Genomic DNA, 105,741 nt, shown 5'->3' with positions numbered 1-105,741 from the left:
ACAGTCATGTTTGAGAGACTTGAGCAGAGAAGGGCATCAATAAGGCTGCCATGGGAACTGGGCTGCTAGACTGACCACCATGGCAGATAAACCAGCCCAACTCCAGGAATGCAGAGGCAGGGCCTGCACATGTGTCTGTGTCAAGGGTCTGCACCCAAGAGCAGACACCCCAGCCGATAACCTGTGCAAACTGGCTCCCCAAGTAAGAAACCCTATGGAACCCTAGTATAAAAGTCTCAAATCCTTCACACACAGCTGTATAGCTCCCTCTTGCCCCCTGTTCCCTTGCCAGGGTATTTCAATAAATCTCCTTTCTGTTCTCTACTCCATCTCTGCTGCACTCTTACACCCCCATACCTCACGCCTCCCCCAGCTATGGTTCCACCACAAAGACTGCTTAATAATTTGTTGTTCCACTTAATGAACTATCCAATCATCGCTTATATCACTGACCTGAATTATTATTATTTCTGATATAAATGTTATTAAACAGCATTAGCAAGCTAATATTGATGCGGCAATTAAAGATAAATTCACTGATTTTCAAACTCTAAAAAGTTCCCTTATTTTCTGTAGATTCAGAGACCTGATAAGGGAAGAAGAACACAGGCTCAGATCTCTTTCTTCACCCTCCCTATGCAGAGAAGCTGCGCTTGAATGTTTACAAATCAATGACTGTAGAACAAGGATTGACAAATTTCTCTCTCCTCAAAGAATAAATATTTCAACTTATTTACCATATATTGTAGTTCCTTTTGCAACTACTAAAATCTGCACTACAGCAAGGAGATAGCCAAGGACAATTAACAAATGAATGTGGCTGGTTTTTCATTGTATTTACAAGGTTGAATTTAGCCTGAGGTGTCATTTTCTTGTTCTAAGGAAATCATTTCCCTTTTCTCCACAATTTTACATCTTTGGGTTTGCTCCATGAATTTTGAAGTGGCTGGAATTTAGGATGACTTAGGAAATTTGCATCAAAATGTGGGTCTTTGAGCAACCCTCATCCATCTTGGAGATTCTGACTCCCATGTATTAGAGCAAAAACTGTAAAGAACACACAGCAATCAGAATAAATGTCCTCTGAAATTAAGACCTTGAAATGTCCCTTCATAGGCCATCAGTTGATTCCATTGTTTTTAAAAATTAACTGCTGAGGGAGAAAAAATTTAAAAAAGGAAAAGTATGAGGATTGCATATAAAGAGAGCAAGTCAAAATATCTCAGAATAGCTTTTACTTTTTTACATATATATACAAACGGAGCTTCGGAATTATCACAAATTTCATGAGCTCTAATAAACATCTTTGTGTTTCACTTCATTTTCTTTTAATTTTTACTGAAGTTCCACTGGTTTGTACCATTATATAGCGATAGGTTTTGGTGTACATTAAAATTAACATTTGAATAAACAGTTTCTATTCTTCACCATACAAGAACTCCTTCACCCAAATTCCTCAGCCCCTTTTCCTGTTTCCCTCTGGCAGCAAATATTTTGTTCTTACAGACTAAGATGTTGTTTTTGGTTTGTTTTGTTTGTTCATTTGTTTTGTTTCTCTATCATCCATATAGGAGTGAAATTGTAACAGGGTGGTCCCCAGGAAAGGGGAGGTTCCAGGTTCCCACCCCACCCAAGGGAGGTGGAGCTGAGCAGGGAGAGAAGAAGCTGCAGAGGAAACTGAGGAAGGAAGGAAGCAGGATGGAGCCAGAAGGAGACCCAGAGGAGGCACGTAGAGCAGAGAGACGCGTGAAGAAACCACGCTTGCCTTTTGGTCGTGGACTGGGTGACACAGATGTGGGCGAGAGACCCGTGGGAGGTGGCAATGGCGGTTTTTGTCTTGCTTTTGATAATTTACTCTTTTCCTTCCAGACTTGTCTGGTGGTTTCTGATCCTTTTCTATGGGTCCCCACTGGAAGATGCCTTAGACCTGTGGCAGGCTTTGGGGCCTTATTCTGGGCCAATCCCTTTTGGATGGACTTTTACCAACAAGGGGACTGGTAACATTGGATACTTTATTAGAAACTATAGAGACACACTGCAGGGGAGGGGGTGCGGGGTGGGGGGAGGGAGGGAGGGCAGGGAGAGGAAGGACTAGAGTCAAAATAAGGGGGGGAGGTGCAATTGTATTGGGAATATAACCAAAATGAAAATGCATACATTGTGCCAAGATGAAAAATGATGTAAGAATTATATAAAATAAAATATTTAAAAAAAAAGAAACTGTAGTCTCTGCCTTCCTATATTGTTTCCTAATTGTATTGAAGTTCCTTCCCAGTAAAGTCTCATATGTTTGTGGTGATGCGGTGGACGGCAGAACCCATTTAGAGCAGGTAGGTTGTGGTGTCTGGGCTGCTCCTCTCCTTGCCCTGTAACAAAATCATATGGTGCTTTTATTATCCCTCTGACTTATTTAGATAGCAAAAATTAGATACTCTAGGTCAATCCATGTTGTTGCAAATGGCAGGATTTCATCTTCTTTATAGCTGAGTAGTCTCCCACTGTATACATATATATCACATTTTTGTTTTATTTTATCATCTATCAGTGGGCTCTGAGTTTGTTTCTCTGTCTTGAGTGTTGTGAATAATGTTATGATGAACATGGTGTTCCATATATCTCTTTGAATTTAAGTTTGTATATTTTTGTGGTAAAGCTTGACAACTAAAGAGAAGTCAGCTAGCTGGGTCATGTGATATTTCTTTTCTTTATTTTGTTGAGGGATTGCCACACTATTTCCATGATGGGAACAGTTTAAATTTGTAACAACAATCTACAAAGAATTTTTTCTCTCCCAACTTTACCATCACTTGTTTCTTGTCTATTTTGATAATAACCCTCTTAACAGATAGGAGATGTTCGCTCATTTTGCTTCTTTTGCTTTCTGAATAGGAGAGGAGGAACACACGTTCATGGGCCTGCTGCCATCTCTGTCTCCTGTTACATACATTCATTTATCAACTCTTAATCAACTTGTACTTCTGCTACATTGTCTGGTCCACAAATCACTATACAACAGAATACAACTTAAATATATGAAGGGAAACTCCATTATGGAAGTTTGTAGATGGCTCACAGCTATTCCATGCAAACACAGTTTGGGGAACCTCCCTCAGGAAACCACAGGAAACAAAGTCTCTACAAGGTGTTGCCACAATATGCCCCCCGTGGGGCAGAGGAGTGTGCACACATGAGCCACAAATTCATGGTCCTCCTTGGAACCCGGGTCCAGGTTAGTTATTTAGGCTTATGAAACAGGACTTGGGCACTATTCCAAAATGTGCTATGGATCAAACCATGGCAATACAACCCTGCATTTCCATTACATTGTGAGTGCTCCTGCATCAGGAAATAATCTCCTTTTTTCACCACCATAGAGAACACTTGATTTTCCTAGGGCTACAAGAATTAAGGAGTGATGTATTACTATCTCATCTATTTCTTTCTCTACCACTGTTCCCTATTGGAATGGCATTAAAATTAGCCAAATCAGACTGGAAAGGAAAGGAAAACAATGAAATAACTGCAGGGGACATAATTTGAGGAACATTTTCCAGGACATAATTTGAGGAAATTCGAGGATTTTCTATATTACTGATGCAGATGTTGGCTGCATAGATCAACTGAGGAGCAAACATTTTCTTACCCATGACCTAGATGTGGTATAAATGGAATTAGAATTTTCCTCCATATCTGAGGATTGGAAAGCTGATAGTATACCAGAGACTATGATTCAACTAAGAGGCCCACATAGTAAGACCTCCGTAATGGATCATGGCTTTTAGCAGTAATGTAAGCAAAACACCCAAAAGCAATAATTAATATATATATATGCGTGTGTTACACTAGTTTATAACACTGTATAAATTTTGGAGTACAGCTTCATACTTATTAAAATGTGTAATTCTACACCACACATACCAACAGAGTTCTAATGAGCCTGCACTAACAGGCTTCCCCTAACAACCCCCCCCTCCAGGATCAGGTCCTCCTGCCAATTTGAATCTGTACAAGCATCGACTTCTTTCTTTTCATATGTGTGCGTGTGTGTGTGTGTGTGTGTGTGCCCTCACCCACTGAAAGGAGGACTCTGGTGAAGTTTTTCTTAGAGGTGACCCAAGAACGCCCATCTGGGACCCCAACACCTCTCCCAAGGAAACAAGGAAAGTCTGAGAAACTGTCATCCAGGCAAACTGGATGGGATTATGGGCATAAAATGGACATTAGCAAAAGGAATTAAAGTATGGCGTTTAGTTATTATGTCAACATTGCTGCATTAGTGGTAAAAGAAAAATCTGTACTCATGTAGGATGTTAACAAAATGGAAATGGTGTGGGATAAACAAGACGTGTACTGCCTTTGCAACTTTTCTATAAATCGAACAGTATTCTTTAAATGTTATTTTTTTAAATACTCTCAATATTTAATAGGTTATATAAAGAAAAATTTTTTTCTTTTCCAGTTTTCCAGATATCACCGTCCAGGGACTGGAGAGAGGGGTTCTGGGAGAAAAGCTGGAAACCTCACACACAGGGCAGGCTCCGGAGTCTCCTCTCCTCTGAGCCCTGCTGCTCTGACTCCTCACAGAGCATCTCACCCCCAGGACGCCACCCTCCAGCATCCCCAGCTGTGCCCACCTCAGCCCCCGCCCCGTCCTGGCGGCGCCACCAAATCCGGAGCAGCGCGGCAGCGCCCCCGTGTGGCCACAGGGCTGAGCACAGGAGCCCAGAGCCGCCCTTTCTCCTGCTCAGCCAGGCCCTCCCCAGGCTCCCTGGGCCCCCAGCGGCAGGACAGGGATCTGCACACAAGGGCGCGCCCAAGTGCTGTGTCAGGTAAAAGTCCTCCAATTTTCTTAGTCCTATGGACAAAGGACAAAAGCAGGTTTCCAGGTCATTACAGCTGATTCCCAGATTATGGGCTGATCCCCAAATATAGAGGTTCCTTCAGTCTCGGATGGATCCGTGGACTCCAGAGTCTCTGTACTTTGTTTCTGCTTCTGCTTCCAGGGAATTAACATTCAATTCTACCCAGGAGCCCAGGTCCTCGCCCAGGAAAAGGACAAGGTTCCAGGAAAACGCCAAGACCCGGGGCCAACCACCATCCACGTCTTGCAGCAGGGGGGAGCAGGAGTGATCAGAGCCGGGGAGAGACCCGGGGAGCTGGTGGTGGTGTGTGGTGGATCATTGGTGGAAGGGCCGCACCTAAGAGGAACAATAACTATAGAAAGATGACCCACGCTGTAAGGAAATAAATAAACAAATATACATCTTTTAAAAATTCTCCATCCTGAATGAGGGGAGGTTGAGGAGAGCCCCCAGGCATGACTAGGAAGACGGGGAAGCTCCTGGAAATGGAGCAGAGGATGAAAATGGGGACTAGGGATGGGGCCCAAAGGAGTGGGGGGGCACCAGGAAGGGTGGGGCCAGGAAGGGCAGCATCGGGGACACTGTGAGGGGAAGGTCTGTGTGGGAGGCGTGGCTCTGGCTGGGGCTGGGAGAGTCTCTGTCTCCCCTGGTGGGACTGCAGAGGGGCTGGAGCTGTAACTGACCAGGAAGTTCACTTAAGTTCTGGGCCTTTCCTGTCTGTGCAGGGCTGGTGTGACTCAAACACGCACACTCAGGCTGATGAAGGAGAGAGAGGAGGAGAGGACAGATGGTTAGGAGGAGGCCCCCATTTCCTGAGCCACAACATCCTCCCCAACTCCCCAATGCTGGGGTGGCAGGGAGATTCCTGCAATGAAGAGGAGGTGATTCAGGGAATCAAGAGGAGAAAGGCCTGTGCTGCCCTGGAGGGCCATCTGTGGGGAATGATTCTGGGGCTCCAAGGCCCCACTCCCTGCTAGCAGGTTAGAGTCAGCCCTGCTCACAGCTCCAGGCTGCTGACAGCCCCTCTGTGCTGTGACCCTGCAGACACCGCTCTGGGGATAGTATAAAGAAAACAAAACAGCAAAATTAAAGGAATCTGAAAACGGTAGAACTGATTTTTAAAATCACATATTTTGAAGGACACTTCAGAGGACGTGGATTCCTTGTCTGACAGCTCATTGCAATCAGGACCTTGACCGTCACGTGAGCTACTCTGGCCTCCACTGTTTCTTGTGAGAAAACAGCCACTGATCACTTTATCGCCTGAATATTTTACTGGTTTGTACCAAATCACTTCCTCCTTTCCACCTAAAACAAAGATCTGGCGTCTCCACAGTCTCTGAGGGGGAGGCGGCAGGAGGGGCCTCACTCAGAGGCTCCAGCTCTGGGTCCCACGAGGCTGCGATGGGGACGAGATGTTGGCAGCTCTGAATGGCCGTGATCAGCGTGGAAGGACCTGCCTCAGAGCTCCTGCATGTGGCTCCTGGAGAAAACCCTCAGGTCCTTGTCCTGTGGGCGTCCCCTTAGCTGAGGGTCCACCGTGTGCAGGGAGTCACCCCAGAGAGGGACCAGGAGGGGAGCCCGGGCGGGAAGTCTCAGCCCCTGTGAGCCTGACTCTGTGACGTGGCGCGTCCCTTCTGCTTCATTCTCCTCACGAGGAAGAGCCAGGGAGTCAGACACACTCCTGGGGGGAGCTGTCTCCCCTCCTGTGTATCCCAGAACTGGTGGAGAATTGAAAACCAACACAGTAGACCTTCTGGACACTCATTATTTCCATTCTGCCCACATGAAAAATAAGCTGCCTCCCACCCAAGGCCCCTAAAAGTCTCTCCCATCACAGAAGCAGCGTGATGTCAGCATCTCATCGCGTGACTCAGGACCACGCAGAGGAGGCGCCTTGACAGCTTCTGTCCAGTGAAACCGTCTGTGCTCAGCTCCTCGTGGGCTCAGGCAGTTCCCTGCCCCACAAGCCCTTGATGAGGATACTGTGGAGGACAGACACAGGGCAACTTGTAGACCCTATTTGTTATGTTTTTAAAGCAAATTTATTGAGATATAACTTTTTTTTAAAGATTTATTTATTTATTTATACAAGCACTGGGTACAGTGAGAAGTGCAGGAGGGTGAGAGAATTCACCAGAGCCAGATCAGGTTGCAGAACAGGCAGACTGACAAAGTACACTGCTGAGGGGAGCAGCGGGCGGCTGGAGAGGTCTGCGCGCCATGTGGGACCCTCCTCCGGTGGCCGGGGAGCAGCCAGAGATCGAACCGATGCTGCAGAGGCTGCGGGCAGCCTTGCAACCCAGCGCTCAACCGCTGCGCCACCGGAGGCCCTACCACACATTTCTTGCCTGGATTTGACTAAAGACAAAAGCGCAGTAGTAAGTCATCATGTCATCACCCTTCATGGAAATGAATTGAACTCACCAAAGAGAAAGACACAGAGTGACTGGTTGTACCAAAAAACAAAACCCAATTTTATGCTGTCTCCAGGAGACAGGATCAAAACAGCCCCACTGCGGGAGACAGGTATAGGCCAGGATGCTTGAGGAACTGCCCAGTGTGGACAGTTCACACCCCCACTGCTGGAGAAACCAAGACAGGATGAGGATCCTGCAGGCGTGATTGTATTTTTTTTTTATATTCTTCTTTTTTTTATTTTTAACTTCACTTTTCACTTGTAAAGACTATTTGTTTTCCACCTACCCCCTCAGGTGTAGTCCCCATAGAGTTTCCTTCTCCAAGGCACCCGTGCACCATCACCTCAGTCCCCTGTGCTCCTCCCTCCCTCCCTCTGGTCCTCTGCACACTGGGGATCAGAGAGAGACTGAGACAGGGACACAGAGGAATGGGGCAGGGACAGAGAGGCCGAGAGGGACAGGGACACACACAGAGAGTGAGATGAGGACAGACCAGGAGGGGGAGAGAGAACATCAGAGGGACATACAGAAAGAGAAAGGGAGAGTCAGCCAGTGAGGACAGGGAAGGAGACAGAAGAGGCCTCGCTGGCATCAGTCACTGTTGGAGTGGACACCCCCTGCCTTGGGTGGCCTCGTCCCAGTCAGAACCCAGCCCCAAGTCAATACAACCTCCAGGCAGGTTGGCAGGTGTGTGAGCAGGGAGGGGTCCTGAGAAGTCTGTGGCCAGCAGGTGTGCACTGTCTGTGGCCCTGGCACCTTGACTGGGTCTGCAAGGCCCTGTAGGGCATGGCCAGAGAGGAGCAGGGCTGACAGGTACATTGGGTGGGAGGACAGGCACCCCGGGTGGGAGATGTCTCTGCCCCCAGCAGGGCTGGCCAGGCCTGGGTGAGGCGTGTGCAGGTGCCCTTCCCCGGGTGGGACCCTCCAAGTGCTGTGAGCCTGACACCAGCCTCCCCTCCAAGGGCAGCAGAGAGGAGTGGCCCACTCCCCAGGGAGAGGCTCCCCACTCTGGAGCTCCTCTGGGCCCATGGGAGACAGGAGCCTGGAGTTGCCTATGCTGCAGGGCCTGCTCCCTGGCAGGGAGGATGAGCCAGGTCAGCAGCCAGAGACCTGGGTCCCCAGGTTGTCCCTGGCTGCATGGCTCCATCCAAGGTCTCTGGGAGGCTGTGCTGCTGTCAGTGTTGTGAGATGAGCCTGGTATGGAGGGCCAACAGGAAGTGGCCCAGGTAGCCATGTGGCGGGCTGGGGGGGGGCAGCGGTGGGGGGCATCTGTCTGAGCAGGAAGTCCAGGGAAGGGGACCCAGGAAGTGACATCACCTCCGCGAGATGACAGGGCACACATGGACCTCGGAACCCTGGTCCCCAGGCAGTTGGTTCTGAACCAAACCTGACCCAGCTCACTTGCCTGGTGGGCCTGGACCCGGCCCCACGTTTTCTTGCTGTTTTGCCCAGGTCTCCCGCAGTGGACCCAAAAAAGGTCCCTGAAACTCGTGTCACACTCTGCCGAAAGGCATGAGGAGCCTGTGCGTACGCCTCGGGCCAGCACCAGCACTGCCCCTGAGGTAACTAGGGGGGCCCCTGGGGACAGGTCAGACCACGCCAGGGCTCTGATGCCCCACCCCACCCTTCCCCCTGTGAGTGCGGGTGTGCGTGCGGTGAGAGTGAGTGTGTGCGTGCTCCAGGAAGGAGGGTCTGGCCCACCCAGGAGTCTGCTCATGTCTACACCAGAACCAGCCTGGCTGGTGGTGGGACCCAAACTGTCATGGCTGCTCCCTCTTGCCCCAGCTGGTTGCTACCCAGCAGGTGCGTCTGTTTACTCCCAGGAGGTCTTTTGTGTCCAGGAAGGTGAAGAGATCCAGAGAGTGCAATTCCCCGACTGTCCTCCCACAGCCCAGTGTGGGATCTGTCCCAGCACAGAGCCCAGGTTGAAGTGCACCTGCAACTTTGAGATTGGGGCACATGTCCAAAGGAACTGGCTGCAGTACCCGAAATCCCTGGAGGAGCCATCCGAGGGTGAGTGGCCCCGGCTGGTGCATGGGCCCGGCTGGGCGAGGTAGGGTCAGGTGGCCCTTGGAGGAGACCACACGGGCTAGATTTGGACCACAAGCAGTCTGACCTGGCATCTGCAACTGCCTATTTGAGGAACAGAATCCCAAGGGCCCCTATTTTAGGCTGGTCCCTGCTCAGGGCTCTAGCATGTGGTCTGTTTGAAAAGGCAAGTGGCAATCTGGCGTGTGGCTGATGGCCTGTCCTCTCGCATCTCTAGCCGCTTCTCAAGGAGTACAGTCGGGCTCCCCTGCAGCCCATGGGACAGGCCAGAGCCCAGCCAAGTTGCTGATTGGAGAGAAGCAGACACCGGGGTTGTCTCTGCTTGTGCTGCAGGATCCCTGCAGGGCTGGTTCCCCAGGCAGGGCTACTGCTGCCTTCGCACCCTCACTTGAACCTGCAGGATGTTGGCCAGAGGTGGCTTCCTCCCACAGGTGTGGTTCCAGCTCAGGACGCTCTTGCATAGGCTGCATTCTCCTGGCCAGGGCCTGGCTGTCCCAGCAGGGGTGGAGTGAGCTCAGCACTGTCCCCATGGGGTGCAGCATCCTGGTCATTGTCTGGTTCCTCCTGCAGCACTCCTCTTATCTCAAATCCTCAAAGAAGTCTTTTGGGATCCTGCGCCAGTCTTGGCTTCCCCAGAAGGGGTGGGTGTGAACTGCCCACACTGGGCAGCTCCTGAAGCATCCTGGCCTCTACCTGTCTCCCGCGGTGGGGCTGGTGTAAACACACCACTGCCAGCATGTTTAGCCTTTTTTATAAATAGTTTTGTCAGTTTTGCTTTGGGGAGTTAGTTTTGGGCTGGTTAGTACAGGGGTGTCTGATCCTGGGGCTTGATCTTTGACCCAGAATGTGTCCTGGCCTTGCCTCCACATTCCTGGTCAAAGGGATTCATCTTACGGATTGGGACCCAGAGCAGCCTCATCAGTTCTCTCTGTGTCAAGCCTCCAAACCTTCCTGCTGGGCAAGGGGTAGGGCTTAATTTTAACCTTATTTAACACTACCCCACCATTGGTTTCTGTTTTTTTCTGCCACAGTGGATACTTTCCTATATGCGATTTACATTCCCTCTTCTTGGTCTTCACCTGTCTGCATCCATTAAATTTGGAAGTCTCTACTGACAGAAACAATTCAAAGCATGCACTTTATGACTTAACACTCTTATATCAATAAGAGTCAAGTAAATTACCAAAAAGGGAACCCCAAATCCCCAAAGGCTAAACACGGAAGCAATTCTACATTTTCTTAAGAGAGAATTTCTGACAATTAAGTTGTAAGTTATGGTACAATCAAAGAGAGCAAAAGGGGTTGAATTGGTTGCTTTATTTTTTTATTACTCATTCCCTGTCAAAACCATGTTTAATTACCAAATATTAAAACATGAGCCCATCAAATCAGCAAAAATAGTATAAATTCTGGAAAAAGGAAAGAAAATACTGTGATTTCCAGAGAAAGGATTATGTTTGTCACTCCTGCAGTATACATCTGGCCCAACACGGGTGTCAGGGTTTCATTTCATAAGGTTAAAAACTAAGCTCTCACTCTTACCCCATTGTCATGTTTGAGAGACTTGAGCAGAGAGGGCATCAATAAGGCTGCCACGGGAATTGGGCCGCTAGACTGACCACCATGGCAGATAAACCAGCCCAACTCCAGGAATGCAGAGGCAGGGCCTGCACATGTGTCTGTGTCAAGGGTCTGCACCCAAGAGCAGACACCCCAGCCGATAACCCGTGCAAACTGGCTCCCCAAGTAAGAAACCCTGTGTAACCTTAGTGTAAAAGTCTCAAATCCTTCACACACAGCTGTATAGCTCCCTCTTGCCCCCTGTTCCCTTGCAGGGTATTTCAATAAATCCTCCTTTCTGTTCTCTACTCCGTCTCTGCTGCACTCTTACACCCCCATACCTCACGCCTACCTTACCACCCCATACCCTCCCTATGCCAGAGAAGCTGCACTTGAATGTTTACAAATCATGACTGTAGCACAAGGATTGACAAATTTCAATCTCGTCAAAGAATAAATATTTCAAACTTATTTACCATATATTGTAGTTCCTTTTGCAACTACTGAAATCTGCACTACAGCAAGGAGATAGCCAAGGACAATTAAAAATGAATGTGGCTTGGTTTTCATTGTATTTACAAGGTTGAATTTAGCCTGAGGTGTCATTTCCTTGTTCTAAGGAAATCATTTCCCTTTTCTCCACAATTCTACATCTTTGGGTTTGCTCTGTGAATTTTGAAGTGGCTGGAATTTAGGGTGACTTAGGAAATTTGCATCAAAATGTGGGTCTTTGAGCAACCCTCATCCATCTTGGAGATTCTGACTCCCATGTATTAGAGCAAAAACTGTAAAGAACACACAGCAATCAGAATAAATGTCCTCTGAAATTAAGACCTTTAAATGTCCCTTCCTAGGCCTCAGTTGATTCCATTGTTTTTAAAAATTAACTGCTGAGGGAGAAAAAATTTAAAAAAGGAAAAGTGTGAGGATTGCGTATAAGAGAGCAAGTCAAAATATCTCAGAATAGCTTTTACTTTTTTACATATATATACAAACGGAGCTTCGGAATTATCACAAATTTCATGAGCTCTAATAAACATCTTTGTGTTTCACTTCATTTTCTTTTAATTTTTACTGAAGTTCCACTGGTTTGTACCATTATATAGCGATAGGTTTTGGTGTACATTAAAAATTAACATTTGAATAAACAGTTTCTATTCTTCACCATACAAGAACTCCTTCACCCAAATTCCTCAGCCCCTTTCCTGTTTCCCTCTGGCAGCAAGTATTTGGTTCTTACAGACTAAGATGTTGTTTTTGGTATGTTTTGTTTGTTCATTTGTTTTGTTTCTCTATCATCCATATAGGAGTGAAATTGTAACAGGGTGGTCCCCAGGAAGGGGAGTTCCAGGTTCCCACCCCACCCAAGGGAGGGTGGAGCTGAGCAGGGAGAGAAGAAGCTGCAGAGGAAACTGAGGAAGGAAGGAAGCAGGATGGAGCCAGAAGGAGACCCAGAGGAGGCACGTGGAGCAGAGAGACGCGTGAAGAAACCACGCTTGCCTTTTGGTCGTGGACTGGGTGACACAGATGTGGGCGAGAGACCCGTGGGAGGTGGCAATGGCGGTTTTTGTCTTGCTTTTGATAATTTACTCTTTCCTTCCAGACTTGTCTGGTGGTTTCTGATCCTTTTCTATGGGTCCCCACTGGAAGATGCCTTAGACCTGTGGCAGGCTTTGGGGCCTTATTCTGGGATAATCCCTTTTGGATGGACTTTTACCCATGAGGGGACTGGTAACTTTGGGTACTTTATTTAGAAACTATAGAGACACACTGCTGGGGGGGCGGGGGGTGGGAGGGCCCGGGAGAGAAAGGACTAGAGTCAAAATAAGGGGGGGTGCAATTGTATTGGGAATATAACCAAAATGAAAATGCATACATTGTGCCAAGATGAAAAATGATGTAAGAATTATATAAAATAAAATATTAAAAAAAAAGAAACTGTAGTCTTTGCCTTTCCTGTATTGTTTCCTAATTGTATTGAAGTTCCTTCCCAGTAAAGTCCTCATATGTTTGTGGTGATGCGGTGGACGGCAGAACCTATGTAGAGCAGGTAGGTTTGTGGTGTCTGGCTGCCCCTCTCCTTGCCCTGTAACAAAATCATATGGTGCTTTTTATTATCCCTCTGACTTATTTTCGATAGCAAAATATAGATACTCTAGGTCAATCCATTTTGTTGCAAACGGCAGGATTTCATCTTCTTTAATAGCTGAGTAGTCTCCCACTGTATATATACATCACATGTTTTTTTTTTTTTTTTATTTTATCATCTATCAGTGGGCTCTGAGTTTTTTTCTCTGTCTTGAGTGTTGTGACTAATGTTATGATGACAGGGGGAGGATCCTGCAGGCGTGATTGTATTTATTTTTATAGTCTTCTTTTTTTATTTTTTAACTTCACTTTTCACTTGTAAACACTATTTGCTTTCCCCCACCCCCTCAGGTGTAGTCCCCATAGAGTTTCCTTCTCCAAGGCACCCGTGCACCATCACCTCAGTCCCCTGTGCTCCTCCCTCCCTCCCTCTGGTCCTCTGCACACTGGGGATCAGAGAGAGACTGAGACAGGGACACAGAGGAATGGGGCAGGGACAGAGAGGCCGAGAGGGACAGGGACACACACAGAGAGTGAGATGAGGACAGACCAAGAGGGGGAGAGAGAACATCAGAGGGACATACAGAAAGAGAAAGGGAGAGTCAGCCAGTGAGGACAGGGAAGGAGACAGAAGAGGCTTAGCTGGCATCAGTCACTGTTGGAGTGGACACCCCATGCCTTGGGTGGCCTCATCCCAATCAGAACCCAGTCCCAAGTCCATACAACCTCCAGGCAGGTGGGCAGGTGTGTGAGCAGGAGGGGACCTTGAGAAGTCTGTGACCAGCACGTGTGCACTGTCTGTGGCCCTGGCACCTTGACTGGGCCCGCAAGGCCCTGTAGGGCACGGCCAGAGAGGAGCAGGGCTGACAGGCACACTGGGTGGGAGGACAGGCACACTGGGTAGGAGATATCTCAGCCCCCAGCAGGGCTGGCTAGGCCTGGGTGAGGCGTGTGCAGGTGCCTTCTCCCGGGTGGGACCCTCGAGTGCTGGAGCCTGACACCAGCCTCCCCTTCAAGGGCAGCAGAGAGGAGTGGCCCACTCCCCAGGACCGCCCCAGGGAGAAGCTCCACACTCTGGAGCTCCTCTGGGCCCATGGAGACAGGAGCCTGGAGTTGCCGATGCTGCAGGGCCTGCTCCCTGGCAGGGAGGATGAGCCAGGTCAGCAGCCAGAGACCAGAGTGCCCAGCAGGGGCCCTGGCTACGTCTCGCCATGTCTCGCCATCCAAGGGCTCAGGGAGGCTGTGCTGCTGTCAGTGTTGTGAGCTGGGCCTGGCATGGAGGGAGAATAGGAAGTGGTCCAGGCAGCCATGGGCGGGGGGCATCTGTCTGAGCAGGAAGTGCCACAGACCAGCGCAGCGGTAGACTAGCAAGGCCAACTCGGGGATGAGAGACTGAGCAGGGTGGTCAAGACTTCTATCTCACCAGATGCTCCCCTTAGCAGTGTATTTCAGTAAATCTACCTGTTCTGCTTCCCACTCTGTCTCTGCTGAATCCTCTTATCCCTATGCTTCAAGCCTATACTCTAGTTCTTCTATGCAGAAAGAAAAAAAAAATTTGGGATATTGAATTAAAGTTAATCAATAGGGTTTTGCAAATGAGCAATATCTATCAAATCAGCCATATGTCATTACATAAGTATAATCAAGAAATCATTATTAATGTCTATATCAGTCCATGTTATGACATCCATTTATAAGAACATACGTTTTAGGAGGAAGATATTAAGATGAGAGATGTAATGGGATATCCAGGGCTACAATTTCATTAAATAGCCTCACCCAGGAGCGCCCAATGAGACAGTGAGGAGTGGCAAGAGTTGCAGGCAGTGCCCTGATGACTTAATTTGAATGGTGGCAATGTTGACCTCCCTCCGTTATGGCTGTGAAATAGACTCCTGGCAGTGGTTTGTGACTTTCTGAATGATTCAGTGCTGAGAAGGAGCAAGATGAGAAGGTGAACGTCAAAGGAAGTTAGGAAATGAGGCATTTTTGTCCATGGGATTGGACACAGGGTGTAAGATCTTTGTGTGTCATATGAGTTCTCACCTCAGAGAGCACCTACCACAGATCATGTCCCCTTTGTGTGGATAACAGTAAGCCTGTCTCCTAAGTCACCCCAGGGCTGATTCAACTGTCCCTGAAAGTCATAGAAATCAAGATCAAGGGTGATTTGATCATACCTGAGTCCAGTAACATGAGTTTCTTCTCATCGTGGGAGATTCATCAGTCACTGTCACTCACGAATGCTCAGATTTCCAGTCAAAGAAATCTCAGCCAAGCTCTGGCTGTGATAACATCACTTAAGTAGACCAGACAGCTACATGGTAACAGGTGCATTTCTTCACCCAGTTTACCCTGTTATGGAGAGTGATTTGTTCTCAAGAATTGACATCCATTCTGGATGTAAGATTCCCTTCCCTGACTGCCAGCATCTCCATTCAAGAGCCAACAGATTGCCTGATTTACCAACATAGAGCCTAAATAACATTGCCTCTGATACAGGGCACATTTTATGGTGAAATAAGTATGACATTGGCGGCGTGTCTGCAGGAATCACTGATTCTACCATACAGCATCTCACCTGGGAAGTTGACAGCATAATTGAAGGAGGAGAGACATTAAAAACTTTTAACATTCCATCTTGGGCAAAACACTCTGTGATGGTGGAAGGCAGTTTTCAACATGTGTTTTACACATTGAAGTAATGGCCAGTATGTAATCTGTGTTGCAATATCGAGAAAGCATGAATCCTGGAACTAAGAGGTGAAAGAAGGATCAGCCTCTCACCATTACTCCTAATGACCTCCTGGAGGAATTTATCCTTTCACCTGATTAGATTAGAGGCTTCCCAGGGATGTGAGGTGGGAGGTTGGGAGGATACTTGTACCAGCAAGGTTCTGCTGGATTTGATGTTATATCTACTGCCTAAGCATTTATATTCCTTGAGCCAGTGAGCCATAATGAACTCTATTGTGATCGTTTTCAGAATAATTGACCCTGATTACTATGAGGAGCTAGGGTTGCTGCTGCACAATGGAGTAAGAAAGGAGCACGTGTAGAAACTCTGGAGAACTGGGGCTTCTTGCCAAGTAGAAATACAAACAGGCCATGCAGAAACTATGTCCTGATGGGTGTGAGGGACTCAGCCTCCAACTCTGCAGGGATGAAGAATGTGGGTTTGCTCCAGGGGGAGGGGAATCTGGAATGGCTGTGTGGGAAAGAGACAAAGCACATTAATAATGGTGTTGTGACCACATGCATCTGTGGAGGTTTGGTCCATTAACTGAGTCTTTTGTAGAGCTTGTCACTGGCCACCACATCAAAGACCCTGTGACTGACTGGACTCCACAGAGGGCATGAGAAGATCTGAGTGGTGTAAGGAGTAGACTGTATTGGACATTTCTCAGGCCTCATGTCTTCTATCCCTTCAGTTCACCTTTTTACTGCTATAGTTTATTGTTTCATAGTGAGCAGTTTCATGCAGGAATCAGCTTCCACCACCTTAGTCCAGTTGCACCTTATTTGTCACTTTCTGCCTCAGGTCCTTTCTGAAGCCATTCTGTGAGATGACTGCTGCACCGGTCTGGTACCTGCTCACTCATGTGCAACCTAGGAGAGGGAATTAATAGCCCATCTGGTGACCCTCGATCTATGGGAGATAGAAATCAGCGAGTAAATAGGTCCCTCCATCTTTCCTTCCATCGGTGGACAATTCTGAGGTGTATTCCACATAGCTCCTTAGAGGACCCCAGGGAGATTGAACCCCAGTTGCCCATGGCAGTACCCAGGTCAGTAAAGCACCCTGGTATCAACTTTTCTTTCACTCCCTGCTTTACGCTTCCTGTTCTCAGGGTAATGAACCCAAATAAACTATTTGCATGCAAAATCTCAAGTTTTTTTCTGGCTAAGATATGTGTGTTACTTGGGGAAAATGGAGATGGGGATAAAGCTGCTGATATGGGTGTGTGTGGAAAGGTATCCACAGGAAAATTATCATTTATGCTAAATGCTGTTTATGTAAAAATACATAGATATGTAAAGAGATGCATGCAAAAATGTCACCAAAATATTAATGCTTATAAGATAACAAGATAATTTTTTTGTAATTCAAAAGTTTTATATTTTATAAATTGTTGGAGTTGTTCACAATTAATGTGTGATATTTACATAACATAATTAGAGAAACAACAGTAAAAATGGGAGTACAAATAATGAGACAATAAATAGATCTTTGGGCCAAGGTGGTATTTCTCAACTTAGACACCCACGCCTAAAAATCTCTTTTTTCCTGAAGCCAGAAAGCAAACCCTTCTGTATAGAAGTAAATAGAATTTTTACCTTGTCAAAACAAGTGTCAAGGCATGAGCAAAGCCCACTAGTTGCACAGCAAGGGCTGGACTTCAATCTGAGCTCCACTGGAACCTCTTGCTATCCTCACACACCATCCTCCAACCTTGCTGAAATCACATAACTCCAACTCCCACTTGGAGAAAAAGAAAAAAAAATGTTCTAAACTCTAAGGCATTTGGTATTCCCTCAAAATTCTCACTTATGACAGATAACAAGAGGAATTAAATTGGCTTATGTGTTTCAAAGGCTGATTTGGGCCCTATGAGAAATGATGCCATCTATTTACAATTTTCTTTCCTCCACTATCCCGCCCTCTGATCCACAGTTTCAAGTCTTTTATTTATAATTGTCCTTAATTTGGTTCAGTTCCTAACCACAATGTGCAGTGGGAAGGAATTGAGACAGTGTTTTTGAGAAGTGGGGGAAGTGATTGAAGCCCTTTTATGAACTAGGATTTGAATTTTGGAAAATATAGGCAACTTTCTATTTCTTTTTAAAGATTTATTTATTTATTTATTTATTTATATAAGAACTGGAGTATAGTCAGAGGCCTGGGAGGGTGAAAGAATTCACCAGAAACAGAGCAGGGAGAAGAACAGGCAGAGAGACAGAAGACACTGCTGAGGGCAGCAGCGGGAGAGGCAGGAGAGGTCTGCCTTGCCTTGTGGGTTTCTCCTTGGGCGGCCGGGAATCGAACCCACACTGCAGAGGCTGCAGACAGCTTCACAGCGCAGTGCTCCACACGCTGCACCACCAGGGAGGCCCGCAACTTTCTATTTCAAAGAGTCGGTTATCACAGCCCTCACAGAGGAAATCTTCAGGGTGAAGATTCTAAGTATGAAGGATTTTGAAATGTGTACTGGAATGAAGAGGGTTGGTGAAATCAGTTCCAAAATCATCAGGTGACAGCAGCTTCAAATATTATTAAATCCTGACTTAAGAATTGAAGAAAAGAACAGGCAGCAGCCTTAGCCACTCGATCCTCTGTCCTGTTACCCTTTACCATGTCAGACCCACCTTTTTGGTGGCCAGGACTATGCATCACGGCAACAGCTGATGGTAAAGCTACTGCCTTTAACAGGGCCAGGATTTCTAATGGTGTTTGACATCCTTGTTACTAGTGGTAATAAGTCCCTGCTCCTTCCAAATGGCCCCATGCATATGGAGAATCATGAAAGAGTATTTTGAGTCAGTAAATATATTGACTCTTTTACCTTTTGAGAGTTCCAAGGCACGGGTCAGGGCTATTAATTCGGCTTTCTGTGCTGATGGACCTGCCAGAAGAGCCTTGGCCTCCACTGTGTTCTGGAGCGTCACCACTGCGTATCCCGGGCTTCGACGGCCTTGGTCCATGAAGCTGCTGCCATCTGTAAACAGCTCCCACTCTGGATCCGGCAGAGGCTGGTCAGTTAGATCTGGTCGGCTGGCATACACTGTGTCTATGGTTTCTAAACAGTTATGGATTAAAGTGTCATCCTCAGATCCGTCTGCATTTCTTTAGAAACCTGCAGTTTCTATTGGGGCTACTCCGTAACACTATAACTATAAACTTGACAACTTACAGTATGGACTAATTTTTCTTTTGGGATCTTGTGGTAAAAAGTAAAACATGAATTTTGATAACTTGATCCCAGTGTAATCATCACTTTATCTATTTAACATGTAGTTGAAAGGTCTGGTGCAGTAAAGAAAAGGAGAGCCAGGCTAAATTTCTCAAAGGAAGGGAAAATTTATTACGCCCCGGGTGGACCTCAGGGACCCAAGGGAGGTGGGGGGGTCTGTGAAGCTGCTTACGTTGTCAGGGGGAAGAAGGCTTTTTTTTTTTTTTTTTTTTTTTTTAATAGAGGCATGCTTTATTTATTTATTTATTTGTTTGTTTGTTTTGTTTATACATGCACTGGGTACAGTCAGAAGCGCGGGAGGGTGAGAGAATTCACCAGAGCCAGAGCGGGGAGCAGAGCAGGCAGAAAGACCGAAGTACACTGCTGAGGGAGCAGCGGGCGGCAGGAGAGGTCTGCGCGCCATGTGGGACCCTCCTCCAGTGGCCGGGGAGCAGCCGGGGATCGAACCAGTGCCACAGAGGCTGCGGGCAGCTTCGCAACCCAGTGCTCAACCGCTGCGCCACCGGGAGGCCCGGAAGAAGGCTTTTATAGGGTGAGGAGAGGTCAGGTGGGAGACTGGGTTTGTAGGGCTCAGAAAAGATTTGTAGGGGCGGGGGGGGGGGGGTGTTTCCTTGTCTGAGAAAAGATTTGGGACGGGGGTGGGGTGGTGGGGGGGAACGGGGTGGGGTTAGGGGAGGTGGTTCATTGTCTGAATCCTCTAGGCAAGCTTCCACATTCCTATTTCCAGGTGGGCTGCCTGGTGGGTTTTTGCATTCCCGCCTCCTGCATGGACATTTCATACCAGCCTTTTGTTGATAGGAGAAAGGGAGAAGTTTCTTTCTTTGGCTACTTCCTGCTGGAAGGAGGTGAAGACCAAGGGGGTGGCTCGGGCCTGGTTATGAGGGTCTTCTGCAGGGATGCGAGAATATGGGTGGAGAAGGAGTTGGTTAAAGGTGGTAGGAGACATTTCCCGAATGCAAGCCTGATGAATTTTAGGAGGCAAGGAGCAAAGAGAGAAAACAAGGTTATTATTAGTATTGGCCCCAAGAGTGGGAGGAGCCATGACACTACAGGATTTTGAAACCATGTCAGCGGGGACTTGGAGCCCCCGTTTTCCCTTTCCACGTCTTTGCGTAGTTTCATGAAGGTTTCCACATTTTGTTCTACAATCCCTGACTCACTGATACAGTAACAACATTCTTCCCTGAGGAACAGGCAGGTGCCCCCCTTATCAGATGTTAACAGGTCCAGAGCCTGCCGGTTTTGGAGAGTGGCCACACTGTGCCAGGGAGGGGAGCTGTCTTTGTGATGATGCTAAAGACACAAAGGCTTTTTCTAAGGAGGTATCTATCCTTTTACTGAAATGTTAGAAGTGCAGGAATGAAAGCCGACAAGGGCATCAGTTGGATAGCAGGGGTGGCTGTGACTGGAGTCCCATTGGGGGACTGAGAGTTGGGGAGTCTGGCAAGCAGCGTCCATTATCTAGGCTGTAGTGGTATTGAGATTAATTGGAGCTGCCGCCAGTAGAGGCCTCTGAAGGGAAGCACAGAGGAAACAAGAGGAGGTATTAGTCCCAAAAGAGTTATTTAGGAAGGTTATAACATTTTGGATTATATGAATCCAGGTTGAGGGTGTCTCCATGTTTTCTGATGATGTTAGCTGATTTTGTAGGACTTGTTCGGAATGGAGGATGTCCTGGGAGACTTGGACTGTGGCATTTTGTGTCAGGACAATGTTGCCACTGGGTAGAAACGCCAGCCAGTAGAAATACACTGCGGCTTGGATTCCTCGTACCCAACTTTGGTCTCAAGGATCTGAAATAGCAGAGTGAACTTGATTTGTATTGAAACCCATATTATGACAGACTGGAGAGAACATTCAGCCTTTGTCTGGAAGGTGCACTGTACATGACGGGTAAGAGAACCCCCCATATTATTTGTAGGTATTTTTGCAGTGATTTAAGGTTTGATGGTAAAAGAAACAAAACAAGGTGTCCGTAGGGTTAGTAATCAATGAAAGAGTTAGGGTGAGAGTGATGGGTGCTGTGCATCGGGCTGTGGGCATCCGCAGTACCCACCAAGTGGGTAGTCTCCGTGGATCCTGAGACAAAGGTCTCCATAACTTTCAATTTCCATACACAGGACACTGGGCTAGAGGAGATTTTGACAAGAAATGTGCATCCTAGTAGGACCCAAGTTACGACATACATACTGTTTGTCTTCAGGGGCACGTTTGACCCGAGAGAGATGGTGCCAGGAGGAGTGTCCCAGAAGTTTTATCACTGCAGGCGTGGTGAGAATGACCGTGTGTGGACTGGTCCATGGAGGCTGCAGTGGCTTGGGCTGAAGCAATTTGAGCAGGACTCAGTCTCCCGGATGCCGTGGTGGGGAAGGTCAGCTGAGGAGGTCGGGATCCAAGGCAGGACTGGGTAAGTACCGGTCTGTGTGTTCCCAGAGCAGCTGCGGAGCTCTAATGAGAGTTTAGTCAGGTGATCCTTGATTAGCCCATTGGCGCGCCCCACTTTCCCTGAGGATTGTGGGTGGTGGGGAATGTGAAGCTTCCAGGTGATACCCAGAGCCACAGAAACCTGCTGAGTAACATTTGAGATAAAAAGCTGGACCATTGCGAGATTGGAGAGAGGTGGGGAAGCCAAAGTGTGGGATAATGTGGTTAAAAAGGGCCTCAGTTACTACCTGAGTCATTTCTCTAGCTGCAGGAAGACCTCGACCCAACCTGTTATTGTATCAACCATTGTTAGCAGATATTTAACCTTTTTGTGAGTAGGGAGGTGAGTAAAATCAACCTGCCAATCCTGTCCGGGTAAGTGTCCACGCAGCTGGTGAGCTGCAAGGCTGCTAAAAGCTTAAGTATAAGTTTAGCGTCCATGATGGGGGACCCCTTGGTGGAGAGGAACCCTCTTTCCTGCCAAATCGCAGCATGACTCTGAGCCATAAGGAAGGCATATTTTGAATCCGTGTAAATGTTGACTTTCTTATGGTTGCTGAGGGTCAGGGCCCTGGTTAAATGCTATGAGTTTTGCCTTTTGGAAGGTGGTTTCTCTGGACAGCTTTCCTGCCTCCATTACCTGATTGACGGTAACAATGGCCTAGGCAGCCCTCTGCTGACCTTGTGCCTTTACGCAAGAGCCTCCAGTCTACACACACAGTAGGCATCTGACAAAGGGGAGTCACTTAAACCCAGTCTAGAGGTTTGCATTTTTTTCCTCCAGGATTTCAGGACATGAATGGGCGACAGAAGGGGGGCCAGAGACAGAAGAGTGGCTGGGTTGAGAGAGTTTGACTGAGTGAGACTCACCAGAGGGTTTTCGATAAAGAGCACATGGAAGTCCTGTGAGCGGGCAGGAGTGAGAGTGGAGAGCGGGCGGGGAGACAGGAGGGCCTGAAGATAGTGTGAGGAATGAGCCTGGACAGGTCTTTTCAGAGTAAGTTTTAGGGGTTCTCAGGTGAGTAGAGCTGCTGCCGCCAGGGCTCTAAGGCAAGGTTGCCAGCCCCTGATGGTGGGATCCATCTGCTTGGAGAGAGAAGCGACAGGACACAGGGCTGGGCCCAGAGGCCAGGAAAGGCCGCCTGCCACAATACCCCGACCTTCGTCTGTGCACAGGAGGAAAGGCTTTTCTGGATGAGGAAGGCCAAGGGCAGGTGCCTAAAGAAGGATATGCCTGAGTAAAAGGAAGGCCCTGCAGACCTCCCTGGGGGATTGGAGACGTCCTTTGGGGGAGGCTTTTGCTGTATTGTACAGTGGTTTGGCTGGGAAAGCAAAATTAGGGATCCAGTGACGGAAGAATCTGACCAAACCTAGGAAGGAAAGGATTTGTTCTGCCGATTCAGGGGAGGGAAGGTCCCGGATGGCCTGTTTGTGGTCCACCATCAGCTGTTTGGAGGAAGGAGTTAGTCAAAGACCCAGATAAACAACTGTGAAAACTAAAAGTTGGGTTTTGGATGGGGAGACATGGTATCCTTTTGAGCAAAGGAAGTTGAGGCACCACCACCTCGTTAATGAGGTGAAGGTCTCTTACTAGGCAGTAAGACCGTCAGGATGGGGGTATTACAGGGCGAGTTGGTAGGAGTAAGGACTCCCTTTCTCAGGAGTCCTTGGATGATGGGTTTGAGACCCTGACGGTGAGTGAGGGAGATTGGAAAGTGGGGGCGAGAGGGAAAAGAAGAGGGATCATTAAGGTGAATGAGGACTGGGGTATGATGGTGGCAACAATCAGGATAGAGATATTGTAGACCAGGGGGTGACAGTGGGAGGAGACAGTGGGGAGTCCTGAAGAGGATGAGGAGATGTTTGGAGCAGTGGGAGGTTGAGAGCAGCGCTAGGGTCTTGGAACCATGAGTAGCCCTGAGTTTGGTCAGGAGGTCACGACCCAGGAGTGGTGTGGGGCAAGAAGGCATGACTAGGAAAGAGCGGACCAGTGGTCCTGGGCTGAGAAGGAAGGCCGTCAACACCCGTAACTGAGGCCTGAGAAGGATAAACTTGACCAAATTAGGAGGGGAGGACAGAGAAGGTAGCCCCCGTGTCAACCAGAAAGGAGATGGACTCACCTGCTACCTTGACCGTTACCCTGGGCTCCTTGAAGGTTATCGGAGTCAATGAGTCCGGGTCTCTTCAGTCCTCAGCCACCAAACCCAAGACCGCCGGTGGAAGTGTAGCAGGGGCTGGAAGCACTGGCCCACCACAGCCAGGCGTGGAGGGACAGTCACTTTTCCAGTGACCCTGGATGTTGCAGATGGGGCACGGTCCTGGCGGAGGGTGGGGGTTGGGGCATTGTCTGGACCAGTGGCCTTTTCCACATTTGAAGCAGGCTCCCGGCGGCGGTCGGTTGGGGCCCATTGTCGTTCTCTGTTGGGCGGCAGGTGCTGTGGTCCTTGGAGGAGCAGGGCCTGGTGGTCTTAAGGCAGCTACTGGGGCCTGAGCTTGAAGCTCAGCCTTCTGGCGACTACGGAGTTCCCTCTCTGCCCTGTCCTGTTCCTCCCGGTTGTTAAATACTGTAAAGGCCATATTCAGCAGATCCTGGATAGGGGTTTGAGGACCATCGTCAGCCTTCTTAAGCTGTTTATTAATGTCTGGGGCTGACTGAGATATAAAATGCATAGCCAGAACTGTGGCGCCTCCAGGCAAATCAGGTTCATGCCTGGTTTAGCGCTGGAGCGCCTGCGTCAGGCAGTGGCTAAGGAGGGCAGCAGGGTTTTTGACGCCGACTGGGTAATCTTTGTGAGCTTAGTAAAGATTACAGGTTTAGGCACTGCCGGTTGGAGACCAGCTAGGAGACAGGTAATAAAACGGTCTAAGTGAGCCCAGCCCCAGGGGTCCTGCCTGTGTCAGTCTGGTAGTCCCACCCTGGGTCTGGGCATGGAACTGCTGCAGAGCCTGGGGGCATGGCTGTGTCAGTCAAAGGGACCTGATCTGCATGGTCTTGGGCAGACCTAAAAACACATTCCCTTTTATTAGAGGTCAGGGTGGAAGAGAAGATAACATGTCAACCATGACTTGTAAGGTCATAGGCTTGGGTAAGATAACAAAATTTTTGGGTGTAGGGAGTAAAACAGCCAAGACATTTTTCAATCTGGGAGAGGGCAGACAGAGAAAGGAACATGGGCTCTACCTCCTCCTTCAGTCCCCACCCACTTCCCTGAGGGGAGGGAGAAGAGGATCAGCAGAGAGAGGGTATGGCGGCTAGGAGGTGAAAAGAAAGGGGGAGGAGGGACTGGATTGGGGAGCTGCAGGAGGAGAATATAGATAATTTAGAAGATCAGAGAACGCAGAAGAGGGGTTCGGAGAGGGTGTGAAGAGTCTGAGAGGAGTCTGGAGGCTTATAAAGTATGGCAGGTTCTCAGGAGGGAGGGAAGGGCCGGAGCGCAAGAGAAAGACAGCCTGGGCCTAAGGGAATCTCGGACCACTTTTTCTGCCTATGGCAACTATGGCAAAGGTTGGCGAAGGTTATCTAGTCGGTTAGAATTTTGGGGTCAAAATGTTAGGGGGAAAGGATGTCCCAAAGCTAATTCCATACAGGCTTTGTGGACTCCACCCCCACTCCAGACCAAAGCCATCAGGACATTGGGAAAGACAAATCCTGTCACCACCAAAGGGAAGGTTGCTCTACCAGGGTTGCCCTGTAAAAAAAGAGCCCATTTCCAGCCACCTAGAGCCACTGTCCAGTTCATATTTGGGCCAGGCCGTGGTGCAATAAAAAATGAGGCGCTTAGGTCTCACATCCGGCTTTAAATGTAGAGGGCCAAGGGCCTTCAGGAGGCACCCCAAGGGGGTTTCTGCCAGAATGTGGGATTACGATGATCCCGTAGTGGGTGTCCCTCTTATGATCTCAAACGGAGGGTCGAGGAGGGAGACCGGCATCCCAGTGTCCCTGGCCCAATCCTCAGGGAATTGAGCAGGAGAGTCAAAGGGGAAGGCGGTGTCCCGCTGTCCTCTTTACCTCCAAGAAATAGGACGGGTCATTCTGTTATAGGGCAGCCCCGGTACAAAACGGAGTACCTGACTGTGGGTCCTCACCCGCGCGCTTAAAAGGACTTATCCATGCTCTACTGCAGGCACACACGAAAGGTTAATAAAAGGTTTATTTACAAGGGAAGGGGAAATGAGGACATGTACAACTCAGGGAGAAAAGTGGGAGACAAAGTTTTAAATGAGTCCTACTGGATCCGCCCATCTGGAATCCCAAATGGCACTCTGAGAGCTGGCCGCAAGCCAGGAGCCTGTGAAGCCGGGAGGCGAGCAACAGAATGAGAGAGCCCCAAGGCCCAGGTGTTTGGTTTTTATACTAACCCTGGCTGCTTAACTCCACCCTCAGGTCCCAGCCACCCTCCCTTTGGTGGTGACGGGATTTGTCTTTCCCAATGTCCTGATGGCTTTAGTCTGGAGTGGGGGTGGGGTCCACAAAGCCTGTATGGGATTAGCTCAGAACATCCTCTCCCCCTAACAATTCCCCTGAGGAGACATCTCACCTCAGAGGGAGCCCCAAATGGAAAGCGTGGATCAGGAGGGGGTAGCAATCGCTGAATAAAAAGAAGAGACTGTTGTACCCAACGTCAACCAGTGCAGCCCCCAAGGACATACAGACAGCCGCTGTAAGAACACAAAGGTGTTTATTACAGGCTCGAGTCCGGGCTCGTGACATGCACCGATGTAACGGCTGAGGTCAGGAGCCCAAACAAAGGGAACAGGGATCTTATATAGGGTTACAAGCAGATCTCTAAAAATTAAATCATGTTGGCAAACATTCATTGGTTACACAGGTGCATTTCCTAACAACGGTGGGTGCACAGTTTCAGTTTTTGAGCTGATTGGTCACATCAAGATGCAGTTCTATTTTATGGCTAGTTTGACCCTATTAGTGGCCTGAATTGCTCGGCTCCACTGTGGCTAGCCGACTGAGATAAGACCAAAATGGGATGGGGGTCGAACTCTGGAATGCAGTCTTTTCCCGGGACAGCAAGACCTGAAATTCTAAAATGGCAGTTACACACAAAATGACAAAGCAATGGCTAAGAATACTTATGCTTGGTTCCACAAGACCTCCGTGATCTGAGGGACCCTAGAAGCAACAGCTCACCCTGGGAGAGTCAAGAGCCAGGCGCTGGTGGTCCACAGGCCGGCCGAGTCTTTTCGTTCTTTGCGATTATTTGGCGAAGTGCCCTAGGAAGAGAAGGTGGGCCAACAGGAGGAAGAGGAGGATGGCCCCTCCAAGGGAGATGAGAAGTTAAGGTGGAAGTGGCCACATGGATTGGAGTTACTGTTAGGGGGAAAGGATGTCCTGAGCTAATCCCATACAGGCTTTGTGGACTCCACCCCCACTCCAGACCAAAGCCCAATCCCGTCACCACCAAAGGGAAGGTGGCTGTGACCTGAGGGTGGAGTAAAGCAGCCAGGTTGGGTGTAAAAACCAAACACATGGGCCTTGGGGGCTCTCACTCTGTCGCTCTCTGTTGCTCGCTATCGCTCGCCTCCTGGCTTCAGGGCTCCTGCCTTGCGGCCAGGTCTCAGACTGCCATTTGGGATTCCAGATCAGCAGATCGGGTAGGATACATTTAAAACTTTGTCTCCCATTTTTCTCCCTGAGCTGTACATTTCCTCATTTCCCCTTCCCTTGTAAATAAACCTTTTATTAACCTTTCACGTGTGCCTGCAGTAGTATTGATAAGTCCTTTTAAGTGTGCGGGTGAGGACCCACAGTCAGGCACCCCGTTTTGTATCAGGGCTGCCCTATAACATTACCAGGGAAGCCCAATAAGGGACTAGAGCAAGTCCCTGCTCTGCTCACGTGGCATGAGAGGCAGCGAGGGCCCGTTCTCCCGCAGGGAGGGTGCCCTGGGTCGTGTACTGGTAGCTTTTAAGCCTTAGTGAGCTCAGAGGGGTTCCTGGCTTCCAGTTCCACAGGGAGAGGTAGCGAGAGAGTGAATGAGAGAGAGAGTGGAGGGTTTGGGACGGGGCAAGGTCCCCACGCGGGATCAAACCCCGTTCCCGGCCAACACACCAGATGAAAGGTTCAGAGCGGTAAAGAAAAGGAGAGCCAGGCTAAATTTCTCAAAGGAAGGGAAAATTTATTGTGCCCTGGGTGGACCTCAGGGACCTAAGGTGGGGGTGCTTGAAGCCTCGCACATTGTCAGGGGGAAGCAGGCTTTTATAGGGGGAGGAACGGTCTGGGGGAGACTGGGTTTGTAGGGGGAGATTGGGTTTGTAGGGCGTGGCAAAGATTTGTAGGGCGGGGGTGGAGGGAAGGAGGTTCATTTTCTGAATTCTCTAGGCAAGGCTTTGGCATTCCTGTTCCCAAGTGGGCTTCCTGGTGGGTTTTTGTATTCAGGCCTCCTGCATGGACCTTTCAGAAGTGAAACAATAGGTAACTTTAAAAAAAAAATCATACAACTGAGACACAGGGCAAGCTAGGGTTATTAGGCAGTTTTAGGGACAGTGCAGGAGGGGACCTCTGAAGAATTTAGGGAGGCTTCAGAGATAAGGACAATCAAGGAAATGTAACCAATTCCACTGGGAAAAACAAACATCCCAGAACCATTGTTAATAATAGGGGAAAAACAAACATCCTAGGACCATTGTTAACAATAGGGGAAAACAAACATCCTAGCACCACGGACAATATTGCTAAGGATGGCCCTGGTTTTCTTCAGATGATAAGATAAAGTGTAGAGATGCTCACTTGGAGGACTAGACCATAAAGGTAAAGTGATAAGCATAACAAATAGGGAAAGAAAAAAACTGTTAGATAAGGAATGTGAAATTTCCCCACTTAGTAAGTGTGAGACCCTCTGGGACTTAACCAATCAGGGAGACAGAGAGTAAAATTTAAACATAATGAGGGAGAGAAAGTATATATTGCCAACGTAATATCCCATACCGGCTCATCTCTGCCCCTCCCAGGTACCTTATACCCCGGAGTCTTTCTTCTTTGTCTCTTTTCTTCCTAAATAAACTCTTCTTTCAAAGACAAGATTTGTCTCTCTCTGCTTACTTACTCCAAAAAGTCTGTGAATTCCTTTCTACGGTTTCATGAGACAAGAACTCGTGGTAAAGCGGCAGCAGTTGTTACACACGCCGGCATCACAATTGTATGATTATCCTTACATTTACAGAAAGCTATTTTCTTAAAAATGCTTTCTTAGCATACATTGGTTATTAATATTCTAAAGTAAAGAAGTAATAATGCCAGGGACCACCCTCAGCAGACTGTCCTGTGAGGGGTTCCTGTAAGGATGAGAGGGCATGGACAAATCTGAGGGGTTAGGGGGAGGGGGAGTGAGGAGATGCAAACACTTGATCAGGGTGCAGACATCATCCTGCTGAGGGTCTCAGCAGCCCTTTATTTATACCTTACAAGCAAACCCAGAGCACATAAGCATATGCATTAGAGCAGGAAGATAACAATCATCACATCTTCCTCTAGAACAGCCAGGGGTTTATTTGCCCTTCAGCAGAGGTTGTAACATTCTTAATTTTGAAGAAGGCACAGTTGATAAACAAAAGTGTTCTTAGAATAGTCATTTATCTTAAACAATCATTTTATTACTAGCAAAAACTTAATGTGACTGAAACTAACGTGTCTTATGTTTACCGTGGTGAAGGATTAACTAAGGGCTGGGGAAACAAAGGACAGGAAGTTACCTGGGGGAAGGGAGACAGAGGGATTTTTTTCTAACTAACCTATAAAGTTTAGGCTAACATATAACCATATGATTAAGGCAAAAAACAGAAGGCTTTTATATAGAAATCATCATCTAATAGTATATTGTTTTAATAAGATATTGATTCAATATTAAGGAACCAAGGGCCTGGAGGGTGTCAATGCCAGACAAGCTGCACTGACTCTTCCCTAGCCCCAAGCTCTCAATTCAGGGAGGAATTCTCCTAATCCAACAGAAGAGTTTTTTTTTTTAAAGATTTTATTTATTTATTTATACAAGCACTGGGTACAGTCAGAAGCGCAGGAGGGCGAGAGAATTCACCAGAGCCAGAGCGGGGAGCAGAGCAGGCAGAAGGACCGAAGTACACTGCTGAGGGGAGCAGCGGGCGGCAGGGGAGGTCTGCGCGCCATGTGGGACCCTCCTCTGGTGGCCGGGGAGCAGCCGGGGATCGAACCTGCGCTGCGGAGTCTTCGGGCAGCTTCACAACCCAGCGCTCAACAGCTGCGCCACCAGGGGAGGCCCCAGAAGAGTTTTTCTACCTATTACTCCTATACTTATTTAGTCAGCCTAGTTTCCCTATCTAACTTTAAGATCAAGGGAAAATTCCTTTTTCTGTAAGATTGCTGATTGTTGTTTTAAGGAACTAAAATATTTCATCGGAGGCAGGGCTGGAGGTGGTTATAGCTTTTGGTTCCCAGAATGGTTAATAGGTGATATATCAGTAGTTGTAACATTGACTATTTCCAAGTGCATTATTTGTATTGCCATGGTTATTAGCTCAACCAGTCACAAAATTATTGTTGACTTATTCTTGAATGCATACTCCAACAGCTACCATACCCATTGTCACTGAAAGGGAACTGTTAAGGAAAAAGGAATCCTTCCCTATTAAAGAGCCATAGACATGGAAATGTCAGAAAAAAAAAAAAAAAAAAAAAAAAACAAGCTTGCTTCCTTAACAAGCATATTTAAACAAGGCCTGGCAGCCTGCTAGGCTGGTTGTTCTCCTGGGCCAGTCTCAAAGATCTGCATCCTTCCCCTGTTCCTGTATCAAGAATCTGTATGCTAACTAACCAATGTTATCAATGAATCATGCAGTGCCTGTTGGTGGGAGTGCAAGCTGGTCCAGCCATTATGGAGACCTGTGTGGCGATTTCTGGACCTACTAAACATAGAGCTTCCATATGATCCAGCAATTCCACTCCTAGGTATTTACCCAAAGGACACAGAAACATCAATTCCAAAGAACACCTGCACCCCTATGTTTATAGCAGCACTGTTTACAATAGCTAAGCTTTGGAAACAACCCAAATGCCCCAAAATAGATGACTGGATCAAGAAGATGTGGTACATATATACCATGGAATATTACTCAGCATTCAAAAAAGATAAACACATGCAATTTGCAGCAACATGGATGGCGCTGGAAGGGATCATGCTCAGCGAAATAAGCCAGAAAGAAAAAGAAAAATACCGACGGTCTCACTCAAAGCAGGAATCTAGAAAACTTAAATAAGGGACTAGGAAAAAGAATGATTATAAAAAAGAAAATATCAAAATTAACAAACAACTATGAACCAGAGACACTCTATGGGGGGTGGGGCGGGGAAAGGAGGGCTTGGGTCAAAATAAGGGGGTTGTAATTGTACGGGGAATATAAAAATAACATTTAAATAAAAAAATATAAAAAAATAAAAATAAAGTCATTATGAACATAAAAAAATAAATAAATCAAGCAGTGCCATTTGCTGTCAAATTGGTTATTCAGTAATTGATCAAACAGCATTTGCAGTTTTACTTTTAAATGCGTATTTTAACAATGGTAGAAACTAGCCATAAACAAATGAGAATCTAGCAGGAGTCAGCTAAAGGGATTCCTGACTTTTCAGGAATCTGCCCCATGCCCGGACCTTTTTCAGACGACAGGAGTAGCATGGCTCCCAGCATAATAACATCTTTTTGAAAGGTTTTATTCTAGTAAAGTAAATATTTAAAGCTATAACCCACGTAAAAAAAATTATACATGGGATCCGTAATAATTTGTGAGACTGTAGAGATGTTAGGGGGAAAAGGATGTCCCAAAGCAAATTCCATACAGGCTTTGTGGACTCCACCCGCACCCCAGGTCAAAGCCAAAGACACTGGGAACTCCAAATCCCATCACCACCAAAGGGAAGGTGGCTGGGACCTGAGGGTGGGGTTAAGCAGCCAGGTGGATACAAAAGGCAGACACGTGGGCTTTGGGGGGCTCTCCATTTTTGGGCTCTCCACCAGCTTGCAGCGTCCAGTCAGCTCTGAGAGTGACTTTGGGTTTCCAGGTCATCGGATCGGGTAGGACGCATTAAGGACTTTATTTCCCTATTTCTCCCTGAGTTGTATATTTTCCTTATTTCTTTTTCTCTTGTAAATAAACCTTTTATTAACCCTTTTGCGTGTCTGTAGTAGAGTATTCATAAGTCCCTTTAAAGCGCGGGGTGAGGACCCACAGCCAGGAACCCGTTTAATATCGGGGTTGCTCTATAACAGAGACATCCTGAAAGAAAAATGTTTGAGAGTCGCTGACCCAATTCCTGGGCCTGGATTCAGGGAGGCAACAGTGTGACAAAGGTCTTGGTGCAGGAGAGGAGGGTCTCGGGGTGTGGCTCTCAAGGTCTCAGTCCCCAGAGGGCTGTCTGGGGCTGGAAGGTGACTGTCGGGGCTTCCTCATCTCCCCAGTTTCACTTCTGCTCGCAGCCTGCGTAGGGTCCTCCTTCCTGGATACCGGTGACTCACCCCAGGGCTCACTCCCATTGCCTGGAGGTCTCCAGAGCAGCCAATCAGCAGCCCCGCGGCTCCCGTTCCAAAGCCCTCGCCAGCCCGCCGGGACTCCGTCTCCCCAGCCCGGGTGGAGGCGCGTCCTGGGGGATGGGGGGGCGCAGCCCTCCTGCTCCTGCTCGCGGGGCCGCGGCCCCGAGGGAGACCCGGGCGGGTGAGTGCGGGTCGGGAGGGGACAGGGCGCTCCCAGAGGCGGGAGCGAGGGCGCGGGCGGGCGTGGGAAAGGCGCGACCTCGCCGCCGCCCTAGTTGTCCCCCCACCTCGGCCCCGCCCCGTCCTGGCCCCTTTCCGTCCCCGAGACCCCAGCCTCCTCTGGCCCCCGAGTCCCGGCCATTTTCGTCCCGCAGCCGCTTTTCACTCTCACTCGTCTTTCACCCACTTTCTGTCTCGTGGCCCCCCTGGGACTCGAGCCCCCGAAGGGGAGAAGAATAGCCCGGGTCTCCCCTCCCGCCCCCAGGCCCCCACTCCATGAGGCTTTTCTACACCGCGATGTCCTGGCCCGGCCTCGGGGAGCCCCGCTTCATCTCGGTGGGCTACGTGGACGACACGCAGTTTGGGCGGTTCGACAGCGACTCTCCGGGCCAGAGCGTGGAGCTGCGGGCGCCCTGGGCGAAGCAAGCAGGGCAGGAGGAGCTGGACGGGGAGACACAAAACCTAAGGTACCGCATACCGTGGTACCTAGCACAGCTGGACTCCCTGCGTGGCCTCTACAACCAGAGCGAGACCGGTGAGCTGGCGCGGGTCCGGGCCGGGTCAGCACCCCATCCCCACGGACGGGGTCGCTCAGGGTCTCCCCTCCAGGCTTCTCTGCAACCTGCCCGGGAACAGCCCGCGGGACTTTCACCCCATTTCATTCTGTTTAGTTTATTCCCGGCGGGAGGGGGGCGGGCGGGGTGACCAGGGGGTGACGCGGGCGGGGACAGGCTCTCACACCTTCCAGAGGCTGTCTGGCTGCGACGTGGGCCCGACGGGCGCCTCCTCCGAGCGTACAGACAGACTGCCTATGATGGAGCTGACTACCTGGCCCTAAACGAGGACCTGCGCTCCTGGACCGCGGCGAACACCGCTGCTCAGATCACCCGGCGCGAGTGCGAGGCCCAGGGTGAGGCAGAGAAATTCAGGAACTATGTGGAGGACAGGTACCTGTGGTGGCTGCTCAGATTCCTGGAGCACGGGAAGGAGACTCTGCAGCGCATGGGTAAGAGGGGCCTGGAGGCCTCCCGGTACCCCCCTGCCTGGAGTCACTGCGGGAAATGAGTCCTCTCTCTAGTCCCCAGACAGGGACTCCCCTTGGTTTCATGTTCGGCACCAGAGAGACTCCCAGAGACTCCGGCTTCTCCTGAAGGACAGTGAAGGGATCCCGTCTCTCCTGAGAAAGACAGACAGTCCCTGACACCACATGTCACCGGGTCCTTTTGACCAGGGGCCTGTTTGAGAACCACGAGTTTCTCTCAGTCTTGTTTCTGGTCTGAGAACATTTTCAGTTATGTGATTCCTGCTTTTCTGTGTCATTCACCTTCCACTCCGGTCAGGAGTAAAAAGTCTGTCTTCCACTCCCTCTGCTTCATCCTACCCTGGGTTTTCATCCTCATTCTAGAACTTTCTAAGGAATAGGAGAATCGCACAGATTCCCCAGATTAGCTGTTTTTTACATTTTAGCTTCTAACTGTTACAGGGCAAACCCCGATATAAAATGGGATTTCCTGGACAACTGTGGGTCCTCACCTGTGTGTTTAAAGGGGACTTATGAATGCTAAACTGCAGACACACACAAAAAGTTGATAAAAGGTTTATTTACATGTGAAGGGGAAATGGGAAATGAATAACTCAGGGAGAAAAAGAGGGAGATAAGTTTGTAAATGCGTCCTACCCGTTCTGCTGACCTGGGATTCCAGTGACCCACAGAGGTGGCAAAAACCTAGCACGCCTCGTGGCCAACCCAGAGACTCCCGGCCACATCACCAGTTAAATACCCAAATGGAGAGCCCAGTTGCTTAACTCCACCCTCGGGTCCTCCCAACCTTCCCTTTGGTGATCATGGGATTTGTAGTTCCCAGTGTCGTGGGGGTGGAGTCCACAAAGCCTGTATGGAGTTTGCTCAGGACATCCTTCACCCCTGTCATTCCTGCCACGCCAGTTGTCTTGTCCATTGTGAGGATGGTCTCATGAGGATTCCTCAGTGTCCATGGAGGAAACACAAAGTGAGTTTTCTGATTTACCACCTCAGATCCCCCAAAGACACATGTGACCCACCACCCCACCTCTGAGTATGAGGTCGCTCTGAGGTGCTGGGCCCTGGGCTTCTACCCTGCGGACATCACCCTGACCTGGCAGCGAGATGGGGAGGACCTGGCCCAGGAGATGGAGCTGGTGGAGACCAGGCCTGGGGGAGATGGAACCTTCCAGAAGGGGGCCGCTGTGGTGGTGCCTTCTGGAGAGGAGCAGAGATACACATGCCACGTGCAGCATGAAGGGCTGCTGGAGCCCCAAGTCCTGAGATGGGGTAAGGAGGAGGATGTGGGCACAGAGGCTATTCTCAGGGCCATCAGGAGCCCTTCTGGAGCCCTTCAGAGGGTCAGGATAAGGTCTGGGGCTCAGGGTATGATCTTCCTTCCCTTCCAGTGCCCCCTCCTCAGTCCTCCATCCCCACCGCGGGCATCATTGCTGGCCTGGTTCTCTTTGGAGCTGTGCTCACTGGAGCTGCAGTGGCTGCAGCTGTGATGTGGAAGAAGAAGCACTCAGGTAGGGAAGGGAGTGGGGGATCTTGTCCACTGGGGACTTTCACGTCCCAGGGAGAACGTGCCCTGCCCGGTTAATGGGAAGTACCATCCACACACACACGCGTGTTGCCCAGAGGGCATTTGGTCCAGTCCCCCCTCACCTCCTGTCTTCATTTTCCCCAGTCCTGACCTGGGTCTTTAGTCACAGTTCTGGAAACTTCCCTGTTGTGCAGGATTAAAAGATTCATTTAGGTCTTCTGACCTGACTGCTCCCTGGTCTCACATGATGTTTCTTCCCACAGGAGGACAAGGAGGAAGCTACACTCAGGCTGCAGGTAAGTGTGGATCAGGGGTTTGATCCCTGAGCCCCTGGGAACAGTATAAATGGACTCCATGGGGGAGTCACCCTCATCAGTCCCTCCTGTGGTCTCATCTCTGACCAGGTTCTGTTTTGTTCTCAACCAGGCAGCGACAGTGCCTAGGGCTCTGATGTGTCTCTCAGCCCCTAAAGATCTTTTACAATGAACCTGATGAGGCTCCTGTTGTGCACACCCTGGACAGCAGGGTGTGGTGTCGCTGTTCTTCTTAACTGTGATATTGAGCATTTGTTCATATTTTTATTTTTCTATGTCTACATAAGTTGCTATGTCTATAAATAATAATAAATAAAATATAATACATAAAACGATTTATTCATGCATATAAGAACTGGGGTACAGGCCAGATGCATGGGAGGTGATGAGATTCACCAGAGACAGAGTGGGGAACAGAACAGGCAGACTGATGAAATACACTGCTGAGGGGAGCAGCGGGTGAGAGAGGAGAGGTCTGCCGCGCCATGTGGGATTCTCGCCCGCTGGCTGGGATCGAACCTGCACTGCAGAGACTACGGACAGCTTCACAGTGCTGCGTTCAACCACCAGCGCCTCTAGGGGAGGCCCGGAAGTCAATTTTTTTTTTGCTATATTTATAACACTGTTTTGTCCTTATAAAAGTTGGGTTATTTCTTGCTGATCATTGAGTTTTAAGCATTATTTGTAAATTCCTGATACAGTCCTTTATCAGTTTCATGATATGCAAATGTTTCCCCCCACTCTGTAACCTGAACTCCTTTACTGTTGGGAAAACAAGCATTATTGTCCAGACAGAAGCATGGATATATTTTTTTGGAAAAGAAAAGATAAATTGCTAATTGGTTTTCAGCAGATACTGGCTGACTGGGATGTTGGGGACGGAAGGGAATAACTTACTTATGGTATCCTTGAGTGTTATTTATTTATTTATTTATAGACATATAGGGTTTTTTTTTTTTTAAGATTTATTTATATATTTATTTATTTATTTGTTTATACATCACTGGGTACAGTCAGAAGCGCCGGAGCATGAGAGAATTCACCAGAGTCAGAGCAGGATGCAGTACGACCGAAGTTCACTGCTGAGGGAGCAGCGGGCAGCAGGAGAGGTCTGTGCGCCATGTGGGACCTCCTCCGGTGGCCGGGGAGCAGCCGGGGATAGAACCGGCACTGCAGAGGCTGCGGGCAGCTTTGCAACCCAGCGCTCAACCGCTGCGCCACTGGGGAGGCCCTGAGTGTTATTTAAATGTCCATGCATGTGCATGAAATATGCTTTCAAAAATAGATTACACTTCATTCCTCAATTTATAAAACTCTTCATGCATCATGTCCAAATCACGTGTTAAGATCAGACTGGCACGTGGGTTGCAAGTGATGGACCCACAAATCATAGTCTCACAGTCATGGTTTCTCTCAGGGGTCACTCTGGTGGTGTCCTTTCTGTGGGTGGTGGACAAATGTATAATGACCTGTGTCCATCATGAGAATATCATGCAGAGTATTTTCACTGCCCCTAATGTCTTCTGTGCTCCAAGGAAGCAAAAGCAAAAAGAAACCAATGGAATCACATGAGACTGAAAAGCTTCTACATAGTGAGGGAAACTCATTAAAATGAAAAGACATTATCAAGTTGGAGAAAATATTTGCACATCATCAATCCAAAAAGGAGTTACTATCTGAGATCTACAAAGAACTGCAAAACAAGAAAACAACTCAATAAAAACAGGGCAGAGGAGCTAAATAGTTACTTTTGTAAAGAAGACATACAGATAGATGGCCAACAGGTACATGGATACATGTTTATCATCATGTGCTGTCAGGAAAATGCCAATTAAAACCACACTAAGTTACTACCTTACACCTGTGAGAATGACCACTGAAGGGTGAGAGGAAAAGAAACTCTCTCTGGTACATGGTGGGTGGGAATGAAATCTGGTCCTGTTAGTGGGTAGAATGAGGGTTTCCCAGGACCCTCAAACCTGTACACTCTACATGGGATCTGCCATCATCTGAATAAAGACAAAACATACTGTAAAGAGTAACACCTTCAATAGAAAAGAACTTGAATACAATTAGTGTACAATAAAGAATTAGTGTGCAATAGAGAGAAGAGAAAGACTATAGTTAGAATAGGTTGCAAGTGAAGCACCCAAAGCTACCCGTCCCCTCATGGGTAAATGCCCAGCGAAACAGGGTTACCCAAAGCAGGCTCACTGGGCCTGAATGCCTGCCACAAGGCTGAGGCACCTACTGGTAGAGACCCATGGGACAGGGGCAGGAGGGGCCAGGCAAGTTGGAAGGAAAAGAGCAAAATCAAAATCCACATCAAGACAACAGCTGCCATTGTCATCGTCTCCATGGGCCTCTCACCCAAGTCTCTTTCACGTGTCTCTTTCTATGTCCCCAATTCCCTGACAGAAGTCCAAGCTTGAGGAACAAGCCTGGCTGCTTCTTCACATGTCTCTCTGCTCCATGTGCCTCCTCTAGTCTTTCCTCATCTCACTCCACGTCTTCCTCCTCTTCCTTAGCTTCTCACCCCTGCTCAGCTCTACCTTTCCTTGGGTGGGGCGGTAACCTGGAACCTCTCTTTTCTATGGATAGCACATTGGTCCTGCCCCTACGGAAAACAAATGAAGGTTCCTCAAAATAATCAAAATGGACCTGTCCCATGGTCAAGCATTCCATTCCTTGGTATTTATCCAAAGAAGGTAAAACACTAATTCCAGGAAATATGCGCCTCCTATGGTCACAGCAAAACTGTCTAAAATAACCAGGCTATGGAGACAACCTAAGTGCCCAACAGCAGGTGAGGGGATAAAGAACACAAACTATATACTCAATGGAATACTACTCAGCCATGAAAAAGAAAAAATACTGACTTTGCAACAAGGATAGATATGGATGGGATTATGCTAAGTAAAATAAGTTTGAAGGAGAAAGTTAAATACTGGATGATTTCATTCATATGTGGAATATAAAGAAACAAAACAGGCACAGGTGAAACTAAACCAAAACAAACTCTAGAAATATGACTGTGGAATTGAAGGTATGGGTGGTGGTAAGAGCAGGAAACAAGGTAGGGAGAGCCCCAGTGGACTATGGTGAAGACTGTGGGTGCCCTTAGGGTAGGCATGATGTGGTAACAAACATCTGAAGAGAGGTGACCTTGGGCCTCTGAGCACATACAGTGTGTAAAGCAATGTTAACTCAACTGAATAATACAATGAGGGGAAAAAGAAACAAAAAAAACAAATTGTCTCCTCCATCCATCACTGACCTTAGGACTTTGCCTTTGCCTCCTCACTGTCATGGAGGGTGAGGGGTTGGTTTCCCACAAGGTCAGAGGCAGGAGGTGCAGGGACTCCTGGGGCTGCTCAGACACTGCTGAGCAGAGATACTGCAGAGAGGGCGGCTCTGAGGGGAACCAGAGACAGAGGGTCAGAGTAACCCCAGTGCTGAGTGAGGGTCTGGTTCCCAAGGAGAGGGGCGTGTGTGCGTGTGTGTGTGTGTGTGTGTGTAAAAGAATGACAGGATACACAACACAAGAAGATGGGAAGAATAAATGAACTGAAATCGCACACAGAGTAAAGAGTGTCAGAACAACACCTCAGTAAATGCAGTTCCATGGAGAAGCAGTTTCTAAGCAGGACTGAAAAGGCATTGGACCTGAAGAAGAGGCGGATGTTTAGAAATATTTCATGGTTGGCTTGTGGTGTAAAGAGCTGGGCAGGACCCCTCCCCCCACCCTGGCCCCTGCTAGGATGTGGTGGTAACTTTACCCCTGACACCTCCCTCCCCCAGTCGCCAATGTTCATCTCCAGTCCCCTATGTTCATCTTCTTTGGAGTCACCATAGAAAACCCACGGACCTCAAAATGAGGTTGTTCCATGAGCTTTAGCTACTTTCTCTCTAGACCAGAGCTGGAGGGATTACACAGGGGGAGGGAGTAGTGTGTGCCCTGCTGGCCTGGCCCAGGGGCAGGATTAGCCCAGGTCACCCCAGTTCCTGAGCTGAGCCTTTGTCCACAGTCCAGGAAGGGAGGGAGAGATGGAGCAGGGTCTGTTGCATCGGGCAACACCACACTGATAAACAGGAGTCGTGGAGCAGGCTACATGATGCAGGATGCTGCTGAAGAGGAAGATCCTGGCCATTTTTATTGCTAGAATAATCATACAGCGTCAGTTATGTGAGGTAGGAGGACAAGGAGGAAAGGATGGGTGAAATAAGGAATGTCATCTTGGGCTTTGGGGGCACAGGAGTCTGCTGACCAGGTATTTCTTATCTGCTTGATGATCAAGTGTTGGAACCGAAACCAGACCCCAGACCCTGGACCATGGGCCTAATCTTATCAACAAGGCGGTCCCCTGGTCAGCTTCTGGGCTCCCTTGTCACACCTCGTGATGCATCGCCTTCCCAGGGAGATCAAGCTTTCTCTCTCGAAAGATTTGAAAGGCACCTTGTAAGGTTTGGCTCCCGTCACTGAGTGACCGGGCAGCTCTGACCTTGTGCAGGAATGCAGAACTGCAGGCCACACAAATGGCCACTGAACAGGCTGCTCAAGTTTAGAGGACCCACCAGGGTCTCCCTCAGTTCCTAGGGAAGATGTAATGTTAGAGGGGCGAACTGACGTTTCTTTCTCATTCTGGGGCTCTCCCGTCTCCCCAGCATAACCCTCCATGTGCAGCAGGGAGAGGATGTCAGGTCAAACCCAAGCTGCTTCCCCCACGCCTCTCCCCACTAGTGTTCAGGATGCATCTGCTTGTCCGCATGGCCGCGCTGGAGGAGAGCACGGAAAGGTAAGTATCATTATGATATTTGCTACCGGGATTGGAGGGAAGTTTTTTTTTACTATAAAAGTTCTTTTATTTGGGTTGTTGCTGTAACAAGGCTGTGCAATTAGAAAAGAACTCGGGAGAAGGAGAAAGTTGAATTGAGTTTTCATAATGCAAACCAAAAAAAAAGGGAAAAAAGTCAACCATGAAAATAAGAGAAACATTTGCATGAATTATTCAGTTTAACAACCACGACACCCTGTGAGTTGTCAGATACCATGATCCCAGGTAACTCATGACTGTGGGGAGTGAGACTCAGAAGCGCAGCCCAGGCCGCACATTGGGCGACCCAGGGTTCTGACCACCCAGGGCCCCCTGCTGTGGCAGCTGCAGTGAGGAAGTGTCTCTTAGCTGAGGGGGCTGAGGCCTCAGTGTGGTCACATCCACTGGAAACATCCAGAGTGAGGGTTGGGTCCTCTTAGTGACGGGCAGCCACTACCTGCCCAGGCGCCCTTCTATTGACAAGTCAAATTAAAAAACATTCCTCCTGATGCTGCTCTGGTGCTGGAGGCAGGTGGGGTGGGGAAGAAAGTGGAGGTGATGACAGGTCCTATGAGCCTTCCCTGCCTGGTGTGGGGAGCAGAGAAGGCAGGTGAGGGTCCATGTTGAGAAAGGCCTGGGGCGTCGTGGGGAGCAGAGACTGGAGAGGGTGAGAGTGTGCGGGGCAGGGAGGAGGCTCCTGCGGTCTGACCAGGGCAGGTGTGGTCACCTCCTCCCTGAGCGTCTCCTCTGCCCTCCCTTGTTCAACTTCCTCACCCACCTTGCAGGACAGTCATGGCCTTGGGGTCACTACTGGACCCCCCTGGAAGAAGTGACCTGTAGCATCTGCCTGGAGAGAGGAGGACCCTGGGAGCATCTCCTGTGGCCACACCTTCTGCCAGGCCTGCTCTCAGCTGAGTGACTCTCTGACCCGCCGAGGTCACTGTGTGCTCTCCACGCTGCCAGGGGCCACCACAAGAGGGAACAGCAGATTGTTTTATTCTGGTCAGTTTGTCCTCTGGGGCAGACTTGCCCAGGGGTCATTTTCCTTCTACATTTAATCTGGATCCCTGCAGCCTGGTGCAAGTGGTGGGGTATGACCATCTTTGCTGAGGCCCGCTTCAGTAGCAAGCCTTGACAGAAGCCACAGGGAGAGAGGCCCATGGCATTCTAGGCCCAAACTCAGCATGCGGACTGTGGGTCTCCCTGAGCTCTGGCAGCGTTGGCCTGGGCTGTGCTGTGGCAGGTGGGATACCAGCCTGGTGGGCTGTGATAGAGGGGTGCCTGCTCTGGATGCTCAGGTGAGCATCTGGCCCTGCTGAAGCCCACACCCACTGTGATCCCTGATGCTGTGGGGAGAGGGGACCTTACTGCGTGCAGCCTACAGGCCTGTTTGCTGCCCTCTGAGTGACAGCGGCCTGCACTCCAGGGTGAGACTATCTGACCTCAGGCTTCTGGACACACTGGTAGGTGTTTCATTTGGGAATACAGTGCCAGAATTGTAATGGACCAATCAGATTCAAGCTCTCAAAGTGTCATTCAAGGTTTATTTTGTTTTATTTGTTTGTTTTAAAAGAGATTTTTATTTTTACTTACGTATGCACATAAGAACTGGGGTTTAGGCCAGAGGTTTGGGGTGAAAGGATTCACCAGAATCAGAGTAGAGAGCAGAACAGGCAGATCTACTGAAATACAATGCTAAGGGGAGCAGAGGGCTAGACAGGAGAGGTTAGCTGTGCCATGTGGGTTGGCTCCCTGGCCGGGGATCGAACTCATGTTGTGGTGGCTGGCAATAGCTTGACTGTGCTGTGTCTTTAACCCCTGCGCCACCAGGGATCCCCCCACCATTCAAGGTTTTTGAGACCATTCAGGCCTCAAAAATGGACCAATCTGATTGGAGCTCCACTGGCACCAACTAAACAGGGATTATAAAGGGGCCAATCAAGCTTGAAAGGCAGTGCCCTGAAGAGGATACAAGCCAGAGCAGCAGCCAGCCTGAGCCACTTGATAGACAACTGCTGGTCAGATTTGTTATTACTCCTAGAAAAATCTTTGCCAAGACCTCCGCAGAGTGTGTGACCTTTCCAGAGACCTTTGCTGAGACCTGATTGCTACACTGCCTCTGGCCCTGGCTCTAACACCGCCTGCAGAGAACATCATCAGGCTGTCCCTGGGGTTTCTAAAGGAGCTGTTTGCTGGTGGCTTATGCCCAGCCTCTCTAAGGCTTTTTGCTGTTGGTACAATGGCATCTTTATCAGATGTAAACTGGCATCTCTGGCACCATTGCTGCTGGACCAGTGCTGACCAGCACTGCTGACCTGTATCCGGCCTCCTCTGAGAGCTGTCCACCTCTTCTCATCCTTGGGCACCATCTCCTGGTGCTGTTGCATCTGGCAGTGTCCAGTCCAGGGTCTGGTGCTGTTCGCCTGGCCTTTGGACAGCTGTTGCTGGCTGCTGCAGCATCACCTGAGCAGCCCCACCTGGGATCACCTCCAGCTGCCACCAGGAGTTGGAGCCTGGTCCACTGCTTACTTGTTGTCACCAGCTCCAGGCTGTCGTAGCACAGCTTGTGTGAGTAGCCTTTGTTTCGAACCACAGGACACTGGGGACACTGAGGTAGGACGGATGGCCATTTCTGGGCTTAGACACTCCTTCCTTGTTTGCAGTCACCCCTTTTTAATAAACCCTGTTGCTTTCACGCCCTGAGCCCGAGTGTTGTCTTGCAAGTGTGAGCACATGGATGAGGACCCAGAAACAGTGACTGTCCCCAACATTGCCCTTTTTTAACATAACCTGAGAGTGGAACTGGTGACTGTCCCGCTGCAGGGTGTGGTGTCCTGTGCCCACCTGACCCCCACTTCTCTGTTCTGGCCTGAGAAAGTGACAAGTAAAGCGGCAAAAATTCATGCCTGGGCCTCCTGGTGGCATAAGGGGTTAAGCACAGCACTGTGAAGATATCCACAGCCTCCGAAGCATGAGTTAGATCCCCGGTCAGGGAGCTACCCACATGGCACAGCAGACCTTTCCTGTCTCTCCCACTGCTCCCCTCAGCAGTGTATTTCAGTCAGTCTGCCTGTTCTGCTCCCCACTCTGTCTCTGGTGAATCCTCTCACCCCCCACACCACTGGCCTGTACCACAGTTCTTATAAGTATGAATAAATAAATCTTGGGCCTCCCTGTTGGCACAAGAGGTTAAGATGCAACCTATGAAGCTGTCCACAGCCTCTGCAGCACAAGTTCGATCCCTGGCCAGGGAGATACCGACATGTCGCAGCAGACCTCTCCTGGCTCGCCCACTGCTCCCCTCAGCAGTGTATTTCAGCCCATCCGCCTGTTCTGTTCCCCACTATCTCTGGTGAATCCTCTCACCCCCACACCTCTGGTCTGTACCCCTGTTCTTGTATGCATAAATAAATAAATTTTAAAATAAATAAATAAATCTTAAAAACAAAATTCATGCCTGCCAGAGAGTGTTAGGATTTGAGCTAAAAAGAACTTCAAATTCATTCTTATTTTCTAGATGAGGGTAAATAATGAAAAGACCATCAGGGCCAGTGATGGCAGAACCTGGACACAGCCGGGACTCTGACTCCCTGTCCCGGCTCGTCCCCTCATGCCTGAGGGAGGACAAAGGCTGAGGGTTCCCGGAGAAGAGCTGGACACTCATCTCTTCCTGCTTGTCCCTGATAGAAAAAGCAGGAACCAAATGGTGAGAAAAGTTGAGTCCACGGGAAGCTGTAAGTCTGTCTCCCATGACCAGTCCTTGCCCGGGGAGGGCTGTGCGCTAGGAGATGTGACCATAAGGCCGTGAGCCCTGATGACAACATCATCTAGGAGGGGGCCATGTAGCAGAGGGTTCCTGTTTCTCCCCAAACACTTCAAACCTTCTCACTGAAAGGATGTTGATATAGAGGTAAAATGAGGAATCAAGGTTAAAGCTAAAGGATACCTGTTTCATGAGTCCTGGGTACTGAGGCGATGCAATACATCATTATTGAAGCAACAGGGAGGATTTCAGGACAGACGCCCTGTGGACACGCACAGGAGCAGGAGGAAGCTCTCCAGGGTGAGGCCCGTGAGCACACGTGTGAGAGACCTATGGAGGGTCCCCAGTCCACGCACACGCTCCTGTTCCCTCCTGGAGGATCTGCAGATGGTGGAAAAATGTCTGTGAATAAATCATAGAAGATGCTCATGGATTAGTGTTGGGGGAGCAACTGGGCTTAAAATAACATTGGGGGGAGGATCGTCTGAGATTCTCTAGTGAAGAAATAGCTTAGAATTTTAACAGAAATGATGATGTTCTTTTAGTAAACAGCAGTCGTGGCCGTCAGCCCAGAGAGAGGCCAAAGGACAAGCAGGACCTGGGAGCTGCAGGGTGAGCGTCCACCTCAAGCAGAAACAGCTTCGGCAGCACAGACAGTGAGGATGGACGTCAAGGGCAGAGAAGCCCAGAGACCCCTCTCCCCACGTGGGCACTGCAGACACGGGGTGAGGTCACTTCCAGGGCCCCATGAGACCTGCTCTTCTACCCAAGGGGGCAAGTGACCCACAGACCCCCCTCCTGAGACCCGCTTCTCTCCTGGGAAGGAGAAGCCACGCTTTCCCCTTTGCCTCCAGAGCCGCGTGGGCAGTGAAGGTGCTCTGTGTGCGCTGTAGGAGGAGAATGAATTCAAGCTTTTCAGTAACATTCATTACTAGTGGTGACATTCCTCAACTTCCAGGCGTGGACTTGTGCCAGGTAGCTGGGGACATGGACAGAGACACGTGAAAGAGACAAAGACGTGGGTGAGGGACCCAAGGGGAGGCTGACAATGGCAGCTGTTATTTTTTTTTAGATTTATTTATTCATTTACACAAGAACCAGGGTACAGGCCAGATGCGCTGCGCGGGAGGGTGAGAGGATTCATTGGAGACAGAGTGGGGAACAGGCAAACAGAAGAAATACATTGCTGAGGGGAGCAGCGAGCACAACAGAAGAGGTCTGCGCGCCATGTGGGACCCTCGCCGGCTGGCCAGTCGGGATCAAACCGGCGCTGCAGAGGCTGCGGACAGCTTCACTGTGTGGCGCTCAACTGCCTGTGCCACCAGGGGAGGCCCGGCAGCTGTTATCTTGATGTGGATTTTGATTTTGCTCTTTTTCTTCCAGACTTGCCTGGCCCGTCCTGCCCCTGTCCCATGGGTCTGTACCAGTCAGTGCCTTAGACTGGCAGGCTTTCAGGTCTCAGTGGTTCTGCTTTGGGCCAACCCTGTTTCGCTGGGCATTTACCCTTGAGGGGCCATCAACTTTGGGTGCTTAATTTGGAACTATTTATCTATATTCTTTCTCTTCTCTTTTCCTATTGCACACTAATTCTCTATTACACACTAATTGTAATCAAGTTCTTTTCTAACAGAGATGTTATGCATTAGATTTTGTCTTTATGCAGCTGATGACAGATCCCATGTAGAGTGTGCAGGTTTCAGGTTTCAGGGTCCAGGGAACCCTTCATTCAGCCCACTAACAGGACCAGTCTCCATCCCCACCCACCATGTGCCAGAGTTCCTTTTCCTCCTCACCCGTCAAAGGTCATTGTCACAGGTGTGAGGTGGTAACTCATTGTGGTTTTACTTGGCATTTTCCTGACTGCACATGATGATAAACATGAATCCATGTACCTATTGGCCACATGTGTGTCTTCATTAGAAAAGTACCTATTTAACTCCCCTGCCCCTGTTTTGATTGGGTTATTTTTTGTTTTGGAGTTCTGTGTAGATCTTGGAGAGTAACTCCTTGTTGGACTGATGATGTCCAAATATTTTCTCTGACATAATACTGTCTTTTCATTTTAATGATAGCTTCCTTCACTGTGTAGAAGCATTTTAGTCTAATGTGATTCCATTGGGTTTGTTTTTTTTTTTCTTTTGTTTCCTTGGAGCACAGAGGACATTGGGGCAGTGAAAATATTCTGCATGATATTGTCATGATGGACACAGGTCATTGTACATTTGTCCAACACCCACAGAACGCACAACACCAGAGTGAACCCAAATGGAAATGACATTGGCGACTATGACGTGCGGGTCCATCACCGGTAACACACGTGCCAGTCTGGTCTTAACACGTGATTTGGATGTGATGTGTGAAGAGTGTTATAAGTTGAGCAATGTAGTGTAATTTACTTTTGGAAGCATATTTAAATTCATGTACAAGAACATTTAAATAACACTCAAGGATACACATAGTCATTCACCTCCACTCCCCAACACCCCAGTCAGGCAGGACAACTCCTCAAAACCAGTTAGCAATTTATCATTTCTCTCCTCAAAAAAAAAAATATATATATCCATGCTTCTGTCTGGACAATAATGCTTGTTTTCCTGTCAACACAGGAGTTCAGGACACAGAGTTGGGGAAACATTTGCAAATCATGAATCTGATCAAGGATTGTATGTAGAATTTACAAAATAATGCTTAAAACTCAATAAGCAGAAAGAACGACCCAATTTTAAAAGGGACAACAACAGTGTTGTAAATGAATGGTGTCTCATTTGAAAAATGGACAAAAGACTTTAACAGGCATGTCACCAAGAAGAGACAAGACAACAAGGAAGAACATGAACAGATAGATGCTCAGCTCACAGGGCACCAGGGAAAGACAAAAAGAACAGTGACGCCATCACAACTGGCAGTGGCTGAAAAATGCAAACCCTGCACAGGTGCTGCCCAGGATGTGGACAATAGGAGCCTCATCACTGCCCCCAGTAATGCAAAAGGGCCGGTCACTGTCGAAGATCTTTGACATTTTCTTTGAAAACCCCAAACCTGACATACAGCCCAGCGATCACTGCCCTAGCTAGTTACCCAACTAATTTGAAAACATATATTTGGCGGCCTCCCTGGTGGTACAAGGGGTTAATATGCAACTTATGAAGCTGTGCGCAGCTGGGGAGGTGACACACATGGCGTAGCAGACCTCTCCTGACTCGTCCGCTGCTCCCCTCAGCAGTGTATTTCAGTCAGTCTGCCTGTTCTGTTCCCCACTCTGTCTCTGGTGAATCCTATCAACCCCCACATCTCTGGCCTGTACCCCAGTTCTTGTATGCATAAATAAATAAATCTTAAAAAAATGAAAACTTATATTTGCACAAACCCTGCGTGCATGTAAATATTTATAGCAGCACACCCATAAGTGGGAACTGCCCATAGTGACTTCCTTCCAAAGACAACAGCCTCTAAATAAATGGAAAAAAGAGAAGCTTTTCAGGAAGAAATCTGGGAAAGTCTACCTTAGCCAGGTGTTGCAGGTTAACACCATCAGTGATGAGTCAGGTGGACATGATGAGCACTGACGTGTTGAGTGGACAATGGCCTGAACCCCGTTGGGTCTGCTTCCCCAAACGGACAGTCCCAGTCAAAAAAAAAAAAAAAACAAACCCAAATTGAGGGACAATAGTCCTGAGCAGGACTCCGTGATGGAGGCTAAGAGTAGAAAATTTAGGGTGGAGGGGTCACATGACCAGAAACAGGAGGTGGGGATAGAAGTGATTAACATAGTCATTAAACCAATTATAGAAATGAAAAACACTTCAGGCCAGCTGGTTAGCAAGGATCAGATGCTACAGGAAGTATAAGGAGGCGCAGACCAGAGCTGGGATACAGGGATGGAGCCATTGCTGCAGGGGGCCTTGTTGCCCAGCCAGATAAGATACTGGTAAGCAGCTAAGAAAAAGGACCTCACACCGTGGGGCTGAAGATCTAACATCCCTTTGTTTTTTGTTCTTGGTCATAAAAAAAGAAAAATTTCTCAGAAAGTACATTAGGCAATAAATTATACGTATCAGCATACTGTAAGTAAATGGCACGGAAAATTATCTGTTAAGAAATTAGTTATTAAAACAATTAAACAAATTAGTTATTAAACAAGTTATTGCCCACTTGACAATGGGAGACAATTTATTGTATATGCCTGACAAGCAATCCAGCACAACAATTATAGTAAGTCCTTTTGCTTTTTAGAAGTTTCCTTTTTTAAAGAAGTTTCTTAGGAAAGTTTTTAATGAAGTTAACTGTGTTAAGTTTCTAGGTAGAAAAAGTCTGATAGCTGAGTAGCAGCTGGTCTCCGGCTCAAGGCCATATGAATAGCAGAGTCTTTTGATGCTTAGACTTTAGCTGATAGGGGTGTACTGGTGACTATCCACTGTCTTAGGTAATTGTCTAGCTGAAATAATAAGTTTTTAGTGTTAGGTTTGGTTTTTTATCTATTAACCTTGAAGGCTACCGTCTGGCTGAGACCTGTAGGAGCCAGTAGTCCATGGGAATAAAATACACTAATTGTTTCTGCTTTGCACATGATGATGTAATTTCTCTGCTTGCTAACAATGAATAAATAAAGACCTTCTGAGTCTCTCCGCAGAAGATCCTTGGACCTCATCGAGTGTCAGTGTCTCCTCACTACCTCATCCCCTTCCCCTCAGCCCCTTTCGCTTCACCTAGGCCTTCTCCTCCTTTCAGGGACTCCTGATACGACACTTTGCCGAAAGCTGGTCTGCGGCAAGCCATTGCAGAGACTCGCTGCTCCTGACAAATGAACCCAGTCACACCGTAGTAGTAATTAATTTAATGACGGATAACAATCCCTCAAAGGAATGAGCCCTCCCAACTAGAACACTACCTCAGTGCCCTTTCTGCCTGGGAAGACGCAGCTCTGCTCCCAATGCTCCGCCTGGGGCCTGCAGGCTTCTCACAGAAACTGCTCTCTCCAGGGGCAGCTCCTCCTGCCTGCTGTGTCTGTGCAAGCATCATCTTCTTTCTGTGTGTGTGTTGTGTGTTGTGTGTGTGTGTGTGTGTGTGTGTGTGTGACTGAGTTTTTATAAGGGCAGCATCATGGAGACACCAGCAGAGAGAAAGAGAAGCAGAGAGAAAGAGAAGCAGAGAAGCAGAAGGAGAAGGAGAAGCAGAAGCAGAGGCAGAACTGCAGAGAGCAGAGTAGCAGAGACCACCAGAGAACGCCGGAGAGCCCAGACAGAGGAAGACTTGCTGGGGGCTGGGAGGTCTGCTAGCCTCACGGCCCCCAGTAACCCTGCCTGCCATGTACCTGGTAAATCCCAATAAAAGCCTCCAAAGCCACTGAGGGCTCCAGGACTCTCTCCTCCTTTACCCCATCTGCTGGATCAGAAAATCTGCTCAGTGGCCTGTCCTGCCTTTACAGGCGTTTTAGTAATTATGTCAACATTGCTTCATTAGTTGTAAAAAGAATAACTGTACTCATGTAGGATGTTAACGAAATGGAAATGGTGTAGGATAAACAAGACCTGTACTGCCTTTGCAACTTTTCTGTAAATTGAACCGTATTCTTTAAATGTTATTTTTTAAAATACTCTCAATTTTAATAGGTTATAGAAGGAAATACTTTATCTTTTCCAGTCTTCCCAGGTATCACCATCCAGGAAATGTAGAGAAGGGTTCTGGGAGAAAAGCTGGAAACCTCACACCCAGGGCAGGCTCCGGAGTCTCCTCTCCTCTGAGCCCTGCTGCTCTGACTCCTCACAGAGCATCTCACCCAGGACGACGCCCTCCAGCACCCCCAACCCTGCCCACCTCAGCCCCCGCCCCGTCCTGGCGGCTCCACCAGAATCCGGAGCAGCGCGGCAGCGCCCCCGTGTGGCCACAGGGCTGAGCACAGGAGCCCAGAGCCGCCCTTTCTCCTGCTCAGCCAGGCCCTCCCCAGGCTCCCTGGGCCCAGCGGCAGGACAGGGATCTGCACACAAGGGGGCGCCCAAGTCCAGTGTCAGGTCAGAAGTCCTCAAATTTTCATGGTCCTATGGACAAAGGACAAAGCAGGTTTCCAGTTCATAACATCTGATTCCCAGATTATGGGCTGATCCCCATATATAGAGGTTCCTTCAGTCTCGGATGGATCCTTGGACTCCAGAGTCTCTGTACTTTGTTTCTGCTTCTGCTTCCAGGGGTGAAAGCTCCTCCTCCTGGGAATTAACATTCAGTTCTACCCAGGAACCCAGGTCCTCGCCCAGGAAAAAGACAAGGTTCCAGGAAAATGCCAAGACCCGGGGCCAACCACCCATCCACGTCTTGCAGCAGGGGGGAGCAGGAGTGATCAGAGCCGGGGAGAGACCCGGGGAGCTGTGTGGTGTGTGTGGTGGATCATTGGTGGAAGGGCCGCACCTAAGAGGAACAATAACTATAGAAAGATGACCCACGCTGTAAGAAATAAATAAATAAATATATCTTTAAACACTCTCCATCCCTGAACGAGAGGAGGGCATAGGAGAGCCCCCAGGGCATGGCTAGGAATATGGGAGCTTCTGGAAATGGAGCAGAAGATGAAAATGGGATTAGGGGATGGGGCCCAAAAGGAGTGGTGGGGGCACCAGGAAGGGTGGGGCCAGGAAGGGGCAGCATCGGGGACACTGTGAGGGGAAGGTCTGTGTGGGTGACGCGGCTCTGGCTGGGGCTGGGAGAGTCTCTGTCTCCCTGGTGGGACTGCAGAGGGGCTGGTGCTGTAACTGACCAGGGAATCACTTAAGTTCTGGCCTTTCCTGTCCATGCAGGGCTGGTGTGACTCAAACACGCACACTCAGGCTGATGAAGGAGAGAGAGGAGGAGAGGACAGATGGTTAGGAGGACGCCCCATTTCCTGAGCCAGAACATCCTCCCCAACTCCCCAATGCTGGGGTGGCAGGGAGATTCCTGGAATCAAGAGGAGAAAGGCCTGTGCTGCTCTGGAGGGCCAGCCCTGGGGGCTGATTCTGGGGCTCCAGGACCCCACTCCCTTCAGGCAGGTCAGAGTCAGCCCTGCTCACAGCTCCAGGCTGCTGACAGCCCCTCTGTGCTGTGACCCTGCAGACACCGCTCTGGGGATAGTATAAAGACAACAAAACAGCAAAACTAAATGGGAATCTAAAAGCGGTAGAACTAATTTTTTTAAATCACATATTTTGAAGGACACTTCAGGGACATGATCACTTTATTGCCTTAATTTTTTACTGGTTTGTACCAAATCACTTCCTACTTTGCACTTAAAACAAAGATCTGGTGTCTCCAGTTTCTGAGGGGCAGGCAGCAGGAGGGGCCTCACTCAGAGGCTCCAGCTCTGGTCCCACGAGACGAGATGTCCGCAGATCTGAACGGCTGTGATCAGCGTGGAAGGACCTGCCTCAGAGCTCATGCATGTGGCTCCCGGAGAAAACCCTCAGGTCCTTGTCCTGTGGGCGTCCCCTTAGCTGAGGGTCCACCGTGTGCAGGGAGTCACCCCAGAGAGGGACCGGGGTGTGGGGAGCCCGGGAGGGAAGTCTCAGCCCCTGTGAGCCTGACTCTGTGACGTGGCGCGTCCCTTCTGCTTCATTCTCCTCACGAGGAAGAGCCAGGGAGTCAGACACACTCACGGGGGGAGCTGTCTCCCCTCCTATGTATCAGAGAACTGGTGGAAATTGAAAACCAACACAGTCCACCTTCTGGACACTCATTATTTCCATTCTGCCCACATGAAAAATAAGCTGCCTCCCACCCAAGGCCCCTAAAAGTATCTCCCATCACAGAAGCAGCGTGACGTCAGCATCTCATCGCGTGACTCAGGACTACGCAGAGGAGGCGCCTTGAGAGCATCTGTGCAGTGAAGCCATCTGTGCTCAGCTCCTCTTGGGCTGAGGCAGTTTCTGCCCCACAAACCCTGGATGTGGATACAGCGGAGGACAGAAACAGGGCAACTTTTAGACACATTTTTTTCATATGTTTCTAAAGCAAATTTATTGAGATATAATTTATGACTAATAAGTCATTGTTGAAGGCTCACCTCTCATGTTCTTTTGGTAAATGCAGAGCAGGGCAACCCTCCTATACTCTACCTTGAGAACATCTCCATCACCACAGCCACCTTGTTTCCTGGACCTGGGCCCATGGGCACCACACCCACCTGAACTCCCCAGCCCTGGGCAGCTGGAGCCCACTCTCTGTCTCTGGTACAGACCTGGGAACTTCTCTCTAAACACACCCCAAATGACTCTGCTGACACAGATCTGCATCTGGCATTTGGGGTACCCTAGTCCAATACATTCTGTTGCCCAGGGTGCTAAGGTCATAGAGAACTACAGGTCCCTGCTCTGGAGGCTCTGCGGCCTAGGGTGTGTGAGGAGAAAAAGGCTGCAATAGCTGCCTCAGAGGGGGCCAAGGCAGAGCCAGGGAGGTTCCTTCCTCAGCAGGAAGGGGACATGGGAGCTGGGCCTTGAAATCAGATGTGGGCACAGGAACAGAAGTGGCTCAGGAAGCTGATGGAAGGTCAACTACATGACTTCAGCAGCTGCTTTCTCTATGTGACCTTGGAGATTCCTCCCCAGCACTCTGTGAATTGGTTATTGATACTGTCCTGACACACCTCTCTCTTTCCCTTTCAGAAACAAGGACATGGAGACTGACAGGTCATGGTAATGCCCAGGTCTGAACCCCAGCCACCTGCCTAATGTCTGGGCCTCCTGCCCAACACCATCCTGCAAACTGACCTGGGAACCTATGGGGCTGGGACCCTGGAGCCGTCACCACCCTCTCCAGATACCACACATTTCTTCGCTGGATCTGACTAAAGACAAAAGGACAGTAGTAAGTCATGATATAATCACCTTGGTAGCACCAAAAAATAAAACCCACTTAATGCTCTTTTCAGGAGTCCATTGCAGCAACTAAGATAAACAAACAGGACTGAAAAGTTCTTGGGAAAAACACAAGTAATAAGGGCACCCCCAAAATTGCAGGAGCTGCCATATCAGATAAAATAAACTTCCAGCTAAATAAGGTAACAAGGAACAGGGATGAACATCATATGGTTAAGGAATCCTACATCAGGAAGACATAACACTCATCAATATACATGCACCAAACACAGGAGCAGCAAAAAATATATAGCAATTATTAAAAAATCTGAAAACAGATACTGGCAGCAACATAACAGTGTTAAAGAAATTCAACACCCCACTTTCATCAAGGACAACCCACCTGACAGAACTTAGGGAAACTATAGTTTTAAGTGAGGGATTAGACCATGTGGGCTGAATAGATATTCATAGGATGCTACACTCCAAAAAAGATGAATGCATATTCTTGTCAGGTATACGTTAAATAGTCTCCAGAATACACCACTTGTTGGGTCACACAAATGTCAATATGATGACTGAAATAATGATCACAATGGTATCAAATTCGAATCAAGCACAAAAAGAAGCCAGGGGGGGAAAGTAATATGTGGCGATCGAACAATAACTACCAAATGACTATTGGGTTAAGGAGGAAAGCAACCAAGAAATTTAAAAATACGTTAAGACAACTGACAACGTTTCAGTCAGCACAGCACAAGTAGTATTAAGAGGGGAATATAGAGCAATACACGCCACACCTAGAATCAAGACAGAGCTCAAGGACAGAATCTAACCTGACACCTAAAACAACTAGAAAGAACAAATGAAAACAAGAGACAGAGAAGGAATAAAATTACAGCAGAAATAAATGACACAGAAATCAAAGACAGACCAAAAAAATCAATGAAACCAAAACCTGGTTCTTGAAAAAAATAAACAAAATAAACAAATCTTTTACTACACTTTCAAGGAGGAAAAAAGGGTGAAAATGTTAATAAATAGTATAAGAAGCAAAAGTGGAGAGGTTACAACAGATACTTTAGGAATAGAGAGGATCAGAGGATTGTAAGACAATACTAAATATGTATATGTTGAAAAATTGAATAACCTCAAATAACCTAGAAGAAACTGACACATTCTTAGAAGTATACAACCTCCTCAGAGTGAATCAGGAAGATTCAGAACAAAGCAACTACAAGCAACTACAAGCAAAGTGAAACACGAATCAAAAGTTTCCCAAAAACAAAGCCCAGGACCAGACATTTTCAGTGACTTCTACAAAATTGTTAAAGATGAACTAACACCTGACTCCTCAACTCTTCAGAAAAAAACAGAGGAAGGGGGAATGCTGCTATCACATCTCATGAGGCCAACATTCCCTTGATACCAAAAGCAGAGAAGGACATCGTGAAAAAAAGGAAGCTACAGACCAAACCCTGATGAACATAAATATAAACATCCTCAACTAGACCTTAGCAAATCAAATTCAATTATACATGAAAAAGGATCACAAATCACCACTGAGCGGGGTTTATCTCAGCAACACAAGGTTGTTTCAACATTAGAAAAAAATCAATTAGATTTCCCCTCACACCAATAAGAATGTCTATTATCAAAAGTCAAGAAATAAATTTTGTGAGGATCAGCGGATAAAGGACCCTTGTGCACTATTTGTTGGATGAATTGGTGCCGCCAATTCGGAAAACAATATGGCAGGTTCTAAAAAAATAGAATTACAATATGATCCAGTATTTCTACTTCTGGATGTTTACCAGAATATGAAAACACTTACTCAAAATGAGACATGGCTCCTATTTTCATTGCAGCGCTATTTACAATAGCCAAAATAGGCAATATCTATGAGTCAAGTTTTGCAGTTTTCTTTAGTTTTCATGACAAATTTGTATTTTTTCCTTAGTGTGAAAGAATTTTAAAAGAATTAATGTTCACAGAGAGAAAATAGAAGAAAGAACACTCCCAATAAAACACCCTAAGTTCCCCATTCCCTCGTGGGTAAAGACCCAACCACACAGCCTTGGCCCAAGGCAGGGCAACTGTAGCCTGAAAGGTATCCCGAGTCTGAAGTGCCTTCAGGTGGGGACCTGGGAAGTGGATGAAAGAAGCCAGCATGCCTGTGCCAAAAGGAACAAAATTAAAGTACAATGCAAGGGAAAGGTCGGTCTCCCCATGGGTCTCTTCCAGGTGTCTCCTTCCACATCTCTAAGTTCCTGGTTCAAGTCCAAAGCCAAGGGGTAAGGTGGCTTCTCCACACTGTAGGGAGCCTTGCTGCCCCAACCAGATGAGATGCTGGCAAGCAGTTAAGGAAAGGGCCTTGCACCTTGGGGCCGAAGAGTTTCAAAGAGCCTCGCACCGTGGGGCCGAAGATTAATCTGTAACCTATAAACATTCCTTTGTTTTTTGTTCTTGGTCATAAAAAGAAAAAACTTCTCAGAAAATACATTATACGTATAAATTATATGTATAAGAATATTGTAAGCATATGGCATGGAAAATAACCTGCTTAAAAATTAAACACTGTACAATTTGGCCCACTTGACAATGGGAAATAATTGTTGTAAGACAGCATGCCTGACAAGCAACCCAGAAGTGGCTGCAAATTTCTTTTTAGAAGTTTCTTAAAGAGGCCTTTTTTATAAAGTTGATTACGCTAGGAGTTTCTAGGTAGAAAAATTTCTGATAACTAATAACCAGGAAGCAGCTGGTCTCCAGCTGCAGGCTATACAAATAGAGAAGTCCTTTGTTGTAGCCTTGGGGGATAGGGATGACCGAGTACTATCAACAGTGTTAGGTGATACTTTAGGCTGAAATAATGAGTTTAAGTTTTTGTTATCTATTAACTTTAAAGGTCACCTTTTTTCTCAAAACACGTAGGTGCCAAATGTCCATGGGAAAGGAATGTACCCATTGTTTCTGCTTTGCTTCCATGCATATGTTGATGCAATCTCACCACTTGCCTTAATGTATAAATAAAGACCCGCTGAGACTCTCAGCAGGAGATACTTGCACCCTGATCAAGTGTCTGTGTCTCCACCTTCCCTTTTCCCTCATCTCCTTTTCAATGCTGTCTCATCCTTTCAGGAACCCCTGACACGACGTTTTGCCGGAGCTGGCCTTTGGCACCATGCATCTCTCTCCTGTGTGTCTCCGGTGCTCTCTGCTCTGACAAACTTTATGTTCTGAGCAAATTGTCCATCAGAACAGCCCGTCACAGATGACAGTCCTGGTGTCCGTCATGATCAGCCCCAGAACTTGCCGTCAGCCTCCTGGTTATCCTGCCACTGGTACATCAGAGGGCGTCAGTGTCCGGCACTCTTGGGGCATCAGCAGGGCAGGATCTCAGTTTAAAACAAGAGCTTTAGTTCAAAGAGAACAGATCATGAGTCACGTAGCGTGTACGTGCAGCCTGTGCATGTGCAGATTCCTGTCCTAGGTATGGGCCCTTCCTCCCTGGCCCCTATCTGAAGGACAGAGCTGAGGTAGAGGACAGGGCACTGTTTGTGGATTTTCACGCATGCACTCAGTTGCAACCACTCAGGCTCAGGCAACAACAATGAGGTTTCTTCAGCAAACAGGAGAGCAGGGAAATAAAGAGTTTTCTAAGGCCTCAGTGGCCAGCTGTGTCACCAAGATAGTGTCCACAGTGTTCAATAGTCCCAAATTAAGGCTGCCTGTGTAAGGTGGTACAGTCCCACCAGAGAGGGTCAGTCCCATCAGGAGCTGGTGATACAGTCCCATCAGGAGCTGTTGGCATAGCCCCAACCACTGGGTCAGGACCCAATTCAGTGGCAGCAGGAGTTGCTCCCAGGGGTTGCTCACCTCTGAGGAGACACCCCAGCAGTACAGCCACAGCCTGAACGCCAGGCCAGACAGGAAGGAGGCAAGAGCACCAAGAGGTGGTGCCAGCCAGTCAGCAGCAATGACAGGTCTCAAACTGACCTTGCTGCTGTAGCCACAGTGGGCTGCATGCTCTGAGGTGGTGTGGGGGGACAGAGAGCTTCTGCTGCCATATTGGCTGCTGCCTTTGTCAATGACACTGACGGTGGTTGGTGGTGAAGTGCCCATCCACTCCTGCTGCTGGTTGCACTGGCCACAGCTGTCAGGGTGGCCTGGGCCCTGTCCACAAGCAGCAGCCTCCTGGGTCCTGCCAGAGCAGGTGGGGGTCCATTCAAACCTAGCTGATGCCCCCACACCCAGCTATCATCCCTAGCCCAGCGAGGAGGGCCTCAGCAAAGCTGTCCTGTGGTACCCACTGCAGGGCAGCATTGGTGCTGCCCAGAGGCCACTCCTCTGGGGCTCAGGAGAGGGGAAACCTAACCCTAGGGGCTCTTTTGCTTAAAACTGGCTTGCTCTGGGGGAGGGGCCATCTGAAGCTTCCTGCCCCCCTGGCAGGAAACCCCCCTCTGCCACCCACCTGCAGAGCTGTGCCCACCAGCTCCCACCACACACCCAGGGAGCCAAGGCAGGAAATCCCCACTCCTGCTGCCAGCCCTTTCAGACTCCTGCTGTTACTGGCCTCTGGCTGTGCCCACTGGGGCAGCCGCACCAAAAAAGCCCACATGTCCCACCACTCAGGTGTCAGGAAAGAGCTTGGTAAGCCACAGGGATCTGGAGTCAGTGTTATATACTATACTATTATATACAAATACACACTCCCGTCTCGCCCGCTATTCCCCTCAGCAGTGTATTTCAATATGCCTGCTTCTTCTGCTCCCCACTCTGTCTCTGGTGAATCCTCACACAGACCCCTTACCCCCCCCACACACACACACCTCTAGCCCACACCCCAGTTCTTCTACACAAAAATGAAAAAAAAAAAAAAAAGAACTTAAAAAAGTTGTGGCTGTTTCATTAAGGAATTATAGATAAATGATATCTCAGTGTTGCAAAGAGAAAATAAAAGATAAAAGCACCAAGATTTGTTACTATCAGGAGAATAACAGTTTGTTGGAAGATGTCACCTTCTGGCCATGTGGGGATATATAAGTGGTATAAAAAAGTCATAATTTGCAGCATCGAGTAAAAGATCCATCTCAGACCCAGCAAACAGCAGAGGCTGGGGGCCCAGTGGTGGTGCAGGTGCAACAATACAAAAGGGAGGACTCAGTCAGCAGGAGTCAGGCTTTGTCATCAAATGAGTCTGATGCCAAACTAGAGGGTCAGTCCACCATCCAGCGCTGCTGGGCCAGGAAGCCTGGGCTGGTCTGCAGCCCTGGTCAGCAATAGACACAGCCTGGAGGGGCTCAAGAGTCAGTTTTGAAGTTTGGCTTAATCTGGCCCTTCCTTTGCTTTCTCTCCATCCATATATAAGTATTTCTCTTTATTCTTTTGACATATCCCTCTTCCATCCATGTTGCCGCAGTGGCATGAGTTATGTTTTCTGACCGTGGATGCTATTTCATTATACAGGGCACATACATCACCTGTATATGTACATACATGTATATGTGTAATCCCAGCTTCTTCTTAATTTCCCACCTGTCTGGGGCTTTCAGGCGGTTCCCATAGCTTGGCTACTGTAAATAGTGCTGCAATGGTGACGGGAGTGCAGGTCCCTTCACAGGAGAGTATTTATCCTCTGTGAGGAGATCCTCAGTGTAGAATTGCTGGGTCCAATGGCAGAACCACATTTACTCTTTCAAGAAACCTCAATACTGTTTCCATAAGGGCTGGCTCAGTCTTAATCCAAAAACAATGCAGGACTGTCCCCTTTTTTCCACATCCTTGCCAGCACTTGTTGTTTCTGGTCTTTTGGATACGGGCTATTCTCACAGGTGTGAAGTGGTTTAGACCAGGGAATCATAAAGCCACAAAATGTGGGCAAAAGAAATCCTGGAACACTCAGGCCCCCCACACTTCTGGCCTGTACCCAGTTCTTATATGCATAAATAAATAAATCTTTAAAAAAATACAATAAAATGAGAATCAAAAAAATCTCTTTGTCTATCACTGTCTTACACCTCCGGAGGGTAAATTATAAATGGCACCTATATAAATTCTAATAAAAAGTCCCCAAATTTGAGATCACAATCTAAATTTTGGTAATCAAAACTAGGTCAAAACTTAACGGTTGAATTTGAAGCATGCATGCCTTATGGTTATAATACTGGTTATCAAAACTTTGTGTTTCAATGTTTTTATTTTTTAAAGGAAGCACACAGTATTCAGGATAAAAAGTGTAATTGACCAACTCTACATCAAAAAAGATAAGTTTGCATTTTTATGATTATACCTAAACTTCTCTTAATACAGTTCTTTTCCAGAAAAAGCCCCAATTGACTTCTTTCCCCTTGTCCTAGCAAAAATTTCAAGATTATGTCTATAGCCTCAAGGGCAAATTACTTAGCAGTACTGAGTTCCTCACAGGTATGTAGGAATGTATATGATATTAAGTCTCTCTGGTTTTTCTTCTTTTTCATCAATCTATCTAGTGCTTGCCTAAGAAAGAAACTTGGTTTATGGGATTATCACAATTATCAACTCTGGAATTAATTTAAAATTCCAGTCCTAAGAAAAACTAACAGCTACAATTGGTATCTCTCTCTTAAAGTTGTTTTTGTCATTATTTAAATGGTGGCCAAATTTCATATAAAACTAAGGTTTTCCTAAGTGTAACAATGAGAATTTGTTAAATAATTAAAATCATTTTCTCTAAAATCATTTGAGCTTTCAGGTTTACTTCTTGCTTCTTATTACAAGGAAACTAAAATTTAATGTCATCACAACTAAAAAGTTAACCAATTAAAACATGTGTTTCTGTATGAGTTATCCAGTGTAACAGGGTGGTCCCCAGGAAAAGGGAAGTTCCAGGTTCCCTGCCCTACCCAAAGGAGGGTGGAGCTGAGAAGGGAGATAAGCTGGAAGGAGACTAGAGAAGGAACAAAGCAGGATGGAGCCAGAAGGAGACCTGGAGGAGGCACAGGAGCAGAGAGACATGTGAAGAAACTGCGCTTGCCTTTTGGTTGTAGATTGGGGGACACAGATGTGGGTGAGAGACCCTGTGGCAGCTTTTGTCTTGATATTGATTTTGCTCTTTTCCTCCCAGATTTGTCTGGTTGTTTCTGATCCTTTTCTGTGGGTCCCTGCCAGAAGGTGCTTTAGATTTGGGTCAGGCTTTGGGGCCTTGCTCTGAGCCAATCCTGTTTGGGTGGACTTTTACCCACAAGGGGATGGGTGTTTGATTTAGAAACTATATTCTTTGTCTTTACTATATCGTTCTCTAATTGTATTAAAGGTCCTTTCCATTAAAAGTCTTCTATGTTATGTCTTGATGCAGTAGATCCCAGAACCTATTCAGAGCAGGCAGGTTTGAGGGCCCCTCTCCCTGCCCTTTAACACCAGTGCAAAGGAATGATAGCATAACAGCTCTTACAAAGTCTTGCAATCTAAAAATTAAAAACTAGGATGTCATAACTCTAAATGTAAACAAAGTGAGTTGTGTTAAGGAATGCATTTGAAATGGATATGGTGACTGTATTGGGAAACATTGAGTGTCAAAATAAAAGGCTAGCTTTAAAAAGAAATGGTATAAAAATAGGAAGGCAAAAGAAAGTGCTGAAGGTCTGAGAGAGGTATTGTTACAGGGCAGGGAGAGGGGCACCTCAGACCCTGCAAATCTGCCTGTTCTAAGTAGTTTCTGCCATCCACTGCATAAACACAAAACATGAGATTTTAATGAAAAGGAACTTTAATACAATTAGTAAACAATACAGGAAAGGCACCTCTGGCAGAAGCCCACAGAAAGGATCAGAAACTACCAGACAAGTCTGGGAGAGAAAGAGAAAAATCAAAATCAAGATAAAGGTTACCACTGTCACCTCCCCACGGGTCTCACCCATATCTGTGTCACCCCGTCCACAACCAAAAGGCAAGTGCAGTTTCTTCATGTGTCTCTAGGCTCCATGGGCCTCCTCCAGGTCTCCTTCTGCCTCCATCCTGCTTCCTTCCTTCTCAGTCTTCCTGCAGCTTCTTCTTTCCCTGCTTAGCTCCACCCTCCCTTGGGTGGGGCAGGAAACCTGGAAACTCCCCCTTTCCTGGGGACCACCCTGTTACAGTATCTGAAAAAAACTTTATGTGCTCAAAAGACTTGCTATAGAAATATTTTAAGTTTAGTATCAGTAGCGTATTTATGTAAAACCAAACTAATTTTCATCTGTAATAAGGACTCAAGTATCCTTAAGCTGCTCTCATTAGTTTTGGTGACAAGTTAAGGACTGTTCATGTCATCTAAAATCTTGGTGCTTTTTTACCCTCAGGTTACATGAGAAAAAAAAACTTTTCCTATCAGCATTGCTGAGCCTTGCCAAAGAATAGCTCTATTCTTAAAAATCCTTATCACTCTGAGTAATGAACTATTTGATAAAAATCTGTAAGTTTGTTAATCCCCTGACAACTTCTTGATACCAAAAAATCTAAAATATTAAGTTAACTATTAAAATATTTGTCTTAAAAGGATTCCTAAGACAGCTAATGAAAGTGTTTTCCTTATAAAAACAAATTGGGTCAATCTGGGTATGTTGATAAAAATACATAACACATTAAATTTTAGTTTTCCTCAGTATTTCCTCTGTGGGGACAGGACATCATAACCAAATTCCAAACTAACAGTCCATTGGCTCTTCTAGCCACTGTTACAAAGGTAGAAATAATACAGAAGCCCCAGGTCTCAAATGTAATGATATTTGACAAATAGACCTTAACATTCATGTCTCTAAAGACACCTATTCTGCATTAATTCAAGCCTGGGCCAAACAGGGTAAACTGTTAAACACATTAAAAAAAAAACAAAAACAAAAACACGACCCAGTATCAGTTTTCATTTGTGATGGGATTCCCATGGCTGCAATGACAGATACAAGGTGTTTCACTGATAGTGGCGGACATCCATGGTAGCACAAGGGGTTAAGACTCAACCTATGAAGCTATCTGCAGCCACTTAGCAGGAGTTCGGGTCCCAGCCAGGGAGCCACCCACATGGCCCAGCAACCTGTCCTGACTCGTCAGCTGCTCCCCTCAGCAGTGTATTTCAGTCCATCTGCCTGTTCATTTCCCCACTCTGTCTCTGGTGAATCCTCTCACCCATCACACCTCTGGTCTGTACCCCAGTTTTTGTATGCATAAATAAATAAATCTTTTAAAAAGCAATGATAATGAACCTGTTTACATCTCCAAAGCCTTTAAATCTTTCCTGCTAGTTTGGAATATTCAACATGTGCTGGCATCCCTTGCAGCCCTGCAGGATGAGCTACAGTTAAAAGAGCCAACCAGCTCCTTAAAACACAACTTATAAGACAAAATAGGGGAATAGAGAGAGCAAGTTGCCCCCACGGGAGCAAATACATAAAGCTCTATTTACTTTAAACTTTCCTAAATTGCAACCCCTCCCTAACAGCTGAGCAGGCATCTCACTGCTGCTGAGTCTGGATGAGACCTGCGGTTTGCACGACCCCGCGGCCAGGACCAGACTGGCTGGGCCTGTCCCATCACTGACCCGGGATGGGGGCGCTGCTGTCTGTCCCCGCAGGCACAGGCTGTGCGCCCTGACCAGAGTTGGGTCCCACAGGGGTGCACCCCGCTTGAAGACTCACCCCAGTGCTGGCTCCGCGTCTCCCCACAGCCCCAGGGCGCGGGCAGGGACCTGGGCAGCCGCACCCGCCGGTGCTTCCCGCGCTCCCGGCTGCCCTTGGCTGTTTGCGGGTCTCTGCGGGGTCCCCGCCTTGCTCTGGGGCGCCCAGTCTATTACTACCAGTGCCAGGCGCTCACCATCTAAATAGTTTGGGTTTGGTTCCCCACAGTTCCTGGGGGGGGGGACCTGGGTCCCTAGTTTGTTTTTGTTTTTTTCTCCTTTCTCTAGGTGGGGTGAGCCGGCTTGTGGGTGGGGGAGGGTCGCAGGTTCTGCTGCTTTCCTCTCTTCTCCTCTGTTACTGCAACTTTCCTCTATGGGCAGTTTGCCAGCTTTGCCAGTTTGTAGTCCTCACTGCAGCTGCCACAGGAGGGGGACCTGTGGGCGAATGTTTATTTTGTTTCATTTTTGCCTTTTTGTCCTGCTTTTGTTGTTTGGGTCAACATCGTCTCCCTCTCCCACAACTTTCTATTTCACATCATTATAACCACACAAAAATAAATAAAACTTTTACAGTAAAACAGAAAACACTTACCTCCAATCCTGGTGGCTTCTGTGGTAACAACACTCTTCTTCTGCCTCCTCTTCCAGTGGGGACCAGGACAGTCATCCTGAGCACAACGGGAGGAAGGGAGGGAGGGAGTTGGGGGAAGCAGCCTGGGTTTATCTGAGATCCTCTCCCTGCTGCACAGGGAGGGTGACCCTGGGGAGACAGGAGAGCCCAGAAATGAAAAACAATCATTTCACTCACTCTAGCATTTGCCCTTCCTCCAGGAGCTGAGGAAGACCCTGCTCCATCTCTCCCTCCCTTCCTGGACTGTGGACAAAGGCTCAGCTCAGGAACTGGGGTGACCTGGGCTAATTCTGCCCCTGGGCCAGGCCAGCAGGACACACTCCTCCTCCCCCTGTGGGACTCCCTCCAGCTCTGCTCTAGAGAGAAAGTAGCTACAGCCCACAGAGGCTGTGACACCCTGGGAAACAGAGGGGCTGTCAGGCTGGAGCTCCCTGACTCAAAGGAGATGAGCCTGGAGTGAGCATTAGAGGAGACAGGGAGCTGTTGGGGGCGGGGGCTGCCCCAAGGCCCAGCAGGGCTTCACCCAGGTGCCTTACATCTAACTATGGGATTAGTCCCAACCCCCTCCTGTCTCCAGATCCCTCTGCTGCCTCAAGTCCTGCTCCAAGCCTGCTTCTCCACGGAACTGTGCTTATCTTTTCGGGGTGTTGTCTGTCACTTGTCACTCTTCACTCTGTGGGATATGAATTCATTCATGCTTGATGTGCAATTGTCCTCCCATTGTCTTATGCTGTGTGCTCTGTCTCTCTCCTCTCTCTCTCTCTCTCTCTCTTTCTCTCTATCTCACACACACACACACAAACACACACTCCCCTCTCCTTGGGAACCAGATCCTCACTCAGCACTGGGGTTACTCTGACCCTCTGTCTCTGGTCCCCTCAGAGCCGCCCTCTCTGCAGTGTCTCTACTCAGCAGTTTCTGAGCAGCCCCAGGTGTCCCTGCACCTCCTGCCTCTCACCTTGTGGGAAACCCGCCCCTCAGCCTGCATGACAGTGAGGAGGCGAAGGCAAAGTCCTGAGGTCAATGATGGATGGAGAAGACAAGTTATTTTTTTCTTGGTTTAAAGTAGTTTTTTGTTACTGTATTTTTGAGATAACACACGTTTACACACTGCACATGACTCAGAGTCGAAGACTCACCTCCTATAACTAGCAATAAAATATAATTGCTAGCCCTGTGCACAGGTGTTTGAGGGAGGTTCGATTCCAGGAGGCTCAATTCCTTGGATTCAATGACCACACCGTATTAAAGGAAAAAGGATTTATTGAGAGCAACAGAGGTGATGTGCGAGCAAAATTATAAACAGTGCCCCAAACCCAACCAAACCGATGAACATGCATACATACTGTACAGTTTCCTCAGAAATCAGCATCACGGAGGCAAAGAGTCAGCACTCCGGAGAACAGCACGGGAGACGTATCCAAGTTCAGCAGCTGCGAGCAGCAGCAGCTAGATGACCACTGTGTTTTTATCTCCCGAGGTCGGATATGGCCAGTATCCAAGCTCAGGGATTCATGGTGGGCTGGTCACGTTTCTGTGCACGACGCCCCGGAGTTACATAACCAGCCATATTTCTTGGTGGTCCCGGACATCCCGAACAGTTACATAACCAGCCCTGTCTTTTGGCTCCTGGTCCGGGCGCTGGCCAGGCTCCCGGATCAGGAGGCCAAAATGTGGTCGCACATCTTCCAATGTCCCCGGCAAATGACATTAACACTTTATTTTCCTACACCTCCTCAGATGCAGGTTCCCTCATCCCCCAACCACCAATGTACCCATAGTCCTCCTCGTGTGTTCCCTCTGGGCCTTCCTACTCCTTTTGCTCCCCAACCTCAATCCCCTCTGGGAGCCTCAGTTCTGCAGCCAGACTCCCATGGCAGGTTAGGTTTTCTCTGTTCCTTTGCTTGGTTTCCATATATTACACATAGGAATCACATTGATAGGGGAAAGGATGTCCTGAGCAAACTCCATACAGGCTTTGTGGAGTCCACCGCACTCCATTAAGACACCGGGAACTACAGATCCCATGATCACCAAAGGGAAGGCTGTGAGACCTGAGGGCGGAGTTAAGCAACAACACTATCTGTTTGAGTGTTTAACCTGCCATGTGGCCAGGGGTTGTTCTCTTGGCCACACGGTGTGCTCTGTTTTTCGCCTGCTCAGTAGGTCATTGGGATTCGAGGTCAGCGGAATGGGTAGGATGCATTTACAAACTTATCTGCCTCTTTTTCTCCCTGAGTTATTCATTTTCCATTTCCCCTTTCCTTGTAAATAAACCTTTTATCAACCTTTGTGTGTGTCTGCAGTTTAGCATGGGTGAGGACCCAGAATCACACAACCCATTTTATATCAGGGTTGCTCTGTAACAATAACATCTGGTATTTGTGGTTCTCCTGATTTATGTCACTTAGCATAACTTTACCCATTTCCATCCATGTTGTTGTAAATTCAAGATTTCATGTACCTGCCACAATAGTTTCAGTCATATATTTTATGCACATAGGTTGTTTCCAAAATTTGGCTATTGTAAATATTGTTGCAATGAGCACAAGAGTGCACATATCACTTGAAATTTTGCATTCTTTGGATAAATCCCAAGGAGTGGAGTGCAATTTACCATTCTCTTTAGCAATCTGTCATTTCTCTTTCCAGAAAAAAATATATTGATGCCTATATCTAGTCACTAGTGTATACATTGTATAAGTACAAGAGTGTAAGATAAGACACAGAGTGGGAGAAATGATTGAAAATGATATCATGTATCTGATAAAGGCCTTGCATCTAGAACTGATATTATAAATGAAGTCTTACAACTCAACAATAAGAAAAGAAATGATCCAATGCAAACAATGGACAAAAGACTTCACCAATGAAGGATACAGATGTCAAATAACGGTGATGCTCAATATCACAGGTCATGAGGGAAAGACAGACTAAAAACAACAGTGATACCACTACATGCTTATTAGAAGGAAAACGTCCCCCTAAAATGGGCAACACCAACTGCTGACTGCAGCAACAGGACCCTCATATGCTGGCGGGATAGGATGAACCAGTCACTAGGAGGATCTGACAGTTTCTTTTAAAAGACAGACACAGAACAACCATACAGTCCCATGAGCACTGTCCCTGCTATTTACCCCACTAATCCAAAAACTTATATTTGCAAAGCAACAAAGAAAACCAAACCGAAAAATCCTGCATGGTTTAAATGTTTATAGCAGAACCCCCACTAAGTGTGAGCTGCCCATAGTGACTTCCTTCTGAAGACAATAACTAAAGAAAGGAGAAAAAAGTGGATATCTGTACACTTGATGTGCTAATGGAGAATGGCCTCAAATGGAGGCCATTGTGCCTGAGCAGCTCTGCTCACAGATGTCATCAGCAGAGGAAAGTTTAAGAAACCGTCAGCCAGAGGAACTAAGGAATTGTGATTGGAACTTCATGTGGTGTCCTGGTTGGGATTTCAGGGCATGACAAGAGCATTAAGAAAATTAATGATCCAAACAGAGCTCAGAGTTTAGTGAAAGTGCATCAGTATGGCTTCCTTAGCTGCTCAAATGCACTGTGGTCGCTGAGATGTTAACAATTTGGAAACCATGTGGGTTATATAGGAACTCTACTACCTTTGCCACGTTTCTGTAAATCTAACAGTATTTTTTTAAGGTTGTTTGAAATTAAATTTTATTTATTTATTTATTTATTTTTTAAAGATTTATTTATTTATTTATACAAGCATTGGGTACAGTCAGATGCGCGGGAGGGTGAGAGAATTCACCAGAGCCAGAGTGGGGAACAGAACAGGCAGATGGACCGAAGTACACTGCTGAGGGGAGCAGCGGGCGGCAGGAGAGGTCTGTGCGCCATGTGGGACCCTCTTCCCGTGGCCGGGAACAGCCGGGGATCGAACCGGCGCTGCAGAAGCTGCTGGCAGCTTCGCAACCCAGCGCTCAACCGCTGAGCCACTAGGGAGGCCCTGAAATTAAATTTAAATTAAAGTAATATTTTAAAAAATAGCCCTCAAAAAAGTTATAGGTTGGGCCTCCCCGGTGGCGCAGCGGTTGAGCGCTGGGCTGCAAAGCTGCCCGCAGCCTCTGTAGCGCCGGTTCGATCCCCGGCTACTCCCCGGCCGCCGGCGAGGGTCCCACATGGGGCACAGACCTCTCCTGCCGCCCGCTGCTCCCCTCAGCAGTGTACTTCGGTCCTTCTGCCTGCTCTGCTCCCCGCTCTGGCTCTGGTGAATTCTCTCACCCTCCCGCACTTCTGACTGTACCCAGTGCTTGCATAAATAAATAAATAAATCTTAAAAAAAAAAAAAAAAAAGTTGTAAGTTGTGGAAGAAAAAACAAACTTCCCAGTTTCCCAGGTATTGCTTTCAAGGGACTGGAGAGAGGGGTTCTGGGGAGAAAAGCTGGAAACCTCACACACAGGGCAGGCTCCGGAGTCTCCTCTCCTCTGAGCCCTGCTTCTCTGACTCCTCACAGAGCATCTCACCCCAGGACGCCGCCCCCCAGGATCCCCAACTCTGCCCACCTCAGCCCCCGCCCCGTCCTGGCGGCGCCACCAGAATCCGGAGCAGCGCGGCAGCGCCCCGTGTGGCCACAGGGCTGAGCACAGGAGCCCAGAGCTGCCCTTTCTCCTGCTCAGCCAGGCCTTCCCCAGGCTCCCTGGGCTCCCAGTGGCAGGGCAGGCCCACTGTCAAGTTAGGGGTCCTCAAATTGACCACCTGGTGGGTAACTATGCGTGCAGGCCTCAGGGAAGAGCCAGGTGTCTAGGTCATAAAAGTTGTTTTCCCAGTTCTGGGTCCCCAAATTACACAGTTTCCCTCAATCTCTTTGGGTGGGAACTTGGACTCCAGAGTCCCTGTTATCTGTTCCTACTTCCAGGGATGAAAGTGCCTCTTCTTGAGCTTCAGCCCCAAATTCTCCATCCCTAGGGTGAGGGGAGGGGCCAAGTAACAGACTCTCAGGCTCTGTTCTAGAACTTCTGAGTCTTCATGAGCATCCAGGTGACTCCTGTGCTCACTGAAGTGGGGGCTCCCTGGTCTCCGTGTCTTCTCCATGTGGGGTCAGACTGTGCAGTCGGCTCTGGGGGGCATCTTCTCAGATTGTTCATCACTGTGGAATCTGGGGTTCAATTCTGCTCCTTTCTCTTGCGTAGTCATCACTTTCTGGATGACCCTTACATGCTCAAGACCTTAACTATCATTGACATCACATCACCTCCCAGATCTATTTCTTACCTCAGACATTTCACCTGTGCCCCAGACTTGTCTGTCCAATTGCCAACATCACTTTCAATTCTAATAGATCTGATTCAGCTTTCCTAAATTGAGTGCCTGGGGTGCCCACATATGTTTCTTCTGGGGCCTTCCCCATGTCACTGAGTCTCCACCTCTCTGCCTGCACAGTCTGAGACGCTGAGTGTCATCCTCGACCCCTTTCTCACAGCCCAGCAGCAGGAAACACTGTAAAGTCCATGTCAACATATGCACAGTACTGTCACTGCCTGCTATTTCCCTGCTCACCCCCAACGAGCCACCAATCTCTCTGTCCTGGGACCTGCACTGGTTTCCCCATTTCTCTTCCCACCTCTCACCCTTCCATGCTGCACAGCAGCCAGACTGAGGCTACCCTCAGGTGTCTATCTGTCCAGGTCTTGTCACCCCACATCTTACTCAGCATCAAACCTCCCAAATCCTTAGACCTGAATGACCTGGGTGCACACAGATCCCATCTCCATTGGCCTCTGCTCAGCCCTTGGCTTCTTTGCTCATGTCAGTCACACAGACACATTCTTGTTCAGGCACCCATGCTGGGGTTGTCCTGTCTGTACTGAACTTCCCTGCACATCACTTCCTTGTGGGCAATGTGTCCATCAAACTTCTTCTCAAAGGTCACTTCAGTGAGACCCACACTGACCACGCTGGGCAGAAAACCACCCTGTTGCCTTCCCACATCCTTTACCCACTTCTAATCAGACATGCGTGGTTTACTGTCTGATCTGCTGTCACACAGTGCCCAGCCTCCCCTCCCCACTAGGACACACCTTCCACAGGCTCCCAGTCGTGCATGTTTTTAATTCACTGAGGTTTCCTAGAAGCATAAACAGCCACACATCTGGTGCAACAGTTATCAGTTGTGTCATCAGTGTAGAGCACCTCCATGTTCTAGAGATAGTGTTTTTACTAATGTGGTATATTACACAGGTTTATTTTTTTCGAAAGGGTTTCTAGGTTTTTTTTTTTTTTTAAGATTTATTTATTTTTCTGTAGAAGAACTGGGGTGTAGGTCAGAAGTACGTGTGTGTGCTTGCTGAGAGGATTCACCAGACAGAGTGGGGAGCAGAACATGTGGACTGACTGAAATACACTGCTAAGGGAGTTGCAAGTGAAACAGGAGAGGTCTTCTGCGCCATATGTGGGTTAGCTCCCTGGCTGGGGATTGAACTCAGGGTGTAGAGGTGATAGCGCTGAGACTTAACCCCTGGGCCACCAAGGAGGCCTGGGTTCCTAGACTTATGGGTCCTATTTTTCAGCCAACGCTGAAGGTAACTGACTCCATCAACCCAGGTGTCTCGATTAGCACCAGCACTGGGGTTACTACATTTAAGGGCAGGGCTACAGGGAGAAGCTGTAGAGAAAAATAGAAATCTATCAGGAACTTATCTAAATCCATTGGGAAATTATCAAATCCTCCTCTCTATTAAGACAAGGATTTTGTTGGAAAGATGGAAAGAATAATCCGGAAAAAGTTCTAAATGAGGCCAAAAATCAGATGAGTCTGGAAATTCATCTCATCAGACTCCTGTGTGCAGGGACACCCTGGGCCTTGTGGGGACAATGACAGATGCTCCTGCTGCTGTCAGAGACAGGGACCAAGAGGACATGAGGCCTGTTCTCTATACATCAAGGAGAACAGGCATAAAGCAAAAAACCAAAAGCAGCAAATAGGAATCCATAGAAAGGCTAGACCCTGAGCTGAGCCTGGGCTGATCTGGCCACACAAGCACTCCCTGCCCAGACATGACAGCACAAGGCCAGGTGGGGTCTGACCCTGTGATCACAGGCCCTCCTGGGACAGGTGCTCCTGAAGGACAAGGACAGAGGAGCAGAGAGATGACCCTGAGGAGTGACCATGTCAAAGCCCACAATGCATTGAGCACTGACTGGACACAGGCCTGTCCCCTCGGCTCCTCACAGCCTTTCCCGCCCCTACCTGCACAGACTCAGCACAGCAAACACGTGATTCTGGAAGGTTTCCCATTTATTTCATCTCAAATGTGGGAATCATTTTTATTAGCCCCACAACCAATCAGCAAGCTTACAAAAAGTAATTTCAGAACTCAATTATTATTTTAAGAGGGAAGTGGTTACTATTCTTGAAGAAAACACAAAGGCAGAGGTAGACACAGACTAAGCTGCCTCTACTGGAGCAGGAAAGTCATCAAGGAGAGACATAGGTCAGTGTGGGGAGGAACTGGTGGGCAGGGCTGGGCCAGTCTCCCCACCTCCTCACGTTATCTCATAAGAACAGAGACACATTCTGATGCCTTTTGGAGCAAAGAAAACCAGACGATCTTTAAGTTACAAAGTGGGCGTGAGAAGAAATCCTTCATCACTCAGCCCAACAAAGCAGCTGGCTCACACAGTGAAGGAAAAGTATCATAAAAAAATTCAAAGAAACACATAAGTGTCAACATTCTCAATAGTCTACTGCATCCTCAGAATGTCACCCTCACAGCTTCCCCACAACCTGGTCCCATCCTCTCTGCCCCAGCCCTTCCCACCGCAGGCCTCCAGGCCTCACCTTTAGGGGTTGAGAGACACATCAGGGCCCTGGGCGCTGCCACTGCCTGGGGGAGGACAAAACAGAACCTGGTCAGAGTTGCAGAGATGAGACCACAGAAGGACTGATGGGGGTGACTCTCCCACCACATGGGCTCCATCTACACTGGCCCCAGGCATTTAGGGATCAAACCCTTGATCCACACTTACCTGTAGCTTGAGTGTAGCTTCCTCCTTGTCCTCCTGTGGAAGAAGCATCATGTGAACCAGGGAGGAGTCAGGCTATGACATCCTAAAGGAATCTCCAAGTCTGGACCACAGGGATATTTCCAGAACTGTGAGTGGTGCCTTAGGGCAAGACAAGGAAGTATGAAGAAAGGAGAAGAAGAGAGGGGACTGGATCAGCCACCTCCTGGGTCTGCCCTCAGCAGGGACCTTCCCCTCTGCCATTTGCTAGAATCAGGGCCCTAGCACCTGAATTATCAAGGTGAACAATGTGATTCATTTCAAAAATGCTTTACAAAAGAGAGTTAGCAATCAGTTCCAGACTGGGCAACACAAGTTTGTGCATGGTACTTACCTATTACCAGGTAAGGCAAGTTCTACCTGTGGCCTGAAAGCCCCAGTGGACAAGATCTCCCCACTCCCTTCCCTACCTGAGAGCTTCTTCTCCACCTCACAGCTGCACCACTGCAGTTCCAGTGAGCACAGCTCCAAGGAGAACCAGGCCAGCAATGATGCCCACGGTGGGGATGGTGGAGTAAGTTGGATAACAGGCTAAGGAGGGGGCACTGGAAGGGACAGGAAGGGGAGACCCTGAGCCCAGGCCTCCATGCGATGCTCTGAAAGTCTCCAGAGGGCTCCTCATGCCCCTAGGAAGATCTGTGCCCACATTCCCTCCTTACCCCAAGTCAGGACTCTGGGCTCCAGCAGCCCCTCATGCTGCACATGGCACATGTATCTCTGCTCCTCTCCAGAAAGTACCTCCACAGCCACCCACTTCTGGAAGTTTTCATCCCCCCCCAGTCCTGGTCTCCACCAGCTCCGTGTCCTGGGTCAGGTGCTCCCCATCTCGCTGTTAGGTCAGGTGATCTCTGTAGGGTAGAAGCCCAGGCCCAGCACTCAGGGTGACCTTCTGGTCTGAGATGTGATGGTGGGTCACGTGTATCTTTGGGGGATCTGAGGAGAAGGGTGAGAATTTCACACTTTGTGTTTTTCTCTCATGTGCCAGAAAAACCCTCATGTAACCATCCTCAGAAATGGACAGGGCAATGGGTTTGGAAAGAGGAAGCACAAAATCTAGAAAGCAGCCTGGCCTGGGGAGTATGGCATTATATTTATTACTTAGAAAGTTCTAGAATTAGGGAGACAACTTTGTGTAGGAGGACATAGTTCTCTAAGGAGGAGAGATACCTTAGTCCCCAGGTATAGAAAAGCAGAGTCAGATCTGAAAAATGTCCTCTGACCAATAACAAGACCTTGAGGGAAACACTGATGGTTCCCAGAGGGCTGCCGGGTCAAAACGATCCGGTGAAGGGAGATTCCAGGGCTGGTCTCCCCTCAGGCTCAGGAGAGACTGGATTCTTTAACTGTTCTGAGGGAAAGTGAGGAAAAGTGGGGTCCTCTGGGGAGTCAGGAAACGCAGGGGGCTCCTCCTCCCTGACCAGAGAGGGGGCACTGCTGTGACCCTGACTCCACCCTCCCCGCGGTGCCGGCCTGAGCAGGGTGGGAGACCTCGAGGCCCCTCTTACCTGAGCGCTGCAGTGTCTCCTTCCTGGTCTCCAGGTGTCTGCGCAGCCACTCCAGGCACCTGCCTTCCAGGTAGTTCCTCCGCCTCCCCGCCGCCTCCCACTCGCGCCGGGTGATGTGAGCGGCCGTGTCCGCCGCGGTCCAGGAGCGCAGGTCCCCGTTCAGGGTCAGGTAATCGGCGCCGTCGTAGGCGAACTGATCGTACCCACCGAGGAGGCTCCCGTTGGGCCCCACGTCGCAGCCAGACATCCTCTGGAGGGTGTGAGAGCCTGTCCCCGCCCCGTCACCCGCGGTCATCCCGCCCGCCCCGCCGGGAATAAACCGAAACTGACGCGGGAACCTCGCGGGGAACGTCCCGGGCTCGTCCCGGGTCGAGGGTCCGGCGGGTCCCCCTGCCTCGGGGACGCTCGGGCCCGGGGTCCGGGGTCCCCGCCCGCCTGCGGGGGTGGGGTCGTGAGCGCCCCGGGCCCGCCCCGCTCACCGGCCGCGCTCTGGTTGTAGTAGCCGCGTCCTGCGCAGGTTCTCTTTGACGGTCTGTGCGTCACCCTTTGCTGTCCTAGTCTCCAGCCCGATATTTATTTATTTATTTATTAAATGTATTTTTTTTAAAGATTTATTATTTATACAAGCACTGGGTACAGTCAGAAGCGCGGGAGGGTGAGAGAATTCACCAGCGCCAGAGCGGGGAGCAGAGCAGGCGAAGGCCGAAGTACACTGCTGAGGGTGCAGCTAGCGTCCAGCCCGATATTTAATGAAAATAATCAGGGTCATGTGTGGATCTTTTACAGCTTCTATTTGTGCAATTATTTTTCTTCTCTGTCTCAGTAGAGGAATGTTGGATTGTCCTATTTTCTCCTGCATTTACTCTTTGCTTTCGTTGGCCAATGAAAAGCTACACAGCCTCTCTGAAATAGGTGAAAATAGCCTTTTAACTACCTTTCAGATAATTTTGTTCCACTTCTACAGTAAATTGAAATTATACAAGTGGTGGTTTTCAAATGTTATTTGCAAAGTGAGTGGTAGAACAATATCATTGAATGTTTTCTATCCTGTTACATTAATTCCATAGGCCTCTATTGATTATAAATCTTGAACCAATACATGATTTTAAAAAGTGATGCATTGTCTTACCAGGTTATATGATCTTTATGTTAATTATTCAAGAATCAAATTTTGAAAATCATACATGTTTCATGTTCCAAAGATCCCCAAAGAAAAGTAAGTGGCTACTGGAAGTTGTTAAGTTTACAGTGATGGGACACAACTTTTCACTATCTGGTTTTTACTTGGAGCTTGTACTTTATCAAGGCAGTTAATTACTATCATTTATCAACTGTCAGTTGATTTTCTTTTTTTTTTTTTTAAAGAGCACTGGGTACAGTCAGAAGCGCAGGAGGATGAGAGAATTCACCAGAGCAGGGAGCAGAGCAGCAGAAGGACGGAGGTACACCGCTGAGGGGAGCAGTGGGCAGCAGGAGAGGTCTGTGCGCCATGTGGGACCCTCCTCTGGAGGCCGGAGAGCAGCCCGGATTGAACTGGCGCTGCAGAGGCTGCGGGCAGCTTCGCAACCCAGCGCTCAACCACTGCGCCACCGCCACCGGGAGGCCCTGATTTTAAAGGGACAGTTTAAATACTAATAATTTGTCATTCATCTCTTCTAATAAAGGTGGTAGTGGCCACCCCTCACCCCCAAAAAAAAAAGGTCTAATTCACCTGATACCAATTAGTTTCCTTGGGACATAGCACTTTGGATTGTGGCAGAAGTGACTTACATGTGCTCTATGTCATCAGAAACTGGGTTTACTGTGTCTCCAGATTCTTTCTCTCAGGCTTGAGGAGATGCTCCCTGCTTTCCTGAGCCTCCCTGGCCAGGGCCCCACAGCTCTTCACACTGGACAGAGTGGTCTCTGCCCACGTCCTGCTCCCTCCCTCCTTCTCCCTCTTGTGCAGCACTTCTCCTGGCTCAGGTGCTGGACCTGCCTGTGGGAGGCTGACAATGATGAGTCATCTCCACACTTGAGGCCTCATTTCAATGCTTTTCTGTTTCCCATTGTTAACAACAGCTGCCAGTGTTTTTTTACTCCCTCCTGTTCTGAAAATGCTTTGTTTGTAATATTTGTATTGTTTATAGTGAACACAGATTATATCCTAAGGACTGTACTATATATATGTGTGTGTGTCACACACACATCATACATAGGCAGAATAAAGCAGGTCTTCCCCTGTGGTAGTCAGGCTCAGCGCAGAGCCGAAGGGCTGGGCTTCCTGTCTGCTCTGGTGCCGGCCCTCACAGCCCTTCCTCCCTCCTCAGGATGTTGCTCTCTGTGGGGCCCACACAGGGTCTTGCTCTTCTCTTCTGGGTGTAGCTGTTTATTACCATATCGTAAGTTCTGATGCTTTTAAGAAGATGGTTTTGTATCTCACACGTATCTCACATTTTTAGCTGTTTTCAGTGGGAAGGTGTGTCCATCCACCCAGCCCACCTTGGTCAGTGACAACATGGCGGGTCCTAGAGCAGAGGGTCAGAGCCTGAGAACACGTGACTGAGGGGATCTGCCAAGTGTTTCATAGTGTCAGGGATTCTTGTGTAATTTATTTTTGATAATAAATGATTTTGATAATTACTAGTATTTGTTATTCACACACACACAGAGGATTCATAAATACTCAAAAACATAAACAAATACAGGGCCTCCCTGGTGGTACAAGGGCTTGAGACAAAACCTATGAAGCTGTCCGCAGCCACTGCAGCATGAGTTCGGTCCCCAGCCAGGGTGCTACCCGCATGGCACAGCAGACCTCTCCTGACTCGCCTGCTGCTCCCCTCAGCAGTGTATTTCCATCCATCTGCCTGTTCTGTCCCCCACTCTGTCTCCAGTGAATCCTCTCACCACCACCTCTGACCTGTACCCCAGTTCTTGTATGCATAAGTAAATAAATCTTAAAAAAAAAACCACATTCATAAATTCTTAAGTCATATCCTCCTCAGTCAACCAAGTCTCCTCTACTCTAAACCCACTACAGGCAGCAACTTCTCAGTTCTCTTCCCAGAAAAGTCTATGTATGCACTGATGTGAGTGTTAGGTCTGTAACAGAGCTTGGGCCACAGACAAGGAGAAAATATTTGCAAAATATGACTCTAATATAATACACGCTTTAGAATATGCATGGGACCCTTAAAATTCAACAAGTAACAGGTAATTTTTTTTAAATTGAGCAAGCTCTGAACAGTTTCCAAGGAAGCTATATTGATGGCAACGAGGCATATGAACAGAAACTCAATGCGATATGTTGAAAGACATATATAAATGCAAGTGCCAATTAAAGCAACAAGGACATACAATACACACCTATTATATGGCCTAAATCCAAATTTAGTACAGCAGCTCCCTTTATCCACGTGAGATGTATTCCAAGACACCCAGTGGATACCAGAACCACCAATAGTGTGGAGCCCTCCATACATGAAGATTTCCCTGCACATACATACATATGATACATTTCCTATGTAAATTAGGCACCGTGTGATTAATAACAATAACTTTAAAACAGGACAATCAAAATCACAACAATGTACTGTAATAAAATTTATGTGAATGTGAGCTCTCTCTAAATACCTTATTATGAAAAATCTTTGAACCTAGGATAATTTTGGGAAAACTAAAGCCTTGGAAACTGAAGCCTCAGATAAGGGGGGACACTGTGCACTAGGTGATGACCAGGATGGGGAGCAACAAGGACCCCCATTCACTGCCAGAAGAAATGCAAAATCACACAGTCACTATGGAAGAGATTTGGCCATTTCAAATTCTTATTAAGTGCAACACAGATTTACACTAAAACCTGCTGATCACTCTCCTGGGTATTTACCCAACTCACTTGAAAACTTCTGTTTACACAAAACCTGCACACAAATGTTTATAGCGGAGCACCCCTTAAGTGTGGACACCACATGGTGACGCCTTCCAACAACTGCTGTGTGGAAAGGAACACAGGAAAGGAAGTGGAGACCTGACCTCAGCCAGGTGGGAAGGTGACATCACCAGTGAGGAGTAGGTACAGGTGACTCTTCAGGGCGCTGTGCTGAGAATGACCCTTCATGTTTCTGTGTTTTCCCCAGGCAACCAAACTCAACTTGAGGGCCTTTCTGCAATACACCTGAGCAGTCCTCCCCTAATGTCGAGATCATCAAAACCAGGGAGAGTTTGAGAGACTGACTCGGCCAGAGGAGCCTCAGGAGACACAACTGGGACATAATGTAACATCAGGATGGGAGCCTGGGGAAGTCAAAAGAAATGTTAATGACACCCAAATCAAGTATTGTGATTATTCATAATGTGACTATTGTTTCATTAGCTGTATAGATAAGATAGAGATACCCAAGTTAACAGAAAAGGGGTGTGGGATATACAGGAATCTTGTGCCAATTTTTACATAAATTAAATTATTTTAAAATAAAAACATTAAAATGTAACCCTCAGGAAAGGCACGGGGAGCTGAAGGGAAAAGCATCTGCTTTGCAGTCTCCAGGGTGTTGTCATCAAGGGACTGAGAGAGGCTGTGGGATAGAAGATGGTGCCTCAGACACAGGGCAGCCCAGAACCTCCTCTCCTCTCCCCTACTCCCCTCACCCCAGCCTAGTGCCAGGGCTGCTCACAGGGCATCGTCACACCCTCCCCGAAGGAATGCTCAGCCCCAGCTCACCCTCTCAGCCTGAGGCACACGCACCCAGCCTCTCCCCTGGCTGCCAGACTAGGACAGCGCCGCAGCGCCCCCGTGTGGCCACGGGGCTGAGGACAGAGGCGAGAACCCTGTCATCTCCAGGTTGTCAGGATCTCCCAGGACTGGGCTGTGCACACAAGGGGAGTTCCATACACCTTCAGGTTCTGTTTCTGACCTGTTTCCTAATACACGCTGACATGATGGTCCCTGTCCACTAATCACCACAGACTTTGGTTCAGGTATGAGCAGATCTCCAGGTCATAACAGCTGGATCTAAAGACCAGGTTGGGCCCCACAAACATACCAGGTGCCCTCAGTCTCCTGGGATGAGATCTTGACCCCAGAGTCCCTGTCACTTGTTCCAGATGCTGACTCCATGGATAAAGCCTCCTTCTCCAGGGAATCAACACTAATCCCTCATCCCTAGAATGGACTGGAAGAGGGCCACTAGAAGAGACCCCCAGGGTCATGGGCTAAGAAGAGGGGAGGCTCCTGGAGGAGTGAGGAGAGGAGGAAATAGGTCTTTAGGGCAGGGAGGCCAACAGGATGGATGGGGGAGGACCCAGAGGGTGGGGCAGAGAATGGTCAGTTTAGTGGGCACCTGGGTGGGAGGGGTGGTCTGTGTGGGAGAGGTACAGGAGCTCTGGCTGGGCCTGGGAGAGTCTGTGTTGTCAGTGGGCTGTGACCACACAGAAGTCACTCTGTGATCAGCTGGGAAACTGTACTTAAGTGTAAAGCCTTCTCCATGCAGAGACAAATGGTATAATTCAAACACACAGGGAAGAAAGGAAAAGAAGATAAAGGGGGTAATTTAGGGCTCCCCTCTTCCAGAACAAAGTGCCCTTATGCTGGAGTGACAGGGAGAATCAAGAGGCCCAGAGAGGGGGAGCACAGGCCTGTGCCACCTGCTGGGGGCAGCCCTGGGCCCTGACCCCAGATTCCAGAGCCCCTCCCTGTGCTGGGACCTCATAGCCCAGTCTAAGTCTATCTCAACTCACAGTCCTCACAGCCCTCATGCCCTGGGCACCGTCTCAGGCACCAGGAGGAGTGGCCCAGGCCTTGGACTCCATATTGTGGAGCACAGAGAACAGGAGTTAGGAGGAGCTTGGAGTCTGAGATGGCCACAAGACCAGCCAGGAGAAGGGGCCGTGACTGCTGGCTCACTTCTCCCTAAAAGGGAAAGTGTCTCCCCATCCCATGCTCCAGGGCAAGTGTCCACACTCCATACCCAAGGTGCCCAGGGTGAGACCACCCGGCCTTTGGAGCCTGTAGAGTGGCCCTTCCCTCTCTCCATACCTGGGAGCCAGAACTTGGTGCCCTCTCTCTTCTTCCCCTTTCTGGGCCAAAGAGATGCCCTCTGGCTCCTGACTCTTAAGTTAAAGGGCTGGTGACCCTGGACCCAAATCAAGTTTTTGATCTTCAATATTGACCTATGTGTTGAGGGTCAGGGGAGGAGTTCCCAGGGCCCCATAGGTGGCAGCTGCACCCGGCCTTCCAGCTGGGCAGAATCACAGGAATCTGGACATAAGACTGGGCCAGCAGGACTTTAATACCTAACAAACCTACTACCTGGCCAGGGCGACCTCCCCAATACAAGAATCTGCAGAGGCTGGTGGTCTGTCTTAGACCGTCTGACTCCTTGCACTTTAAAAAAATATATTAAATATTTGTTTATTTTCTTACACCGTTAATTTTTATACAGTATTTGTTTTTCCTCTCTGGCGTAGTCCCCATAGTTTCCCACCACTGTGATCCATCATCACAGTCCCTTGTGCTTTTGCTTCCCTGTTTTGACTCTCTCTCCCTCTCCTCTGCTGAATCCCTTAGATTTATGGTCAGCTTGTAAGTTTTGTCTCTTTTCTGACCCTTTGTTTGATTTCTCTATATTCCACATATAAGTGAAGCCAAATGATACTGTTTTTCCTTCTGACTTATTTTGCTTAGCATAATCCTTCTAGCTCCACCTTCGTTGCCACAAGTGGCAAATGTTTATCTTTTTTGATTGCTGAGTAGTATTCCATTGTATAAATATACCATAACTTCTTGATCCATTCCTCTGTTTGGGACATTTGGGTAATTTTCATATCTCAGCTATTTTAAATAGAGCTGCAATAAACATAGGAGTGCAGGCTTCCTTTTGAGTTAGTATTTTTGTGTTTTGGGTATATTCCCAGGAGTGGAATTGCTGGAGTGTGGGTTCCGTGTTTGAATCCACCATGCAACTGGTGAGTTTAGTCCATTAACACTTAGATACATGGAGGTCTGCTATTGCCATTGGTGATTGTTTCATGATTTTCTTCACTATCTTGTTCAGTTCTTCCTGTTCATTCCTCTGTTGATTTAGCTATTAAGGCTTCTTGTAATATTTCTTAGAGTGGGACTTAATCGTAGTGAATTTCTAAGATTGTGTTTTTGTAAGAAGGTCCTTATTTTTCCCTCATAAAGGAAGGAGAGCTTTGTAGGATAAAGTATTCTTGGCTCTTTTCCACCATGTTGTTGACATCATTTTCCCAAACCTAATAAATTTAAAAGGACATAAATAATATAAAGTATGTTCACACACAGGGCAGGAAATACAATAACTAAAAGGAATATGGGAAACTAACAAATATGTGGCAATGCACTTGTACATAACCAAAGGTTCAAAAAGAAATCAAAATGTAAATTAGAAAATACTTTCAGAATAATGACAATGAAGAAACAGCATGTCAAAATTTATTAGATGTATTAAAGCCCATAGAGGGAAGTATATAGCTGTAAGTGACTAAATTAATAAAGAAAATTCTATAATCAATTACCAAAAGGTCCTCTTTAAATCAAAGGAAAAAGAGGAGCAGGCTAAACCCCAAACAGGCAAAAGAAGGGAAAAAATGAGTCAGAAATGAATGAAATAGAGAAAAGAGACACGATACATAAAAATAACTAAGTCAAATGTGTTCTTTTCAAAGTGTAATGAAACTGACATATTTATAGGTAGACACACTAGAAAAAGAAAAAAAATCAAACTTTTCATGTGTGTAGTGAAAGAGAGACTATGTGACCATACCAAAAAAAAAAATTATAAAAGAACTCAATGAAAAAGGATATGCCAAGTATTAGAGAACTTAGATGAAAGACAGATTCATAGAAAAATATCAACTACTAATGTAGTTCAAGATGAAACAGGCAATCTAAACATACCTATAATAATTACAAGATTAAATCAGTTATTAAAAACTATGCAATTCATTATATGGGGCCAATACTGTTCAGATACCAGAACAGATCAAGTTGTCACAAGATAAGAAAACTGCAGGCCAATATCTCTTATGGATAGAAGCTCAAGAAATACTCAACAAAAGATAGTAAATCCAATCCAGCAACATATAAAAAGAATTATGTGGCATAACTAAGTAGAATTTATTCCAATAAATCAAGCCTGAGTGAACATTCAATTTGTAATACACATAACCAATGTAATAAAAAAAAACAAAACCACAAACATCTCAGAATGTCTTGTAAAGGATTTGACAAGAAGAGCCTGGCAAGTTGGCAGCAGAGTGAAAATACCGGGCTCACCTTCTTATATTCACACTAAATTACAACAGAGCAAAATCATAACCCCTGAAAGATAAACCAACATCTGCAGCATGCGACAGGAGCAAAAGTCCAGCAGAACCGGGTGGGGAAATCTTTAATTGAACTGTATGTGCAGTGATACAGGGGATATAAAACATAAGGGGGACCCTCCACAGGGCTTAACAGGTCTCCACAGAGACCCTCCACAGGGGCTTAACCACACTGGGGACTTTGGAGATCCAGCACTGGGGAATTTGGAGGGGGTGCATGTTGGAGACCACAGGGGCAGGGTGCAGAGTGATGACTGATGACACTGATGCTCCCAATACAGAACAGCTGGAGCCCAAACTGGAGAGAAGAGCCAGATGGGATCACCTGTCTCTCCTATAAGAGACTGTTATTTGTAGTGAGAGATTGTGATATTCTAAATAACAGGCATCACTCAACCTCCTTACTTCCCCTGCCCACCAACTCCCACCATCCCATATCCCCACTCTCCACACCCCTCCCACCTGCCCCAAACAGAGTCAAACACAACTAAATACATTCACCAGCTGGTATTTAACATCAACTGGATTTAACCCCAGGAGAATGCAACCAGGAGAAAGCTGTCAACAGAAAGCTGCTGAATTAAGTTCTCACACTTAGCTTAGGGGTTGAGGTTAGCATAAGTCTATTCAAGATATTTAGGGTGAGTTGACCTAGAAGAGGGGATCACTGTGGACTCTGCTACCTACACCACAGAAGGAAGCTTGAGACCCTGACACTCACTGGAGCTGATTCTTCAGGCCTCCTTCCCTGGGTCCTCTCCCCTTGTTACTCCTTGTCAGTGACAGTTCTCCCGTCACCCGAACAGGTACTAATGGGGCAGTCTGGTACCTGCTATAAACACTACAATCAAGAGACAGAAGAACAAATCACAAATGATGAGGCAAACAACAACGAAAACCCTGAGGGAAGCCTCCATCCAGCAGAACTGTGGCATCTGCCTGAAGAGGCGCTCAAGTGAACAGTTATAACAACACCACTGAAGTTAAAAATAAAATGCATGATATAAATCAAGAACAGAATAAAGACTGAGAAAATATGATACGGTTACAGTTAGAACCAGGATCAAAAATATTAACACCAAACTAAAAAAATACAGGGTTTCAATAACAGACAAACACAAGTAATGGAGAAAATTAATGAACTCAAAAAGGATAATGCACAAATAAAACAACTACTAAAAAAGAGTTTAAATGAAAACAGTGTAAGACCGGGAGAGTGTAGCCCCTGAAGCATTGTGTTGGAAGTCAGGGACCTCACGATTCCCCTCTGGAGCTGAGGGGGGTGTCCCACAAAGGTGAGCAGGACAGTGTGCACACCGAGCAAGGATGCTGCAGGCCCCACACACCGTTTTGGACTGAGTAGAGACAAGGAAAGATCCGCCATAAAGGTGAACTGTGGGCACTGGAAAAGTGCAGCCCCTACGCCACTATTGGAAGCCAGGGATCCCCATGATCCCTTCTGGAACTGAGTAAATACAGAGGGAGGGGATCTTCCACAACATCACTACCCTTGTGAAGTCCACCATAACAGTGCTGGACTCGTCGGGCCACTTGTTCCCAAATCCCAGAAAGAGCACCTAAAAGCGAGGCCTACCAGAACTAGTGGCACAGTGTCCCCATGCATAGAACAAATTAGAAAACAAACAACAGGGAGAAGGGAAAATGCAAATAATCAAGAAGCCCTCGGGGGAAGGACACCCCACAAAAAGAAAATCAGCCACCAGAGCTCAACAGCAATGACATGGAAGAGCTTGTCGGCCTGCCAGAGAGAGAATTGAAAATTGTCATGATTACAATACATAAAGAAGATGAAAAAGAAAAGAATGACATGAGAAACATAATGAATGAATTGAAGAATGAAACTGAGACCTGAAAGAAGGAAATGAAGGAAGGAAGGGGATGAAAATATTCGTGGAGGAGCTAAAGAACTCTAAGAAAAGCAACGAAATAGAATTGATGAAATAGAACAAATGAGTACTCTCAGAAATACAGAAATAGAAAGAAACAAAAAAGAAAAGGAAAGAGAGGTACAAAGGAAAACAATGAAGAAGCACTTCAAGAACTATCTGACACCATGACCAAAGGAAATATAAGAGTTATAGGTATCAGGACCTCCCTGGTGGCCCAAGGGGTTAAGATGCAATCTAGGAAGCTGTCCACAGCTACTGAAGCATGAGTTCTATCCCCAGCCAGGAGCTGCCCACATGGCGCAGCAGACCTCTCCTGACTCAGCCGCTGCTCCCCTCAGCAGTGGATTTCAGTCAATCTGCCTGTTCTGCTCCCCACTCTGTCTCTGGTGAATCCTCTCACCCCCCCACACCTCTGGACTGCACCCCAGTTCTTATATGCATAAATAAATAAATCTTTTAAAAAGCTATATGTATCCCAGAAGGTGGGGAGAGAGACCAAGGCACTGAGACACAATTCAAGGAAATTAAGCACGGAGTTTGGTAATTGTGTCACCATTGCTTCATTAGCTGTAAAAAAAAAAAAAAAGAAAAGAAAATGACAACTTCAGTCATGTAAGATGTTAACGAAGTGGAAATGGTGTGGGATAAACAAGAACTGTACTACCTTTGCAACTTTTCTGCAAATTTAACAGTATTCTTTACATGTTATTTTTTTTTAACGTCCTCAATACTAAATAGGTTGCAGAAGGAAACAATGATCTACTTTCCTGTTGTCGCAGGTTTTGTTATCCAGGGACTGGAGAGAGGGGTTCTGGGAGAAAAGCTGAAAACCTCACACCCAGGGCAGGCTCCGGAGTCTCCTCTCCTCTGAGCCCTGCTTCTCTGACTCCTCACAGAGCATCTCACCCCAGGACGCCGCCCTCCAGGACCCCCAACTCTGCCCACCTCAGTCCCCGCCCAGTCCTGGCGGCTCCACCAGAATCCGGAGCAGCGCGGCAGCGCCCCCGTGTGGCCACAGGCTGAGCACAGGCGCCCAGAGCCGCCCTTTCTCCTGCTCAGCCAGGCCCTCCCCAGGCTCCCTGGGCCCCCAGCGGCAGGACAGGGATCTGCACACAAGGCGGCGCCCAGGTCCTGTGTCAGTTTAAGTGTCCTTAATTTTAGTCTCCAGGACATAACAACTGGTTCCTAGGTTCTGGGCAAACCTCCAAATATAAAGGTCGCCTCAGGCTCTTGGGATGGAAACTTAGATCCCAGGGTCCCTGTATTTGTTTCTGCTTCTGCTTCAAGGATGAAAGCCCCCCTCCTGGGAATCACCTGACATTCTCTATTCTTGATGAGGGGAGGCTTAGGAGAGCCCCAGGGCACTGACTAGAAGGATGGGGAGACTCCTGGAAAAGAGAGCAGAGGATGGAAATGGGGGCTTTAGGGGACAGAAGTGGAAAGGGGTGCAGGGGGAGCCAGAGAGGACCGGGCAGGGAAGGGGCAGCACTGTGGGAGGAAGGTCTGTGTGGGTGACATAGGCTCTCACTGGGGGAGCTGGAGCGTCTGTCTCCATTGGGGGATGCAGCAGTGCTGGCCTGTGACTGCCCAGGTAACTGCTCACATCCGGGGCCTTGCCCGTCCTTGCAGGGCTGGTGACGGAGAGGACTGTAACAGGGGGGTCCCCAGGGGAGGGTCTGGGTTCCCTGACCCACCAAGGAGGGTGGAGCTGAGCAGGGAGAAGCAGCTGGAGAGGAGGCTGAGGAGGAAGGAAGCAGGATGGAGCCAGAAGGAGACCTGGGGGAGGCACGTGGAGCAGAGACATGTGAAGAAGCTGCACTTGCTTCTGGCCTTGGACTGGGTGACACAGACGTGGGTGAGAAATCCATGTGGAGGTGACAATGGCAGCTTCTATCTTGATTTTGCTCTTTTCCTTCCAGACTTGTCAGCCCTGTCCACCAGTTTTCTATGGGTCCCTGCTAGGAGGTGCTTTAGACTCATGGCAGGTTTCAGGCCCTGCTTTGGGCCAACCCTGTTTGCCTGAACATTTACCCACGAGGTGACTTTACCCATGGTAACTTTGAGTGCTAGACTTGGAAACTTTTTTCTTTCCTTTTTCTTTGTTGCACACTAATTGTAGTAAAGATCCTTTCCATTAAAGTTCTCACATGTTTTGTCTTGATGTGGGGGATGGCAGAGAGATGGGGGAGACAGATTGTTAAGGGGAGTCCCCTCCTTATTCAGAACATCCCCCCTCAGTTCCCCAGTGCTGGGGTTTCAGGGAAGTGCAGGGACCCAAGATGAGGGCAGAGCAAGGCCTGTGCCGCCCTGGAGGACCAGCCCCGGGGCTGATTCTGGGGCTCCAGGGCCCACTCCCTGCAGGTGGGTCAGAGTCAGCCCTGCTCACAGCTCCAGGCTGCTGACAGCCCCTCTGTGCTGTTACCCTGTAGACACCGCTCTGGAGACAGTGTGAAAAATGAATGAACAGCAAAATTAAATGGAATCTAAAAACAGTGGAAATAATTTTTAAAATCACATTTATTTTGAAGGACACTTTCAGGGGACATGGCATTTTCATCTATCAGGATCTTGACTGTCATGTGAGTTACTCTGGCTCACCTGTTTCTTGTGGGAAACAGCCACTGATAGCTTTATTGCCTTACTTTTTTACTGGTTTGTAGCAAGTCACTTCATACTTTGCATCTAAAACAAAGATCTGGAGTCTCGCACGTTCTCTGAGGGGGATGCAGGAGGAGGGGCCTCACTCAGAGGCTCCAGCTCTGGGTCCCACGAGGCTGTGATGGGGACGAGATGTTGGTGGATCTGAATGGCCTTGATCAGCGTGAAAAAACCTACCTCAGAGCTCATTCTTGTGGCTCCTGGAGAAACCCTCAGTTCCTTGTCCTGTGGTGTCCCGTTAGCTGATTGTCCACCGTGTGCAGGGAGTCACCCAGAGAGGGACCAGAAGGTCCCACAAGGAGGGAGCCCAAGAGGGAAGACTCAGCCCCTGCGAGCCTGACTCTGTGACGTGGCACGTCCCTTCTGCTTCATTCTCACGAGGAAGAGCCAGCAAGCCAGACACACTCACAGGGGGAACTGTCTCCCCTCTTGTGTATCAGAGAACTGGTAGAAAATTGAAAACCAACACAGAAGACCTTCTGGACACTAATTATTTCCATTCTGCCACATGAAAAATAAGCTGCCTCCCACCGAAGGCTCCTAAAAGTCTCTCCCATCACAGAAGCAGCGTGATGTCAGCATCTCATCGCGTGACTCAGGACCACGCAGATGAGGCGCCTTGAGAGCATCTGTGCAGTGAAGCCGTGTGTGCTCAGCTCCTCGTGGGTGAGGCAGTTTCCTGCCCCACAAGCCCTAGTTATGGATACAGTGGAGGACAGACACAGGATAACTTGTAGACCCATTTTTAAATATATTTTTAAAGCAAATTTATTGAGATATAACCATTAAGTCACTTATTGAAGGCTCACCTCCATGTCCTTTGGTAAGCATGGAGCAGGGCAACCATCCCCATACTCTACCTTGAGAACATCTCCATCACCACAACAACCTTGTTTCCTGGGCTGGGCCATGGGTACCCCCCACCTTCCCCGCCGAGCCCTGGGCAGCCAGAGCTCACTCTCTGCCTCTGGGGCAGGCCTGGGAACTTCTCTCTAAACACACCTCAGGTGACTCTGCTGACACAGACCTGTGGTTGGGCATTTGGGGTCCCTAGCCCAATGCATGCTGGTGCCAGAAACATACTCCATTGGGTGCTGGGGTACAAGAGAACCATGCAGCCTGGGGTGTGTGAGGAGAGAAGGGCTGCAGTAGCTGCCTCAGAGGGGGCCAAGAGCAGAGCCAGGGAGGTTTTCCCTCAGCAGGAAGGGGACATGGGAGCTGGGTCTTGAAAGCCAGATGTGGGCACAGGAACAGAAGTGGCTCAGGGAGCTGAGGGAAGGCCTGCATGACCTCAGCAGTTACTTTTCTCTATGTCATCTCGGAGATTCCTCTCCAGCACACTGTGAATTGGGAATTGATACTGTCTGACACCCCTACTCCACATTCCCCTTCAGAAACAAGGACATGGACACTGGGGGTTATGGCAGTGCCCAGGTCTGAATCCCAGCCACCTAGCTACGGAGTCCAGGCCCCCTGCCTGACACCATCCTGTCGACTGACAAGGAAACTAGAAGAAAATGACCTAGAAGCAGCACCACCCTCTACAGATACCACACACTTCTTCAGTGGATTGTGACTAAAGACAAAGTAAAATCATCATGTATCAGTAGTCACCCTTTATATAAGTGGACTGAGCTGACAGATAAAAAAGGCATAGAGTGGCTGGTTTGACCAAAATACAAAACCCAACTTTCTTCTGTCTTCAAGGAGACCCATTGGAGCTACTAAGTAAACAAAGAGAATAAACTTGAAAAAGTTCTTGACTAAAAACACAAGTGATTCAGTCACCCCAAAATTGAGGGGCTGCCATGTAAGATAAAATCAACTTCCAGCTAAAAATGGTAACAAGAGACAGGGATGAACATCATATGATTAAGGAATCCTACATCAGGAAGACATAACACTCATCAGTATACATGCACCAAACAAAGGAGCAGCAAAATATATAAGGCAACTATTAACACATCTGAAAACAGATATTGGCGGCAACACAGTGGTAATAAAGAAACTCTATGCCCCAATTTCATCAAGGACCCACCCATGTGACAGAAAATGCACAAGGAAACTATTGCTCTAAGTGAGGCATTATATATATATATCTACAGGACACTGCACTCCACAGTCTTCTCAAGTGCACATGGAATAGTCACCAGAATAAACCACTTGTTAGGTCACAAAACAAATGTCAACAAATTCATAATGACTGAATGACCGAATGACTATTGGGTTAAGGAGGAAAGCAACCAAGAAATTTAAAAATACCTTGAGACCAATGATAACCTATCCATGGGCACAGCAAAAGCGTACTAAGAGGGAATATAGAGCAATACATGCCACACTTAGAAGCAAGACAGAGCTCAAGTAAAGAATCTAACCTTACACCTAAAACAGTTAGAAAGAACAAATGAAACCAAAAGAGAGTGGAAGGAAAAAATTTAAAGCAGAAATAAATGACACAGAAATCAAAGACAGATCAAAATATCAATGAAACCAAAAGCTGGTTCTTGAAAAAAATAAACAAAATAGACAAATATTTGCTACATCTTCAAGGAGGAAAAAAGGGGGGAAAACTCTAATAAATAAAATAAGAAAAAAAGTGGAGAAGTTACAACAGACGCTTTAGGAATAGAGAGGGTCATAAGAAAATACTAAATATCTATATGTTCATAAATTGAATAACCTCAACCTAGAAGAACTGACAAATTCTTAGAGGTATATAAGCTTCTGAGACTGAATCAGGGAGACTCAGAACAAAGCAACTACAAGCAAAGACACTGAAACACGAATCAAAAGTTTCCCAGACAACAAAGCCCAGGACCAGACATTTTCAGTAACTTCTACAAAATCTTTAAAGATGAACTAACACCTGACTCCTCAACTCTTCAAAAAAAAAAAAAATAATAACCAAAAACAGAGGAAGAGGGAATGCTGCCATCACATCTCATGGGGCCAACATTCCCTTGATACCAAAAGCAGAGAAGGACAGACCTGGCTCCTCTCAGGGCTTCTGAGCCTCTGTGCTGCTAGAGACCATGAGGTTTATTGGAGAAAAACATCCTCCCTTCCCTTCCCACCCCATGGAATCCACACCCAGACCCACTCTGCTCAGAGCAGCAGGACGCTCCATTCCCAGCACCTGAGCCTGGGATACAAACTGCCCTCCCCTCCCCATCATCACAACCAGTGACTCCCCGGGACAGAGGCCCAGCCCAGGCTCCATGAAGGACAGGCCAGCGCCTGCCTGTGGCCCTGTCCCCTCAGTGTGAGCAGGTGTCCCTGAGAAGCATTAGGACACACGACACTGTTCCCAAGGAGTCAGCACCCCCACCCCACAGGCCCCTTTTCTGCTCTGTCTAATTGTTCAGTTCACCTGAAGGTCAGATCCTCCCCAGCCCTGTCCTGCCCCAAACACAGGTCAGGTCCCCGCTGAGGGCTTCATACTCCTCTCTAACTCTGGGGAGATTCCTGCCCAGGGTCAGGGACCCAGTGGGACAGAGTAGCAGAGAAGGGAAATGAGTCCTGGTCAGAGAAAACACCCTCAATCAGTTAGCAAGCAGAATGAGGAGCACCCTGGAATCCCCAAACATGTATTATCTAAATGGCTTCTGCCTTCTGCCACATAGAGGCAGAGCACACTCTGAGTGTGAAAGAACACAATAGAGCAGAAGCCATACAGAGAAAGAGAAGACGGGATAACAGTTTCCCAGCAGAATACTGAAAGTTACCCCCGCCCACCCCAGCTCTCAGGCCAGCCCAGCCCCCAGCTCCACCACCCCAGGGGGAGGAGAGCAAGAGAGAAACTTGGACTCAAAACCATGCCTGGAGGACACACCCAGAAACCTCATCTCCCCACAATACTGCCCTTGAGTCCATGTGGGGAGGAAAAAGAGGGTGAGGCAGTACAGAGCACAGGGCAGGTGACCCTGGACAATACTGGGGGACACTGGACACCCTGCAGGAAGGACACTCACCCCCCTCCTGCCTCTTCAGCTCCTCAGGGTCTGTTATTGCTGCTTTGTAAACACACACTGTTCCCTGTTCACTGAACTGTCTTGTCAGATACAAATTGTCCTTATGCTGATGGGTTAATCATTTACTTCCCTCTTTAATGGGCATATACCTCTAGCTTTTTTAATTGTTTCAAGTGCTTTTGAAATAGTATACCTGAGGTTGCCAAAAGACAGAGGAGAACATAAAATGAATTGTGAATTGAAAATAAGACTACTGGACCTCCCCTGGTGGCACAGGCAGTTGAGCGCCACACTGTAAAGCTGTCTGCAACCTCTGCAGCATGGGTTCGATTCCTGCCGGCCAGTGAGAATCCCACATGGCGAGGCAGACCTCTCCTGTCTCACCCACTGCTCCCCTCAGCAGTTATTTCATCAGTCTGCCTGTTCTGTTCCCCGCTTTGTGTCTGGTGAATCCTCTCACCCTCCTGTGCATCTGGCCTGTGCCCCAGTTCTTGTATAAATAAATAAATCTTTAAAAAAAAAAAAAACAAAACTACTGATGGGAAGAAGTAAACCCCTTTCTCCAACATGCAATCCAGTAAGTTATGTTGACAAGGTTAAGATGAGGGCTTCACAGGGAAAGCCTCTTCCATAACGGTGCTGGTGACACTGGACAGCCAAGTGCAAGAGAATGAAACTAGACCACTGTCTCCCACCTCACACAAAAATCAACTCAAATGGATAACAGGCTGGGATGTAAGACCAGAAGCCATAAAATCCGTGGAAGAAAACAAGGAGAGAACACGCCATGACACACCATGTCAGAGATATCTGTGTGGATCCATCCTCTGCAGCGAGGAGAACAACAGGGAATGTGACCCAGGGCTCCAGCACACTCAACAGCTGCTGCACAGGAAGGCGCCATAACACAAAGAGCCCTGCAGAGGGGGAGGAAACGCGTGCACACCACACCCTGACAACACAGATGGCAAATATCTACAACTTTTGGTGGGATAGGCCTGGGCTGGAAAGCCACCAGAAAGCCATCAGCAGAGTCAGGAATGGAATCTACAAGCACTTTCACTTTTCAGATCACTGGCCATTGATCTGAGAGAATGGGGGGCATCGCACCCTGAAGGGCCTGTTCCCCCATCTCATCTCCAGCTGACTTGTTATAATCAGTCACACACAGACAGTCACAGCAAACAGCCGTCAGAACAGCCCGTCACAGTTGTGCTCCTGGTATCCAGCATGTTCAACCTCCAGACTGTTATCAGCCCCCGGCCTCACCCAGACACTACACTGCCACAGTCAGTTTGCATGAATTCAACAGAACAGAAATTATTATGCAGACCTTTTAATTTTGCTTTGTTGGAACTTCTTATTTATAGGAACCCTTAGACTGAGAACTCCTAAAAGCCAGGAGTCAGGGCTCAAGACCACGCCAAGGTCTCACCATCAAACGTGGCTTGCAGTACCTGTATCTTTGGGGAACTCCCTCTCGAGGCTCCCAAGACATCTGGGGTTTCTGGGCCTGTCAAGGGAATACCTTCTTACCCTCATAACAGACCTTTTGTACCCCTAAAAGAAGTGCCATGTTATTGTTTCCTTGTAGGCTCTGAGATCAGTCTGGTTTCTGAAAAACACAACATTCCAGACAAAGACTTGGTAAAATACCTGTATTTAAAATTGTCTATTAAAGAAAAGGGGAAAAGAACTTTATTGGATTTATGAAAACAAACATTTTTTTTAAGAATTATGTATGTGTAGAAGAGCTGGGGTGTAGGCCAGAAGTGGTGGGGCTCCCCTCTGAAGAAAACACCCCAGCAGTCACAGCCACAGTCTGAATGCCAGGCTGGACGGGAAGGAGGCAACAGAACCGGGAGGTGGTGCCGGCCAGTCAGCAGCAATGACAGGTCTCGAAGGTGATCTTGCTGCTATAACCCAGTGGGCTGCACACCCTGGGGCAGTTTGGGAGGACAGAGAGCCTCTGTTGCCAGATTGGCTGCCGCCTATGTCCATGACACTGATGGTGGTAAAGTGCCCACCCACTGTCACCCACTGCCACTCCCGCTGCTGGTTGCAGTGGGTACAGCTGTCAGGGTGGTCTGGGCCCTGTCCTCAAGCAGCGGCCTCCTGGATCCTGCGGGGTGGGTGGGGTCCATTCAAACCCAACTGATGCCCCTGAGCTCTCATCCCTAGCCCAGCGAGGTGGCTTCAGCGAAGCTGTCCTGTGGCACCCACTGCAGGGTGGCCTTGGTGCTGCCCAGAAGCAGCTCCTCTGGGGGCCAGGGAAGGGGACCCTAAGTCCTAGGGGCTCCTGTGCTTAACCCTGGCTTTCTCTGGGGGAGGGGCCCTCTGAAGTCTGCCTGCCCCCTGGCAGAAAACCCCCTCTGCCACCACCTCTAGAGCTGTGCCCACCAGCTCCCACCTGCACACGCAGATGCCAGGCAGGAAACCCCCACTGCTGCTGCCAGCCCTTTCAGACTCCTTCTCCCACTGGCCTCTGGCTGTGTCCCCTGGGCAGCCGCACCAACAAAGCCCACATGTCCACCACTCAGGGGGCAGGAAAGCAGGGTAAGCCACAGAGGTCTGGAGTCAGTGTTACACACTATACTATTATATACAGGCATACACACATTCACATGTATCTATTAATGCCTTTAGTAAATTTACTTGATAAATCTGTGTAGTATATTTGTATCAAATGAGTGAGAAATCCATCTAGGGAGAGTGACAGGTCCTGCACATCTCCACTTCACAGTCTGAAATGTTGGGTGGCATCCTGACCCCTTTCTCATAACCCAGATGTCACATTAGGAAATGATCTAAAGTCCATCTCTAAATATATCCAGCTCCAGTGACTTTCTATTATCTTTGATCACACCCCATAAAGCTACCAATTTTCCATCCTAGAATCTGTGCTGGTTTCCTACATTTATCCTCCCACCTGTCACCTTCACCTCTTGATTCTGCACAGCAGCCAGACGGAGGCTTCTAAAGAGAAGCTGCACCATGTCAATCTCTGTCCAGAAAGTTCTGTTAATCCCACATCTTACTCAGAGAAAAGATTATGAATTCCAAACCAATCTTCAGTGTCAAGCCTAAATATTGACAATTATTTCCTTTTTATAAAAGTATAGGTTTTTCGTTTTGAAAATATCAAAAGTTCAGTGTAGCAGTTTAGTTAAAATCCAGCAGCCAATCAAGTTTCCCTGTGTAAGTACATATAGAGTCAGATAATTCTACACTTATCACATAATGCTTTTAAATAAAAAACATCAAAATCTTTAGTTAAATAATCCCGCATCTGCATTGAATCATGGTGGTATGGATATTTTTTAGAAATTCCTTCTTATTTTATTGATCAGTAACATGTAACATTTGACAATGTCCCCAGAGAAGAAGCTTCCTGTGTGTAGGGAGATGACAGTGTCATCACACCTGCTAGGAAGTGGGTCACTTGCACAGTCACTACTAGATTCTGTCAGACCTGCTGTCATGCTGAGGCTTCCCCGTGAGCAAAGTATGACAAGTGGTCACTGCCGGACCTGCATGGAAGACGGAGCTCACTCCTGACACCAGGCACCACCTGAGTCCTGTATTTGTGTTTCCTTGTTATGACACTGAGCCTTGGTGCTATTAAACACAATGAGTTTTCTTAATGAATGTGGTAAGTTAAAGCAGAAGGACATAACCTGGTCCCCTCAATCATTTACAATCTCTTCACCTTTTTAAAATTTATTGTTGAGATGAAATAAGTTACGATTCATTGGCTGGAAAGACACAGTCACCTCTTAGTTCACGCCTGGTGTTTACATAGGAGGTTGGATTCTCTTGGTCTCTCAGCATGACCATCCCTCAGCAGGGCCCTCAATGTGGAGTTTCAGATGCTACCATTGCTATGTCTCCTGGCTGGATGCAGATTATTTTCTCTCATTAAAAATATTTAATCATTGGGCAATAATCTGCTCAGCCTTTATAACCTCTCTATCAAGAAACTTTTCATTTTTACCATTCCCTGCTGACTGCTGGGCTTTTCTTCTGCACCTTCTTCACATAACTGTGGTCCTTCCCCTTCAAAGGAGGGGAAATATTTGAATGAGCCTCCAATTCTATCCCACAATGTAAAATATTGTCCACAGTTGTAGTCAAAGAAGAGGTGAAGTTGTGTCTGGTGAGCTGAGCCCTTAATAAATGGCCTTAAGATGTGAAGATACAAAAAATCATCATCATGAATAGTAACTGTCCAGATATTGACCAAGATGTACAACCTAAATAAGCCAGCGTGTGGACCATACACTAATAATGAGTTGAATCCAGCCATTTGGAAACTCTCCTATGTTGTCATATAATTTGCTGCATCCTCTCAGCTCCACAGAAGCAGTGAAATGGTGGGAATACTTAATCCATGGTAATGACATAACAGTAAACAATTTCTTGCAAAATATGATTCTTTAAAAATTGTGGGTGTTGGGCCTCTCTGTGGCCTAGGGGTTAAGTCTCAGCACTACCACTGAGAAGGCCCGCTGCAACAGCCTGAGTGGATCCCAGGCCAGGGACCTACCCACATGAAGAAAGGAGGTGAGGTGGGACTGTACCAAATGCCCTCTGGGAAACACATGTGTGGATGGTACTTCCCATTAACCATGTAGGGCACGATCTCCTTGGGACATGAAAGCCCCAGTGGACAAGACCCTTCACTCTCTTCCCTACCTGAGTGCTTCTTCCTCCACTTCACAGCTGCAGCCACCACAGCTCCAGTGAGCACAGCTCCAAGGAGAACCAGGCCAGTAATGATGCCCTCGGTAGAGTCGTTATAGTCTGTAGGGATGGTGGGCTGAGGAGGGGCCCTGAAATGGAAGGAAGGGGAGAGCCTGACCCACAGGCCACATCTGAAAGACTCCAGAAGGGCTCCCAATTCCCCTGAGAGGAAACTCAGTGCCCACATCCCCCTCCTCAACCCATCTCAGGACTTGGGGCTCCAGCAGACCCTCATGCTGCACATGGCACGTGTATCTCTGTTCCTCTCCAGAAAGTACCACCACAGCCACCCACTTCTGGAAGGTTCTATCCCCCTAGACCTGGTCTTCACCAGCTCCATCTCCTGGGTCAGGTCCTCCCCATCTCGCTGCCAGGTCAGGGTGATGTCCACAGGGTAGAAGTCCAGGGCCCAGCACCTCAGGGTGACCTCACGGTCAGAGGTCAGGTGGAGGGTCACATGTGTCTTTGGGGGATCTGAGAAGGGTCAAAAAATATCACACTTTGGGTTTTTCCTTCCTGAACACTGAAGCAGCCTCAATGACCATCCTCAGAATGGACGTGACGATTGGTTTGGAGGGAGGAAGCACAAAACCCAGAAACAAGCCTAGTCTGGGGAATCTGGGATAATCAGCTGAGAGCCCAGGGTAGGAGGATGCAGGTCTCTAAGGAGAACACATACTTTTGCTCCTGACCTGGTTGGAGGGTGAATGACACAGAAAGGCAGGAGTCAGATCCAGAAATGTTCTCAGACCAAAAACAATACCTTGAAAGAGAAACTGATGGTTTCCCGGATGGCTGCTGGGTCATAAGATCCTAGGAAGAGTAATTTCAGGATGGCCTCGCCTCCCTCAGGAAAGAGTGGTCCTAAACTGTCCAGAAAAATAGTGTCTTCTGGGCGAGTCTCTCTCTAGCACAGAACATGACACCCAGGGGGACTCTCCCTCTCTGCCCAGAAAGCAGCTGCTGTTCTGCCCATGATTCCATTCCCTGTGGGGCGCCAGGAGAGGGGAGGTCCGAGGCCTCGTGGCCCCTCTTACCTGCGCGCTGCAGCACCTCCTTTCCCGTCTCCAGGAGTCTGCGGAGCCGCGGGAAGCACCTGCTCTGCACACTGTGCCTGACGCGCTCGGCCCTGCCCGCCGCCTCCCACGCGCGCTGGCTGATCTGAGCCCCCGAGTCCGCGGGTCCAGGAGCGCAGGTCCTCGCTCAGGGAGATGAAATCCGCACCGTCGTAGGCGAACTGGTCACACCCACCGAGGAGACTCAGATCTGGCCCCACTTCACAGCCAAACATCCTCTGGAGGGTGTGAGACCCTGAAACCCACCCCTGAGGTCAGCCCGAGGTCACCCCGCGGTCACCCCGCATCTCACCCTGAATAAACCTAAACTGAAAATGAAATGCAGACCGGAATGTCCCACGGGCTCTTCCCGGTGGAGGGTCCTGGCAGATCCACCAACCTCGAGGGGTCGGTGGACCCTGAGACCGGGACACCCCGGCCTTATGGTGGGAATGGGGTGACCTGACCCTGGCCCCGCCCCGCGAAGCTCACCGTCCTTGCTCTGGTTGTAGCGGCCGCGCAGGTCCCTCAGGAGCGCTTTGAACCACTGCGCTTTGTCCCTTTGGTTCAGAGTCTCCTCGTCCAGGTCCTCCTGCCCACCTGCCCCGCCCAGGGCGCCCGCGGCTCCGCACTCTGGCCCGGGGAGTCGCTGTCGAACCACACGAACTGCGTGTCGTCCACGTAGCCCACGGCGATGAAGCGGGGCTCCCCGAGTCAGGCCAGGTGGGAGATCACGGTATAGAATAACTCAGGGAGTGGGAGCCTGGCGGCGGGGAGTGGAGACCTGGCTGATCCTCCTCTCAGCGCGGGCCCAGGGCCAGGGAGATGGGCCTGGAGGGGAGAAAAGGGTGGGGGACCGTGAGAGTGAAGGGGCGGTGGGCCAAGAAGGGCCCAGACTCAGGGGACCAGAGCACTCAGCGGAGGCGGAAGGACACAAGGGGCCAGCACAACGGGCCTGAAGGGGTACAAGATGTTGGGGGGAGATGAACCTTTCGTGGCGTCCTGCACCCGCAGTGGGCTCCTGGCTCCTCCCTCCTGGAGCAACAGTGTCCAGCTGGACACACACTCACCCGCCGGGTCTCCATCAGGGCCAGGGGCCCCCAGAGCAGCAGCAGGAGGGTGAGGGGCATCACACTCCTTCCAGGGGTCTGGGGAGAAGGAGTCCAGGAGGGTTCTTGGAAACTTTGTAACTGGAGCAGGATGATGCTGATTGTCTTCCCTGGAAACCCCCAGGAAATGGGGAGAGAGAATGGGGGTGAGTGTGGGGTCATCAAGGCTGCACCACCCCACAGAGCCTGTGGGAGGGAGACATGATGCTGTGACAGTGTGACATCCACAGAAGGGGAGGCTCCAAATTCCCTTCCCCACCTTAGGGAGGAGTGGATTTGGGCTGGGAGAGGCAGTAGCTAGGAGGAATGAACAAAGTGGTAGTATTTTAGATAATTGTGACTATTTTTATTAATTTTATTTTTTAAAAAAGATTTTTTTTTATACAAGAACTGAGGTACAGGTCAGAGGTGCCGGAGGGTGACAAAATTCACTAGAGACGGAGCAGGGTCCAAAACAGGCAGACGGACCAAAAACACTGCTGAGGGGAGCCGCGGGTGAGACAGGAGAGGTCTGCCTCTCCATATGGGTATCTCCCTGTCTGGCCAGGAATCAAACCTGCGCTGCAGAGGCTGCGGACAGCTTCACAGCGCTGAGCTCAACCCGCTGCACCACTGGGGAGGCCAAATAATTGTGAATATAGACACTAAATTAAAACTATATAGGTAGTAGTTGCTCAAAGATTATTTGCAAAGTGAAACCTGAAATAATATCAGGGAATATTTCCTATTCTGTTACATTTCCATAGGCCTCTCTTACATAGTGGTTGGAACTTGTGCTAATGTATGATTTTTTTAAGGTGATACATTGTTTCACTAAGTTACACAGACCTTTAGTGTTAATTGCACTGGAATCAAATGATAAAAAAGTTTTGTGTTTTAATCACAAAGACAAAAGAAAAAGAAAATTTGTATTGTATGTTGTCAAGTAGTGATAGCACTCACTGTTTCATAATCCTGGTTTTCACTGAGAGCTTATAGTTTATCAGGCAAAATTACTGCCATTTGTCAATTGTTGATTTTCTTCAACAAGCAGACATTCATTTTGAGGAAAGTGCCTGCTAATTAACCAAATTTCAATAACCTTAGTTTTTGTCATTCATCCCTTCAGATAAGATTGGTATTGCCCACAAATAAAAGAGTCTAATTCATCTCATACAAATATTTTCTGCAGGACCTGGTGCTTGGCGATGCTGCAGAAGTGCTCTGTGTGTGCTTCCAGGTCAGCACACCAGATATTTTAAAATGTGGAGTTGAGGATGACACAATAATGAAGATAACTTTTATTGCTTTTTCCAGGACAATTTCAAGTGAAATGGGCTTTAATTTTTGTTTCTTCAGGTGAGTGCTGGTGAAGAATTACTGCTTCTTCCCGGGCACCGGGAGGGTCCCATATGACACACAGACCTCTCCTGCCGCCCACTGCTCCCCTCAGCAGTGTACTTCGGTCCTTCTGCCTGTTCTGCTCCCTCTCTGGCTCTGGTGAATTCTCTCACCCTCCCGCGCTTCTGACTGTACCCAGTGCTTGTATAAATAAATAAATAAATCTAAAAAAAAAAAAAAAAAAGAATTACTGCTTCTGCACTGGTACTATAAGCTCCACTCTTGCTAAATTTTACCTCAGCAAATGCCAAAATAGTGAAAAGACAAAGGTGTCTAAGTGATATTTTGAAAATAGTTTTTTTTTAATTTTTTAAAAGATTTTATTTATTCATGCATACAAGAATCGGGGTACAGGCCAGATGTGTGGGAGAGTGAGAGTATTAAACAGAGACAGAGCTGGGAACAGAACAGGCAGACTGACTGAAATCCACTGCTAAGGGGAGCAGCAGTAGAGAAAGGAGAGGTCTGCTGTACCATGTGTGTATTCCCTGGCCGGCAGGGCTTGAATCCGCACTGCAGAGACTGCAGACAGCTTCCCTGGGCTGTGCTGAACCCCTTGCCCCACCAGAGAGACCCCTGTTTTGAAAATAGTTTTATCTCATGGATCCCATGAAAGGTTCTGGGTGATTTCAAGGGCTCCACAGACCACAGTTTGAGAAATGCTTTTCTCAGTGAACCACGGAGCATCTCCCCAGTGTTCTCTGACTTTGCTCCCCTTCACTTCCCAGCATCCCTCTCCCTGGCTGGCTCCTGCCTCCCCAAAATGCCTCCCCTGCAGATACAATGGGGAGCAGAGCCAGGACCCTGGAGACGTGGAGTTTGCACTGTCAGGAGAGATGGTCACTGAGTAAAGGTGACAAAGACACGTGTAAACCCAACCTGAGCCCCGCGCAGGAAGGAAGGAGCATGTTTATTGTGACAGCAGAGAAGCAGGAGCCCTAATACTAATATCAATAGTATCAAGAGATGTAAAAAAAATGTTGAAAACAAATTAAGTATAAGGAAATCAGATTTTCTCTCTTCCCACAGCTGTCACTCCTGCCCCTGACACATCGTGCTCTGAGCCCCACAGACCAGCCTGTCCCCTCTTCCCTCAGCCCCCCTCCAAGTCCTGCCGCAGGACTCGACCACATTGAGGAGGCCTGTAGCCTAATGTGCCTCCTGGTCCTGGCCCCATCCTCACCCTCATCTGCTCTTCCCCTCATTTATTATGCTCTGAAGGACAGGCCTCCCCACGATGCTCAGAAATGTATCCCCAAGACAGACCACTTTGGCATGTGAATTATTTCCATCTGAGGTTCCTCAGGGGTTTGTCTTAAGAAACATTTACCACTTCTATGACTACCTACTATGAAAAACTGCTGGTCTTACCCAAAATCAGGGTTATTACCAGAAACGAGCTTTGCACCCGAGAAAACTACCTACATGTCAGGGCAAACATATTTACAGGACATCTGGTCTTCATCATATGAGCCACCCTCTCCTTGCCATGTGACCCCTCCTCTCTCCTGGAGGCCCCAGGGTCCATCTCACTCAGCTCAGGAGACACACCCTTGTTTCCCACAGGGATTTCAGACACTCATTTAGATGTAGATTCCCTATGCATATACAGGGAAATTTGGTTATTTTCTAGTACAAAAAAAAAAAAGAAAAAATTATGAAATTTCATGTGCTTAGAATAAGAGTTCTTGAAAATTAGAGATTTGATCGTAGAAATGTATAAATCAGTAGATGAACTGGAATATTGAAGTCTCACTCCACTAAATAATGTGAATGTAAAGGAAATGACAAGCGGAGAGAAGACCTATAAGAAACTGAGTCTATCCACCAGAAGATTCCAACTAGTTAATAATACAAATGTCTAAAAGAATGGAGAGTAGAAATTAAAAAAGTTCAAGAAAATCCCTGAGCATTCACAGATAAAATGTGCACGCTGAGTGTCTTACCCGGGTTCCTCCTGCAGAGGATGAGCAGCCCCACACCATGACCTGCCCCAGGGACTTTCAGAAAGAGGCTGGAGAAGGACAGACCTTGGGGCCCTCAAGAGACAGACCTTGGGGCCCTCAAGAGACCATCCTCCAGAAGGCCCTGGAGCCAGGCCTGCCCAGTCCTCAGGGGAATCCAGCCCAGACTCCATGTCAGGCCCAGGTGAGGCAGGCTCTGGGCCACAGACATTCACTTCAGCTGTTCGTGGTCTCAGGGGTTCTTTCCATGTCCCTCCTCTAGTGGGCAAAGAACTCTGGTGGGCAAAGGAGAGACAAAGATGATGGACAGAGAGAACAGGACACAGGATATCAGCCACAGGGGAGTGGGGACAGGAGAGAGGCCAAGGGTGAGGTGAGGGATCCGGGCCTTCAGCTCTGCCCAGGTGAGCGGGACCCAGGTCCCGGGGGACAGGACTGAGGCTATGGGACAGGGTGCCCAGGATGAAGTGGGCAGAATAGCTGGTGTGTGTGACATGTCCACAGAGATTATGACCCTAGGGTGGTCTGGGGGTGATTAGGAATGAGCACAGTAGAACTAAGCTAGTGAGGGAACAAGGTTAATTATAACTCCAGGGGCAATAAAAAAATCAATCCAAGAAGAAAAAGCATCCTGGTCTATTCACTGCTCAGCTGTGACTGGTTCTCATGTGGTCATAATTGTATAAACCCTGGATCCTGGTGTGTCTCTCAATAACCTGCCAGAGGGACCACAGGGGCAAATACCTGTGCTGTGGATCTGAGGGGCCACCTTGAGGCCTTCTTGCCACTCAGCCAGCTCCCAAGGCCTGGGCAAGAGGCCTGGGCGGTGTGGGCAGGGACTTCTCCAAGGTCCTGGCTGAAAGATTCCATGTGAAGGAGCAGAGAGCAGGGCGACCTTCAAGGGCCCTAGAAAGGCTGCCAGGAGACAGTGACAAGCCTCCCCAGGGAGGAGGCTGCAGCTGCTCACCAAAGAGCTGAAGCACCAGGAGGAAGCAAGTCACAAGGCCCTTCAGAACATGCCCCCATGCTCTGTGGTGCCCCAGCCCTGACACAGGAGACAACTTTCCTGAAAGACACAATTCAAGGTAAGGAGGACATTAAAAAATTTGAACAGGATGCATCTCAATCTATGTAGGTGTTGGCAGAGTCAGACCAGGCCAAGTCCAGAGAGCAGCTGCTGCAGAACATCCAAGAAGCAGATGCTTGAGAGTGTTGGGAGCTGTCACTGAGGAGACACTGAAAACTCAGACAGAGCTGTGATTTCTGCCAGGCTGACAGGCATCCAGGACAGCTTAGTGGTGGTCTCCATCTTCCAGGCTACTCAGAAAAATGGGTGCACTTCAAGGCTTTGAAGGACAGGCTGGAGGCCTTGACCTGCCCCCAGAGTGTGGCCACATTCACCACTCAGTCTGTGGTATTTTATGAACATTTTCAAGCACACAGGAAAATTGACATAACATCGTAGAGCACAAACACCTAGATCCCATAATAACATTCGACATATTTGTTTTATCAATTATCTTTGTCCATGGATCCATCTCTCTATTTATTCATCTTATTTTTCTGATGCATTTCAAAGTTAGTTGCAAATGCCAGTATCTTTCTTTTTTAAATTTTTTTTTAGATTTATTTTATTTATTTATACATACATGAGCTGGGGTTCAGGCCAGAGGTATGGGGGTGAGAGACTTCACCAGAGACAGAGTGGGGAGCAGAGCAGGTGGATCTACCAAAATACACTGCTGAGGTGAGCAGGGGGTGAGACAGGCCAGGTCTGCTGCGTCATATATGGGTTAAATCCAAGGCTGGGGTTCGAACTCTTGTTGCAGTGGATTCCAATAGCTTCACAGTGCTGAGACTTAATCCCTTGTGTCACTAGGGAGGCTACACATTTCATTTGTCTACACTTGAGCGCTCCAATTATCAACTAGAATTCAAATTGTGTTAAGAATTTTTTTTGGACTTTTTTTATTTTTAAAATAAATTTTATTATAATATTCCCCATGCAATTGCAACCCCCTTATTTTGACCCCAATCCCTCCCCTCCCCGCACCCCATTCCCCATAGAGTGTCTCTGGTTCATAGTTGTTGATTTTGATTTTCACTTTCTTATAGTTACTCATTTTCCTGGTCCCTTATTTAAGTTCTCTAGATCCGGTATTTTCTTTCTTTCTGGCTTATTTCGCTGAGCATGATCCCTTCCAGCGCCATCCATGTTGCTGCAAATTGCATGTGTTTATCATTTTTGAATGCTGAGTAATATTCCATGGTGTATATGTACCACATCTTCTTGATCCAGTCATCTATTTTTGGGCATTTGGGTTGTTTCCAAAGCTTAGCTATTGTAAATAGTGCTGCTATAAACCTAGGGGTGCAGGTGCTCTTTGGAATTGATGTTTCTGTGTCCTTTGGGTAAATACCTAGGAGTGGAATTGCTGGATCATATGGAAGCTCTATGTTTAGTAGGTCAAGAACTCTCCACACAGCTCTCCATAGTGGTTGGACCAGTTTGCACTCCCACCAACAGTGCAGGAGAGTTCCTTTTTATCCACAACCTCGCCAGCATTTGTTGTTGCTAGTTTTTTTAATATGTGCCATTCTCACTGGTGTAAGATGGTATCTCATGTAGTTTTTTTATTTTTATTTTTTTTATAGAGGCATGTTTTATTTGTTTGTTTGTTTGTTTGTTTCGTTTATACATGCACTGGGTAGAGTCAGAAGCGCGGGAGGGTGAGAGGATTCACCAGAGCCAGAGCGAGGAGCAGAACAGGCAGAAGGACTGAAGTACACTGCTGAGGAGCAGCGGGAGGCAGGAGAGGTCTGCGCGCCATGTGGGACCCTCCTCTGGTGGCCGGGGAGCAGCCGGGGATCGAACTGGCGCCGCAGAAGCCGCGGGCAGCTTCTCAACCCAGCACTCAACCGCTGCTACACCGGGGAGGCCCTCTCATGGTAGTTTTGATTTGCATTTCCCTGATTACAAGTGATTCCTAGAGGTCACTGCAGGAGGAGGTGCAGCAGGTATATCTTCAGGGGGTTTGCTGTTCTCCCCTGCGCGCTGGTTGCCCAGCCGGACCTAGGGACCGTGGCGCAACCATTAGCCCTAAGGGTCACTGCAGGGGGAGGTGCAGCAGGTCCTCCTTTGTTTTTTTTTTAGAACGGAGTTGGTAGGCGTACATGTCACGTTGAAGGCGGTAGATCGACCTGTGAAGTGAGCGGACACAGAGGGAGTTAAAAGACAAAGAGAAGGACAAGTAGGGAAAGAGCAATGAAGGAAAGAACAAGATGATACCAGTGAGTAGGAGTCAAAGATTGGAGAGTAGAAGCTAGAGAATGGGCAGAGGAAGAGACTGAAGTACCCAGATGAGATTTACTGACAGCAGAAATTTCAGATTGGAGAGACGAGAGATACCTGCTGTACCTCCTCCTGCAGTGACCTCTAGGAATCCCTAGGTCCGGCTGGGCAACCAGCGCGCAGGAGGAGAACAGCAAAAACCGCCTGAAGACATAGATAAGACGGAAGCCTGTTGAAAGATAACGACCACCAGGAGCCACTACGGGAATGCTGTCCGCTCGGAAACTTATCTCACCTTCTCTAGACCCACAAACTTTATTCTAATACAACTGTCTCTCTAAAATCTTTCTCTTTCTCTGTTTAAAAGGTCATTGGTTTGCCGATTAAAAAACAACATACGAAATCTAATAACTAGGCTGATTCAAATGAAACATTACTAAACTCTGTGTATTAATAGAACTGCTAGCTTAATAATTTCTCTGTTGTATACTTAGCCTTGTTAGTATTAATCTAAATGATAAAAATATTACATTGTGAAAAGTAAAATTCACCTGTGTTAATAATAGTAATAGTGAGTAGTTAAAACAAAAGTATCATATAAAACAAAAAAGAAAATTAATAGCCTAACTACTTAGGAATGCGCCTGGGTCCAGATGTAAATCACTGCCCTGTCAAAGATAAGCTAAACCTATAAGCAAGCTGATTTCTTCACTGATGTTCGCCATTCCTATGCTTTTAGAAAACATATATATACTGGTCACCAACTCAAAGAAAATTACACTCAGATTTTCACTCTTGAAGTGTGTCTGTTTGTCATTTCTTTAACCGAATCCCTGACCACCCTGCGCAGTCTCTCAACCCTGAGACGGCCTCATCGTTCACTGCTGTGCTGGTCCGCGGCACACCCTCATCAGTCCCTCCTGTGGTGTCATCTCTTACCAGGTTCTGTTTTGTTCTCAACCAGGCAACAACAGTGCCCAGGGCTCTGATGTGTCTCTCAGCCCCTAAAGCATCTTTTAAAATGAATGTGATGAGGGCCCTCCACGGTGGCGCAGTGGGTTGAACGTAGTGCTGTGAAGCTGTCCGCAGCCTCCGCAGTGCAGGTTCGATTCCCGGCCAGCCAGGAAGACTCCCACTTGGCAGGCAGACATCTCCTCTCTCGCCGCTGCTTCCTTCAGCAGTGCTTTCAGTCGTCTGTCTGTTCTGCTCCCCACTCTGTGAATCCTGATTCACCAGATCTGGTGAATCAGGACTCTGGTGAACCCTTTCACTCTCCCGCGACTTGGGCCTGTACCCCAGCTCTTATATAAATAAAAAAAAATTAAAAAATGAATATAATGAAGCTTCTGTTGTTCACACCCTGGACAGCACCTGGTATTGTGCAGAGTTTGCATTTTCAGTCTCTCCTAGGTGTGATGGTGTCACTGTTCTTAACTGTGATAGTGAGCATTTGTTCATATTTTCACTTTTCTATGAATACAGTTGCCGTTTGTATAGAAGTTTTGTACATTTTTACAGATGAGGTGCCATTCATTTATTACACTATTTTTGTCCTTATTAAAATTGGGTTATTTCTTTCTGATCATTGAGTTTCGGCATTATTTGTAGATACAGTCCTTTGTCAGATTCGTGATTTGCAAATGTTTCCCCCCAACTCTGTGACCTGAACTCCTTTACTGATGGGAAAACGAACACTATTGCCCAGACAGGAGCATGGAGATACATATATTTGGAAGAGAAAAGATAAATTGCTAGGTTTTGAGCAGATACTGGCTGATTGGGTGTTGGGGGTGGAGGGGAATGACTTATGCATATCCTTGAGTGTTATTTAAATGTCCTTGTATGAGCATGAATATGCTTTCTAAAGTAAATTACACTTCATTCCTCAACTTATAAAACTCTTCACACATCATGACCAAATCACGTGTTAAGACCAGACTGACACGTGGGTTACAAGTAATGGACCTGCTCGTCATAGTTGCAAAGTCATGGTTTCCCTTTGGGTTTACTCTGGTATTGTCCATTCTTGGGGTGTTGGACACATGTGTAATGACCTGTGTCCATCATGAGAATATCATACAGAGGATTTTCACTGCCCATAGTGTCTTCTGTGCTCCAAGGATTCAAAAGCAAAAAGGAACCAGTGGAATCACATCAGACTAAAAAGCTACATAGTGAAGGAAGCTATCGTTAAAATGAAAAGACAATATCAAATTGGAGAAACTATTTGTACATCATCAATCCAATAAGGATTTAATATCCAAGATCTACAAAGAACTCCAAAACAAGAAACACCTCAAAACAGAGGAGAGGAGCTAAATAGGTACTTTTCTAAAAAAGATACACATGTGGCCAATAGATATATGGATACAAGTTTATCATCATGTGCTGTCAGAAAAATGCCAATTCAAACCACAATGAAGGCCTCCCCTGGTGGCGCAGCGGGTGAGCACTGGGCTGCGAAGCTGCCAGCAGCCTCTGCAAGCCAGTTTGATCCCCGGCCGCAGGCGAGGGTCCCACATGGTGCAACAGACCTCACCTGCCTCTCCTGCTGCTCCCCTCAGCAGTGTATTTCTTCGTCAGCCTGCCTGTTCTGTTCCCTGCTCTGGCTCTGGTGAATTCTCTCACCCTCCTGAGCTTCTTACTGTACCCAGTGCTTGTATAAATAAAAATAATAAATCTTTAAAAAATAAATAAAACCACAGTGAGTTCCCACCTCACATCTTGAGAATGACCCATTGAAAGTGTGGAGAAAAAGGAACTCTGGCACATGGGGGGTGGAATGATGTCTTGTCCTGTCAGTGGGCAGAATGAGGGGTTCCCTGGACCTTCAAAACTGCACACTCTACATGGGATCTGCCATCAGCTGCATAAAGACAAAACATACACTAAAGTGTAAGACCTTCAATAGAAAAGAACTTTAATACAATTACTATAAAATAGAGAATCAGTGTGCAATAGAGAGAGAAGAGAGAAGAATATAGTTAGTATAGTTCCCAAGTGAAGCACCCAAAGTTACCCGTCCCCTCATGGGTAAATGCCCAGCCAAACAGGCTGGGCCCAAAGCAGGCCCACTGGGCCCGAACGCCTGCCACAAGGCTAAGGCACCTACTGGTAGAGACCCATGGAAAGGGCAGGAGGGGCCAGGCAAGTCTG

The 105,741-nt window shown here is 48.0% G+C and overlaps 3 pseudogenes; 1 reads left to right on the top strand and 2 right to left on the bottom strand.

The window, feature by feature from the left end:
- The first annotated feature begins 32,049 nt into the window (after positions 1 to 32,049).
- Positions 32,050 to 35,454, top strand: LOC119251214 (patr class I histocompatibility antigen, A-108 alpha chain-like; annotated as a pseudogene).
- A 15,305-nt stretch (positions 35,455 to 50,759) lies between these two features.
- LOC129146271 (HLA class I histocompatibility antigen, B alpha chain-like) lies at positions 50,760 to 74,553 on the bottom strand (annotated as a pseudogene).
- Positions 74,554 to 92,622: 18,069 nt separating this feature from the next.
- LOC129146270 (patr class I histocompatibility antigen, A-126 alpha chain-like) lies at positions 92,623 to 95,524 on the bottom strand (annotated as a pseudogene).
- Between the last annotated feature and the right edge of the window lie 10,217 nt (positions 95,525 to 105,741).

This window comes from Talpa occidentalis, unplaced genomic scaffold (genome assembly GCF_014898055.3).
Source record: "Talpa occidentalis isolate TD23 unplaced genomic scaffold, MPIMG_talOcc4v2.1 talOcc4.2, whole genome shotgun sequence".
In the NCBI taxonomy this organism is placed as follows: Eukaryota; Metazoa; Chordata; class Mammalia; order Eulipotyphla; family Talpidae; genus Talpa; species Talpa occidentalis.
The sequence above is the reverse complement of the archived record's forward strand: the minus strand, read 5'-3'. Positions and strand labels throughout refer to the sequence as shown.